Below are 139,546 nucleotides of genomic sequence, written 5' to 3'. Positions count from 1 at the left end.
AGCGACCCAGAGCGGCTGTGACCCCCGGCCCTCCGCCCCCCTTGAGCCCGACACCGCGCCCCCCGCGCCCTCCCCCTCCGCCGCGACCCTGCCTCGCACCCCCTGGCCCCCCCGCCCCCGAGCCCGCCGGCTGCCCTCACCCTGCGCGGCGGCCGCCGGGAGGAGCACCAGGAACAGCGCGGTGCCGCCGAGGGCCAGTCCCCAGCGCGGAGTCGGCCCGCGGACCCTGCCAGACGCCATGGCGGCTGCAGCCCCGCCGATCGGTCGTCGTCCTCGTCTGCCGGACGCGCAGCACCTCGGACCCCGGCCAGGCGCCTCCGCCCGGAAGGGCCGCGCGCCGGAGGTGGGGGGGGCGGCGGACGGGCCAGTGCGGAACAGGGGCCCGCCCCTCGCCGCTCGCGGTCCCGCCTCCCGGCGCGCGGATCGGTGCGCCTGCGCGGCGGGAAGGCCGCGGGCTGCGGAGGGCCGCTGAGGCTCAGTGCGCTTGCGCGGCTGGGAGGGGCGCTACGCAACCTTGACCGTAAAGGGGTGGAGGATCGCTCAGGGAGTGGAGGGGAGCCGTTGCTTTCTGGGCTGGTCCCGCGGGCCTCGCAGAGCCAGCACGCTGGGCCCTGACCCCCACCCGGAAGACCTTCGTCCCAGAGGTCACCTCCCCCGAGTCGGGGCTCGGGCTGCGGGGAGGGAGCGGGCAGGCGGCGGCCGGCTCCTGGGAGGTCTGCTGGATCCCGGCCCCGGACGGCGTCATGGAATGATAACAACATATACTGCCAGAGTCCAGTTGCTTTCTTTTTAAGATTGTGTTTCCACAGCCAAAGTACAGTGGGGCTTTGGGTATTGTATAGGGAAGCCAGGGATACTTCTCCTAAACTTCCTGGGGTCACTGGCTTGTGGCTTCCTGGACCAGCCTGGTAAGACCACCTTCCCAGTAGCAGCAGTGCTGGGATCAGGGGTGGGCCGTCCGTCACGGGGGAGGTGTCTGCCATCTTTGACCTAATTCAGGGCCCCAACGTCACTTACTGGGTCGTGTTCCACTGCTGTCCCACACCTACCTCAACTCTGAGGGCTGTGGTGAAATCCGGGCAGTGGGCTTTGCAGTCCAATACGGAATCTAGCTGACCCCGGCGAGGTAGGTGTGGTGCAGACTGATCAGAGCATCCCTCCCTCTCAGTGTGCTGGGATTCAGCGGTGTGGCCTTTAAAATCTTCCATACTTGCTCTCCCTGAGACGGCCCCAACTGGTTGGAATGTAACTGGCCCTCAACCCCCAGGGTCAGTGTGGAAAGACTTCTCGGCCACGAGGACACAGTTGGTTGCAGTGTATTTGTGCCTCTACCATGTGCAGGGACCAAAGGCAAGGTGACCTCATCCTGCCCCGCTGCCAGATGTGGAAAACTGGGCCCAGCAGGGTGCCTGCAGAAGGTCATAGGGCCAGGAAAACAGCGCATCAGGACTGTGAGGCTGGCATCCCAACCCTGCCAGTTCCTACCTCCCTGACCTCAGCTTCCGTGCGCTTTAGTGGCACAGCTCAGCTCACAGCACTGCTGACCATCACAAGGTCACGGGGTCTCGCACAGAAAGGACCCGAGGGCCACAGGTTGGGGCCCAGTGTTAGCGTCCCTGTGCCTGGCGCTCCTGCACACGGTGACTGCACATCGGTGACGTCACACCAGTGTGGATGTCCAATGTTTTAACAAGCATGCCTTCAACTTGGCTCTGGCTCTTTGTAGAGGGACAAAGTTCCTTCCTGTTAGCGCCCTTGACTGCAGTAAGCTGTGTCTGCCCCACATCCTCCAGTTCAAACACTTCTTATCTCCCTTTGGTTTGGATCTTCTGTTATAGAAAAAGATGTTTAAAGACTCATTTGCCATTGGAACTGGAGTAAACACCAGCCCGAGATAAACAACAAGGTCCTACTGTACAGCACAGGGAACTATATTGAATATCCTGTGATAAACCATAATGGAAAATAATATAAAAAAAGAATGTCTTTAAGTGTGTAACTGAGTCACTTGGCTGTACAGCAGAGATTGGTACAACACTGTAAATCAACTAGACTTCAATTTAAAAAAAATTTTTTTAAAAAGAAAGTTTTGGAATTAAAAACAAAAACACCATCCTGGGCTTAGAACTATGGCCCCAGAAAGCAACATTTTTTCATCCTAACAACCACACAACCACCATGTACTGGCATTTGAAGGACATTGGACATTTGTAAACATTAACCAAGACGCAGTGAACGCTACTGCATCTCAAACAGTGCCATCAGCGATGGCATTTTAAAATACAACTGAGCTGTGGGACAATTCTACAATGAGGAAGTTCAAAAAAAAACTCAGTAACTGGAGCCCAAGTCCCTGTTTGAAAAGGGGGAGGATGGGACAGCATTATTTAACTTGACACATTCGATTGTCAAAGAGCTTCAAGCTGATAGGAAAGACCCAAAACCACACAGGATGAGAAATACGAAATACAGTGACTTTTCAGAGAAACAGAATGATGATTCTGTTTGCCATCTGGAATTTAAAAAGAATGTATGGTTTTTCCAGAACAGTGGTTAAGGGATGAGGTTTGATACAGTTCGTGGTGTTAACTTAGGAGGAGTGTCCAACAGCAGCACCATGGACAGGGCTGACCGGGGGTGGACCGGCCACGGTGGGCTGAGGCCTGAGCCCCGCTGGTTCTGGAATTCCAGGGCCCCCGCCCCTGGACTGTGCCTATGGGAATCACACAATTTGGGCCTTTTCACCTGAGTTGTTTTTATTTGGTGGTTGAGTGTGCCGTCTGATTTTTTTCATCACTGTTAGTACATTCTTTAGTAAGTTAAAGAATTACTTCCAGGAAGGCTGTGTAAAAAGATCGAAGCTTCTACCTGGGCCGGTCACACTTTAACCACCGTAATCTTTATTTAACACTGCAGAGAGCTCATTTGCGGCTCAGCTGAGGACAAAGGGTGCACTTGAGGGCCTCAGACTTTGGAGGTGCCTCGGAGGGATCTGGAAAGGTCTGTGGGTACTCTCAGCTCTGGGGGGCAGCGGGGCTCTGGGGCAGCGGGAGGGATGGACAGAAGCAGAGGACTGTGCCGACAGGCCAGAGCCCCTTTTCTGTGGCTGGGTTAAGAGATGGGACGGACCGTGCATGCGCCCAGGGTATGAGGATGGCTCCAAGGGGGGCTGCAATTGGGAAGGGCTCCCTGGTCCCTGCCAGGGTGGACCTCTTGGAGCCCAGGGATTTGCCCTGGACTGAGACACAGAAAACTCTGCCACCTGCCCCCTCCCACGTGGGCAGTCATGATCCTCAGCGCACTTCCTCTCAGGGACAGGGAAGGGGGCTCTTGTGACCCCTTCACCTGCACTTTGACAAGGCAGAAAACTTAATTCTTTCAAGGTCATGCAGCCAGTGAGAGGCAGGGTGGGCAGGTAGGGGGGTAGGGGGGCGGGAGGGGAGCGCCCTCTGAGCCTCCTCCTGAGGGGGCATCACCCCCTGCACCCACAGCACCTGCAGCCCCCTTCCACAGAGGCACCCTTATGTACAGAATTAGATCTCCATCTGCTTGCTTTGCCTGACTATACACAAACTATGGAGTGTATCAGAATCACCTGCAGGACTTGGCAAAACTCGACTGTGGAACTCAAGCCTGTCCCAGAGCCTCTCATTCAACAGGTGGGGGGGGCAGGCCCAGCATCTGCATCTAACAAATGTCCTGGTGAAGCTGAGCCTGCTGTCTGAACCAGCCTTTGAGAAGCATGGTTCTGGGCCAGCAGGGTCTCAACCTCAGCTGACATCACCTGAAGTCCATTTAAAAGTGGCAATGCCAGCTCTCTCAGACAGACAGACAGACACACACACACACACACACACACACACACACACACACACACACCAGCAAGGAAGTCAGAACTTGGTGGGCGAGGTGTTGTCTAAAGCTCCCCAGGCACAGGCTGCTGAGACCCTCGGCTGGGAAGTGCTGCTCTGGAAGGGCAATGATAAGGCACCCGCTATTCTAGTTCCTCAGCTGCCCAGGTGGAGAGTCCCGGGTCCCATACAGTCCAAGGCCCTCAGCAGTTAGAATTTAAAATAAAAGTAGCGGACTCCAAGCCAGATGCCCTCCAGATGTGCCCATTCGCAGGTCTGCTGGGGGCCCAGAGGGTGGTGTGATACTGTGATAGAATAAGAAATATCTATTTGGTCTTCATCTGTTCAAGGCACAGAGTTCCTAAAACCCTTGGAATTTCCCAAGAGTGATACAGGAGTGTCTTTGTTATTCATAACAATCCCCTTTCAAGCATATCTGAGTTTGTTCATGTGGTGGCCTTTGGAAAGCAACTGTGGAACGCGTCTGGTTGCCTGGGAAACTTTCAGTCCCCTCTGCATCCCCTGCCTTCAGGGAGGGGAGAGGGGCTGGAGTGATTTGATCAACCATGCCTACGCCTATATAATGGAACTTCCTAGAAACCCAGAAGCACGGTGTTCAGGGAGCTTCTAGTTGTGGTGGGGAGTGGGCTCAGAGGGCTTGGGGGCCCTGAGTACCTCTTCATCTGGCTGTTCATTTATTACAAAAATAAACTGGTAATCTAGTGAGTAAACTGTTTTCCAGTTCTGTGAATCCCTCTTGCAAATGAACCGAATCTCTGATCTATAGCTGGTTCGTCAGAAGGACAGGTGACAACCTGGGATGGGCAAGGGAAGGGGGGTGGTCTTGTGGGACTGAGCCCTTAATCTGTGAGATCTCCAGGTAGATGGTGTCAGAATGGAGTTAAATTTGTGGGACTCTGGTCAGTGTCCTTAGAGAACTGAGTTAATTGCTTGGCTGTGTGGGAAAAACACACATACCACAGATGGCCCACCGTCCAGACTTGCCCAGACTTCAGGGTTTCCCGGGGTAAGGGACTTTGAGGGTTAAAACCATGACATCCCTTGGGAATTCCCTGGTGGTCCAGTGATTAGGACTCCGCCCTTCCACAGGCTCATCCCTGGTTAGGGAACTAAGATCCTGCAAGCCACAGTCATGGTCCCCCCCAAGAAAAGGGACATTCCAGGCCACCCCGGATAGCTGGTCACTGGCACCTGGCTGTAAACGATGCTCCCACGTCATTCCGATACCACCGCCTGCCTCCCCCACCCCCAGTCTGGTGTGTGCCACCTGCCGCAGGTCACAACCTGCCCGTGTGGGAGCTCAGAGTTGTTCACAGCACAAACACCCCGGGGAGGAAGGGCTGGGGGAGGGGGAGGGCCCAGCTGACCCGGGGCCTTAGCAGCGTCCAGGTTCCCACATAGGTGCTGTGGGCACTGGGATGGATCTGGCTAAGGAGGAGACACTGCTGAAGCACAGGATGGTGCACGATGGAGGTTGCATTAAAAAAGGGTAAAACAAACCCACGAAATGGGTTTTGTTTTATCCTGCTGAAATGCACCCCCAGTCTAGAAACAAACGCCCATCAGGTGACGGGCCCATGATGAGTGACATAGGGTTGTGACCCTAATTGAGTCTCTAAGCCTGTGTTTAAAACAGAAGGTGAGGGTTTCCCTGGTGGTGCAGTGGTTGAGAGTCTGCCTGTTGATGCAGGGGACACGGGTTCGTGCCCCGGTCCGGGAGGATCCCACATGCCGCGGAGCGGCTGGGCCCGTGAGCCATGGCCGCTGAGCCTGCGCGTCCGGAGCCTGTGCTCCGCAACAGGAGAGGCCACAACTGTGAGAGGCCCGCATTCCACAAAAAAAACAAAAAACAAAAAAACAAAAGGTGAATGAGGACACCGCCGAAGCTGGAGGGTGCAGCTTGGGACGTTTTTTCTGGTCCACTGGCTTGTGCTGCCGGAGGAAGAAGGGCACTCGTCTAGCTGGAGTTTTGGGGACCAAGGGGCATCAGGAGGGAACTGCACCCCAGTTGTAACAGAGGGAATATGATCATTGTCTGTGGATGCGGATGCACAGGAAGGGCACGGGGACTGCATACAGGGGACCCCAGAGGAAGGAGCCGTTTGAGAGAGGGTACCAGACTTCCTTGGACATGCCTGTGTGACATGGTGGTGGGCGGGGTGTCTGCAAGGGCTTGGGACCAGAGTGAGGACCTTTGGCTTGCAGACCACGTGGGAGGAGGGGCTCGCCTTCCGGGGGTTATGGAGGGAAGGGTCAAGGCTGGGAACGTGCACAGCCATCCACATTTACCAGGTGGGGAGACTGGATGACCTGCAGCCCAACGTTGTCTGCAAGTGATTCCATTTTGTTCAGTTGGGTTTTAACATTTTGGAAAAATAAAGCCCGATTCTTCGCCTAGGTGTGGAAGGGTGCAGCACCACTAAGGTGGTAGAAGATTAACCTTTGGTTTTTCTGTTTTAAACCCGCTTGTTTATGGACAGGGCAGGAAGGAGGGATGCCAGGGGCACTAGAGTGATGGGCAACAGGCAGGAGCACCCGTGGGCCTTAGCCACACTCCTCGCTTGGTGCGTGGATGGAGAGGCGTAAGAGGCCTTAGGTGGGATGAGGCGACACAGGACGAGACAGGACGGGGTGCTGACATCCAAGCAGCTGTGAGTGGGCTCGAGCAGGGAAGGCAGAGCTTCCCCCCTGCAGGGGAACAAGCAGCAGTGAAAGTTATCAGCTGCGGGAGTGTAGTGGGTGAGATGGTCACTTTTATTTCTTTAAACCTTGCTCTCAATCCTGGACCACGTGCTTTTCCGTCTCAGCGGGCATCGTTTATCATTTTACACTGGCTGTGAGGCTACCCTCTGTGTACCTCCAGGAGGGCAGTGAGGGTCTCTGCTTTTGCCCACTGTTCTCTGCACAGAGATGGGCATGAGCAGTACTCTGTAAGTGCCAGGGCAGACTCTTAACCACTGAACCGCCAGGGAAGTCCCTGAACTGATGTTTTTTTAATAAAGAGTTATGCTGGGGTTTTAATAAAATATTATACATTTTACGGAAAAAAATAAGGGAAAATATCATCTGAAGCTATGTCTATGCATGTGAATCTATATTCCCAAATACGCACCCCGTACTCACATCTGTCTGCTTCCCTCAGGTCTGTGTAACACGAGCACAGAGCCAGCGTTGGCAGGGCTGCGGAGGATGTTAACACACCGGAATAGAACCCTCTCCTTGGGGACCCAGGACTGCCCCACCCTGACGGGCCCTCACGGGCCACACCCGGACCCTGACCCACACGGACCCTGCAGAGGTTGGCGGACACGCACACGGCTAGGTGATCACGCTGGGACCTGCCACCTACTACCATCACACCGGATCACCTTGACCTCCAGGTCACCCCAGGAAACAGCCTGTGAGAAACACACTTATTTAAACTCTCTTCCACTCATTATCCAAGAGCGGGTGTAGACAGCCAAGAGCGTGACAGACGCCCGCTTTCCCATCTTGCCTCGGCCCCGTTCAAGCTCTGCAGGGGGACCCCCTTTGCTGGGGCTGTCCCCTGTCTTCTGAAAGCTGCCTAGGAGGTGGCGCCGGGACAGGGACAGAGAGGGGCTTGCATGGCCAACAGGTGAGGAAGGAGAAAAAGAGAACCCTGAGCCGCGGCCCAAAGTCTACACGGACCCTTGGAGTGTGTGAAGAGCAGTGGAGGTGGGGCACAGAGCCCGGCTCCCAGGGAAGCCCCCGCGGAAGGGTTATTAATTTTTTCTGTACACGTGATTGGGGGCAGCATGATCAATGGGATGTAATTTTACACCCTGAGAAGTTCACATATAAATAAATCTGTACCACCTTTCACCAGACTGCTGTGCTAATTTTTACAAAGGACAACACGTGTCTAACCTTACAGGACGCGAGCAATTCCTTCTTCAGGTTGCTATCAAAAGTCACTCATATTAGAAGGGGGAGGCTGGCCCTTCCGATGAGTCCCTAGAATTATCTGGCCGCCATCTGTCATTCTGGGGGCAGGAAAAACGGTGGATTTTCAGTTAGTGGTGAAGCTGTCAAGTGTCGTCACCCAAGTCCACCGGGCGACGGGGTCACAGTCAGCCTGCTGGAGCGGACGTGGCGTGGGGTGCTCCCACCTGGGCGGTGCAGGAGGCCCTGTCTTCACCAAGCAGTCCTAACTCTCAGCAAACTTAGGGTTCATGACTGTCGTGGTGGCGCTCTTGAAAAGGGGGTTATCCTGGTGAGAAAAGCAAGCGTGACTTGTCAGCGCAGGGAGGAAGGCGCTGGGCTCTGGGGACGAGCTGCGAGGGTGGGGTGAGGCAGGCTCGCACTCCCGTGGGCATGCCCTCGGTGGAGAGGGTGGGAGGTGCGCCTTTGCGGGGGCCCGGAGCCACTCACGTTATTCCACTGGGACTTGAGCTTCTCCTTCTCGAAGCGCTTGTACTCCCTGAGGTCACTCAGGTGGGTCAGGACCTTCCAGATGCCCAGCAGCAGGATGCCGACGAGCACGACTCCGGCCACGGTGCTCCCCACAATGGCGGCGATGTTGGGGCCCTTCACGCACTCTAAGGCAAGGAGGCACACACACGGGGGCGTCAGGCCCGCCCCGTCCCTGCACGGTGTCGGGGCCCCACTGCTGGCTCTCAGCGACAGGTAGTGAGCAAACTGGCCCTGGCCCCGGCCCCAGCCCCAGCCCCCAGCCAGGGAGGGTGCAGAGCTGGGCACAAGGCCAGGCCCTGTGGTTCCAAATGAACTTGAGAGGCCCTTTGTTCATGGAGAAGGAAGGGGGGCCGTGGTGGCCAGTAAGTAACCAGGGCCGGACACTGGCCTCCCACTTGGACAGCCAATGACCCAATCACTGGAACCTAACCTAACCCACGCTGGATCAGAGTTTAGGGATGGGTGCTCTCCTCATAAAGGCTTCCCCAGGAGAACCAATGGCAGCAGCCTTGGGAATGAGGGGGGTGGGGTCCCAGTGCCCGAGGGGCTGCACCCAGCCTCCTGCTGAGCTTGGGGGAGGGGGAGGCTCTAGGATGCAGCACGCCTACGCGGCCCCTGACCAAGGCAGTGTTCAGTGTGAGCCCGTTTGCCTGGCTCGTGGGCACTGGGGTTTGCGGGCACTCCCCCCGCACCATCCTGGCCTCTCCAGGGAGCCTCCATGTCCTCACAAAAGTGGAACAACTTAGCCAGCGCGCACAAAACCAGACCTGACCCCACACGTGCCTGTTAAAACGCCCGCCCAGGGAGAGCTGCCTGCACCAGCAGGCTGGGCTCTGCCGCCCCGGTAACAAAGGGCTTGGGCCCTACCTGCCTTCCTGGGGGTCCTGTCGTGGGGAGGGGAGCTGGGAGCAGGTCTCAGTCCTGCAATGACCCCGGGGTGGACTGCTGTCCCACGTCTGCTGCGGTCACCCGAGAGGCCGGCCTTGCAGCCTGTGCCCCATCCCCGCAGCCTCTCTGAGCAGTCAAGGGGCGGGGGTACCGAGAGCTGGTATGTCCACACGGCTCCGCGTGCTGCTGATGTAACCCTCAAGCCCATCCCCTCGTGGGTGTGGTACTCTAAGTCCCCACGTTCCACACACACTTTGTCATTGTCCACTCAACCTACCTCCTCGACACTGACCTACCCTCCGTCCCCACTTGTTGCCCTCCCTCCCGATCCCGCCCAGAGCTCCATCCAAGGGTAGGCTCTGTCCACGTCGCCCCCAGGACCCCAACCCAGCCCTGCTCAGTGCCCGGACTGGGCAGTGGCCTTTCCCAGGTCTGCACCCGGCCTGTGAGAGCACAGCTCACTCCTCTGAAAGCCGGCTGGCAGCCCTCCGGTGTGTCTGGGAAGAGACATAAGCCCAACCCCTCCCACCCCACCCCCGCCCCCGGACTCACAGGGGCCCAGTAAGAGCCCAGCCCAGCACCTCTGGCCCTCTCATCCCCTGATCTCAGCTGCAAGTGTCCTCCTCAGAGAGACCTTCTGATCTCTGAGACACGCCCCGCCGGTGTCTTTGCCCCTGGGAACAGGTTCATGTGTCCCCACCCCGTGTCCCGGGAACCTATGAAGACAGAGTCAGCCTCTGGGTCCCCGGCGAGCAGGGCGGCGGGCGGGCCGCAGCACCTGGGGAAGCCGGCTCCGGCTCCGCGGGCCCCTCCAGGGCCAGGGCCGGATGTGGGTCCGGCGGCCCCCATGGTCCCCCGGGCCGGCTCTCGGGGCTTGCGTTCCAGGCCGCGCTCAGCGCCAGCGCTCCAGACAGCGCCCCTGCGGGACAGCCGGCCGCCCCAGAGCAGAGCGCACGGCGCGCGGGCTGAGCGGCGCGAGGACCCGGTCCTGACTCCACCCGCCCGGGCTCACCGCGCGTGTCGTTCACGTGCACGTCGTATCTGTCTCGCCCCTCGCGCTGCAACAGGGTGTAGGTCATCCAGCAGCCCTCGGAGTCGCGCTCCTTGCACGTGCGGCCGGGCAGTGGCTTGGGCAGCAGCTTCGTCTCCCCGCACGCTGCGCTGCAGTTCTTGGCGAAGGGGCCCTGCTCGAACTTCAGGCACTCGGCGCAGTTGCTGTGGGCGAGGCGCGGCGTGACCGCGGGGTCCCGGGTGTCCGCGCGGCGCGGGGCTCGGGCCACCCGGAGCTTCGGGGCCGTGCAGGGCAGTCGGGGGAGGGCCGTCCCCAGCGTCCCGCGCCCCGGGTCCGGCCGGACGGCGGTTCTCCCGGGCGCGGAGGCGCGAGGCGGGCGGGGCGGCGGGACACTCACGCGTAGCGAGCGCAGGGCGCGGGGCAGCCCGGGCACTCGAGGCACAGGGGCGGCTGGTAGCCGGGGTCGCACTGGCACACGTTGCAGCGGCACCGGCCGCGGCCGCTGCACTCGACGCCATCCAGGCTGAGGCAGCCCTTCGTAGACTTGAGGCACTGGCACGCCGAACCCTCGTAGCCGTGCTGGCACCTGCAGGTGCCGCAGAAGCAGAGCCCTCGCTCTGGAAGACAGGGGCCCCCCCGCAGACTGAGCCCCGTCCGAACCCGCCCCCCACCCCGTCCCAGGGGCGGCGGAGGCTCCGCCAGTTGGTTTGTCCCCCGCGCTCACTCTCGGCCCCCCGCAGACTCAGCCCCGCCCGAACCCCAGCCCGAGCCCCGCCCCCCTCCCCAGGGGCGGCGGAGGCTCCGCCAGTTGGCTTGTCCCCCGCGCTCACTCTCGCCCCCGCACACTTGGCCGTCGTAGCGCTCGCAGTTGATGTTGTCACACTCGCAGAACTGGCCGTAGATCTTCTTGTTGGGCACATCGCTCGTGTGGCACACGCACTGCCCGCAGATGCAGTCCCCCAGCCCCGAGCAGATGATGGAGCTGTTGTCCTTCCGGCAGCTTCCCTCCAGCTCCTGGCTGCTCCGGCCCTGCGTCTGGCACTCGCAGTGCTTCCCCATGTAGCCGGCGTCGCACCTGCAGAGGGATGTGAGGTCAGGGCCCTCCCAAACGGGCTCTGCCGCAGCGCGCCTGCACGGGGGGCGGGGCCGCGGCCTCACCTGCAGACTCCGCACTCCATGGAGCCCCTGCCGCCGCAGAGGCTGTGGTCCTGGCCCGCGTCCCGGCACCGGCACTGGCACTGGGGGAGGACCCGCACAGTCACCATGTCCGTGAAGCCCAGCGCCCGGATGACGAATGACTGCTCCTGGATGCACTCTGTGGCTGTGACCTTCACCTGGAAGGTGATCTGTAGTGGGAAAGCAGGGCTCAGGTGAACATTGGACGCCGGGCACACAACCCTGCTCCCATTTCCTCCCTGGGCAGCGTGGACAAGGGCACGGCCTAGCAGGGTGAGGGTCAGCGTCCTGGGCTCCCAAGCATGGAGGGGACCGCCTCTGCTGGACCCCCAGGGGAGTGCATGTCGGTGGGGGGAGGGAAGGACATGGACACTCCAGGTGGCTCCAGGACTTGGGAGGGGAGATGAGGGAAGAGAGGATAAGAGTTGGAAACTCAGAGTCAGAGATGCTGGAACATGCCCCCCAGCCCTCCCGCAGCTCCCCCACCCACCATCCTCTGGTGGCCTGGACTTGGGCAGGGATGTCTTTAGAATACTTTTAAAGAATTTTAGAGTGACTTTGTAAATGATGTATATTTTCTCCATGTATTTTGTCCTGAAGCCTGGAGGCTAAGATGCCAAAATCACACAGGAAGTCCTAAGTTCTGCAAGTGGGGTTGTATTCTGACCCTGAATGCCCAAGGGGAACCGAGCGGGCCGGGCGAAGTCCCTGCCACTCACACAGCACTGCTGCTCAGCCAGCACTGAGCTTCAGGGAGCACCGGCTTGTCCACGGCAAGCCTCACTGCAAATCAATGTAAGTGAATCTCCAAGCCATATGTTAAGACAGAGCAGAAACATCAGGGAAGTAATCAATCAGTCACAAGACTGAATAAATTCCTATATGGATCACCCAGTATGAGGGGGATACATTTCACTAAAAGGTCACACACATTTAGTAAGTCACATAGTTGAAAGAATTCCGATGTCGTTTAGAAGTAAAAGCAAGTATTTTGCTGAATATTAATTCACAGCTGGAGAAAGGAAAAGTTTAATTGTTCTGGTCACGACAAATTTAAAATATCAGGGAAATAACTCAGTGCCTGTTTATGATCATTTGTGTGGCCTCTACTTTAATGTGTTTGTCAAAAAACAAAAACACAAAAATCAAGAAAATCAAATCAAAGCAGATGGCCCCGTGTAGAAGGAACGCCCTTCTTAGGCGGGTGGCGCTGTACCCGGCATCTGCCCCCCCGGGGGCGCTGCTGTCCTCGCGGCGGTCGGTGTACACCAGGCCGCGAACAGTGTGTGTGGATTTTCAAGGGAAGGAACTGGACCCGCGGTGGACTGGACCCCACCTCTTGCTGGTCCCTGTGAAGCCGTGTGCCGGGGTGCACCCGCCCTCGCTGTCCCTGGGGGAGCCCCTTCCAGAGGCCGGGAGGGAGCCTCACCGGCACGTTGATCTGGACGCCGTCGCAGTCCCCTCTGGGCTGGTCCACCTTCAATACCCCGTTACTGCAGAAGGAGTCGTAGGTGACTTTCAGGGTGTCAGGGAGGGTGTTGTGATCCAGAAACACTCTGGAGGACAGTTTCTGTGGGCAAAGAGCATCATGATCAGGCTCATCCCGCTGTCCCCGACCCTTCCCGCCCCTTCCCAGCCGATGGCTGGCACGCCTCTCATCCCCCTCCCTCCACCCGTGTGTCCACTGAGAGCTCCATGGGTGCCGGGTCCTGCACCCCATGCCGCTGGTTACGGGTGGGTTACCCATGCCACGCCCCCCGAGACAGGCCAGTGGAAGGGACAGACGTCGAGACAGGTCATAGCCCTGCAAGAACGGGAGCTTGACCGTCCACCCACCACTGAAACCCCAGTGCCTGGCACAGGGTGGGAGCTGGAAAAACTGTCTAAGTGAATGAGAGAGAGCGAGACAGACCGTCAGACAGGAAGAGAGACAGAGAAACAGAGACAGAGAGAGACAGAGAGAGAGAGACACACAGAGAGGTGAATGAGCCACTCACTGAAGGTGGCATCATCGGTGCAAAGACAGAGCCCCCCACAGGCAGCATGTGGAGTTTGGCAGGGCCTGCTCGGGGTGGGGGGCGGCTAGGGCTCCAAGAGGGTACGAGCAGCAAACGGAGCTGCCTCAGTGGGGCTCTGACTCAATGCAGCGTCATCAGCGCTTACTGGGTGCTCCCAGCGAGCTATGCTCGCGAGGCCAGCAGACCCTTTGGCTGGAAGAGGGCCTGATGCTTGTGTCCCAGGGAAGGCACGGAGGGCCTGGGGAAGTGCCTGAGGATGGCCCCCAGAACGCAGGGGCTCTCCTCTCCAGACCATCCTCCCGTTGGCCTGCAGCGGGGCGGCGTCTTGGCTGACTACCCAGGGGGCACTTACGTTGTAGGCGTTCTTAATAAGCTGGACTACGTTGCTGGAATCGTCTGACAGCTCCCCGACTGCAGACTTGGGGATGATCTCCGTGAGCTTCTGTCAGGGAAGAAGACAGGTGGGCGTGGCCGGAACCCTGGTACCAGGACACCTCAGCATCCACCCAGTTTTGTAATAACACCCCAGAGGGTTTCCTTCCTGCTTGTGAGATGGCTCAGACAACCCTGCCCCCGATTTCTTACTGTACTTAGTTAAGACAGCACGTAGTCAAGTGTTGTGCAGGCAAACGTTTAACCACTGGCTCTCAGGAAGGAAAACACCGTGAATTGCAGCGTTTGCCGATTTCCTCGGTAGAAATACTCCACCCTGGTTGATTTCCCAGCATTGAAGGCAGAGCTGGGAAGATGTGCCTCGCCATGGTTAGATGCCACCCCAGGGACTTCCCCGGTGGTCCAGGGGTTAAGAATCTGCCTCCCAATGCAGGGGACACGGGTTCACTCCCTGGTCGGGGAACTAAGATCCCACACGCCACGGGGCAACTAAGCCCGCGCGCCACAACTAGAGAGCCCACGCTGCAACGAAAGATCCCACGTGCCTCAAGGTCTGACGCAGCCAAATAAAATAAATAAATAAATAAAGTCTATTAAAAAAAAAGATGCCACCGCATCACGCAGATGTGATGGGCACAAACAACCCAAGGGCACAGGTAATCATGAAATGTGGCAAAAGATCAGGAAGCGATGTGTTCTGAGCGTGTGCGTTGACATAATTGAACTTTCATAATGGCTGTGTTAAATAACATTGTGACAGATGGCTCTGGCAGGCGGGGCCAGCTGGTCCAGCGGCACCTCTGGGGTGGGCAGGCCGGAGCCCGGGGTCATGCAGACAAGCCTGGGGCAGCCTCCAGGGAACATCTGTGTCCCCTGCCACCGTTAGCTTAGCCCATCTTTCACGGGAAATTGCACCATCACTTTATCTTGCAGAACCAAGGGTGGGTCACGTCCCTGCCACAAAGCCCTGCTGTGACGCCCCAGAATGGAGTCCAGTCTCCTCCACAAACCTCACGAGGACACACAGCCTGGCCACCCCACCTCTGCCCTCTGCCACCCTCTCCCCTCCTCCTCTGCCTCGGGACCCCGCCAGGGCTCGGAGAGCCCTCCTGGCCACCCGCTCTCCATTCGGTGCAGAAACACGTACTGAAGAGGGTCCAGCGTAAGCTGCCCATACACACTCGGGCCTCCTCGACGCCCCCTCCCTAGGAGCCCCGGGAATGGGGTCAGGAAGCTAAGGCTCAGAAGGGCCTGTGACCTGCCCAGGGCCTTGTCCCTGCTGTCGGGGAGCAGGGTCTGGGGTCCGAGGCTCCCGTCTCCAGCTTCTACCCCATCACCGCACTGCCTTCTGGGACACGACTCCTGCACCTAATAGCAAATTACTGGGACCTGCCACCACCTGGTGAGGAGGAGACTGTTACATCCCGTAATACGGTCGGGGACACGGCAGCTGTGAGGCCCTGACTTGCCAGCGCTCGGGCAACTCGTGTGGGCGGCTGGTCTCTCAGCGGCCCCCGGCCACCAGCCTTGCTGTCCTTGTGGCTTGGCCAGCTCCCACTGCCAGCCCCCGGGGGGTCTTCCGGACACCTGCCCCTCCTCCCTCGGCATCCCCTGCAACCTGTCCCCAGTCTGGGGTCTGGGAACGCTCATGGCAGGCGCGGCTGGCCCCACTGGCCAACGCCCCACACAGGCACAGCACGCCACAGGCCTCAGCAGGAAGGGGACCAGGACTTAGGGAAGGGGAGGGGCCAGGAGGCGCTCCCAGCCCATCGCAGCCAGAGGCCACCGCGCTGAGCCCGGCAGATGAAAGCACAGCAAGTAAAACAGCCCCACCGTGACTGGGAGAAGGGAGGACGGATGAAAAACGCTCTAAGACAAAAGAAAATTCCCCACGAGAATTCCACGGCACAGAAAACTTTAGTAAGAACAGCAATTCAGAAAAGTCAGGACAGACCCAGGTCTCCTGAGCCGGGAAGGAAGAGCTGTCACAGCTGCTGGGGGGCCCGCGCGCCTGCTGGTTCTGAGGGTGTTTTCCTCGCGACACTGAGCTGTGCGCTGGGGGTTCCAGAGCCTCCTGTGTACACCTTACACTGCACGCACAGTGTTGACGTGCAAACGTATGTGGACACAAGACAAGGAACTCTCCCTGACGTGAAGAATGGGGTCTGCAGACCCAAAGGGTTTCGTTGAGGCAAAACCATGATCACTGAAGTACAAGGACTTCTCACTGTCATGTGGCCTAAAGAAGCCTCAGCTCCTCAGCAGCAGCGGTCACTCCCCGAAACTCGGGGCCACCCGCGTGGCCACAGCCCACGCACCCAGCACGGAAGCAGAACTCAGGCTGTGGTCACCCTGGATTTTGTCACCATTCAGTTGCGACACCTTGTCCTGCCAGATTGCTCAAGCCCACCTACCTCGTACGTTTCCACCATTCTCTTGGTCACAGCAAAGATGGGCTGGATGTTGCTTTCTGCCAGTTTGTGCGCCAGCTGGCCCACTGATGGGTAGTCCTAGAGAGGGGACCCCCGGTCAGATGGCTCCCAAGGCTGGGGACAAGCCATCCAGGCTGCCTGTCCGCTCCTGTTGGCAGAAGTGACGGCCCAGGGCGCAGAGGCTCCGCCTGCCTCCTGCTGTGATGGGGCCGTTCCCAATGATGTTCGCAAACGCGTGAGATAATGGGATTAGGAGGAAAACTGACAATATTGAAATACGCTCAAGAAAATATTAAAAGCTGAGAAGTGCTTCCTGATCAATGCGCTAAAAAAGAAATCCAGTGGCGAATAACCGCTCCCAGACACTCAAAGTGGAGAAGAGTGAGCAGCATTTTGCGGTGTCCGCACTGTGGGGCACTGGGGAGACGCCTCTGACTTCTCCTGGGGGTGGCATCTCAGACGCTGCTCCCAGCACTGTGGCACCTATTTTCACAACCTCATGACATGCGCAATTTCAGGCAGAGGCTCAGTGGAGCCTCAGATGTCACATCTGTCCTGTCCCAGTAGGTGGGCCCGAGAGCTGCCACCAACACCCACCTCGAGTCTGGAGGCTGCAGGTGGAGGACCCCAAGGGTCACATCTCTAAAGTCCTCTGCAGTGCCGGGGGTTTATGATTCCAGGGTGCTGAGCATCATTGCACAGCAGCCCTGGACCAGAGAATTCTGATCTCTTGGTGCCATTAAAGTGCTGCCCCCAGAGCGAGGGCCCCTCCCCACCCCTCTGGACCCGGGGCTGGGAGTGAGCCTACCTCCCCACTCCGCCCCCCAAGACACCGCACTCACGAATTCATTGCTGCTTTTGTACACGTTGTCCTCCAGGTGGCAGCGGCCGTCGTTGGGAGTCAGGATGGCGCCCAGCTTCCCGTCTCCCGCAAAGTGGAAGCCATCATCCGTGGCAAACACCAGCAGCCTGGTGACGTTGCGCCAGCCGATTTCCTCCTGACAAGGAGAGGGCAGGGTGACCTGCCTCAGCTTCCGCAGCGGGGACCCACAGACTGGGGGAGCCAAGGCAGAGCTTGCTGTGTTGGCCTCAGGGCTGTGTGCCCCCCACTCCTGGGTTTTCTTGGGAGCAGGAGGACCAGAGACAGGACCCAGCGCCCAGGGGAGCTCGAGAAGTGTCTGTGGGACGACAACCTCCCAGATGCCCAGGTGAATGTGTGGGACACCGAAGGGACAGGAATGCACGTTTACATTTGCACACTCTGTGGCCCAGTCAGCTCAGACCTGGGACCACCTCCTAAGGGGATACTCCCAAAGAAGAAAAAATACTTGGAAATGTTTATCTCAGGGAAAAGCACTGCAAACACAGAGGGAGGAACCCACGGACACCGTGATGAGGGGGTTGCCAGAGCCAGGGCACAGGCGCATCATGAACCGTGACATCACACAGAAATGAAAGTGTGTGTCTGCGATGCGGGATGCTGCACCCAGGGACCAGAGAGGCTGGAGGACCGGGGTCCGGTCTGTGAAGGTGGCAGGACTGCGTGGCTAAACACGGGTCGATGTGTTGCAACACATCACAATACAGCAGCGGGACAGGACCACGTGGCAAGGGGTCAGCAGCGGGCAGGGGATGGCCGGCACCAACACTTAAGCCACATAACTGTCGGGGAGCCTGGCCAGGACACCCTCTGTTCCTTGAGGGGCACTGGAAGTAGGGGTGATTCTACTGCAGGAACCGCCAGGGTTAGGTAGCTCAGGGGTCTTGCTTAATGGGATCATTTCCTTGTATTTAGGCTTCAAAAGATTTGCACAGGGTCGCAAGCTAATAGTGGAATCTGTGGGTGTCGTGACGGAGGCCCCCAGGTCTGGAGAAATCAGGGCAGGCAGGGGCCTCACCGGGCATGCAGCGACCTGCATCATGGCGTCCAGCCCGCCCTCGGGGGCGTCCAGGTTTCCCGAGATCAGCTGCTTCCCGACCTCTGTCTGGAACTGGTTCGAGTTGTTGGTGAGCCTCAGCACGTGCCTAAAGGCGAACGGGGCCTGGCACTCCTTCTCCTTGTTGGGGCACGGGTTCCGCAGCTTCTCGGGGTGCGTGTTGACGAAGGGGAGCACCGTCTTGTCCACGAAGGATCCGAAGCCTAGGGGTCGGGCGGGCTGTGAGCCCCGGCTTCCCCACCTCATGCCAGAGGGCGGTGGGGGGGGGGGAGGAAGCAAGGTGGCACTTGGGGGGTTGCACCCAGGGACACTAGGTCTGGAGCCCTGGTGCCCTGCCCTCGGGACGTGGGGGCACAGAGGTGCCCAGGGTGGGGGCCTGGGGGGTGTGCAGGCAGCAGGCTGGCCGGGGCTCAGGGGAGGAGGGAGCGGGCAGCTCACCGATGCGGCCGGACTCAGTGATCTCGTTGAGGGCCCGGAGTAGGTCGCCCCCCAGCTTCTTGACGTTGATGAGGTCGTCCAGCATGGAGTAGGAGAGGTCCATCAGGTAGTACAGGTCGATGGGGTAGCCCTTGGCCCGCTGGAAGGTCACGTTGAACACAGCCGCCTGACCTGCGGGATGTGGGGATTGCGGGAGAGTGAAGGCACGCCACCGCATCTAGCGGGGCTCGGGGGCACTGGTGCCCCCTGCAGGCCTCAGGACCCTCATGACTTCCCCACTCTCTGAGGCCTGCAGGTAAGATGCAGGGCGCCTACTCAGATTCGAATTTCAGATAAAGAGCACATTCCCAAATAGAAGACTATTTGGGCACAGAGATACTGAAAAGTGTTCGTTGTTTATCTGGCATTGTTGAAATTCAGATCCACCTGGATCTCCCTCAATCTCCCCGGCAAGGCCTTCTCTACCACCAGCCAGCAAGCAGATCCGTCCCGTCCCAGCACGGGCTCCCTGGCCACCCTGGGGATACCCCCCCTCCTCAGTCACATCCCGCTGGCCTCCGCTCTTCCTCATCTTAATCACCACCTGTGCCTGTAATTACTTGTCTATCTGTCAATACGAATAGCCTGTGTCCCCAGCTCCCAGGACGGTGCCTAGCACACAGCTGGTGCTGGACACAGACGTGAGGAACCGAGCTCCAAATCGAGTCCCCTCTGCCTGGCCCACCTTCCAGCACCAGCTCCCACGTGTGGCCGCCCCAGCCCTGCCCAGGCCCGCCCGCCACGTCCCCCCACTGCTCCACCGCGCCGCCTTCCTGAAGGGCCTTTCTCGGAGCGCTAACAGGGAGCTATGTCCTGAACCTGGGTCCGTGGTCAAGTCAGGTGGGCAACACTGATTTAAATGGTTACTGGGGTTCCTTGGCTGCAGGACTTGTCAGAGCCTTTACTTTGCCAAGAGTACCTGGCCTTCTGAGAGTGGGACAAATGAGTGCTTTCCAGATGGTTTGTTCTCCCTTTTAAAAAGGACACAGAACTCAGGGTTAAAAGAGACACTAGGGTGCTTCCCTGGTGGCGCAGTGGTTGAGAGTCTGCCTGCCGATGCAGGGGACACGGGTTCGTGCCCTGGTCCGGGAAGATCCCACATGCCACGGAGCGGCTGGGTCCATGAGCCATGGCCGCTGAGCCTGCGCGTCCGGAGCCTGTGCTCCGCAACGGGAGAGGCCACAACACTGAGAGGCCAGCATACCGCAAAAAAAAAAAAAAAAAAAAAAGAGAGAGAGAGACTAGACACGAGCCGCAGATGGGGTTCTTGGGGGCATCCTCCCCTGGGCAGAGAGAAGAGCTCAGACTGGTTCCCAGCAGTCCCAGGGCCTCGCCCAGCCCACCTGGCTGTCTGACCTGGACACATGGATATGCGGCCATCAGGGGCTGGCTCACCCCCAGCCGAGGCCAAACCTACCTGGTCTCAGGTAGAGCGTCACTTTCTGTGGGGACAGCTGCTTCTGGCCCCCCACCTGGTCCTCCTGGGTCGTGGCGTGGCTCCTGGGGTCCGTGATGTCATCCGTCACACAGCCCTTTGACAGCAGGTGCTCCCACGTGTCACAGCGAGCGGAGTCAGGCTCCCCTTGCCCCGTGAAGTTCTGGGGGAGCCAGGGGTCAGGGATCAGGGGCAGAGAAAAGATGGGAGCCCACACTGTGGGTGCTGTGCGAAGCTGACCCCCTCATCTGCACCGGATTCAGGTCAGGAGTCCCCGTGGCAGCGGGACGAGGCAGGGGCTGGGCGGCCTCCAGAGGGCCTCTTCCCGAGGCTCCGCAGCCCAGGAGAGCCCGCGAGCGGGCAGAGGCGACTCAGGATCCTACGGCTCCTGCCCCAGGTGGAGCCACGGGGACTCTCCGCGGCCCACGGAGCATCTGGCCCCGGTTTTTCAGGCCCTTGGGCAACGTCAGCAGCACCCGACGAAGGAGGGAGTGGTTCCCTCCCAAGGGGACGCGAGCGCCCCCTCTTGGCCCACGTGTTAGCCCCCAGGCACCACGCGGACTCGGAATACAGGCCAGGGCTCTGGGCCAGGCAGCTCAGAAGGAAACAGGCCGAAGGGGAGCGTGGGGGTCCTGGGTCTTCCCTCGTGACCACTGTGCCCCCACGAAGGCCCCCTGGATGTGGACACGGCAGGGAGAGAGAAGCGGCCGCATTCGGAGGGTCCTGCTCTCGGCTTCCTCGAGCAACCGCAGGCAGGAGACCAGGCAGGTGCAGGGGGCGTGCCCAGTGCCTGGGCGGGGCCAGCAGGGGGGCGGTGCTTCCTGAGCTGCCTCTGAACTGTCCTCGCTTTTGGAACCCTATTAATGCTTTAAGTACTCGAGAAAGAAAATTAACAGGAATGGAGAGGGAAGAAACCCCTAAAATGGAATCCACTCGGAAACAATTGAACCTGACTGCATTTCAAATGCATATGATAAACTCAGGAAGGGGAAGGGAGGAATTCAACCTGAGGAGGGACTTTTTAAACCGGGACTATGACCGCACCCCAACAAGAGGAGACAATACAGACCACACCCGATCTGCCCCCTGCAGTGGTGTGGGTAGCAACTCTGTAACCACTTTCTGTGAATCGTAGGATTAAGAAAATGGGGAAATGTATTGCGGATGTTGGGAACCTGGCTTCTCATGAAGGGGAACCAGGAACCCTCAGAGAAATGTCTGAGTCCCCAGTGGGGGCGAGGCAAGTGCAGACGGGCCTGGAACTCTGCCCATCCCAGAGAGTAAGAGAGCTCAGGAAGTGATGCTGGGGCGTGCTAACAGGACACAGGGCCGGCCTGGGGGCTCCCAAAGGCCAAACGGGGAACAATTCGAGCTTCAAAATGACAAAATGAAAGTGATAGCTTATAAGCTACTGAATAAAATAAACATCTACAGGTTCACACCGATGAGAGAGACAGAGAGAGGGAGATTGGGGGAAGGAAACATTCCTCCTTACATTAGAAGCCATTAGAAGGAGTAATGAACAGGAATGTCACCATTTTGCAACCATTCCAGTGAGAACTGATTCAGGCACCCAACACCAACAGATGCTCAAGTTAGTGGGTGTAAGCCTGATGGGAAGCAGAGTATTTCCTGGCCTCGGAGTATCTCCCCACAAATTACTTACTATTGCAAAAGGGAAATGGTGGAGAGCCTGGCAGATGCCACCTCAGCTAAGTGGTCCAGGCTGCACCCCCAATATCAGGACGAAGTGACAACAGGAGCCTTGCATGGTGCTCCTGCCAAAGCACACACCCTGGGCTGAATCAGAGGGAAGGCCAGACAAACCCATATGAGGGGCATTCTGCAAAACTGCTGTCGTGAACTCCTCAGAAATGTCAAGGATGTGAAAGACAAAGAAAGCTGATGAATGTTCCAGATTCCAGGAGATAAAGAGACATTTGAATGCAATGTGTGGTCCTAGATTATAATATTGACCAGTGGGGCGGGTGCGGAGTAGGGGGAGAAGGGGGGGATGATATCAAAGACATTATGGGAACAATTGGCAAAATGTGCACAAGGTGTGTAAATTTGATCAGAGTAAAGTACCGTGTTAAATTTCCAATCTTTGATAAATGCATTGTGGTTTTGTAACTGAGTACCTTGTTCTCGGCAAAGTCCCTGGAAATATTAAGGGACAAAGGGGTTTGTGTCTGCAACCTACCCTCAAACGACTGAGAAAGAAAATAATATGTGTGCATGTGTGTGTTTCCAAACAGACCTGTGGCGTCAGAAACTCAGGGACCCCCATGAGGAGGGCGTGGTCAGGATCTGGGGGTCCCTAGGGAAGGGGTCCTCCCCAGGAGGAGGTGGCGCTACCCCCCCGGCCTGGCCGTCTTGGGCCTTTGCCTTTCTTCCCAGAGGGTCTCACAAGTAAAATGTGAAGTAACTAAGGACAGCAGAGTTAGGTTTCCAGCAGGGAACTGCCCCAGTCCTCCGTGTGCTGGGAGTGGAGAGCGGGGCACACGGGCGGGTGGTAGCAGCTGCCTTCCTGCTGCAAGCATCTCTGCCTTGTCTCTGGCCAGGGCTCCTGCCTCTGGGGCTCGGGCTGCACCTGTCCAGACCCAGCGGCTTCACTCTCCGATCTGCCTCTGCCAGGCTGCCTGGGGACATGCTGTGTCTGCCTGTCTGTCTCTCTGACAGCACTGTGTCCCTGGGCTGCTCCTGCCCCACTAGAAAGCAGAGTGGTGAAGCTCCTGGAGGCCAGCAGTTTCAGAGGCAGAGAAGGGGGTCCAGCCCAGGAGGAGGGAAGGGGGGAAGGGCAGGCCAGGCGTGAGGACCCTCAGGGTGGCTGACAGCATTCAGTGAGGCTCTTACCAGCTTCTGGCACCAGGCGCAGCCAGGCCCTGACTTGATGCAGTCCCGGCAGGTGCTGACCTTGTAGTTGGTGCACTCCTGGGAGAGGACTGGGGGAGAGGAGACAGGCTGGTGGGCGTAGCCTGTGGCAGGCACTGGCCGACCCCCCCAGAGAGAGCAGGCCCTCCAGGGACAGCGGTAATGGACCGGGGGTGTGAACGGGGTGGTGGAGAACAAGGGGCAGCGGGAGGACCAGAAGGGAGGGGGGAGACCAGGGCCCCAGGGGAAGCGGCCTCCAGCAGGCTGGGCCCCACAGTGGGTGGGGGAATGGAGGAGGGCGGCAGAGCAGGGCCCTTCCTAAGCCTCCACCAGGGGACCTCGGGGCAGGAGGGTGCCAGGGCGGGTCCCATTCCTCCCATGAGGAGCTACCCCCGCGGGACTCACCGGACCGGAGGGCAAGCAGGCCCCCCAGGAGCAGCAGCTGGGGGCGCTGGCGCAGCATGTCCTGTGGAGGGGAGGGGGCGGTGACAGGGCCTGGGACCCCAGACCCTGGGCCTAGAGACGCAGCGCTGGGCGGGCCGTCCCTGCTGCCAAGGGGTGCTCAGCGCTGGGGCGTAGCCAGCACGGGTCAGTCTCCCTGACACCCCCCCCAACGGGGCCGTGCGGACCAGCGGGAGAGGAGGGCTGCGTAGGGCCGCGTGCGCTCCGTGCAGCCGAGCCCCCAGCCCCCGAGGACCAGCAGGGGGTGGGCCTCCTGACAGTGACCCACGCACACATGCTCACACGCACACGTACACACTCACCACGCATGTGCGCACACACGCGTGCCCAAGGTGCCGTGCGCTCCGGGTCAGGGCCCCGCGTGGCCTTCGTGGCCCCGAGTCCTCAGTGAATTGAGCTGAGCTTGGAGCAGAGACTCGGCTGGCCCAGGTCTCCTGGGAGGAGGCTGAACCAGGACTTGGAAGAGAAGCCAACTCTGAGCACCTACCGGCGCCAGGACTGTGCCAGCTGCCCGCTGGGCGAGGATGTGTAATCAGGCAGGACATCTGGGTCCTGCCTGGGACAGGCCCCTCCCCCCCATGTCCTCTGCCTGCCTCTTGTCCGTAGAAAAGCTTAGTCTCCCAGGCCTCCCGAGTCACAAAAGCCTGGCTGGAGAATTAACAATTGAAAGGATGTGAACACGTCGTGACAAAAGTAGCAGTTGGGAAAAAAAAAAAAAAAAAAAGTAGCAGTTGGGCTAGGAGAACTGGTAAGAATTTAAACAGTAAATCAGCCGTACGGCAGTCACAGAATCTTTAGTTCCTCCTTGAAGTACCTAGCTAAGGGTATCTGATGCACATATCCTAAGCTGTTTTACAGATGCTAAACCCCCTACCAAATGGAAGAAGTTAATTGCACGATGACCATGAACATGCAGCCCCCACACCTACTGGAGCCTAAGGATTGATAACGTGAGCCTCTGTGACCCTGCCTGGTTACCCGGCCATCAGCCAATCAAAGAACTGTGCACGAACTGATCGCACACCCTGCGACCCCCCTCCCTCACCTGGCCTTTACCGAAACCCTTTGGGGAACTCGGGGTTTTCTGGGCCTGAGCCACCCGTCTCCCTGCTCGGCCCTGCAGTAAACCTTTCTCTGCTCCAGACTCCGCTGTTTCGGTTTGTTTGGCCTCACTGTGCATCAGGCACTCGAACTTGGGCTGTCTGACAACAGAAGGGCCCGCAGAGCCATCACTTGCTGTGCCCAAGGCCACGAGCTCTAGGCGACCATTATTTAGCTCTTCTTCGTCCACACCTGCTGGGCCTGGGGTAAGGCGTGGACAGGATATTGGGCCATCACCGGCTGGTCCTGATGCTCCCAGAGGCAAGAGCATGGGGGCGGGCTGGAGGCCTGGCGCTGGGGCTCCAGGTCTTGGAGGTGGAAGCAGCACCTTCAAACCCGCTGCGCAGGGGCCAGGAGGGCAGCTCCACCCTCCCCCGGAAGTGCCTCGAGGGACCCAGGCTGGGCCCAAAGCAGCAAACCTCCTCCAGGCCAGCTTCCGGGACGGGTGGCAGCGCTTCGTCGGCCCGCAAGCCCCCACGTGTGAGAACCTGGAGGGCTGCTGCCTTTTAATCTGACGCCAAGAGAGCGGGGAGGGTGCTGAGCCGCCAGCAAACCAGAGGCAGCAGGCAGGAAGGGGGGTGTTTTATCCGAAACCAGGGTCAGCAGGCTCACCCTGAACACCCGCAAACGCCAGCTCCTCTCCCCAGCACACTGCTCGGCAGTGCTGGGCCAGCACGGTGGGCTCAGGGTCCCAAATCTGTGCCGGCAGATGCTCCAACCCAAGGCCCGCTTGTGTTGAAGACGATGTGGCCCCTGCCGTGGTGGCCTCTGCCATGGCCTGTGGGCTCTGGGTGCACCTGGAGGTGGGTCCTGCCCTCGCCTCTGCCCTCGCATAACCCCTGCATGTGTACCAGGGGCTCTGGGGTGGAGGAGGATCCCAGGGGGTCTCACGGGGGGACCCAGTGCTTAGAGGTCCCGCCCAGCCCCACTCTCCGGTCGTTTTGGGGGTGACCCCGCACCCCGGTCCCCACCAAGCTTGTAACCAGGAGCTAGAAGTGTCAAAACAGAACAGACCCCTTCCCTTTTCTTTCCTGTTCAGGTCAAAAGCAGAACTCACGCCCTGCTCTGGCTTCCGGGGTCACAGAGCGGGAGCTGGGAAGATGCTTTCGGTTTACAACATGCGCACCCACTTCTGAAAGCCCCGTGTTGCCCCAGAGCCCCCAGGGTCCCTAACGTTCCGCAGCCGGACGCCCCGCGAGGTCCGCGCGTGCTCACTGACCCCCCGGCTGACCTGGGCGCCGCCGGGTCCAGTCGGCCTCAGGATAGCATCCCACTTCGGAGTCAGAGGCTGCTCCCAGTAGAGGTCGCGGAGCCCCCGCCCCAGGCGCCCCAGCTGTGCACGTAGCCGGCGGCGGGGGGCAGTTCCGCCAGGGGTGGGGAAGGCCCTCCAAAAGCAGCTCGACGCCCGTCCCTGTGGCCACGGACCCCAAGCAGTCACAGCAACCAGCAGGCAAACCCCGGTCCGGTCCCCACCTGTGGAAGCCGAGGCCCTGGCAGCAGCAGGATGCGGACCCGGGGCCGCTCACAGCTGGAGCATCCTCCCAGGCGGTGGGGGGAGCACCTCGGTTATGGCAAGAAGACCCACAGGCCACGGGAGGGGTGGGGCCGCTCTCTCTTCCCCCTTAAGCACTGGGACTCCTGCTGCGACCGGCTCCGTCCCAGCCCCAGTGCCCACGGCCCCTCGGGGGCAGGGCGCCCGCACACGCAGCGGCTCTGGGAGCTCGGAGCAAAGAGCCTGCAGCCAGCCCTCCTCTCGGCCCCGGGCAGGGGTGCCAGCGGACATGCCCGGCAGCCAGGACTGCCCATCAGAGGCCCCGATGCCGCAACCAGCATGGCGGGGCCTCACAGACCAAGGCCTCCTCTGGGTGTCGTCCTGGGGCCCGGCCCCCTGGACGGCACAGAGCAGTGCCCGTGCCCGGGTCCCTGGCTGCCCCAGCGGCATACTCTGCCTTGGCTCCCTCTGCGTGCCTGGAAGGGCTTGCGGGCCCGGGCCCGCTCTGGGGGAGGGCAGGCTCGGACCGCCCTCGTGAGTGTGAGGCCCTGACTCAGACTCGGCTGGGACAGCTGGTCCGAGAGCAGGGAGGAGGGCGTGGGCTCCAGCTGGGCCACCCGAGCCCAGACCGGCGGCACCCTCCCTGCCACTCCGACGGCCCCGAGGCTGCACTCTCCCCAGATCTAAGGGCAGCCCCGCCCCAGGACTCAAGGTGCAAAACCCCAAGTCGAGGCGGCTTGAGAAACCCAAGGCCCCGCGGGCCTGTGAGGACTTTGCGTCAGAGCCACCCCTGAGCTTGACCCTGCCCGGCAGAGGGTTGCTGGCGCGACCGAGCACAACTGCAGGAAGTGGCGCATCCCCGCGGGCCCCGGGCACCTTGAAGATCACCCTTCACGATGAATAAAACTCTGAGTGTCGGGGTCCGTCAGGGAACACCAGAAGAAAACTAGGATCTATTCCTTCCAAATCCCACGCACTCCACAAAAGCCCATAGTCCCTATTTCGTAAAAGACAGAAGAGAAAGAGGAAACATCAAAAAAGAAAAGTTTAAGAGGCAGAGGAGGGTCCGAGGCGGGGTACTCTGTTGTCAGATCAGGCTTGCTGTCAAAAACACGAAAGCTTTGCCAAAGTGCAGACCCTCAGACAAGGCCCTGCGGGGCCCCAGGACTCACCCACCGTCAGGACTTCGCGTCAGAGCCTGCCCTTGACTGTTCAAGGTCAGACCATAAACCACCTGGTGCTGGTTTCCAAGAGGCACGGCCAGCGTGTGACAAGGAACAGAGATGCTGTCAGGAAAAGGTTACAAGAGGGGAAGGCAGGGGTGCGGTATTCATCCCAGGAGCTGAGGGTGCAAAGCTGTTTCACGTAGAAAAAGGCCAGTGCTGACAATGGATCTAAAATAGGCATCAACCTTTTTAAACCAAAAGACAAAGTTAGGATGTGGTCGTTTCTGCTTTATGTAAAGACGAAAAAGAATTGGACAGAAGCGGATTCCAGTGGGGGCTGGAACCCCTCCCCGCCCCGCCCCAGGTCACGGAGTTTCCAGACAGATCAGAAGACAAGGGCAGAGGGGATTGAGGAGGAGGCCACCCACGTATTCTCTGAACCCACACATTCTCGGCCCCAGGAGAATCCACTGCACATGTTCACTGCTGCTCCGTTCACCACCCGTGAAGGCTGATGGTGGAAATTTTAAGGGCCACAGTTTCTGACCAAATGGAATAAAATGAGATGCCCCCCAACATACACATATTAATTAGAACCTTTAAAACACTCTGCTCAATATCCCTTAAGTCCAAGAGGAAATCAAATTTATATGTACAGACACTTCAGAAAAGAGACCACACAACTTTCTCTGTTCAACGGGTCCCCGATGGAGAGAGAAGCCCGAGGCCCTAAATGTTTTTCTGCCTGACGGAAGGGAATGATAAACGTGCAGGACGGAAAGTTCAGACGTGAGAGAAAGAGCCACAAAGCTCAGGAAATAAGGGAAGGGAGGTGGGAAATACACAGACAACAGAAAAAGTCGATGAATCCGAAAACAAACAAAAAAGCTAAAATTGATAAATACATCAAAAATCGTTTCTTTGGAAAAAGCAATAAAATGGGTCATCTGGAAGAGACCATGTATGGCAGTCGCCAGGGAGCTTAGGAAAGGAAGAGGCAAGGCAGCAGTGAGCTGTGCACTGGCCTGTAAAATGCATCCAGAAGCTTTGGGGACAGAGTCGGTGTGACCCTGGCCCTCGGGCCCGTGGCCGGGGGGAGGGAAGTAAGCAGCGGCACTCCGGCCTCAAAGGCACCAGGCAGAGCACGTTCCCGGGAAGGCACGCGCCCTGCAGTGCCCCCTCACACCATGGGACCCGTGAACCCAGGTTTAGGAAATAAAATGATAAAAGGAATAGAAGAATGTGTATCTCAGACTAAGGACATTGTACGTAAAAACTAAGGGAGAAAATACCAAGAAGATAGACTCAGACTTCCCTGGTGGTCTAGTGGTTAAGACTCTGCGCTCCCAATAGAGGGGGCCTGGGTTCGATCCCTGGTCAGGGAACTAGATCCTGCATGCATGCCGCAACTAAGACCCAGTGCAGCCAAATAAATAAATATCAAAAAAAAGAAGATAGACTCTAAGATAAAAACTCTAATTCGAAAAGATACATGCACCCCAGTGTTCATAGCAGCAGTATTCACAATAGCCAAGACATGGAAGCAGCCTAAGTGTCCATCAACAGAGGAATGCATAAGGAAGACGTGGTACATATATACAATGGAACACTACTCAGCCATAAAAAAAGAATGAAATAATGCCATTTGCAGCAACATGGATGGACCTAGAAATTATTATACTAACTGAAGTAAGTCAGACAAAGAAAGACAAATAGCATATGATATCACTTACATGTGGAATCTAAAAATTGATACAAATGAACTAATTTACAAAACAGAAACAGACTCACAGACATAGAAAACAAATTTATGGTTTAAAAGGGGAAAAGGGGGAGGGATAAATTAGGAGTTTGGGATTAACATATACACACTATTCTGTATAAAATAGATAAACAACAGGGATAGCACAGGGAACTATATTCGATATCTGTAATAACCTATAATGGAAAAGAAACTGAAAAAGAATATATACATACGGAACGGAATCATTTTGCTGTACACCTGAAACATGGTAAATCAACTACACTTGAATAAATTAAATAAATAAAAAGAAGACAGGCTCTAAAAACAAATTTTGTACATAAAAAATTGAATAGGGGCTTCCCTGGTAGCGCAGTGGTTGAGAGTCCGCCTGCCGATGCAGGGGACACGGGTTCGTGCCCCGGTCCGGGAAGATCCCACATGCTGCGGAGCAGCTAGGCCCATGGGCCATGGCCATTGAGCCTGCGCGTCCAGAGCCTGTGCTCTGCAATGGGAGAGGCCACAACAGTGAGAGGCCCGCGTACCACAAAAAAAAAAAAAAAAAAAAAAAAAAAAAAAATTGAATAGATGAAAATATTTAGTATCTGTCTCATGCAGAAGGTGAATGATAATCTTTGTGTCCAAGGAGATTTTAGAAATAATAACAAAAAGGCAAATACCCCATAGAAAAGGATCTTGTGAACAGATAATTCACAAAAGAAGAAATGCAGCTTGTTACCAAACATTTGGAAAGGTTGCTCTGGCTGATAATTGGGTATTGTAATCAAAATATCTAGATTCCTGGTCTAGCTGTCAAACTGGACACTGTTTTTAACACCCATGAGGCCCACCCAGTGGAACCTACATGGCATGAAAATCTGTGAATGGCTGCTCGCAACTCAATTTCTACAGTCAAAAGTCGCTGAGTGGGAAAACAATAAATGTAAATAACCAAAATAGGCCATGTTTCTTCTGTGTGGTGGCATTATGAGTATTTTCAATTGTCTTCATTATTCTGGTTTGTATTTTCCAAACCTTCTACAATAAACATATATAATGATTTTTTTTTAATTCATACATTTAAGAAAATCTGAATATCGTGGTGGTTGAGGAATTGCTTGGAAATGTCTCTAGATTCCTAAAGTGGTCAGTTTCTCTGTTCCCACTGCTGACACTTCTGAGGACAGTGACTCCCTGCTGGGACATCTGCTCATAGCTCGTTTGCTCACTCATTCATTCACTGAACAAGTGCTGCCTGTCTGGCCCCTGGGCACTGCTCTCCCGGATTCTAGGATTCTGACCTCTGCCAAGACCTTAGGGCATCTCCACACCCCACACCTCCCCCGGATTCGCATCACACCCGAAAGCCCCACTGCTGCAGACACCAACACATGGCCACACCTATACTATTTAAAAATGAACTGGTGGGTTTTCATCACTAGGTGTTCAGCAAGGGCCTCCAGACCACCGTTGGATGCTTCCAACTTGCAACAAATTATAAAGCATTTGTTTTGTCTTTTGTAACCATATACAAATAAAAATATGTTTACAAAAAAAATAAATTGGTGGCAGTACGGCTCCCGAGGGGCTGCCTTTCTGTGTGCCCCCAGCCCCTGGAGCACTGTGAGAGAACGCGCGCCCCCGGGGCCCACGGAGTTCCGTCAGGCAGGAGCCCTGGCTCGCGGAGGTCTCGTCCGTCAAGGAGGCTGACCTCAGCCCCTGACCTTAGCTCCTCAGCCAGCAGAGAACCCTTCCAACTACTTCTGGCTGCAGCCCAGGGTGTGACACACCCAGATGACCTTCCCTCCAGAAGCTTCCAGAGCAGCGGAATCAAGCCACATGGGTGTGGAGGCCTCTGCATCTCAGACTGGCCAGATCTGAGCATCCGAGGGGCCTGACCCCACATCTGCCAATGGGAAAGGGGCTGTGACTTGCTCTGTGACGACTCCTGGGCAGGGGGCAGTGGCTGTGCAAGGCTGGGCCACAGCACTGGGGACCACGGCAGACATGGTCAGTCCTCAAGGGAGCCTCAGCTAGTGGGCGGCGGTCCCTGCCTGGACAGCCACTCAGGACCCCAGATACCAGATGGATCCCTGTCCATGGCAGCCACCCTGCTGGCCTGGCTACACTCTGCACTCACAGCCTCAATTCGCCTGCAGCTGCCCTGGGGGTGGACCAAACCTGCTCCCTGTTCCTAGGGAGGGCTCTGAGAGGGTCAGCCCCTCAGCCACACAGCCAGGACAGATGCCAGGACGGGGGCCCACGTCAGCCTGACCCCAGGGCTGACACGCTCAAGTCTACACCCAGCTGCCAAGTGAGTATGGACAAGTGACTTCCCCTTCTGGACCTCAGTTTCCTCCTTTGTCACAGAGAGCCAAGGGTGCTGTGATGGTGAATTTCACATGCCAACTCCGCTGGGCCGTGGTACCCAGAGGTTTGCTCAAACCCCAGTCTGGATGTTTGCTGAAAAGGTGTTTCTTAGATGAGCTCAACGTTACAGAAGTGGACTCCGAGTAAAGCACATGGCCCTCCATGATGCGGGCAGGCCTCATCCAACCAGTCGAAGGCCTTAAAGAAAAGACTGATGTCCCCCAAGAAGGGGAGACCTCTGCCTCCAGGCGGCCTTTGGGCTCGAGCTGCAATGTCACCTCTCCTCTGGGTCTCTAGCCCGCCCTGCAGATTTGGGGTTTGCAAGCCTCCACAATCGTACAAGCCCCGAAATAAATCTCTGCCTCTGTACACACACACACACACACACACACACACACACGCACACGCGCACACATCCTATTGGTTCTGTCTCTCTGGGGAGCCCACACTACTACAGACCCCGACACGAGCACCCCAAGTTCAGGGGAAGCTGCTGGAGGGGTTTTTCAGCACCACTTCGAGGTGAGCGGGCAGAACTGTGCTTTCCTGCTCCGTGGGTTTCAGAGGCAGTGAGGGTACCAGGCTCCTGTTTCTCTCCACCCCCACCAGAGCCCTGCGGAGGTGGCACCCCACCCCTGGCCCTGCTGCTCGACTGCTGGGAGGGTGAGCCGCCCGGACACCCCTGGCTTTTGGTGGGGGGGACCTTGGACCAGGCAGGGCAGGTCTCTCCCATCCCCTGGACAGTGGTGCTCCCTCTGCTGAGCTTCTTCAGGGCCCCTGGCTGTCTGGGGTGTCTTCCCTCGTGAAAACTCCAGTAAGTGACCGTGACCCGCCCAGGGTCTTTGCTCCAGCACAGTGCAAGCTGACAGCCGCAGGCAGACAAATCCATGCGATTTCAGCTGAGAAACCCGAGGCCAGTGGAGCGGTGTCTGGCTGCTGGGCCGAGCCCCTCAAGAAACGTCTCGATTCACTCCCGTCGGGACAAAGCCCTGGGGCAGCCATGAGTCCCCTCTCCTGGCGCTTGTCCGGGTCCTCGGGCCCCAGCCCCCCCACTCCTAAGGGGACAGGCCTCCAGGGGCCTGGTTGTGGGAGGTTTAGGTCACACACCCAATGCCTCACCCCCTAAAGCTTAACCCAGCGTGTTCACATCGTTAGGCCAGAGCTGGTGAACCTTTGGGAGTCCGAGAGAAGCAGCAGACCCACCTCCGAGACAATGTACCGTGCACACACACACACACACACAGACACAGACACAGACACACACACACAAACATACACAGAGACACACACAGAACACACACACACAGAGACACACACACAGACATACACAAATACATACACACAGACACACACAGACATACACACATACACACACACACAGACACACACACATACATACACAGAGACACACACAGACACACACAGACACATACACATACAAACACACAGACACACACAAACATACACACAGACACACACAGACACACGTACACACACATACACACACATACACACAGAGACACAAAGACACAGACACACACATACATGCGCACACACACACACACACACTGCTGGAGGACAGAACCACCCCGGCAACCACAGAGCTGTGAAGACAGAACGGGACCTGCTCAAGCAGGAAGTGGAAGGCGCAGCTGGGGAGGCCCAGGGACCCTCCTGCACAGCCTGGCCATGCCGGCCCCGTACCCACCAGACGGGGGTTTTGCCTGTCCCCCAGCCTCCTCCTGGCTCTGCCCGGCCTCGCAGCCCCCGCGTCGGGGGCTCAGCAAGTGCCTGGGGCTTGTTGAGGGACCCTCACCAGGGGAGCCGAGGCTGGGGTCCGAGTGCATCCTCCCACCAGGCCGGTCACATCGCCTTGGTCACATCCCTCCCATCACCCCGCCACTAGCTCTGCCCACGGTGGGCTCAGCACTTCCCCTTGCCGGATCTCAGCTCAGGGGGCCTAGAGTGGACGATCCCGGGGTGTGTGACATGGACCAGGGCCACCAGGGCCTCTGCAGGCTGGGCCCCTTGGAGCTGCTTGTCTTGGGAAAGGCAGCAGCCACGGCCAGGGGAAGAGCCTCAGGGCTGAGCTGTTCCCCTTCAGAGAAACCAGTCCGGACACAGAGGGGCCTCTGTCCACTGACCTGCTCGATGCCCTGGAGGTCTCAGCAGGGGTGGTCCTGGCTGGGCTGGCAGGGGCTTCGGCTCCGCTCTTCACCAGGCTGGTGCTGCAGCGGGTGTGGGAAGACACCGGCCCGCGCAAGACTGGTGAAGGCACGATGCTTCCTGTTCTAAGTCAGGAACTGGAGGAAGTAGTTACATGTGGCTGATTGCACTACATGTGTCCCTTCCAACCTCAGCCCCTCTGCCTACAGGGCCCCTGACAGAGGGCTGTCAGAGGAGCAACACACAATGGGAACACACCATCCAACACACACGTTCACAGCTGGAAGTAGAACAGCGTGTGGGGAGGATGGGGTGGGAGCAGGGCCTCTGGCGGCACCAGGCGATGCCCCCACGGGCCGAGGGGGTGGCCGTGCCCCGCAGGGGACAGAAAACCCTGGAGGGCAGTGCCCAGGAATTTTCACCCCAGGAAGGGACCCGGCCTGCAGACTGTGCACACGGGAGGGGAGCATGCACCCACCAAAGAAGAAGCAGACAGGCACCGGGGATTCAAACTTGGGTCACGGAAATAAAAAGGCATCACACGGACCAAAGGGCAGAACAAGAAGCTGGACAGCAAATCAGCTGGAGAGCAGGATGAGGGCGTCAGCTTGGGAGGACAATGGGATGGGGAAGAGGCCAGTCCATGTGCCCGGCCCTGCCCACAGGAATTCCAGGAGAGAGCAGTAAACAGAGAGGGGAGAGACTCAGACAACAGAAGAGAAGTTCCGAGAGAGGGGACCCAGATGAAGAAGCTGCTGCGTGGCTTGGGAGGAAGAACAAAGGTCCCGAAACTGGTTAAATTGTGACGCTATCACAGAACGTTAGTGATAGAAAGAAAACAGGACAGATTCAGAGAGAGACAGAGACAGACAGAGAGAGAGAAGAGGGAAGGGGAGGGTTAGGATGGGGAGGAGGGGAAGCAGAAGAGGAGACACTGGTTACGTCCACAAAGAAACAGAAAGCGGAGTCTTCAGATGAACCAGGGCTCGGATACATAACTACCCTAAAATCTATTTGGAAGATGCCCTCCCGAAATAAAGACAGACAGATGAAGGAATCCAAGAGGAATCCAAGGGTCCCTGAGGGAAAGGTGACCAAACAAATAAGGAAAAATCGTTAAGCGTAAGTAATTGTTGATTTTAAAATAGAGGTAAAAATATTAACAATTTGAAACAAAAATCCTAGAGGAGCAGGACAGATGAGTAGGGGGGCATGCTGCAGTTTCTGATACTCATCAATGGACGCTTTGCTAGGAAATATTTAATTTTATATGTGACAACAATTAAAACTCTCCTAAAGAATAGAAATAGGGGGCTTCCCTGGTGGTGCAGTGGTTGAGAGTCTGCCTGCCGATGCAGGGGACACGGGTTCGTGCCCCGGTCCGGGAAGATCCCACGTGCCGCAGAGCGGCTGGGCCCGTGAGCCATGGCCGCTGAGCCTGCACATCCGGAGCCTGTGCTCCGCAACAGGAGAGGCCACAACAGTGAGAGGCCCACGTACCACAAAAAAAAAAAAAAAAAAAAAAGAATAGAAATAGCAAGTATACATCTGAAAAAGAAGAAAATATGACAAATCCTTTTTTTAATGCAAGGGAAACAGAACAAACAAGAAAGGACTGTGAATTAAGAACACACAGTAAGGTATCAGGAATGATCTCAGAAGTTCCGGAGAATCCAGAGTTCCAGAGTCACAGCACCTGTGAAGGGGTCACCTTCCTCAAATACAGTCTTGATGAGTTTTAAAAATAGAACAAACTCCAGTGATATGTTCTCTATCAAGGGAACTTCCTCTTTATGGAACTATTCCGGAAAATACAACAAAAAAGAAAGGAGAGATTGAGAATGTCCCCGAATCACGCCCCCTGGTGACTGACCAGATGGAGCACTGACTGTCGCTGGCTGTGACACCACGAGGACACACTCCACTCACAGACACAAGTTGCTTGCTGTCCTAGGCCTTGGAGAAAACAGCAATAGAAAGTAAGTTAATCATAAAGTAAATCACATAAAAATCACAACTTTTACTCTTGAACCCGAATCAGGTCAACCCTTCACCTCCCGGTACATGGGAGCAATGGGGACGGAGGGCTGGGTTAATGGTCTGGCAGGGATGCACTGAGCAAAATCCAGGCTGGAGAGAAGCCCCCAAGATGAAGAGCAGGTTGCAAGAGAGGAGAAGAGGTGTGGGAACCCGAGATAAGAAATGGGAGAGAATATCAACCAGTCACACAGTGCACGGACCACAGGACACTAACAAATTACTGTTAGACTTCTGGACGTGTTAAAGGTTTCCTGATTATGTTAAAGAATCGTCACCTTTTAGAGTCTCATGTTAAGATATTTGCACAGGACATGACAGGATGTTTCAGATTTGCTTCCAAATAATCAGGGGTGGGGTGGGTAGGGGAGACTGGGTAGGGATATAAATAAAACAAGATTGGCCACAAATTGATAATTGTTGAAGCAGATGTCGAGGACACATGGGTTCATTAAACTGTTCCGTCTACTTTGCATAGGTGTGAGATTTTCTGTAGTAAAAAAATTTTTTTTTCTAACTTTAAACAGAAGTGTACATTTGTTTAATGGGGATAAAGTTTCAGTTTTGCAAGATGAAAAAGTTCCAGAGGTTAGTTGCACAACAGTGTGAATATACTTAATAATACTGAACTTTACACTTAAAAATGGTAAAGATGTTTAAATGGTTAAATTTATGTTATATGTATTTTACCACAGTTAAAAAGAAAAAAATGCCGCCTATCAGATAAACTGTTAAAAGTGACACTGAAGGCCGAAAATAAAGTATTGGAAAACTTACATATCACATGCTAGAAAATACTAAAAATATAATATAGAGATAATATTAAAAGATATAATTCAAGGCAAAAAGCATTAAACGAATAAAGAAAGATGTATGTAATGAAAGCTCCAATCCACAAAGAAAGTTTAGCAGTCATGAATTTTTATATACTGAACAAAATCACCACAATATATAAAAACCAAAAACTGACGAATACATAAGCAAACGGACACAGCCACAAACGTAGCAAACATCTTTAATATACTTCTCTCAGAAATGAACAGATCAAATAGAAAACCAGGCCTATGGAGAATTTGAGGAATATAACGCTTTCTCTTTACCTTGTACGCAGTAAAGTTAAAACATGAGGGACAATGACAACAGATCACTTATTAAGCCACAAAGGAAATCTCAACATCTTCTAAAGCACAGAAATCATAAGGAGGCCAAATTCACAGACACAATGTAATAACAGTAGGTGCTGACCAAAGAATAGCATTAAAGAAAAACCCAGCACCCCAAGAAACTGGAAACAAACCCAACATGGCATAAATAGATACCTTGTGGCCTTCATGCACAAGGAGCAGCAATTAAAATATGGATCTGGAGCTCTATGTGCCCACACGACACGCCCAAAACCGTTAACACTGAGGTTATTTTTAAAGGCAAGTTGCAACAGGGGGCTTCCTATTATACCACCCGTGATTACAGGAGAAACACCCCTGTACTCACCAACCCGCGTTCAGGGTAGTGATACCTCTGAAGATGGAGAAAGTAGTGGTCCTGGCAGAGGTATGTAGAGGGCTTCAATTTTATGTTTTTAAGTTTTATGAGGAAGAAAGAAGAAACAATTCTTGGCAAAGTAAAGCAAAATATTAAGATTTGATGAAGTTGGATGGTGGGTACAAGGGTATTGGTGATGCTGATCTCCACCCTTTCCTGTAGTCTTGAGATTAATCTCTTTTCTTTTTTGAAAAGGAACTAATGGGTTGGGAGATTGGGAACTGACATATATACACTAATATGTATAAAATGGGTAACTAATAAGAACCTGCTGTATAGAAAAGAAAATTCAAAAAAAAAAAAAAAAAAAGGAACTAACGGGGAGTGACTGCAAATGAGCATGAGGATCTTTTGGGGGTAATGGAAATGCTCTAAAAATAGATTGTGGTGATGATTGCACAAATCTTTAAATTCAGCTAAAAATCATTATCATTAAATTGTACACTTAATATGAGTGGATATTGGCATTCAAATTTTATCTTAATGAAGCTGTAAAACATGAATTGAAATTAAGAATAAGAGAAAAAAGCACCAACATCTTCCAGTCCCAGCTAAGACAGAGTAAGCACTCCACCTTTACACTGACCAGAGCTAAAAATATCACACAGAATAAAATAAAGCAACTTTCTAGACAGACTGGGGTGAGAAATCAAAACCTGATGAAAGGCTGATATGGTAGCAAATGTCTTGTCCCCCTACATCCCCTGCGTTAGATTCAAGGTAGCCTGCACCCCAGGACAGCACGGTGAGCACAGCCAAGAGAACCCCTCCTTTCTGGTCAGTGGGCTGGGAGGAGCAATGCCCTGAAAGACAGAGAGAGTGAGAGAAATGCCCTATTTCATTTTCTTTTTCCTGGTCTTGCCCCAGAGACAAATTTCTGTCCCAAAGCCACACTCCCAAGATGGTGGTAGCAGCAGCTATAGCGGCAGAAGCTATTGTAATCGTCACTTTGACCCAGAGGTGGATCTAGGCACAGGAAGCATGTGACAGTGCAGGAGGCTAAAATTCCTGCTTTATAGCCAGAGGACCTGGAAAGGAAGACTCGGGAAGCCAGAGAGCATCACAGAACTTAATAAGAAGGAGATTAAGAAAGAGACCCTATAGAGCCTTTTTAAAAATATTTATTTATTTATTTTGGTTGCTCCAGGTCTTAGTTGTGGCAGGCCTGCTCCTTAGTTGCAGCTCTCGGGCTCGCTAGTTGCGGCATGCAAAATCTTAGTTGGGGCATGCATTTGGGATCTAGTTCCCTGACCAGGGATCGAACCTGCATCCCCTGCATTGGAAGGCAGATTCTTAACCACTGAGCCACCAGGGAAGTCCCCTATAAAGCTTTATATGAAGTCCCAAACTCACCCCTGAGCTGGACATACGTGGAAATGACCCAAATACCATGTCAAAGGCTTTGAGAATTGAATCGTGGTGTAGACCACTGCCAAAGTTGAAAACTGGACCAGGGGGATGCAAGTGCAAGATGGATCCGAGTAGCACAGCAGATACTTTGAAAACTAAACTCACATTGGAACCACAGCCCACAGGAGGCAGGTCTGAAAACTAAACTCACATTGGAACCACAGCCCACAGGAGGCAGGTCTGAACTTGTGGTCTGACCCAACCAGGCTGATGGCCAGAAAAAGAGAGAGAGAGAGAGAGAGAGAGAGAGAGAGAAATGTTGGAGAACATTGGAGAAGATTTTGATAGGCTCCAGAGCCTCATTAAATAATATCTAAAATGTCCGAGACACAATCGAAAAGTACTCAAACAACAATAACAACGAAGAAAATCTCAAGAATTTGTAAGAGAAAAAAACAATTAATAGATGCCAACTCTGAGATGATCCAAATGTTGAAATTATCACATAAAGCATTTAAATCAATTATTTAAAATGTGCTCTATTAAGTGAGGAAAACACCCTTGAAACAAATGCAAAGGTAAAAATTTTCAGCAGAGATATAAAAGCTATACAAAAGAACCAAATGGGTATTAAAATTAAAAGTATGATTACAGAAATAAAAAATTCACTGAGTGGGCTTAATAGGAGAGTGGTGAAGACAGAAGAAAGAGCAAGTGAACTTGAGGACCGATAGAAATTATCCAATATTAAAGACAAAGAAAAAAAGATTGACAAAAAATGAACAGAGCCTGGGGACCTGTGGAATAACATCAAGAGATCTAACATTTGTTGCTGTTGGAGCCCCAGGATAAGAGGCATAACGGGTTGACCCAGAAAAAGTATTTGAAAAAATAATGGCTGAAAACTTCCCAAATTTGAGGAAAAATATAAATTTACAGATTAAAGAATCTCAGTGAATCTCAAGTAGGATAAACTTGAAGAAAATCAAGCCTATACACACCATACTTAGACTGCTGAAAACCAAAGATAAAGAAAAATGTCCTGAAGGCATCCAGATAAAAATGACACATCACATATACAGGAAGAACCATTTGAAAAACATCTAATTTCCCGTCAGAATCCACAGAGGTCAGAAGACAATGGAACAACTTGTATAAAGTGCTCAAAGGAAAGAACTGCCAGCTCTCAATTCTGTTCCCACAAAATTATTTCCACCAATGAAGGGGAAATAAAAACATTCTCGGGACTTCCCTTACAGTCCAGTGGTTAAGACTCTGAGCTTCCACTGCAGGAGGCGAGGCTTCAACCCCTGGTTGGGGAACTAAGATCCCGCATGCCATGCAGTGTGGTCAAAAAAAAAAAAAAAAAAAAAAAAAAAGACACTCGCAGATGACGGGACAGTAAGAAAACGAGTCCCCAGCAGACAAACTCTAAGAGAAATCGTAAGAGTTCAGGAGGGAAATGCTACCAGAGGAAACGTGGGAAACTCAGAAAGGAAGAAAAAACAACAGAAATGGAAAATAGCGGGTAACGACGCTATTGTCCCTCTTAAGGTCTTTGCAATATGTTGATGGTAAAAATGACAACATTGGGGCTTCCCTGGTGGCGCAGTGGTTGAGAGTCCGCCTGCCGATGCAGGGGACACGGGTTTGTGCCCCAGTCGGGGAAGATCCCACATGCCACGGAGCGGCTGGGCCCATGAGCCATGGATGCTGAGCCTGCACGTCTGGTGACTGTGCTCTGCAACGGGAGAGGCCACAACAGTGAGAGGCCCACATACCGCAAAAAAAAAAAAAAAAAGAAAAAAAAAAAAAGAAAAAGACAACATTGTCTGGTGGAGTTTTCAATGTATGTAGATGTAAAATACACGGCAGCTCCAACATAAAAGGAGAACAGTGGAGGAATATACACAGCTTTAAAGTTCCGCTTCATTTCACTTGAAGTGGTAAAATATTCATTTTAAATAGACAATGAGGTGTTTAGTATATATATTGCAATTCCTCCAGCAACCATTGAAAAGCCTATATAAAATGATACAGTTTAAAAACCAACCGATAAATTAAAATATAATACTAAAAACACTGATACAATCCAAAAGAAAGCAGAAAATGGAAATAGAAAAGTGAAAACCAAAGGGAGCAAACAGAAAACAAAAATTTGAACAACAGACCTAAATCCAACAATTTCAATAATTACATTGTGTAAATGATCTAAATACACCCACTGTAAAACAGATACTAGCAGGTGGAATTTCTAAAAATATGACTCAACTATATGCTGCCTATAAGAAACACACTTTAAATATGATAATATAGGTAGGTAAAAAGAAGGCGGATGGGAAAGATATACCATACAAGCACTAATAAAAAGAAAAATAGAATGACTGGGCTAGTGTCAAGCAAAGTAGACTTCACAACAGTGCAAATTACCAGGTGTATGGTGGGGCTTGACTTAATGATGAAAAGGTCTATTCAATAAGACAATACAACAATTGTAAATGTGCATACATCTAATGACAGAACATCAAAATACATGAAGCAAAATCTGAAAGAACTAATAGGAGAAATAGACAATGACAGCTGGAGCCTTCAATACTCCTTTCCCAGTGATCAATTTTTAAAAAATTAGACACAAGATCAGCAAGTACACAGAAGACCTAAAAAGTACCCCTGACCAACTGGACCTGAAAGACATTCCACCCAGCAGCAGCAGAAGGTGCCCACAACACAGTCACTAAGGAAGACTGTGTCCTGGGCCATAAAATAAACCAGAACACATTTAAGAGAATTGAAATCATGCACGGTATGTTCTGTAACCATAATGGAATTATTAAATGGAATTAAACCAGAAAATAAGCAACAGAAAGACAGAAGAAATCTCCTAAGAAACAACGTACTTCTAAATAATCCATGGATCAAACAGAGCCTCAAGGGAAATTAGAAAATATTTTGGATGGAATGAAATAAAACACAACATACCGTATTTGTAGGATGTAGCTAAAGCAAGGTATAGAGGGAAATTTATAGCATTAAATGCAAACATTAGAGACCCAACAACATGAATGATTCTCAGGCATTGTGCTGAGAAGACCAGCAAAACAGAGACTCCAGCCTATGGGGAGATTACCATCAGAACTGCCATGAGAATCCTTCTCCCAGCCATCACAGGGACAAAATCTACAAGGCGAATTAAAGAGTGGGGGGAAATGGGGGGGTGGCATCCTGTATTTAGGTGCACAGTGTGCACCCCATTCGGCTCAGCAGCACCCACCAGGAACGATACCCACCAGGGCTTCTGAAGTGTCTGTGTCTTTATGGGGCAGTATTTGTATGAAATGTCATTAAATCTCATCTAGTACCAGGGAAATGGCCTCGGCAAACCCTGGTGCATCCATTCCTGGGAATTCACTAAGTAGTTGAAACGCCGGCGGCAAGAAGGCAGACAGGGACTTCTGGGAATTAAAACGTGAAACACAGGACATCACAGGCCTTTGTGGGGAGTGACCGAGAGGGACAGGGCTTTGCATCTCGAAGAAAACTGAAGCCAGGGATGAGTGAGCTTTCAGAGCAGGATTCTGGGAATAATCTTCTCCCCTAAGTCAGCCGAGAAATTCCACTTCCAGTCACTTTCACCTCCACCTTCCAGAAAATTGACTCTATTTCACCAGGTGTTCACTGAGGGCTCCAGTGCCTGGGCGGGACACTGAGCTGGACTCCCAGAGGGTGCACGACCATGCCCTCCGGAACATCATGGCCTGGCTCGGGAGGCAAGCATGTCACGGTGATATAAAGCAGGGTGGGGAGGGATACCCCAAAGTGTGCCAGGCCTGGGGGCTGGGGTGGGCAGGAGGCAGCCAGGTGAGTGTAGGAAAGAGGAAGAGATGCCATCCCCTTGCCGTCGTGGACATTGACCTGGGCTCCGCCAGCCCCCTTCCCGCCCAGCCATGTCCCCACAACCCACAGCCCCGAGAGCACAAGAAGGGGGCTCCTTTGCAACAGTGTGAAGATTAAGAAATATTTAATGATGGAGAACATGCGAAGGGGTTCCAGGCTCACCATACAGAGGTTCCCGGGTGGGTGCAGTTTTGTTGCTGACACTGGGGGGAGGCTGCAATCAGACACTGAAGCCCACGATGCTGTGTCTGTGGGACAGATGAGGCACGAGAGCCGGAGAAAGACCAACCCAACACCCAGCACCCAAAAGGCAGACGCAGTCCCTTGAGGACACGCCCCACGTGACGTGCGGGCGTTCATGGGAGCAGCAAGGCTGCCGGCAGCTCCTTCCCAGCCCCCAGCTCCTGGCCGGCACGCCTCCACCATCTCACCTCCCTCTGCCAACCGCCCTCCCACCTGGCCGGCAAATTCCCCCTCCAACCCAGCCCTTATCTTCTCCAGACCCTTCCCGCATCTTTGCTTTTCTCTTTTAAATTTCTTCCTGCCAGTAGCTTCCTTCTGCAATGTTGATTCAGCTGTTGCTCTTTTGTGGGGAGGCGGGGGTGGGAGGTGGGGGGGGGTGGCGGCGGGGTGGGGAGGCGGGGGTGGGAGACAGGGGTGGGGGGTGGGGGGGCGACGGGGGAAGGGGGAGGTGCTGGCAGAGGCAGCTGCAGAGGGGGTGGCAAGCACACTCCAGGGGGGCTGGGAGAGCGGAGCAGGAAGTAATGCTCGCCAGGGCAAGGGCTCTAAGCAGCTCTGGCTCATTCGGCCCCCCACAAACCGACACCAACAGGCAGCAAGCCACCCAGCCAGGGCAGTGGAGAGCCTTGCGCTAATCCAGGCCACGGTACGTGCAGGAGGGTAGCCAAGTGAGCATGGAAAGGAGAGAAGAGATGTGAGAGGCTGGGGGCTGTTTCTAGCTACCTGCTGTCCTGAACACTGGCCACAGCACACCCAGCCCCACTTCTCATTGTCAAGCAGAGGGCCTTTACTGCCTAGCCTTCCTCCTTGTGGCTTTCTCTGTTTGTGGGGGGAAGCTGAAGAGGTGGCATTCCTACTTCCCTGACATACCTGGAAAGAAGGTGTCTGAGCACACCAGGGAGGCTGGGGTGGGGGCTGGGACCTGAGCAGGGGTTGCCCAACTCTCATCAAAGCATAGAGATGAACTGATAGGCTTGAGAGTGTGGACGGTCACACTGAGCACAGTCCCTGTCAGAGGGAGGAAGACTGGGCTCTAAGTTTAAAGGAGACTGAGCCAGCAAAAATGTTAAGCAATTACCAACTCTGGAGGAAAGCCAGAAAGTTGTACCAAGAAGAAAATGTAATTACAGCGTGTCCACTTGGCTCAGCAGAACACATTTACACAGTTAGAATAAGGAATGCACTGAACCGTGATTCAAAATAAAACTGTGGTAACAGCTCTACGGAGAGGTGAGGGACGGGGCGGGGGTGTGAGGAGCTAACACCTCCCTCTACTGGAACAGGAAGATCTAACGCCTTCCCAGACCCCTCCCTTCACCACAAAGTCCAGGCTGATCTGTGCGGCACCCGTGGCAGGGTGGGGTGGAGGGGTTGGGGGCACGGGGGGTGGGGTGGGGTGGACATCTAATTCTAACACAGTCCCCAGGGTCATTCCTCTCCTTCCTGGTACTTGTCATATTGCCATTTCCTGTTCAATATGTGTTTTCCACCAATGCCACTAGAGGATGCACGTGCACAGGAAGTCTGGGCTGCCTTTGTCAAAGCACGTTGGCACCTTCCAACCCCGGATTGAGTGGCCCAGTTCCCAGAGGCTCTGTCTAAGCTCCTCTTACCCCAGGGGCCTGGCTGGGGGGAGTGGAGTCTGAGGCTAGACACGGCACTTGCACTTGGGGTCTAACAGCTGGGCCCACTAGTAATGGTGGCAACTCAGGGCCCTTGGCCTTGATTTTCCTCTGGGCCTTAGTTTCCCACAATCTGCTCCCCTGCCCAGTTGGGAGGATAAATGAGGACACGTGAAAGGATCCTGCAATGGGCCTGGCACACAGCAGGTGCCAATATGTGCAAAGATGTAAATCATACAAAGGAAAATGAGATGCGGTCCCAGCGCTCATGGAGCTTTGGATAAAATTACAGACTTTTTTTTTTTTTTTTTTTTTTTTTTTTAGGGAAGGGTCTGTATCTGGATTTACAGAGAAATTTCTTCCCTTTAAGTTTTCTGCTTCTACCTTCTAACTTTTGAACCTGGGGGAACAATCTATCTTTTCTGCATTGGTCTCTTTCCATGTAACAGGAATTGGATTCTCTCCCCGTTCCCTCCCAGCAATGAGGTGCAAATTCGAGCCTGGCTTCTGCGGGTTGAGAGGATGCAGTAAGAACGATGCAGAGGAAAGTGTGGCATCTGAGCCCTTCCTAGGGGGTGGGGGGTGGGAGCACTTGTTCCTGCCCACCCCCAGGAGATGGTGGGTTTTAGGCAGGGTGAGATTTCAGAGGAATGTCTGAGAAACTCCCTGGGAAGGTCCACAAAAGCCCCCGTGCTTTTGTGATCCTCCCCCACCGGGGACCCCAGGCTTTAGCTAAACCTAATTACCAGCCTCATCCCCGAGTTCGCCTGTGTTGTCCTACCCGCATGCTTGGCCCTGAAGCCCTCCTTGCCCACCCACACATTCCCCACCCTGAAGGGTCCCACCTAAACGCTGTTGGCCGTGGACCCCTCATCCCTGCTGTGTCCCTAACTGGTAAGGAGCTGTCCCTTCCTCTGGCCCCAGGGTGGCACTTTACACGCAGTGTGGCACATCGGTCGTGTAGAGGTGGAGGGCACAGGCCTGTGTGTGTGGCCTCAGACTTGCAGCCAGCCCCCTCGCCCACCAGTGAGAATGAAGACCACGGCGCTCTGTCACCAGGTGTGGGGTCATGAGCCCCACGGACACAGAACAGTGCCTGGCACACAGGAAGTGCGCCGGGTCTGCTGGGGACGGGGAGAGGCACGCTTTCCTGGGAAGAGCAGGTAGCACCTGTCTGCAGCTTGGCTGGCTGTGTGACCTGCGCCGTGACAGCCACAGCCCATCCTGCCTTCCATAAGCAATTGCATTTAAACACAGACAGAGGGCCAGCCTGTGGACTGGGTTCTCCGGGATCCGGGGAGTGAGGACAGTGGCGATGGGGGCGGGAGGAGGGAGCACCTGGGCGCTTCTTGGGAACGCAGATCCACTGGTCCACGTCCAACCCACTGGATCGGAGCTCGGGGTGGGTCCTGGTGTCTGTTTAACACACTCCGGTGGCAGGTCATCAGTGGGGGACAAGCCCAGATGGGACCCTTTTCCTGGCATTTCAAGACTCCTCCTCCTCCGCTGAAGCACCTCACTGGCTCCCCAGTCCCCACTGAACCCCCGAAGGTGGGTGTTGCAGTGCCTGACCCACCTGGGCCCCCGGCACTCTTGCAGGCATCCCGGCTGGGGCCAGGGGCCCCCTCTGCACACCTGCTCTCCTCCTCCTTCTCGCTCCCTCCTGTCTGGTTCTGGGTCCCAGCCCAGAGGCAGCCTCTCAGCCCGGAGGGGCCTCTCCAGAAAGGTCTCGCCCTCCTTCACCGGGGAAGCCCTTGTGGTTGGGGGGATGGTCTTCTGTCCTCCTTCTCCCACTTAGGTTGTGTTGTTTTTCTCCAAGAACTAGCAGCTCGTCTCCGCGCGGGCCCCACGGGTCAGCCTTGCTGCTGGCACACAAAGGAGGAGGGCGGGTAGGCAGTGGCTGAGCTCGGGAGAGCTGGGGTGCAGGCCAGGCACAAGCCGGGCAGGTGGCTGCAAGGCCTTAGGCCGGTTCCTGGAAGGCGCCTTTTTCTACCTGTAAAATGAGGGTGGGGGTCCGCCTCTCAGGGTGCTGAGATGAAGTACAGGAAGCTCTCAGCAAAACCTGGGAACACGGAGGTGGGGCAGGGGTCAGGGCCAAGTGCCAGGCCAGCCCAGCAAGGCTGCCGAAGCGGGCAGGGCAGGGGGTCAGGAGCAGAGGGCAGGGCACCCAGAGGCTGGCTAAGCTTGGGGTGAAGCCGAGGTGGAGCTGGGGAGGAACATGTGCCCTAATCTGGGTGTGGCACCGTCCAGCAGGGAGTGACCCACTGAAGGTCACAAGGGTAGGAGGTGGGGCCGGGCTGGCTGACCCTGGACTGTGTGCTGAGTGGGTGTCAGGGAGACCTAATCCTTTCCACACTTTAGCAACGATCAAACTTCCTAGTTACAAAGGCTGCACCACCCAGGGAGGGAAAAAAGAGAGGCTGGAGGGGTGTGGACACTGTGCACTGTGGGGACGTCTCTGGGCAACGGGATTAAAGGGATTTTAACTTCAGAACTAGATTTCTGTATTTTCCAAATTGTCTATGATAACCACGTATTAATTTTGTAATCAGAAAAGGGTGTTACTATAAATCAAGTTAATGAGACCACAAACCAAAAACCTGGGGACCCACCCCCATCCGCGGGCTCTCTCTCTAGATGGGGGAGGGCTAAAAGGAGTGGAAGGAGGGCGCCAGGCTGCGCGGCTCCCCGGAGTGCCACGGGCCAGGGCCACCGCGCGTCTCAGCCCGCGGAGCCAAGTGGAAATCGCGACCCGGGTAACCGCCTGCCCGGCCTCATCCTCCCGCCCCTCCCTCACCACTTCCTCCCCATCAACCCCCCCCTCCCCCGCGACCACACTGAGGACGCATTATTTTACCCCAAGAGTTTCCCAGTGCAGCAACTGCACAACCCCAAATAGTTTGCAACCAGACCTTCCTGTCGCATTGCTGGGCGCAGACGGGCGGGACCCGCTAACCCCGTGGTCGCCGCGCGCAGAGGCGCCCAGGTTGGGCCCGGGCCGCGCCGTCCCAGAGCCAAGCGGGAGGCACGCGTGCCCGATCCCCAGAAATTCCCCGTTTGGGGGATGCTCAGACGACAAACGGCCCCGCAGAGACCCAAACCGATCAATTTTAACCCCAACGCCGGCCTCAGTCTCCCAATCCGTAGCCGGTGGACGGAGCCCACTCGATCGCGAGGCTGGGGCAGGTCCCAGCCGCACGCCCTGGAGTCTGGCGAGGGCGTCCTTCCCGGAGCCGCTTCCTTAGGGGTCCTCGGGGCGCGCCCGCAGAATTGCAGAGGGAGGGGAGCCGCCTCCCCACCCATCGCCCCGGGGCAGCAGGGCGGGGCAGGAAGGTCCTCACATTGAGGACTTTTCTTTGCCCCTGCCCGGCTCAGACGCCCCAAGGCCCGCGCGCCGAACCTCCACCTGCCAGGGGGCACCCTGCCTGGTGCTGACGCTGACACCCCGACGGCCCGCCCCGGAGCCGCCAGACTGCCGGCTTTGCTTCCCTACCGACTTGCTGCCACTGGAATCTGAGCACCGGCTGCCCGCAGGGGCTTCCTGGTGCTTACCTGTCAGTCCTCAAAGAACCACTGCGGCAACCCAGTGTAGAGATGGGGAAACTGAGGCTCCTACCTTGCCCAAGTCACCTCCAAGCCTGGCCACCTCGCCGGGGGCGCGTGAACCGGGCCTCCTCTCCGGGGAGAGGCCCGGGGGCTCCCAAGACCTAGACTCAGGCCCGGCAGGGGCCGAGGGGAGAGGAGTGTGGCCAGGGAGGGGGGCTGATAGGACGCCTTCCTGGGGCTGAGGAGGGCTAAGGAAGGCTTATCCAGGGCCGGGTTCACCGGGCCGGGCGCTGTACGCGGGAGGCTGGTGCAGCCCCAGGACCACCCCAGGAAGGAAGTCCTGACAGTGAGCACATGGAGAGCGTGGGGTCAGGGCTTGGCCCAGGGTTAGTCAGGGCTGGGATGCAGTGGGCCCTGGGGCTCCACGTCCCAGCCCAGTCACTGGCCAGGGCGGCGCCCACGCCGCAAGGAGCCGCGGGCGCTGGGAGCAGCAGCGGCTCAGAGCCGGGGGTCTGCAGCCCCGCTGTTCGCAGGTTGCCGTCCGCTCTAACGCGCAGCCTTGTGGGGTTTGGGAGAGCAGAGAGCGGGGGCGTCCTCCGGAAGTCCTTGCGAAGGGCCCCGAGGGACCGGGTGGACTGGGATGGGCGGCGGGGTGTTTGCCCCGAGGCTTTCCAGGAAGCCATCCTTCCACGACTTCCTGGGGCCCCCGGAACCGCGAGGAGATCCGCGCCCTGCGGAGGCTGAAGGCGCTCGGGGTCCGGGGAAGGGCCCGCGCTGGGATCCCCAGCACGCCCGCGCCTGCGCCCCAGCTCCTCCAGAGAAACTCACGCGGGCCGCGGGCGCCCTCGCGCGACGGAAGAATTAACTCGCGCCTCCAGCGCGGGGGGCGTGGCCTGTCCAGAGACCACGAAGGCCGCGAGGTCCCGCAGGGAGGCGGGCGGCACATGGGACAGAGGCGACACGGCTGAGCAGACATGGCTGAGCGCTGGGAAGGACAGACCCGCTGAGGGAGGACTCCTCCCCTGGAGGCCAAAGCCAGGGGTAGCCTTTCCAGGGCGATCATGGCCGTGGCCCCTCTGGGGAGGTAAGGGCCTCCAGTGAGGAGGCCAGTGCAGGAGCCCAGGTGGGGGTGGAATTTGGAGGGAGTGATAAGGTGGCTCTTGGGTTGGATGTGACAGGGAGAGGGGACGCTAGCCAAGGTGGCACCTCGGTTTGGGGCTTGGGCGGCTGTGTGAGTGCCCATGCCATTTCTTCTGAAGGGGAATATACTGCCCGGGTAGTTGGGGCAGGTTGGGATGGGAACCAAGAATTCCACTTTAAGGTTCTCTCAATTTCACGTGGAGACCCAGAGAGAGGTCGGGGCTGCAGATGAAAGTGTCAGCGTAGCAGGGTGTGGCCTGGTCACGCAGAGGGATGAAGGGAAAGAGAGGGAACGGGCCCCAGGATTTAAAAAACTCATAACAGATCCATTTTGCAGCAGTTGGAGGTTCTTTTCCTTCTATTGAGATAGCATGGGCTGTACAGAAAATGCAAAAAGCAAACCCTGAAATGGAGGCTGCCCTGCAGGCCTTTGGAGCTGGCCAGGGGCCCAGCTCACTGGGGGTCAGGCAAGGGAGCAGGCCCCCAGGGCAGGAGGCAAGCCCAGGTCTACCTACCGCAGACGGCTCAGGAAGTGAGGCTAGCTGGATGCAGAGTATCCAAGTGTGTGGAAGATCAGGCCCAGTGATGCTGGGGCCGACAGAAGAGAGCTGCTTCTGGAATGCTGCCGAGTGCCTCTGCGCCTGCTTCCAGGAGGTCATTCCTGGATGCCAGCTGAGTTAGTGCTGTGTCTGCATGCACCCTGGCAGCACGTGTACCCAGCAGTCATTACCTCTGTGTTCTCCTTAGGTCTGGTGGAACCAGAGAATGACTCGTGACACCCCTTAAAGAAGTTGTAGGTGCCACCAGATGAGTGGGGACACGAGTGGGTGGTGGGCTTGGCCTTCTCCATGCTCCAGAAAGCCTTCCCAGAAGTTCCACTAGTCTGGGTCACAGCCAGGAAACAGGTTCTAGCCAAAGGAAGCTGGTCTGGCAGGCGCTGGTCAGACACCCAACCTGGCCCTGGGCAGGCGGTGGTGATAGCAGGGCCACTGACAGAGTCGGGGTGCCGAGCCTGAGAGCTGGCTTCTGGGGTTTCTTCCAGGGACATTTCTCTCTGGCCCCAGCCCAGATCCGTTCTGTGAAATCGCCCCTATAAATCCTGGCCTGATGCCTCTGAGGTGTTTTAATAAGTATGGGGTTTCCTTTAGGGGTTCCCAGTCCTCCGATTCTCTTACTCCCCGCAGGGCGTTTTTGACAGGCACAAGCAAACACACTCGTGTATTTCAACAAACTTGATCCCCTCCAGCGACGTAACCGTCGTTCTCCAGATCACAGGGAGAATTGCGTGATTCCAGCAATTAGCCACACCTGCCCCAGGAGGCGGGGCGGAGCCAAAGGCGGGACGAGGAGCTCGACCCCGCCCCCACACCGCAGCCCCGCCCCTCTTCGGCCCCGCCCCACTCCTCTCTGGCGCCTCGCGGCCGGCGCGGGCAGGATCGCGGACTCCAGCCACAGCGGCTCTTGTTTCCGCCGGGCCGCCAGAGCGAAGGACCAGCTTCCGGCAGCCTGTGCCGCGTGTGCTGTTCGGCTTCCGGCCGGTTGTGGGTCTCCGCCGCTGACATGGGGAAAGTGAGGGGCCTGCGGTCCCGGGTGCACAAGGCTGCCGTGAGGCCCACGGGGGAGGCCGCGCCCGGCCCCGCGCCCCCTGCCCGGGAGGCGGCCTCTCTGCAGGCCTCGGCTGGCGGAATCGGGGGGAAGGTAAGCTGGGGATACCGCGGGCCGTGGGAGTGGGGAAGAGCTGCGGGTGGGGGAAGGGGGCCGCGGGCCGGGGTCGGGGCTCCACACTTTGCGGCCTCGGGGGTCCCGGGCCGGCTCCAGTCCCGCGTGCTTTGTGGGCGCCCCCCCGTCGCCCCCGAAGGGTCCCCGCGACCCCGGGACCGCCCTGGGACTCGGTTGAGTTTACCGCGCGGCCTGCGGGCCTTCCTGGTCCGCGAAGTGTCGTGGCCTCCGTGGACCCCGAGGCTCGGCTGCTCAAGTGCGCGACGGCCTGGGAGGCGTTGACTTGCTCCGCGTTTGGAGTTCTGCGAGTGAGGACCAGAAACCTCCCATCCCCACGTGTAGAAATGCTGCGCGAAAATGGCAAAAATTTCTATGCATCGTAGCTGTGCTCCGAGGAAAGGAAAGGGAATTCCCAGGATTAACGAAAAAAACGAAGAGCAAACTGAAGAGACCCTGTACCCTGTAGCAGCACCCCCCCGTCCCCCCATCTTACCTAGCCCTAAGCAACCACTGGTCTTTCTGCCTCTGTTCGGTACATTTCCTGTGGATGGAGCCGTGGCCTTTGCGTTTGGCTTCTTGGACTTAGCATAGCGTTTTCAGCGCTCATGCAGGTTGTATGATGTGTATCAATGCTTCATTCCTTTTTGTGGTGGGACAGTGTTCCACTGTTTGGTTAGACCATGTTTTGTTTATCCAGGTGCTGACCCTGGAGCTTCCTGGAAGCATTTACTGGTGTTTGTAACCCAGGGGCTAGCACCTGGACAGTGGACAAAATCTTGCTGGCTTGTGGGGACTGTGGCTTTGGATCGGTAATGCTAAAGAGAACAGCCATGTTTGTTAAGCACTTGCTGTGTGCCAGGCACTTTACTTTTTCATAACAGCCCCAACCCTCATTTTGCTGAAGTGAGGAAAAAACTGAGAGTTTAAATAAATTACCAAGGACATTCAGCTGCTGATGGAGGAGCTGATGTTTGAACCCAGGATCTGGCATCAGTGCCCTGGTTTTCATAAAAACTTTATTGGGGTAGAATTCATGTCATAAAATGCACCCATTTAAAGTGTACAATTTAATGGGATTTTTTTTAGTATATTCACAGATTTGCACAATCATCACTACAAATTTCAGAACATTTTCATCACCCTAAAAGGAAACCCCATACTTATTATCAGCCATTCAGTCATTCTGGCAACTGTGAATCTGCTTTCTGTATATATATGCCTCTTCTGGATGTTTCATACAAGTGGAATTACACGATATGTGGCCTTTTGTGTCAGGGTTCTTTCACTGGGCATGCTTTTGCAGTTCATCCTTATAGTACTGTTTTTGTAGCATTCGTTTCTTTGTTGTCTTTATTCTTTTTATGGCTGAAAAATATTCCATTGTATGGGTATACCAGACCATGTCACATTTTATTTATCCATTCATAAGTTGGATAGTTAGGTTGTTTCAGATTTTTGGCTATCGTGATAATACTGTTGTGTACAAATTTTTCTGTGGATGCATGGAGTGGAATTGCTAGGATGTATGGAACTCTATGTTGAACTTTTTGAGGAATTGCCAGATTACTTTCCACAATCGCTGCGCCATTTTAGAGTCCCACCAGCAATAAATGAGGGTTCCAATTTCTCCACATCCTCACCAACACTTGTTATTGTCTGTCTTTTTGATTATAGCCATCCTGCTGGATGTGAGGTGGTATTTCATTGTTTTGATTTGCATTTCCCTAAAGGCTAATGAATAATGTTGAGGATTTTTTTCATGGGCTTGTTGACTGTATATCTTTGGAGAAATGTCTATTCAAGTCCTTTGCCCATTTAAAAATTATGTTGATTGTCTTTTTGTTGAATTGTCAGAGTTCTTTATATATTCTGGATAGTAAACCCTTATCAGATATATATGGTTTGCAAATGTTTTTTTCACTTCTATGGGTTGTCTTTTTACTTTCTTGATATTGTCCTTGGAAGCACAAAGTTTTTAATTTTGATGAGGTCCAGTTTATCTTGTTTTCTCTTGTTGTTTGTGCTTTTGGTGTTGTGAAAGGTCAAGGTTTAGTTGAAAAGCTTAGGGGAGCCTGAGCAGAGTTTGGTCATGGAGAGACTTTTTGTCAGTGGATGTCCTTTGCTGGTTGACATAGGGCTCATGATGTACATCAGTATTTACATCTTAATTCAAGTGAAAGATGGAATCTTCACTACTGTTTAACTCCAGTCCCTCTTATTCCCTTGTTGTGCTGTTATTGTTATGTATGCAAGCTGGTATCATTTGCTTCCAGCCTAAAAAACTTTATTAGTATTTCTTATAAGGCAGGTCTACTAGCAACAGATTCTCTCAGCTTTAGTTGATCTGGGACTGTCTTTATTTTACCATCATCTTTGAAAGATAGTTTTGTTGGATATAAGATTCTTGGTTGACTATAGTCTTTCACCACTTTTATGTTATCCCACTGCCTTCTGGCCTCCATTGTTTCTCATGAGAAGTCAGCTGTTAATCTTATTGGGGTTCCCTTGTATGTGATGAGTCATTTTTTGCTGCTTTCAAGATTTTCTCTTTGCCTTTAAACATTTTGACTATGATGTGTCTTGGTGTAGATCTCTGTGCTTGTTCTGTTTGGAGTTTGTTTATCCTACTTGAAGTTCATTGAGTTTGGACATATAGGTTAGGGTTTTCCATCAACTTTGGCAAGTGTTCAGACATAATTTCTTCGAATACTTTTTCTGCCCTGTTCTGTCTCTCTTCTTCTGGTACTTCTGTTACATGTACATAGGTTGGCATGCTGAATGGTGCTCTGAGGCTCTGTTTGTTTTTCTCCAAGGTTGTTGTGTAAGGTTATTTCTATTCATTTTTTTCTGTGAAGCTCCATTCTTTTTCCATCTTTTCTTCATATGGTACAATTTCTGTTGATCCTTTTTCATATTCACTGATTTTTTTCCTCTGCCAGCTTAGATTTACTTTTGAATCTCTGTAGTGAAGTTCTTCGCTTTTTTTTTTTTTTAAAGAAGATGTTGGGGGTAGGAGTTTATTAATTAATTAATATATTTTTGCTGTGTTGGGTCTTCGTTTCTGTGCGAGGGCTTTCTCTAGTTGTGGCAAGCAGGGGTCACTCTTCATCGCGGTGCGCGGGCCTCTCACTATCGCGGCCTCTCTTGTTGCAGAGCACAGGCTTCAGATGCGCAGGCTCAGCAGTTGTGGCTCACGGGCCGGGTTGCTCCGCGGCATGTGGGATCCTCCCAGACCAGGGCTCGAACCTGTGTCCCCTGCATTAGCAGTCAGACACTCAACCACTGCGCCACCAGGGAAGCCCCAAATTCTTCATTTTGATTAATGTACTTTTTTACTCCAGAATTTTGTTTACTTATATATATTATAAAAAACATATATATATATTTTGTTATGGTATGCAGTAGGGGTTGAGAATCATTTTTTTCCCCATATAAATATTTTGTTTCCACGTAATTCATTGGAGTTCTCCATTAAATTATCTTGGAACTTTTGTCAAAAATCAATTGACCATATATGTGTGGGTCTATTTATGGACTCTAATATGTTCTGTTGATCTGTTTGTATATCCTTATGCCAATGCCACACTGAATTGATGGCTGTAATTTAATTTATTTTTTTCTGTTTTTAAAAAATTGAGATATAGTTGATGTACAATGTTATATAAGTTACAGGGGTACAACATAGTGATTCACAATTTTTAAAGGTTGTATTCCATTTATAGTTACTATAAAATATTGGCTGTATTCCCTGTGTTGTGCAGTGTATCCTTGTAGCATATTTAAGAATTCTAGTTTTGAATGACTTCTGTCTTTTTACTGATGTTCTCTGTTTGATGAGATGTTGTCATCATACTTCCCTGTAGTTCTTTAGACAGCGTCTCTTTTAGTCCTGAGCATATTTACAGTGGCCGCTATGAGGCTGTTGCCAAGTCCAACACGTGGGCCCCTCAGAAGCAGCTTCTGTTGCCTAGGTCTTGCTTCCCAGTTTCTTTGCACAGGTCCTGCTCTGTTGTTGTTGAAAACCGGATGTCTTAGGCAGTGCCTGGTGGCACTGTGGGGGCTTGATGCTGTTTACCTGGTCGTTTACTTGCTCACTGGCCTGGCTCCGGGCTACCGTGTGACTCAGGGTCCACTCTCCGCCAGTGCACGGCCTCCCATCTCCCTGCTCCTGTTTTTTCTTGTCTTTATCTTTCAGCCTGGCAGCCTGGGTCAGCACAAGCCTCTTACTGGTCAGACGGTGCTTAAGCCCCCATGGCCACAGAGATCTTTGCCCTTTACCGCTGGATACATGTGTGTGGCTGGGAGGCTGCTGTCGTAGTTCAGGGAGCTGACGCTTTGACCCGCCTTCACAGGGACTAGTGGCTTTGCCATTCTCTCTGGCCACTCCTGAGCCAGTGCGGCCTTGAGCTCACACCACCTCCAGCCTGCCATGGCGCCGCTTCCTGGAAGCCGCCCCCGGGCCAGGGCGGCTTGCTGCCCGGCCAGTGTCTGCTCAGAGGTTGTGCCTAAGCCCCCATGTTATTGACGCCCCTTCCAAGGCCCCTGTCTTGGAGCTTGGACCCGAATGAGCTGGCCAGGCCTGGGAGGCGGGGTCTGGGTTAGCACAGTGTGATGGGCCGTGTGACCTGGAGGATTTTGAAATCTTGATGTGGGATGAATGGGGGTGGGAAACAGTGAGATTGCTGAGGTGGAACAGTGGCTGTGAAACGGGAGGGACAGTAGGAAGGTGGGAGGTTTGGGGGGAAACCTGGTTCCTCTCACAAGGGCTCCTGAGTGTTGAGGGTGTCATTCGTAATCATTACTGATCCTGCATCTGGTCTCAGAGGGTCCCGCAGCCAGGACCCAGGCCTGGGTGGTGAACTGCGGCTGCAGAAAGGGTGTGGCTTGAGAGCTCTGGGGCCCGAGCTGGGGGGGCCTCGGGCTCCTCTCCAGCTCCCGCTCTGGAAAAGCCGGGGTCCGGCCCTCGCCGAGGGGTCTCTGAAGCCACAGAGCAGGTCTTAGGTCTCCTCTGTTTCCATTTCAGGAGTGGGCTTTCATGAATGCCAGTGTGTTTGCCGGGACCACGATAGACCCCAGCGCCTTGGTGCAGAAGCTGGACGTGGACGCAAGGAGCAGCGCCTCCGTCAGGAGAGGTGAGAGCCAGAAGGACAGACCTTAGGGGCGGGCGCCAGGCCCGCTTCCCCGTGCTCGCAGGCACGGCCCAGAGCAGATTGCAGGTGCGCCTGTACGCTTCGAAGAGGTTTGTTTTATTAGTGGAAAATTTTAAGGATGTACTAAGCAGAAGATGGTATAAAGACAGTCCGTCTGCCCATCCTCTGTTTTCAGCACACACAGTACTGGGTTATTTTGAAACAAACAGCATTTCCCTCAAGAATTCTTTAGTAAGTATTTTTAAGAGCTCTTAGAAAAAGAGACATAAACGCGCCTACAAGGCCATTATCACACCTAAACAGATCAGTGGTAATTCCGTATTTCAGATAAACGAAGTAAAAGAATCTGCCATCTTCGTGATAGCCTCAGTGAAAACCAGGTGGGAACAAGGGTGCGTTGCAGCCCCCGCTCCCCTTCTCCTTCACGTGCTTGTCATGTGGGGGGGTCTTTTTCCTACTGCACCTCCCCCACGTGGGGCTTTGTGGTGTTCCTAGCTCCGGCGTCCCGTCTGGGCTGCTCCTGGAGGTGAGGAGCGGCTCTCCTGCCCTGGGTGGCCACACTGCCACCAGTCTCTGGAGAGAAGCTTCATGCTGCATATGTGAGCTGCACGTTTACGGATGAGCCATTGAGAATAAAAGCGTCTGTAGCCCTGTGGGGAGCACTCTGGCCTCCAGGGCAGGGCTTCTAGGTTTTTGGCATAATTTTTCTGGGTTTCCATCTACAGTTTGTTATCAGCTGTTGCAGTGGTAAGCTGTAGTTATTTCACAGGTATGGCTTCCATCAAGCATCTCCCAGGAGGTCATGTTGTTTGCATCGTTGCTTTGGATTTTTTTTTATTTCACTGGGGAGATTATCGGAATCTCCTTGCCCTTCCTTGTATGTTGAAGCTGTAGGGAGGGAAGCCTTCTCCCCTCTACCCTCCTAGGTTCTTGGCTAGGACCCTGCAAGTTAGACTAACAAAGAGAGATTAACAAGAGAAAAACAAATTACTACTGTGTGCAGGTCACATCACATGGGAGAAACCTCAGTGATGAGTAACTCAAAGTGGTGGTGAGAACTTGGGCCTCTGTAGCATCTTAGCGAAGAGCAGTGATGCTGTGGGCTTTCGAGGGCAAACCGGGGGGCGGGGGGCGACTACATGGAGGAAGGTTCACGCAGGTACATGTGGTGCTGGCTCTGGTGTCCTCATGGCCATGAGACTTCCTCGGAAGAGGGGATGCATGGCAGTCCTCAATTCAGAATTTTCTGTTTTTAGTCAGATAGGGAAGTTCTGAATGGCTTCTTTCTGCACCTGCTGATTCTGTTTGCCTCCAGCCCAAAGTAATCCTGACACCCAAAGTGCTGTGTTTGCGGGCACCGTATTCTCGGCCCTCAGACTCTCCTGCTGTTTCTTGGGATGGATTCCGCAGAGCACGTCGCAGCTCTGGCTGCGTGACCTGCCTGAGTGCTTTCCCGTGGGGGGTGCCGCAGGAACTTGCCTTCGTTTGGGCGGGCAGGGTGTGCCTGCGGGGGGCCAGAGCCATGGCCACTCAGGTCCCTTTGGTGACCCACATGATCAAACAACTTTCTGTGTGTTCATTGGTCCTCTTACGGTTTGTGTACCGGGCAGTTTTGATGGCTTTTCTGGCCAGCACCAGCATCCCTGGGGTCCCATCCCAGACCTGTGGAACCTTGTTTCCACACCCCCTCCAGGGGTCTCCGATGCTGCCAGGTTCAGGACACTGGCCCAGGGCCTAGTGGGTCCTGCCTCGTGGCTGTAGGAGCACAGGAACCCCCATCTCCTCTCGGTCCTGAGCTGTGATGGGCTGTCATCCAGATCTCCTGATCCGCCCTTGCGGTCCTGATTTGCGGGACTGTCTCAGCGGGCGGCAGGCAGAACTCAGTTACCCCTGAGCCTTCGTACTCAATCTGAGGGGTTTTACAAAATTCCAGGCTGCCTCCGACAGCATTGGCTGCCCGGAGAGCACGGCCAACCAGAACGAGCAGATGTCACTTCCCAGCAGAGGGGGCGCTGAAAATCTGGGTGGTGTGGCCTGAAAACCACAGGGTGTGGAGGGGGGACAGGGAGAGGAGGAAGGAAGAAGGGTTTCTTTTCTTTTCTGAGGCGGCCTGTGGGCTGTGACCGTGCAGGAGAAAGAGCAGCTGAGAAAAAGGCTGGACACGCTCACAGGCCCCAGAGGCCAGGGCGCGGCGTACAGGGCCCCGCGGGAAAGCAGCAGGGTGGCCAGGAGAGAGAAGATGGGGACTGGCCAGCCCCCAGGAAGCAGTCTGTCTCCAGCCAGAAAGGTGTTTTGTTTTGTTTCTGTTAAGGATGTCGGGGTGCAATAATATACAGAAAATTAAAGAGAATTTGCAGAAGGAGAGGCCTGGGCTCTGGCGCGCAGAGCGCTGGCTGCTGGGAGCTCTGCGGCCTTGCGGCTGGCAGAGCTGTGAGAGCCTCAGGTCCCGGGGGGCTGGAGGAAGTGGGTGCGGCCCAGCGCTGGCGGTGGCTGTGGGGCATGCGCTCCGGAGCCTCGCAGCTGGGGGCTCGGGCGCGGCCCCTGGCTCGCTGGCCCTCGGCTGCTCCCCTGTAACCGGCTGATGCTGGTCCTTGCATCTTCGGTGCCGCCTGCTCTGGGGCTCAGATGAGTCAGGAAACGTGGAAAGTGGGGAACGGCACCTGGGCCCGGTGATGCTGGAGGAGCAATCGGCCACGGGTCCCGTTGAGCGAGGCCCTCTGCTGGCTGAGGTGTCCTGGCTCCCGGTGGCAGGTGTCCTTCACGCCTCCCTCTCCAGCTGCTCTTGTGTTTTGGGGTTCCTCACACCTGCCTCCTGGGCAGTGCCCTGGATCTCTTGGACTATGGGCCTCGTGGCTCCCCTGGGTTTGAGCTGGGACCGGTGGCCAGAGGCAGGTCATGTGGAAAGTGGCATCCGGTGACTCAGCTCTGCTCAGTGACCTGCTGGGCCGTGGCGGCGAGGGCGCGTGTCTGCCTGGATGAGCACGTCCTTGCCCTGGGCTGAGGCGCAAATAGCCCTGCTCCCCGCGTCCCTGGCCCCTGTGCCCGTGTGGTCCGTGTGGGCCCAGAGGAGCCCGGTTGTGGGTCCCCCCCGCTCCCCGCCCCGGGGTGGACACATGTCTGCTGGACTCCCCTCCCAGTGCAGACCTGCGCTCACACCCTCCCCTGCAGCCTGGATGCAGTGGGGGCTGGTCAACCCTGGCCGGGGCAGGGCTTGCTGGCGGCATCTCTTTAGCTTCCATGGGGAGCCTCTGGGAGGCCTGCTGGCCTAGGAGCCAGGTCTGCCCCCCAGTTTTCCTTCTGATTCCAGGCAGGGCCTCTGAGCTTCCTGTGGGGGGACCACTGGGCTCTGCAGTGATGGGCCTCCCCGCCCCCGACCAGCAGCAGAACTCGGCTTCGCCCTGAGGGTCAGGCCCGCGGCCCACGGATCCGCACCTGCACGGGAGCGGCCTCAGCTCCTCCGCATCCGGACTGGAGGGCGGGTGGAGGGCGGGGCCGCCCCCGGGCTCCAGCATCCTGCCCCCGCACAGGGCACCACCCTCCAGTTCTGTGTTCTTTGTGCTGTGGTGCTGCGGGAAACAAGCCCACTCCGTGCTCAGGTAAAGCACCTGCGCTGTTGCCAGTCCTCCGCCTGTACCCTGGGCTGGGCAGTGCGTGGTTGGAGGACGGGCTTGGTTAGGGACACGGGAGCAGAAGGACAGGAGGGAGGAGGTGGCGGTGGCAGCACGTCTGCAGGGGCTCTGGTGGAGGAGGTTGGGGAAGTGACCGTGGTGAGTGAACGAGCAGGCCTCGAGGCCCCAGTGGAGGGACTTGGCCTTGGCGTCACCCGCCTTCATGTCCCGTGGGCTGTGCTGCTGAGACGCCCCCTTCCCCCACCCAGGCAGAGAGCTCTGCCCTGACCTTCCCTTTCCCTGCGGCCTGAGCTCCCCGCCCCGCTGGCAGACCGCTGCGGTTTCCTCCGGAACTCGGTTTCCTCCGAGGCAGGTGCTCAGCAGAGGGCAGCAGAGCTGCGTCTCGTCTTCAGGCTGAGCCCAGACCTGGAGCGGGTCCTGCCTGGAGGAGGAGAGGAGGCTTGGGAGGGCTGACCTTGGGGCGCAGACGGACCCGAGCGCTTCCCAGAGGCTGTCTTTAGGGACTTCTGATGCAGCTCCCCATTGAGGGACTTGCCCCGCCTTTCAAGTCAGGTCTGTGACACCAGGGCTGTGACCCCAGGGCTGTGATGCCAGGGCTGTGATGCCAGGGCTTTGACAGAATAATCCACTTAGAGCTTTACTAAGCTTTACTCATCTCCACCCGGCCCGAGTGTAACAGGAACAGGAAGGGTCAGAGCCTGGAGGGAACTGCTGCTCCGTGGAGACCCACTTTGGACAGCGGTGGTTCATTCTCCCCTTGGCCTCCCTGGCCTCTTGAGGCCACTGAGGAGAGTCCTGGAGGTCTCTGGTGGGCAGCGGCATTTGTGGGTCTGGGAGCTGGAGGGTGCCTTCCTGGTCTTGGCCGTGGTGCGTGGCGCCCGCCGTCCTCTGTGGCCTCAGGCTCTGAGCACCCTGTGTGCTGCCCGGGCGCTTGCCTCCTGGCCGTGGGGGGAGGCCCTGGGAGGGGTGCCCACTGTCTCCAGGGCTACCTTGACTAGCGGGGCCTGAGCTCTGTGTGCTCGACCAGAGGATGGCAGGCATGGGCCCCTGGTCTGGGCCTGCTGGCAGCTGGGGGACAGGAAGGGCCCCACTGCTGGGCTCTTCTCACCTCGCTCTGCCTGCGTTGCGCCCGTTCTTTTGGACACACGGAAGCAGGGAAGGGCACGGAGGAGCCTGCCTGCAGGGTTTGGAGAGGGAAGGGTTGGGGCCCTTGGGCCGGCTCCTCCTCCTTGCAGGACGGGGTGTTTCCCAGCGCCTTCTTCCAGCTCTGGACAGGCTCTCGGCTGGTGGGAAGTGCAGGGGATTTGGCCGCAGCGTGGCCTTGTGAGGAGGCGTGTGTGGATGGGCCCAAGGTGCCGAGGAGCTGGGTGCACAGGGACCCCAGTGTCCCGCAGCGCACCCTGCACCCCAGTCCTTGTGCTGTTTTGTTGCAGGGCCCAGCAGGAAGGGCAGGTCAGAATCGCGGGGGTAGAGGTGGACAGACACTCGGCTTATGGCACACAGCACCGGACACAGGTAGTCAGAGAGGAGAGGTGCCGGACCACTGCCGGAGTCTTCGGGCAGGAGGTGGCGTCTTGGCCGGCAGCAGGTCCCCGGCGGCTGAGCGGGAGGGCCTCAGGCAGCGTCTCTGGAGCAGCTCTCGGCAGCATGGAGTCGGTTCCAGTCGCTGGGCTCGGGGGTCTCTCTAAGGAACAGCGTTTGTCCCGGGAAGGGGGCCTGGGCTTTATCGGTTGTTTCTTCTGTCTCAGTGACGTCCGCGCCCCGTCAAGCGCCTCATCTAGGGTAACGCTCTCAGCTCATCACTAAGACGCTCGCGGTCCTGCCGCGGAGGTTCTTGTTGGCCACCGTGGTACCATTTTGAACCACCTAACGTGTCTTCACAGCTCACGTGTGGGATGAGTAGGAATTATAGCACAGAAGAAATCGCATGATAACACTCGCCCTCCGCCCGCTGCCCCACTGCCCTGCGCTGGGCTGAGCAGTGACAGCCCCGTGCCCGTCCCACCAGTGCTGGTGCAGGGGTGGCTGAACTCCTGCGTCGGGGGAGGCCAGGTGGGCTTAGGAGGTGTCTTTGTGGGCAAAAGCGAAGTCCGTGTAGTGGGGTGAATGTTTGCTAAGTGCCCATGCCCTCCGATATATTGGGCTCAGGGTGGGCAATGGGAGTGGCCCAGCAGCCCCCTGTGTCCCCTGCCAGTGGCTGGAGCATCCCTACAGACAAGGGGTCTCCCTGCCCAGCCCCAGGACCTCTCTCGGTGCTTCCCTCTCAGAGCCTCAGCCTGGACCTCTGCTCCCAGCGTTACCATCCCCCTTCTGTGTGGCACCCCGGTGGCCCGGCTATAGAGTCGGGTGTGGTCCTCCTCCCGCTGACAGGTGGGACCTTGGGCCCTCAGTCCCACAGAGCAGCTACCTGGCCCCCCCTGGTGTTCCCCCTTCATTCTTCTGAGGGCAGACACGGGTGGACACTGACCCACCTGAGTCTACCCTGGGCACTGGCCAGTGACAGCATGACAGGTGGGGCCTGTACCCTGCTGTGGCTCACACTGACCCTTGGAGCTGTGACATGATAGGTGTGTTGTGTATCCCTGCCCCAGCTGTGCTGTGCTGCTGGCGTTCGGGTCATGGGTGCAGGAGGCCTCAGGTGGGCCGAGGCCCCAGATCTTGGTCTGGGCCAGGGTCCAGACCCTGGGAGCGCTTGCTTGCGGCGCTGGCAGGGCAGGCGCTCTGCTGGCCTGTGCTCCGCGATAGCTCTGGGCTCCTGTCCGAGCTCCTGGCTCCACGGCAGCTGAGCCAGCGCTTGGGTGGATGCCGAGTCGTCCACACTGAATGGCCACGGGGCCCCTCCTTGCAGCGCAGCGCACCCCTGGCAGAGACTTGAAAATTAGGGACCAGCCTCCTGCTAAAATTACTTTTGTAAAAAACATTTCATAGTTGAAAAGGCAGGATGTGCACATTGTAGAAAAGAGAGAAGTAACAATACAAGTAAAAGCTGTTCCTGTGTCCCCACATGGACTGTGTGTCTGTGACCCATCCCGGCGCGCAGATGCTCCCTGACCTGGGTGGGGCTGATGCCACCCGGGAAGGGGCCACAGGCTGCTCTTTGTCTAGACGGGGCCCCTCATGTGGGCAGCCCAGTGAAGCTGGGGCCCCGCTGGGGGGATGTTGGCCTGGTATTAGCCCTGGTTGTCTCTCACGAGGTGCATGGAGTGCCTCTGTCCTGTGCTCCACACACTGACCAGGACACCCTCCTGGCCACGAGGAGGGACAAGTGCTCCCCCCCGAGCCACCTGCGTGGGGGTGGCGATTTCTGGAATTGTGTTCTCAGGTCAGTGAAGCCAGTCCTGGTCACCGGCAGGTGCTCCTCCTCTGTTACCAGGTGGGGTGGCCTGAGTACCTTCTCTGTCCTCGCCTCTCCTGCCATTCCAGAACCTTCCTCTGAGGGGGGACACTGTGGTCTTTGGCCTGTCCAGGGCTGAGTCCGAGGGGGCTTGGTGCTGGGATGGAGAGAAGTGGTACACAGGCTTCAGGAGGGAGCGGACGGGACAGGCTCGACGTGGTACCGCTGCCTTCTTGGTGCTGGCCAGTGTCCCCCTGAGTGTGCCCCATCCAGCGTGGATGGCCCGTTCTCACGGGGTGTGTCTGTAACTGAGCGGGACCCCTTGGGGCCTTCGTGGGGGGGGCAGACCCCTTGTGCACAGCCTCTGCTGTAGCTCCTTTCTGAAGTGCCCAGATAATAGTATCTTGAGCATATTTCCTGAGTTTTTCAGATGCTAAAAACCACCACTAAGTGGAAGAAATTAACCACTTGATGATCCTGAGCACGTAGCCCCCAGCCCTCCTGGTGCCTGATGTTAACCACCCTGTTACCTCACCATCGGTCGGTTAGAGAACTGTGCACCAGCTGATCACATTCCCTGCCACCCGCCTCCGTCCCCTGGCCTTTAGAAATGCTTTGCTGAAGGCTTTCGGGCAGTTTGGGGTTTTTTGAGCACAAACCCCCCGTCTCCTTGCTTGGCCCTGCAACAAACTTTTCTCTGCTCCAGGCTCTGATGTTTCAGTTGCTTGGCCTCGCTGCGTGTCGTGCACTTGCACTTGGTGCTTGGCAGCAGGTCCGCAGGCGGGACCCTGTCACAGGGCTGTGGCCCAGACACCTGGGGCACCTACATGTGGCTGCTGTCCCAGAGCCGGAGGATGGGCACTGGCCCGTCTAGGGTTGGCTTGAAGTACCAGGGTCGGCTGGATGCCGTCAGGGACACTCAAGGGTCCTTCGCAGGGCCCTCTCTCCTGTGAGTTTGAAAACTTCCATTAAAGCCGCTATGGAGCCAGGCCCTCTTCCTTTGGCTGGACATACATGTCCGTCTACAGCCCTGGAGACGTCCAGAGACACGACAGAGCGCCGCCCTCACTCAGCCCTGACCGCAGCCCTGGGGACGTGGCGGCCCTGCCCAGGTACCGCCTTCTTCTTAAGGCTGGTCCACCTGGCCCGCTGGCCCCTCACTGTCCCATTGAAGGGCTTTGCCAGCCCTTGGGGGTTGGGCTTGTTGGGCTTTTGGAGCCTCCAGGTGCCCTCGGGGTCCCTGGTGGGATGCTGAGGTGAGCAGACCTGAGGCGCCCTGGCCCCGCAGTGCCTGTTCCCTCCCGTGCCCCTGGGGGCAGCGTCTGTTGGCCGCCCTGGGCCGGAGGCTCCCCCGTCCTCGGGCTTGCAGTCTCCGCGGGGCTGAAGCTTCCCCAATCCCCTGGGCCTCACAGGGTCGGCGTGCCGGGCCCCATTTCCTGGGCTGCTGGGCAGGGGTCCTGGGTGGCGCGGGGAGGGTCCCGCCCGCGTGCCAGCCTGCCCCTTGTTCACATGCCGCGTGCGCTTACGGTTCTGTCAGTCTCTGCGGGTCGTAGACTCTTTTTTCTTTTGGAATTATTTCAGAATCAGAAGTAAGGCAGAGAAGACTTCTCCCTGGACCTTTGAGGGTGGGTCCGGGGCTCCCGTGGGAGGCGCCTCTGCTGTCTCCTGCCGCTGCTGCCCTTGCTCAGGCTCCCGCCCCAGACGTGCCGCCCTCACCCCAGTGGCGGTTGGGCCCCGCGCCGGCCCGGGGACATCCCCTCCCTCACCCACAGCCCCACGGCGCTGACGCCTGCGGGGCGCCTGCCATGCAGCCCCTCCCTCCCGTCACCCTCCTGCACACCCGCCGGCATCCCGAGCAGCTCGCCCACCTGGCCCCGGGTGACTGGCGGCCCTGCGCCTCCCCTTCCTGCTGGGCTGGGAGGTCGGGGTGAGTGGGGAGGAAAGCAGGCCAGCTCCAGGCACGGCCGCAGCGTGTGGGATCTGACCCTTGGGAAAGGGATTAGATCCCCGTGGGAGTCACGGGGTACGGGCGTCTACAGGGGATCCTGAGCTGACGAGTCCAGCTGACCAGGAGCGCCGCCCTGGTGGAGCTGTCTCTGCGCTGCTTCTCCTTAGACGCCGTGGGTGTGTTGTACCAGCCCGGGAACCTGCGGGACAGTCGGATCCTGAACAGAATGCGCCCCGGGTGGAACGTGGCCTGGGCTTAAGCCGCGTTACCTCTGGAGAAACCAGCTAAGGCCCAGTGAGCGGGGCAGTCTGGAGTCGCTCTGCCTGGTGTGTTGCGGCCCTGCCTGGGGGGCCTGGTGTCCCGCAGCCGGGGCCAGGCGCGATGGTCGGGCACCCTGAATAGCTACACCTGTGTGCACACCTTGGGCTCCTGGCTTTGTCCTGCTCACCCCGTGTTCTCTGTCCGCAGGTGCCAAGGCCAAGGCTGTTTTGCCCAAGAAGGAGAAGCTGAAGCTGAGGCGCGAGAGGTGGCTGCAGAGTAAGCTCCCCTTGTCCCTGGTGGGGCTTTATCCCTGGTGGAGCCTTGTCCCTGGTGGGGCCCTGTCCCTGGTGGGGCCTTGTCCCGGGCTGGCTCGGAGCCCACTTTGGGTGGTCTGGGGCTCTGGAGGAGGGGGCCTGCGATGTGACAAGCAGGCGGCCCTGCGGGGAAGGGGCTGGCCCTGTCACCCGTGCAAGGGTCCGCAAGGCCTTGCCTCAACCCCGACATCCCCCACCGGGAACGTCGCAGGAAGATGCTTCTCCCGTGGAAAACATCGCAAAGGGAGTGCGTGCGGGTCGGGTGTTTTATGATACCTACGAAATTTCCCACTTTCTGGGTCTGCGTGTGTCCCTCCAGGCCCTCCTCCGGGTGTGTGACAGTACGGGGTCCCCAGCATAGGCGGCTCTTCACCCACCTGGTGGGCTCGGGGACCCCGGGCCTCCGCTCTGCGGGGGGTGGTGGCTCCCTCCTTTCTGAGCACCTGTCTGTGGGGTGGATTTCTTCTTATTAATTTTGCTTGGAAAAGATACCTACATTTCATGATGCTGAATATCTGCTGATTTTTTCTAAAGATTTTCTTGTGAAGATTGTTTTGAAATTTTTTTCTTACAGTTGTCTTTTTAGTGTTTTGCTGACTTTTAAAATTTATTTGAAATGGTTTTTTCTTTATGTTTTCACGCAGTTAGAACATGATCTGCGTTATTTTTTCCTTGAAGGTTTTAAAGAAACTGTATGCTTTTAATTTTTTAGAGAAATTTATCAGTTTCTTCCACAATTGTTAATTTTAAGTTTTCTTTCACTTTTTGGATGATTCTTAAGGAAATGATTCATTCATCCATCTTCTTTTTCACAGTCCCTAGCATGGAGTTGTGCAAAATATTCTTTGTAAAATGATTTGGAAAAGTTAATAGGCTGGGAGCACTGGGGCCCTGAACGTTCCTGGGCTACAATTTTTTGATGACGTTTAAGTTTTCTTCCATGACGGTTGGTCTTTTTTTAACTACTTGAGTTAATCTTGGTCACTCATTTTCCTATAAAAACATCTAATCTAATCAGATTTCAACATTTATTAGCAGAGTTGTTGGCTTCTCATTATTTAATATCCTGTTATCATTCTTTATTTGTATCCTCTTCTCTAATTTCTGGTTAATTTTGTTTCTTCCATGCCAAGAATTCTTGTATTTAGTTGTCACTTCTACTCTTCTTTTTTTTCCAAATTGTTAGTTTCTGTTTTTTTAGTACCCCATTCTTGGTTTCTTTAGGTTTGTTTTAGTGACGTATTTATTTTTGTTTGTTTTGTTTAGGAATGAAAGGCTGTATGTCAGCCTCTGAATATAGCTTTAGCTGCGTCTCCGAAGTTGATTTTACTTAGTATTTTATTACGAAAAGCTTTGTACGGATAAGTGGGAAGAATTTTACAGTGGTGTCCTTATGCCCACCATCCACATTTTACAGTGAGCACCTCACTTCTTTATCACATGCCTGTTCATCTGTCCATCCCATCTGTCTGTCCAAACACCAACCCATGTTTTAGCTACGTGTTCCAAAGTAAATTACAGACTTCAGCACACTTTCTCCCAAATAATTCCGCTGGAGTTCAGTATTTGTTTATGGTTCTTTTTAGTTTTTATTTTGAGGTAAAATTTACATGCAGTGAAATGCAAATCTTAAGTGTGCTGTTCAGTGATTTATGACAAATGCCTACACCTGTACAACCAGAATCCCTTTCAAGGTGCAGACCATCACCATCACCCAGAAGTGCCCCGTGCCCCTTCCCAGTCCCGACTCCCCCAGAGGTAGCCACCATCTGGTCTTCTTCAGGTCACAGTTTAGGTTTTACTGCTCTAGACATCGTATTAAAGGAGTCATGTAGGATGTGCTCTTTTTGTGTCTGGGTTCTTCTGCTCAGCTTGGCATTGGGCTCATCCGTGCTTCGTGTAGCCGTAGTCTGCACCCTTCTGTTGCTGAGAAGTGTTTCTTTATGTGGACGTACCGTTTGGTGTCCACTTTCCTATGGATGGACACCTGGTCTGTTTTCTCTTTTTAGTTGCTGTGTATAAGGCTGCTATGCACATTCTCTACAAGTCTTTTTGTGGACATATGTTTTCATTTCTCTTGGGTAAATACTTGGAATGGAATGCTGGGTCATAGGGCAGGTGTATGTTTAGTTTTATAAGCAACTGGCAGACGTTTCTCTACTGTGGTTGTACGTTCACGCCCCCCCCAGCAACGTGGGAGAGTTGTGGTTGCTCCACGGCTGTGCTGGCACGTCTGTCCCTGCAGTCCTAGCTGCTGAGCGTGAGGTGCCCGTTGTCATGGTGAATGGGCGTTTTCACGTGCTGCTGCCCATTGGGGCGCCCTCTGAGGCCCAGGGTCTGTTTCATGAGGCTCTTGCTGGGCTCTTTATTATTGAGCTCAAGGAGTTCCTCTGTCCTGGAGACCAGTCTTGTCAGGTGTGTTTTGCAAATAATTTTCTCACAGACTGTGACTTGCCTATTTAATTTCTTAACAGGTTTTTTTTTTTTTTTGATGAACAGAAGTTTAATTTTGAGGAGGCTGATTTGTCTTTTTTCCTTACGGGGTTAGTGTGCGTGTGTGTCTTGTTTAAAAAAATGGCCCAGTCCCAAGTCAGGCGGATAAATCCTACTCTTCTAAAAACTTTACGGTTTTGGCTTTTTCGTTTAGGTTTGTAATCCATCTTGAATTAATGTTTGTCTATGGTGTGAAGTCCTGGTTCAGGTTTTTCTTCTTCTTCTTCTTTTTTTTTTTTTTCCAGTTCCAGCACAATTTGTTGTAAAGACTTTTCTTTCCTCATCAGTTGTCTTCGTGTCTTTGTGAAAAGTCAGATAGCCTCTCAGTACCAGGCTGTCTCAATTGCTGCAGCTGTGAAGCAGGTCTTGGGGTCAGATAAGGGAAGTCCTGTGTCCCAGGTCCTCTGTTTCAAGACTGCTTTGGATGGTCCAGGTTCATACCATTTCCATATGAATTTTATCACAGGCTTGTCAATTTCTTGAACGTCACCACCACCAACAGAACCTATTACAGCAATGACGGGTTGCTTTGAGTCTGTAGATCAGTTCAGGAGAATTTTGCCGTTTTAACAATATTGGGTCTTCATCCATGAACGTGGTATCTCTCCCCTTTTATTTATATTTTCCTTAATTTCTGTCATCAGTGTTACGTGGTTTTTAGAGTAGAAGTCTTAGGGTTTTTTTTTGCATAAGCTTATTGCTGTTTTACAGTTTTACAAGCTGTTATAAATAAAATTCACAAAAGCTTCATTTTCCAGTTTTCTGCTATTTATTATATTATTATTAATTAATTATTTATGAATCATTATTAATTTTGTATCCTCTGGTCTTGCTAAAATTGTGTTAGTTCTGGTAGTCATCCTGTGGATTCCTTAGAATTTTCTGCATACATGATCATGCTACTAAAATAGAGACAGTTTTACCACTTTCTTTCCAAACTCTGTTTTATGTCGTCTTCTCATCCTCCTGCAGTGGCTGGAACCTTTGTGGCGTTACTAGAAGGGGTGAGAATTGGTCCCAGTCTCCACGGGCTGAGGACTGGGCCATGGTCACTGTCCCGTGAGCCTGCTTTGCTCAGAGTCAGTAACCCCAGGCCGTGATGGGGCATAAAGCTAGTGGTCCTCACGCGAGCTCTGTTTCAGGCCCTGTTTATAAGGAACTTCCCTTCAGTTGCTTACAGGTTAGCAAATGTGGGCAAGGAAGCAAGGAGAGAATGACCAGGATGGATGGGCCTGCAGGGATCTGGTGCTTCTGCCCTCCTGGGCACCACATAGAAACACAGGTTTCAGCCCATAAAAATTTCCCACGTTCAGCATCCCACACGCCAGTGAAATTGTCTTATTTGTAGTGTTCAGTTCTTGCACAGGTAATTTTTAGGAGTAGCGGGAGGGAGGGACCACCCCCCCTTTACCCAGGATGGCTGGTCGCAAAGCCTGCTCTTCGAGTTCCCACCTCCCTGACGCCTCCTTGTCGGAATTTCCCTCGTTTCATAATTTTCTCCATTATCCAGTAGGCCAGCTCTCTTGTTTCTTGTTCTTTTTCAAAAATGTTTTGGCTATTCTTACACATTTAGTGTTTTTAAAAAATAAGGTTTGGAATTAGATCCCAGGTTCAGTTACAGGCCCTGTTGGAGTTGGAGCTGCGTCAGACTTGAGGCCGGTGTGGGAGCCGCGCTCGGAGCCGCCTGGCCAGGTTGGCGGGGGTCTCTGCCATCCCTTCTGTGGCCTGCTTCATCAGTCTGTCTGATGTACACAAGATGAGGAATTTCTGGTAGATAATCTCTCTCAAATTAAGGAAGTTCCTTCTGTTCTTGGTTTCATTGTAATCTTCATCCTGAGCGGAGAGTGAATTCTGTCAGAGTCTTTGGGCACTTCTTGTGGTGACTGTAGTCTTTCCCTTTGAAGCAGCAACTGCAGTGACCATCTGGCACGTGTCCCTGTGTTGTGCTGTCCTTGCATGCTTCGATGCGTCCTAGGTGGGCCCCACGCGTCTTTAACCTAAAATGCTCTGGCTTTGATTTGCTGGCATTCACCTCCATTCTCCTGTGCGCTGGGCCTGCTTTGCTCGCCTGGTCCCCCAGCTTGGGCGCCGGGCCGGCCAGCCAGGGAGGGAGCCACCCTGTCCCTTCCCCTGCCTGAACCCCCCTGACCCCCCGCTTCTGCCTCAGCCCTCCTGGGAGCCAGGGCTCTCTGGGAAGTGTCACCCGGCTTGATGAGGTACTGAGTAGATTGTCTATCCTGTCAGCATGGAGGGTACTGAATTGTCACCCTATACATCCTGACATCCCTGGCATGGAGGAGTGGCCCGGGGCCCAGGGCAGGAGGACCCGGGAGGACGGGCGGTCTTCTTCCCCAGAGCTCAGCTCTTTGGGGTGAGTTGAGGGTCCCCTGGACTCTCCCAGTCTGGATGCAACTGGGGTGGGTGTGTCCCTGACTTGGCTTGTCCGGGTGGGCCTTTCCGAGCTTCTCTGGGCAGCGCGGGCCTTCGAGGCTGGACTGCGAACTTGGGGACGAGCTGCTCCTGCCAGGCCTCCCAAGCAGCTTCTGTTTCCAGAAAGTGTTCTCTTTTGGAAATGCCTGTTAAGGGTCACCACACCTCCCTCACTTCTCACATACACCTCCTGGGGCTTGGGTGGACCGGTCCAAGCCGAGTGCATGCACGTTCTTTGTACTGATAATCGGTGGGCTGTCCTGAGGGTCCTCACTCGTGGGCCCCCGTCCAGGGCCCTGTCCTCCTGACCTGCCCCATGCCTGGTGTCATCACCGCCCTTCTGGGTGCCGTGCCCACCGCCATCGCCTCCTGCACCTGCCCCGAGGGGTGGCCGGGCGGCCACAGTGCCTGAAGGGCCGGTTGCAGACTCACAGCCCATCAGGAGGGAGACGCCCCGCGTCGGGCCCGCCTGGGCCGCTGGCTGACGCTTCTCTGCTGGCATCTCCAGGCCTCTGTCGGCTGGGCTGTGAGTCTATCGGCTGCTTGTCAGGAAGGTGCTCTCAGTTCCCTTTTTAGATGTGATTCAGAGTCTGCAGCCTGGTTATTTATAGCCCAAGAAACCTCGTGCAGTTGGGAGGCAGGAGAGCCTCTCAGGCTCCAGTCTGACTGTCCCAAATCTATCACATCAGAGCCTATTTCCAAGTTTTTTAGTAGCAGAGCCGTTTTTTTTTTTTTTTTTTTTAAGGAATCTAATGCAGAACAATCAAATCAACAAATCAATTGTCACAGGTTCAGGCAGTTTCCCTGGAGCAAGGTCTGCACACAAGCTAGTGAGCTGGTGTTTTCCACGAGCCACACTGTGGAAATAATGCATTTGAGTACGTGTTTTATTAGCAATTTTTTTTTTTTTTTTTTTTTTTTTTTGCGGTACGCAGGCTTTTCACTGCTGTGGCCTCTCCCGTCGCGGAGCACAGGCTCCGGACGCACAGGCTCAGCGGCCATGGCTCACGGGCCCAGCTGCTCCGCGACATGTGGGATCTTCCCAGACTGGGGCACGAACCCGCGTCCCCTGCATCGGCAGGCGGACTCTCAACCACTGCGCCACCAGGGAAGCCCCAAATGAAAGCTTTGTTCTTGCTTTTTTTTTTTTTTTTTAAGCAATTTTGAAATACATATATTTTAAAATGAAAGTCAGATCCTGAGGCCACTTCCCTGTCCAGGCCCTGCCGAACCCCTTCTCTGTAGAGGCCGCAGCCCTGCCGGCCGGCACAGCCTCACCCCGGCAGCTCGTCCGTGCCCTGCCCTCTGCTTGGCACCCTGGACCCCCGGGCCCCACCGTCCCCTCCCGAGGGTCTGTCCCAGTGCCCATACCCCTCTTCCCAGGCCCCCCCACCAGTGCAGGAGCCCCCTTATGACCCTGCGGTGCATGTTTCCTCTTGCTTTGGACCTGGCCACTCTCACCCTGTTCCCTTGTTGGGGACCCTCCTGCCTGCTGACGTATCCCGTGGGGACCTCTTTCTCCTTCCTGGGCGTGTGTGTCCCTAGGAGGCACAAGGGAAGCAGAGTGGGAGGGGGCCGGCTCCTCTGACTGTGCGGCCCCTCCCTCCTCCCACCCCACTCCCGCGGCCGGCCCGGCCTTCTCAGGGGCAGCTCCCCCGCCTGCAGCCCGTCTCCTCATCAGCCTGTAATTCGACAGCTATCTCCGGGATTAAGGGGAGCAGACCGCTGGGAGTCAGCCCGCCCCGGGGTCCCGGCCGAGCTCGGGCTCTGCGGACTGGGAGTCGGGACCCTCTGTCGCTGAGGGTGGCGGCCGCGCGCTTGTCCTCCTGGGTCCCCTCTCGCTGACCCCTTATCCCTCTTCCTCAGAGATCGAAGCCACAAGGCTGGCGGAGCAGAATCGCAAGGCGGAGCGGAGGCGCAGGGCCACAGTGGTGGTAGGGGACCTGCAGCCTCTGAGGGACGCCCTGCCCGAGCTGCTGGAGCTGGAGACAGGTGGCCGGCGGTGAGTGTCCTGGCCACGGGGCCGCCGCCTTGTCCAGGGTGGGAGGACAAGCAGGTGGGTGGCCAGGCCGGGCACTGACCCCGCAGAGGCCCGTCTTGACTTGGACACCCTTGTCCCAGGCCCAGCCATGAGCCAGGGGCCCTGGGGCCTCCTCGGGGGCGGGTGCCCGGCGGCACGTGGGCAGCACTGTTGCTCTCCCGCCGTGTGGCCAGAGCGGCTCAGCCGGGCCGCCGCCGGGCTCCGTGCTCTCCTGCTTGTCTCCCGGGAGCCGCAGCTGCTGCCTTTGCCGCCTCCCTCCCCGGACTGGCCGTCCTCCTGGGGCCCTTCCTGCCTCCCCGAGTCCTGTGTGCTTTAGGAGAGCGCGTCCCTCTGCTGTGCCCGGGCTGCCGTTTCCGAGCAAGGGTGAGGCCGCCTGGCATGGCCGGGAGGCGCCAGCGCAGGTGTGAACACGACCTCGGCTTTAGGACGAACAGGCAGCAATTGGAGGGCCTTTCTGTTCTGTGACAGTTGCCGGACCGCCATCATTTACTGTGTTGTCTCTCATTTTGCCTTTTTGAAATAATTCTTTCTCCTACTGAATTCCCCTCTGAGGAGGAAAGATCCAGGGTTGGCAGGGGACACGCTCAGGGCCTCTTGGCTGCAGAGCCAGATGGTCGGTCCAGGCCGGTTCCGGGATGGAAGCGCCCAGAACATCAGGTCCAGATGAGGAGTGGCCAGCAGAGCTGAGATTTGGCGATGGAACCAGAACCCAAAATGCACATTCCATTCCTGGTTCTTGAACAAAAATGTGACCCGGTCAAGCATCCTCTCCCTGCTTTTAGTTTTCTCATCTGAAAAATGTGCTCGGGGCTCCCCGAGGGGAGAGAGCCACGTACACACGGCGGCCAGCAGCCCGAGGAGGACCGTGTGGGGCTGCGGGGGCTCAGCTGCTCTCCCAGCCCCAGCCTCCGGGCGACCGGGGTCACCGATTCCCCCTCTAGTGCCTCTTGGCACTGGGGAGCTGTTCGTTTAAGTAAACATTATTTTAGAACAGTGTTTGAATATAAATAGAAAACTGACGGAGATAATACCAACAGTCCCAGTGTAACTCACATGCGGCTTCCTCTCTGTGACGTCTTACGTCAGCGTGTGCGTTTGTCACAACTAAGGAACCAACACTGATTTGTAAGTAATAAGCTTAAAATAATAATCGACTAAAAGCTCACAGTTTATTCAGACTTGCTCAGTTTTCCTTAGTGTCCTTCTGCTGTCCCAGGACCCCATCCAGGTCCCCTCAGTCATCATGTCCCCTCAGAGCTCCTCTGGGCTGTGACAGTCTCTCAGACCTCTTGTCTTTAATGACCTTGACCGTTTTGAGGACCAGTCAGGCATTTTTCAGGACGTCCCTCAGTGAAGACCACAGAGGGGAAGGGCCCTTCTCATCACGTCCCCTCCGGGGTGCGTGCTGTCACGTAACCTGCACCGTGGACGCTGACCTTGGTCACCTGGCGCAGGTGTGTCTGTCAGGTCTCTCCGCTGTGCAGCTGCTCCCCCTTCCCCCCTGTCCTCTGGAAGGAGGTCGCCGTGCACACCCCGCACCCAAGGAGGGGGGACGCTCCCCGAGGATGGAGTGCCTGCAGAACCACGTGGATTCTCCCGCAGAGCAGATTCCCTCTTCCCCCGTTTCTGTATCAATCACTCATTTACGTCCATTTGGACCCGTGGGTATTTATTTTATACTTCGGACCATGATCCAGTACGACTTTGCTCTGTTGCTGAACCGGCTCCAGCTCTGGCCCCTGGCAGCTCCCTCAGTTGGCTCCGCTGTCCCCCCGACACACCCATCTGTGGAGGCTGTTGTGTTTTGTTTCCGAGCACCTTCCTTCCTCTCTGGCACAAGGTGCTCCAGGCTCATCCCGGGCATTTCCTGCTCCTGTCCGAGAGTTGGCGTTTCTCCAGGGAGCCCGGGTCCCTTCTGTTGGAAGTGGTGTAAGAAACCAAGATCTGGGCACTCACTGGTGTGCTGACCGCGGCTGGGGTGTGGTTGCTTCTAGGTCCTCTCAGCTGACAGCAGGGACATAGGTGTGTGTCCTGACCCAGGTGTGTTCCTGTGAAATTCGGGGAACAGTCTGCAAGTCCATCCTCACTTTTCATGCCGACCGACAAGTCTGGGGTCCCCAAGACCACTCTTAGGTTTGATGATTCTCACAGAAGGCCATTACCCTCAGTTACAGTTCATTACGGAGAAGAATACAACTTAAAATCAGCCAGGGGAGGGCTTCCCTGGTGGCGCAGTGGTTGAGAGTCCGCCTGCCGATGCAGGGGACACGGGTTCATGCCCCGGTCCGGGAAGATCCCACATGCCGCGGAGCGGCTGGGCCCGTGGGCCATGGCCGCTGAGCCTGCGCATCCGGAGCCTGTGCTCCGCAACGGGAGAGGCCACAACAGTGAGAGGCCCGCATACTGCAGAAAAAAAAAAATCAGCCAGGGGAGGAGACCATGGGGAGGGCCTGGGAGTGTTCCAGTCTTCCCTCCCTGTAGGGGCAGCACAGAGGTCTTGCCCAGGATGTGCAGGGACCCCTACCAGTCTCCACCCCTGGGGGGCATGGGCGAGCAGGCCGGCAAGCTTTGCCTGTGGTCCCTTCACTCGATTCCTGTGGCCTTCTAGCCAAGTGACGCCTGGCTGGGAGCCCCCAGCCCCATTCACAAGGTTGGGGTCCCCATGTCATCAACCCTCAGTCTTTCAGCTCCTAGAGCAGACCCAGCCCTGGGATGTTTGCTCCACAAGGTGTTTGGCCTCTTCTGTGCCTTCACAAGGGCAGGGTTTCCTGGAGCTGGGAGAAGGCGGTGCCCTTCAGGGCACCTCACGCCAGGGGTGCCTGTTAAAAGCAGTAGGTTGCACGAATGGCCCAGCTGATAGGTGACTTCAGGACATGCCCCCAGGCATCCGAGTTGGGTGGAATGTGTTGGGGGGCAGCCTTGTGCCTGGGAACCCAGATCCCGAGTGCAAGGCCTCCGTCCCCAGTCGCCATCTGGGACACCCTGACTGAGGCCTTGGGCTGCTCCCAGCCTGTCCCAAACCTGGGTGGCCTGGCAGGGCAGTGCGGGGAGAGCCCGAGGCTCTGAGTGGGCCCAGCGGGTCCAGGTGTTCCCCACACTCCGGGTGGGCGCCGCCCAGCACTGACCGGGCACCAAGGCCCCCTGGAGAGCCTGCGGGGCCCCTGAGGCCAGAGCCAGTGAGTGGGCAGTGCCGCTGCCAATGGGCCGCGCTCATCAGGGAAGATTAGACTCGCAAGGAAGTCGATCCTCTGTGGCCCAAAGGTCGTAGCGGACGAAGGTGGAGGGCCTCATGCATGGAGCCTGGACCCGACGTCAGCAGGGCTCACTCGGCCCCTGGGACCTCCGGGGTTCGCCTGCTGGTGCTTGGTTTTGGGCCCCTTTCCCCTTGGGCTGGGTGTGATACATGGGCTCATTCACGTCAGAGGGGGAGGGGCAGGGGGTGGCACAAGAGCCTCAAAACTGGGAGGCACCTGGGCGCACCTGGGCGCTCAGTGCCGGCTGAAGAGAGCCTGTCAAGAACGCACTGGCCTTTCTTACAGTTGGGGAAACAGGCTTCGAGGTGGAGCAGCTTCCCTGAGGTTCCTCCCAGGGCAGCCAGGGCTGGAGTCCTCTTCCAGCCCAGGCACCTCTGCGGACACTTTGGCAGCGGGCAGTGTCCTCTGAGCTGCAGTTGGTCCTGTCAGGAAGGTCTCTGCCCACTGTCCACCCGACTCGGCCGTGCGGCCAGAGCCAGGCCTGGCCGCCATAAGTGAGCTGGGGCCCTCCCCGGGGGGACTCCAGAGCGGGCGGGCAGGACGGGCTGGCGTCGGGTGTGAAAGCCCCTGCCCCGGGCCGCTGGGGTGAGTGCTGGGGGTCAGTTCCCTTCAAGCCCGCGGCCTCGGGGAATCCACCCCGCCTGCGTCTGTCCACAGTGGAAAACACCACTGGGGAGGGTCCTGCCTCCCCCTGTGAGTTGCCTGACAGGCCCTGGACGTGCCCTGAGGCTCGGGCGAGGGTCCTGCCCTTCCTCGCCCCCCCACTGTGCCCGCACTGCACTGTGCTTGGCCGCACCTGGACCCTGGGCCCCGAGGGGACTCCTGGGTATGTGTTCACACCTTGGTGCCCTCGGCCGTGGGAAGCCTTCTTACTTTGTGCTAGACGGGGGTGGAGGCCCAAGGCCTCCTGATCCCCTAGCGCGTGGCCGCCTCCTGGGGGTGCTGGCTGGGGGAAGGGAGCCCGGGCCCACCGGTTCGGCAAGGGTGGGGCCTCCCGGGAGCTCTGGGTGGTGGGCGGGGGACCTGCTCCCGGGTGGACACAGAGAGTGTCAGTGGTCGGAGGAACAGGGCCGCAGTGTTCTGGGACCGAGGCTGGCCTGGAGTGGCACGGAGCACCCCCAGAGCGGCCGGGACGTGGGGAACGGAGACGAGAAACGCCTTTCATTCATAACTTACGAAGAGACTTGAATACACGATGAGGGCTCCCGGTCTGGAGGCTAAATTTAGGTGTCGGCCCAGGATTCCCGGGTTTTCTGGGCCGTCCCGCCCCTGCTGGGTCCCTCCCGCCCCTGCTGGGTCCCTCCCGCCGTGTGGCGCCTTGAGGCCGCACGTGCCCCCAGGCTCACGCTGGAGGCGAGCCCTGTGTGCACTATGGACCGTGGCCTGAGTCGGGTGCTCTGGCGGAGGTCCAGGTGGGCATGTGCTCTCCTGACTGTCTTCTCCGTGTCCCCAGCAGGGCGGCCATCGGGCCCCGGGCAGCCCAGCTGAGCCGGATGAGTGCGGCGCAGAGGTTCCAGCTCCTGTGAGTACGGCCCCGCCTCTGCACGGCCCACCCCCGGGACTGTCAGGCGTCGGGCCGCGTCCCCCGACCCCAGTCCCTCGGGTGCCGGGGACAGCTCAGCCAGGGCCAGCTCTGGGCCCAGCCTGTCTCCAGGGGCCAGGAAGCCCCTTCCCCCAGGGCAGTGAGGGGAGCAGCTGCTGGCTCTCGGGGCCCAGATCCTAGGCGTCTTGCGTGTGTGGACATGTGGCTGGGCAGTCAGTCATCCAGTGGGGTCCAGAGTCTCCCCGTTCGCAGCACAGACAGCTGGGGCCCAGTGTGGTTTGGCCTTGCCCGCGGTCACATCCCTGTGGGGGCAGAGCACGGCCGGGCCCTCCACGCATCCTTCCCGCCCAAGGCCAGGGCTGTCCCCACCGTGGTGCCACGATGGACTCGTGTGGGCTTGTGCTGGAGCTGCTGCCCTGAGGTTCTGGCCAGGCCATCCGTGGCCATCCTGGGCTGTGGGCCCGTGCGGCTCCAGACGGGGGCCGGCTGGCTGTAGGGACAGGCGCAGAGTGGCAGCCCCGCAGTGGACTCTGCTGCGGAGGGGCGGGCCCACTGTAGTATCCCCATCGCCATGGCCGCTGTGGGGCCCGGAGCTCCTGTGCCCGGTTCCTGCTGGAGGTCCCGCCTATGTGAGGCCTCGTGTGTGCAGGGCGCCTGCCACCTGCTGCCTTTGATAGCCTCTCCCTGTCACAGTCCGGGATGAGAGGCCTTTGTGACCACGAGGAGGCCCCTGGGCAGCCACTCCTGTCCTGCCCAAAGCCTCTGTCGGGCCTCAGACCCCCCTCGGCCTGCCCCCACCCCCCACCCCAGACGCTCCAAGCAGAACTTCACAGCGCACAGCCTTACTCACTCCCCACCCCTCATCCTGGTCCTGGACCACCCTTTGCTGGTGTCCCTGCAGGCTGGCCGAGCCAAGGCTGGTCCTGGGGGTGCTGACGGCTCATCCCCAGCCCCCCACCGAGGGCATGGGGTTTGCTGACCTCTGCTCTCCATTCTTTCAGCGAGGAAGAAAGGACACGGTTTCGGGAGCTGCTGGCCAGCCCGGCCTACAGAGCCAGCCCCCTGCAGGCCATCGGGCGGCAGCTGGCCCAGCAGATGCGGCTGGAGGGTGGTGGGCAGTCCTGACGCGGCGCGGGGCGTGCCTGGGCTCCGGGGACGCCCACGAGGAGGTGCCCAGGGGGCCAACTCTGCTATTGTCGCCCTGCTCCACCAGCCCCTAAGCGACGGGGCTGCTGTCCTCGGCACAGGCGGGTCTACCGAAGTGAGACAGGCAGTTGACATGGTAGTGTTGTGACTACCCATTTATTTTTGCAATAAAAAAGGTGCTGGAAGAATCCAGGATGTCCATGGAGCTCGGTGCCGGCCACCCAGGAGGTGGTGCGGCCACTCGGCTGGCATTCTTCACGCTTTTCTCTTTTGTCTGAGTTTGTCAACAGTGACTGCACGTTGTGTATTATTTTAAGAGAAAAACCTTCTAGCTTCCTGGTGCTCCAGTGGCTCCAGGCTGACCATGGCTGGGCATGGCTCTGCCCCCTTCTCCAGATGCCCTCGGTCAGGGCCCCCGACCTCTGCCCGGATGCCAGGAGCTTCCCTCTCCGCTGCGCTGGTAGTGGTGGGGGGAGGGAGGACGGGGGTGCGGTGCCAGCCTGGCGCCGCCGTCCACCACGGCAGACTCGGGCCTCGCCCTGGAAAGTGGCCTGAGAAGTTGCAAGCGTGTGGGGACGCCACCCTCCCCCCAACAAAGAGCCCTGACATCAGGCCGGCGCAGGTGGGGTGGTGAAAGCAGGAGGGCGGGTGGGAGAGACCCCGCCAGCCTGGGAGCCTGCTGGCTGTGGTCTCGGAGCCGGGGGGACTTCCACGTTCACAGCCCTGTCTGGTTTTAATCTTTGCAGAATGAACTTGGATTATCTGGTAATAAAGTTAAGTGACAAACGGTTCCATGGTTTTTGTGTGCATTTTAAATGCAAACAGCAGAAGGCTCGCAGGGCTCGTGGGCCTGGGCTGTGGTGCCTGCCCGGCAGGGCCTTTGAGGGGCTCTGGGCTGGGCCTGCGGGAGGGAGTGTGGGGCTGGAGGAGGAGCCCCCTGAGGGGCGTGGGGAAGGCAGAGTGTCCGGGGCAGGGGTGTCACCGGGCGGCCGGAGCAGCAGGTGCCAGTCTCAGGAAGCCAGGGGCTGCGCGCGGGAGGGTCGAGCACCGCCCTCTGGGGAAGTGGGTGGGGCGCGGTCCCCAGGGAAGAGGTGACATTGGTCCACACGCAGCAGGGGGTGCCTGCTGCTTGCCTGGAGGCTGGGGGGTAGGATGGGAGCAGCTGGGAGAGGGGACTTGAGGCTGGGGACAGCAGAGCCCTGAGAGAGGGAGGATGTGGGTGGTGGTGTTCTGGGTAGAGGGTCAGGGTCGCTCTGGGGCCCCAGCAAATCCTTCCTCTGCCGCCGTGCCGGGTGGGGTTCAGGGCGGGCGAGGAGAGGAAGGGCCCAGCGGGTGGGAGATGGAAGGCCTAGGAGCCCGGGGGACTGGAGGGTGGCTTGCGTGGGGGCCACGCCCTCGGACCTCGGGGTTATTGACGGAGGACCCTGCGCGTCTGCTCCTGGCTTTGTCCAGAGGGTCCCGCGTGGGGTTCCCCGTGGCCGCCCACCCGCACCGAGTCGTCGGCGGGCCCGACCCTGTTTGTGCCTGGCGTTGGGTGTCACCAGATTTGTCTTGAGTGGGCATCCGCTGGGCGGGGCAGGGAGGGGGACAAGGCACAGACGCGGCTCCTGGGGAGTCGGGTCCTGTGGCGCTCGCAGCCAGGTTTGCCCAGACTCCAGACGTGCTGCTTCTGGCATGTTCCTCGTGCAGCGATAACACTGGTGACGCGTCCTGGCCGAGGTCGTGGTGCTGAGGGGCCTTCAGGGTCCCCAGGGTCGGGAGGGGGGTGCCGGCGGGGCTGCACGGCAGCGGCTTCCACGTCCCGTGCTGCCTCTGAAAGCTGTTCAAGTGCCGCAGGTGGAATGGTGATGGCAGGCATATCCTGACGTGGGCTTGCGCTTCTTGAGTCCTCCTTAAGGTTAAGAAATCTTAATTTTAAGATGCTGGGGAGAAAGTCTGTGATTACTTCTATTGATGTTTCTGAATCCAAACGTTTCTTCTGGTGCCACAGAGGCTGCTGGGTTGTAGGGCCTCCTGCTGGGCCTGGAGCCTTGTCCCTCCTGTCCCCCTGGTCCCGCCCCCTGAAGAGGAGGTCCTGGGACCTTCTCTCCAGAGGGAAACTGAGGCCTGGAGACGGGGAGCCTCCCCACAGCCGGCGCTGGGCTCTCAGGAACCCAGAGCTTCTGGCTGCCCTGTGACCCCCACTTACACCTTGACCTTGCCCTCAATTCAGGTCAGCACCAGGCGAGCCACAGCGCAGGGCTCGGGTGCCCCGGGAGGAACGGGCCCCAGGACGCTGCTCCCCGCCAGCGTCCTCCTCCTGCCTCGGCATCTGGTTTTTAGCACAGCGGTAGTTATTCCCAAGTCAGCGTCTCTCCTGGGTTGGGAGCAGTCTAATCACTAGCGATGTTTAATTAGAGAACCAGGCGCAGGTCGGCCCTCTGGCTGCAGGGCTCCTGCGGGGACGAGCGGGCCAGCCCTCCCTCTGCCTCCCTGATGTGCCCTCGTCCTCGTCCCCGTCCCCTGGCAGGGCCCACCTCCAGCTCCGTCTCATTCAGCCAACCCTTTCTGGCCTAATCTGTGGCCGGCCCGAGTCACCCCACCAGAGGGAGAGGAGACCCCTCCACACGGGGAGCTGTGTCCAGTAGGGCAGGAACAACTGTCCCGTAAGCCCAGTCCGGGCTTGCCTGGGACCCACCGGAGGAGGAGGCAGGGGCACGGTGGCAGGTGTGAGCGACGGGGCATCAGCTCCGTGCCAGCTGAACTCACACCCCAAGGGCAGGCGGGCCCCTCCTGGCTCTGCATCTGCATGGGTGGGGTCCTGGAGGCGTCAGGCTGGGTGGCAGCCCGCAAGGGCGGTTTGCACTGGCCCCCGGATGACTGCAGAGCAGGCTGGGGATGCTGTCTAGCTGACGCCTGGGAGGAGGAGAGGGGTGCCGTGGTCATCTGCTAGTCCCTACCACAGGCTGCTCGTAACAGGAAGCCCAAGTCATCGTGGCCGATTGTGCTTAAAATGGGGGAGAGTTGTCCCTTGCACGGCGAGGATCTGGGAACAGGCAGTCCAGGTCTTCAGGGTGCTGTCAGCAGCCCAGGCTCCACTGTGTCTCCTCATCTTTGTGCTAAAACAACTGCCAGCGCCCCAACCATCACATTCCAGCCAGGGAAAGGGGGAGGGGCAGAGGGCAAACAGCAAGAGGGACGGGAAACCTGCCCTGCTCCCGTTTTAAGTCCTCCTCAGAGGCCCACCCGGGGATGTCCGGTCCCATCTCATTGGCCAGGGCTGGGTTACGTCCCCTCCCCAGGTTCCAGGGAGGCTGGGCAGGCAGGGACAGCCTCTGCTGTGGAGAGCGGGCTTCCTGCCCTCTGGCCCTTGGGGAGGCCGCCAGTCCCTGACCACGTGCCCCTGCCTTTGGCCTCAGCGCCAAACCCTGCAGTCTCTCTGGGGGATTTGTCACCAGCGTCCGGGAGGGAAGTTGCCCATCCTAGGGGCGGTGATGGCCAGGCACGGGACTGCACGGGAGCACTTGTGTGGAAGTGCCCGTTCCACAGCCCAGGCTGGACAAGGCAGGGTGCCCATGGTGTCCCCTCCAGGCCCGGGAGGGGTCCTCAGAGCGGAGGTGGCGTCCCACCAAGAAGCAGCTCTCAGGAGGGGGCCGTCCCAGGGCTGTGGCCCAGTCTGCTCTGGGGGCACATGGCGGGTTGGGGGCCAGGCCAGCCCCTGCACGTCCCACACCCGCCCGGAGGCCTCGGGGAAGCAGGGCCGTCCACATCGGAGTCCTCCACGCCGTTCGGGCACGTCTTCCTGTCGGGGTGCATTGGGCAGGTGGCTGGTGCCTCTCTCTGGACATCAAGGAGCAGCCTGTGTCCCCTCGCCAGGCCCTTGTTGCCAGGGTGTCTGCGAGCTGCCCGCAGGCCCAGCAGGGGCAGCAGGTGCTTGCTTTATACCTGTGCTGAGCGCGTGGAAGCGGGTGGGGGAAGTGGTCAGCAGGGCAGCGGCTGTCAGCTGGGCGGGCAGGAGGGCTCCCCTCTAGGAGCCTGACCCCTGGACCAGGTGAAGGTCAGATGTCCAAGGGCGAGATGCTCGGGGATGAGCAGGCGGCGGAGGGTGTGCTTTGAGCCCCGGCCCTGCAGAGCTGTGACGGGTCCTGGTGCGGCGAGGGTGCAGGATGCCGGGTGGGAGTGGGGAGACCCCAGGCGCCGGGGCTGGGCAAGGGCCCCTTGTCGTGGGCGGACCCAGCCCTGGGAGTAGGCGGGGTCCCCATTTTTCGGAAAAGAGCAGGAGGGTGACGGGGGGCTCTTGGGGGGTGGTGGAGGCTCTCAGGGTGCTGCTCAGGGGGCCCCACTTAGGGGGCTGCTCGGCCACAGGCAGCCGGAGGACGCTGCAGGCCAGGTGGGCAGCTGGGCCCCGCGGGCCCCCAGCCCTGCTTGGACAAGGTCCCGACTGGTGGGTGATGTTGGCGGGGAGTGTGGGGCAATAACTGCTGTGACCCTTGGCTGTTCCCGCTCCAGGGCCACGTGCCCCAAACTCCCTGCTCAGTTTTGCGCTGAGAGGTGAGTTCAGGTTTGGACACGGGGCAGGTCTGGGACATTCTGATGGGGGCCTGCAGACACCCCTGCTGCTGCTGGCCGGGGCCGTGTCCTGGGGAAGAGCTGGGCACTGCCCTGTCCTTGCCCAGCCCCACTCGGCAGCCCGGCTGTCTTCCCAAAGGCCCTGTCTCAACCCCAGCCCGTGGCCCAGGCCTCTGCTCACCCACAGGCCCTCTGGGCACTGGTCACTGCGACGGTGCCATTGGGCTTTCCTGCCCGGCTACAGGAACGTCTGCCTGCTGGGCTGGCCTCCCGAGCCCCTGCAAGGCCACCTCTTCTGTGGAGACTGCCCGCTGTCCCCCGGGCGGACCTGCCTCCTCCTGTCCCCTGGGTGGGCTCTGGGGCCCCTTTCCCAGAGCCGGGTCAGAGGTCCTTTCGGGGCCCACCTGCCCCTGGTCCCAGGCTCTTCCCGGAGAAGCTTAGAGACTTGACCCAGCGGATCCCTGCCCACCCCTCAGCTCTCCCTGCTCTGGGGCTGCATGTCTGAGTGTCATTAGCCGTCATCCCTCGGGGGTCCCGCCTCCCGGGTCCCACGAATGTCCTGTTTCCTCCGTGGTTTGCTGGAGTCGCTTCACTGGGTTCTGAAGTCACTTGGGACACCTCCTCGGTCTGACTGCTGTCAGCTGGATACACAGCCAGCTTCACCTGCTTCCTTTGATTTTTAGGGGCTGCTTCTTAAATATTTAATTTTGTTTCATAATATGTGAACGTAAGCTACATTGTAAGGGTCAAGTGTGCAATGTAAAATTTAATCCTCTTTTCTCTAACAGTGCTTGACAATTGGGGGGGTGGGCTTGCTCCTATTCTGGCGGAGAATGTGTTTAAAAGCAGGCACCTGTGTTGTATCTACAGCAGATGATTGAGTTTGTCCGTAAAGACTGGGGGCCACACGCACACTGGACAGGACGGCTGGGGCCAGGGGCTGGGCGTCCCGGCTGTCACTCAGGCCCTGGGTCCTCGGTCTGTGTAGATGGGAAAAAATAAGCCCACAAGTGGATGCGAGACTTGGGTGAGTGATGCCGTCTGGACACCCTGCCACATCCAGCGCCGTGTCCCCACCCTCCCGGTGCCTGGGGGCCCCATGTTCAGGACAGGACAACCTCATCCCCTTATACCAGCCCAGTGGGAGTCCTGGAGCCCTGGGCCGTGCAGCCCGAATCCCGAACAAGCATGATTGGGGTTATTATTATGACTGGGATTAAACGAAGGAGAACAGGGAACAAAGGCAGCACCCTGGAAAGGACAGCTCCCGTGGGGCTAGGCTGGCAGCCCCCACTCCGACTCCTGCACCCAGAGACCACCGGCTCCGACGGGGTGGGGCGTCAGGCCCTGTGATGCCAACCTGCCGGCCGTGGGGTGAATGTGTGAGTGTGAGCGTGTGTGCATGCACGCCTGTGTTTACACGTGTGCTCATGCCTGCGTGTGTGCATGCATACGTACATGTATGTGCATGCGAGTGTGCTTTTAGGAACGAAGTCTGCAGGTACAAGGCAGGTGTTTGCTCTCCAGCACGGCCCTCTCAGAGTAGGAAGGACACCTATGGTTCCTGACCCTTGAGCGCCTCTATTGAGGGGAGATGCTGAGTTTTCTTGAATTCCTTCTTGGCTCCTTTCGGTCATGTGTTTTGTTATTACTTTTCCTGCTGTGGGGGCAGATGGTGCGATTAGTTTTCCACGTGCTGCACGGCTTTGCATTCCTGGGGTCACAGCCTGGCTCAGGGGTCCCTGGCCGTGCTGTGTCCACTCTGCTCACAAATGAGGGGCCTGCAGCTTTTCCTGGAGACTTTCCTTCAGGTCCCCAGGAAGGTCCACGGTGTCCATGAGCTTCCTCCTGCTGGAGGGGGGAGGGGGTGTTTCCAACCTCAAGGCTGGACCCCACCCTGCTCCCATGCCCCCCAGAGGGAGGAGGCCGGGCCCCAGGCCCCTTCCGCTGCAGGACCCCTTGGAATCCCAGGCGAGGCTTTGTCCTGGTCCTCGTCCCGTCCAGCCCACACCCTGAACTCCTCCTGGGGTGGGATCCTGCACAGGACACATTGGCTCCAGCAGGACTGCACCCTGGCCTGCCCCTCGGATGTCCTGTTGTCCGGCTGGTGTCCTGGTCCCAACACCCCAGAAGGAGCAGATAGCTGGGCTGGGACCTCCACCTGCTCTGGGGTCCCCTGAGGTCCCTGACCAGATGGGCCCCCCTCCTGCCTGGCCTCTGGAGCCTGCTGGTGTCTCCTTGTCATCATGTGACAAAACCTGCTTCCACGTCCAGGGCAAAGCAGGCACCCGTGCCCCGCCCCCACCGGGACAGACATTACTAATCAATCACCACCTCCTCCCAGCATGATGGGGCCTCAAACCCTGCCTCTGCGGACCGTCCAGAAGCAGCTCCTAGTGACCGGGGTGCAGGTAAGGCGCCCGCCCCCTTCCTGTCCTTGTCTCTGTGGTGGAGACCCCTGTGGCCAGTCCCAAGGCCGAGCACAGAGCCTGGTCCTCCCCTGGCTTGCCATGGGCCTGCGCCCTCTGCTTCTCTGGGGTCGGGCACAGCCCCCAGCCTGATCTGGACACAACAGTGAGTGCACGTAACACGCACCACTTTGGGGGCAGCTTCCAGAGTCAGGGCCCCATGCGCCCCATGCGCCAGGCTGCGTGGTGACCAGCAGTGCTGCGGACGGTGGCCGGTCCCCCAGCCCGGTCCTGCGTGAGGACGACATGGGGCAGAGCCCACTGACTCAGGGGGACTTGCTGTGCCAGCGAGAGACGAACCGTGATCGTGGAGCCGCTGACCTCTGAGAGTGTTTGTCACAGCAGCAGAACCGGCGCCTTGTGACTGATACGTCTTCTTCCTGTCCCCCCACCCCCACCCCCACCCCCGGGAGACCGAGGAGTAGAAACGAGTCGCCCTGTCTGTGCTGAGGTCAGGGCAGGCTGCCATCGGCAAGTCAGCCAGAAATACTGAGAAATAAGAATTTTCTGCAGGAAAGAAACAGCAAATCAGATGTGCTTCCAGGGAATAACAACAAAAGGAGAGTCTCCCGTGGTGGTTTTCACACCGACATGGTACCAGCTGTTCCTTTTCATTTCCCCTCTGGAGCTGCCTGGGACGTGGGACACTCAATGAACTCTGCTGGACACGTGACGAGTTCTCTGACACACGCAGTGGAGCTGAAATTAACTTCTAAGTCACAGTGAGGTGAGTGTAACAACTTGGAAAAGAAGCACATGTTCTCCAGAGTGACTCGGGCCTCAGAGGAAGCCATGTGGCCCGACGGGAGGTCTGGAAAAGCCTAGCACAGAAGACGCTCCCCAGTGCAGCTTCTAGAAGGCGGCCAGAAATGCACTCGGTGGAGAACTTTCCACTGTGTTTTCATTATACACAAGAGAGAATAAAAAATACATGAACTAAGCATTCAATTCCAGACTGTGGAGAAGAAAAATAAGACAAAGCCCGAAGCCCAACAAAGCTGCAGGAATACGTGAAAAAAGAGAAAAGAAGTGGCTGGTTTGGCAAACAGAGAAACAATAGAATCAATAAGCCTTAAATGTCCCCTGGGAGTTGCTTGTGGAGGCATCTGGATGACCCGGGGGTCCCCCTCGGGGCGGCTGTCAGGAAAGTGGCTCCCCCCTCACTCCCCCTGGGACCGCTGCGTCGGCGGGGAGCTCTCCCAGATGCTGGGGTCGGGGGGTAGACAGTGGGGTGCGGGTTCTTGGCTTGTCCTGCCCTTTCTATGAAGGAGAAATATTCAACCAAGGCGCAGGGAGCCGGGCTCCCAGGATGGAGCAGGGGCCACGGGCCCTGGCGGCCCCAAAGGGGTCGGTTGTTTCCCACGGCCAAGTGATCCCCCAGCGCTTTGGAAAGAGAGCCAGAGCCCCCAATGTCCGGGTGTCTGGAGGCCTGAGGAGCCACAGCGGGGCCTGAGGGCCGGGAAGGGCCACTTGCACCTTGTCCAGGGCCCGCTGGGCCGGGGCCCTGAGCCCAGAGCTGGTGCCCAAGAGGTCCTGCCATAGCCACGCCAGGGCGAGCCCCGGGCCCCCCTTCCCCATCCTGCCCAGGACAGCCGACCACAGACGTCAGGTGTCCATGGCAACAGCAGCCCCCAAACAGAGGGCCCCCAGTCCTGAAGGAAACCAGCCACCACTCTCCTCCCCCCCCCGACCCCCAGAACTGAACTCGCTTGGCTGATCCCCCCCACCCCCCTTCCAGAGAAAGCAGGGGTCTCTCTGGAGCCCTGGAGCGTCGTGGTGCGACACCTCGGCCGAGGGACCCCGTGTCCCTGCTGTGGCTCCTGTCACAGCGCTGCCCTTTGCTTCCGCCTGGCTCCAGAGCTGCGAGCAGAAAGACACGCAGCTGCTCAGGGCGAAGGGAAAGTTGTTTGGATGAAACTAAAACAAGACGGTCATATATTAAAGGCAGCTGTAAAACAGGACTTAGCCTTGTAATAATATTTTGGTTTGGTTGGCCCTTTGCGCATCCTGAAAAATGAGACCTCAGCCTGGGGGTATCACACTCGAGCCCTCGCGAGCACTTCGGCTGCCGTTAGACTCCGCGGCCCCCAAGTCCAAAGGCCACCGCGGCGCCCCCGCTCACCGCGGCTGAAAGGGGACGAACTACCGTCGAGCGTTTTCCACAGCCAGTCCCTGGAGCCGCGGCTGATGGGTGTTAATACAAGTGGCATCAGGGCATTCTCCACCCTCAGTGGCGGCCAGCTCTGGGCTGAGTGTCGCCCACACGTTGTCTCCTGGAGTCCTGCCAACCCCACGATGTAGGGGCCACTGCTGTCCTGTGTGACGGGGGAGGGTGCCGAGGCTCAGGGAGGCTGAGGCCCCTCGTGCACCGAGTGGAGGCTGAGGCCCGGGTACCAGCTCACCAGAGCCTGCTGGCGTGGCCCCGCAGCACGGAAGTCCTCAGGACTGACAGCCACGCAGCCCTGTCCACGCCCGGGGTCTGGTAGGCCACGCGGCCCCCGCACGACGGGAGGAGATGGGCAGCCCCGGGCAGGCGCACCAGGAGGCTGCAGCCAATGTCTCTCCTGGAAGTGGACCCTCCGGCTTCCAGCCTTCGGGCGGTGCAGCCAGAAACCGCGGAGACCCGGCGAGCTGGCCGGGTGAAGCCGCTGCGTTTGGGGTAATTTGTGAGGCGGTGACAGGTAACTCATACGCCGGGGTTCTGCTTGGGCGATCAGATCTCCCGCCCCGTCCCACCACAGCCCACGCTCCACCCCAGGCAGCAGAGGCCGACCTGCCCCTCCCCCGAGCCTGCTGCCCTGCAGGCTCCGCACGCCCCAGCCCTGCCAGGCCCCGTCCCACGGCTCGCACAGGACCCTGCTCCTGTCGGCCCCAAGCCCTCTGGCCCCTGGCTAGCCCCTTCCCATCTCCTTCCTGCCACAAGCCCACTGAGGGGCCCAGCCTGTTCAGGGCGTCACCCTCACACGTGACCCTAGGCCCCTGTGCTTGCTGATGTCCCCTGGGACTTCATCCTGGCCTCAAGCATCATGCTCCCCCCACCTTCCACTGCCCTTTCCAGCTACTCTCCTGGGACCCAAGGAAGTTTTACTGGATCCCAACCCTGCCCGGAGGGTCCAGAATCCAGGCGGGCTCTGCACACCCTCCCCTCCTGCCCTCCCGACCCCCAAACCTGTCCCATCCCTCACCTGTCCCACCCCCCACCTGTCCCATCCTCACACCTGTCCCATCCCCACACCTGACCCATCCCCACACCTGTCCCGTCCCCCACCTGTCCCTTCCCCCACATGTCCCGTCCCCTAACCTGTCCCGTCCCCATACCTGTTCCATCCTCACACCTGTCTCGTCGCCCACCTGTCCATCCCCACACCTGTTCCACCCCCGCCTGTGTCGTCCCCCACCTGTTCCGCCCCCTCCTGTCCCGTCCCCCTGTCCCATCCCCACCTGTCCCGTCCCCACCTCTCCCATCCCACACATGTCCTGTCCCCCACCTGTCCCACCACACCTGTACCATCCCACACCTGTCCCATCCCCAACCTGTCCTGTCCCCATGCCTGTCCCGTCCCCACACCTCTCCCGTCCCAAACCTGTCCCGTCCCCCACCTGTCCCACCCCACACCTGTTCCATCCCCACACCTGTCCCATCCTACACGTGTCCCGTCCCCCACCTGTCGCGTCCCACACCTGTCCCATTCCTCACCTGTCCCGTCCCCCCACTTGTACCACCCCCACCTGTCCCGTCCCACCTGTCCCGTCCCCACACCTGTCCCGTCCCACACCTGTCCTGTCCCCCACCTGTCCCACCCACACAGGTGGGACAGGTTTGGGGGTCGGGAGGGCAGGAGGGGAGGGTGTGCAGAGCCTGCCTGGATTCTGGACCCTCCGGGCAGGGTTGGGATCCAGTAAAACTTCCTTGGGTCCCAGGAGAGTAGCTGGAAAGGGCAGTGGAAGGTGGGGGGAGCATGATGCTTGAGGCCAGGATGAAGTCCCAGGGGACATCAGCAAGCACAGGGGCCTGGGGTCACACATGAGGATGACGCCCTGAACAGACTGGGCCCCTCAGTGGGCTTGTGGCAGGAAGGAGGAGATGGGAGGGAGCTAGCCAGGGGCCAGAGGACAGGAGGGACACCTGTCCCACCACACCTGTCCCGTCCCCCACCTGTCCCATCCCCCACCTGTCCCGGCCCCACACCTGTCCTGTTCCCCACCTGTCCCACCTCCACCTGTCCTGTCCCCCACCTGTCCCACCCCCACCTGTCCCACCCCCTCCTGTCCCGTCCCCCCAATTGTCCCACCCACACCTGTCCCATCCCACACGTCCCGTCCCCCACCTGTCCTATCCCCACACCTGTCCCGTCCCCCACCTGTCCCATCCCCACACCTGTCCTGTCCCCACACCTATCCCACCCACACCTGTCTCATCCCCCACCTGTCCTATCCCCCCACCTATCCCGTCCCCCAACCTGTTCCGTCCCCCACCTGTCCCGTCCCTCACCTGTCCCATCACCTCACCTGTCCCACTGCCACCTGTCCCGTCCCCCACCAGTCTCGTCGCCCACCTGTCCCACCACCACCTATCCCATCCCCCACCTGTCCCATCCCCCCACCTGTCCTGTCCTCACACCTGTCCCGTCCCCCCCGTCCCACCCACACCTGTCCCATCCCCCACCTGTCCCATCCCCACACCTATCCCATCCCCACACCTGTCCCATCCCCCACCTGTCCCGTCCCTCCAACTGTCCCACCCCCACATGTCCCCTCCCCCACCTGTCCCACCACACCTGTCCCATCCCCACACCTGTCCCATCCCCACACCTGTTCCATCCCCCAGCTGTCCCACCCCCACCTCTCCCCTCCCCCACCTGTCCCATTCCCCAGCTGTCCCTCCCCCACCTGTCCCATCCCCCACCTGTCCCGTCCCCACACCTGTCCCGTCCCCACCTGTCCATCCCGACACCTGTCCCGTCCCCACACCTGTCCCATCCCTCACACCTGTCTGTCCCCCCACCTGTCCCGTCCCCACACCTGTCCCGTCCCCCCACCTGTTCCATCCCTCACACCTGCCCCATCCCCACACCTGTCCCATCCCTTACATCTGTCCCATTCCTCACACCTTTTCCATCCCTCACACCTGTTCCATCCCCCACACCTGTCTTGTCCCTCACACATGTCCCCTCCCTCACACCTGTCCTGTCCCCCATATGTGTCCCACCCTTCACACCTATCTCAGCCCCTGTGAGTGTGTCAAATCCCCACCCCTGGCAGCTACTACTTAGATTACAAAACCCAATCATCAGCCTCCACTGGACGCCAACGGGCAACAGGACCCAAGCGCATTGAGTGAAGCGTGCAGCCGCTGTTGGCCATGTCCTTTGAAGAGGTGTGAGGCGGCGTGTTGTCATGAGGCCCGAGCACTGGACTCTGCCCACCGCCCTGCCTCCAGAGGACCTCGGGGCTGGGACGCGGTTTCCCAGCCTTAGATGAAGAGTCTTGGGGGTCCTGAGGCACCATCTGGCGGGAGCCTTGGCCGGCCAGTGACTGGCCCAGGGGAAACCCGGTCCCTCCCTAAGTGTCCCTGTCTGCCCTAGCGCAGGGGCCTGGTCTTGGCGTGTGTCCCCAAGGCTGCGGGCTTTGGGGTGTGAAGGCTCGGCATCTGGGGAGAGGAAGGGCTTGACCGGGGACAGCTGTCCGTCCCGGGGGCGCTGGGTGCTGGAGGAGGCGTTTTGTCAGTAATTCTGCATTCCTGCATGTTGTAAACAGAATTCCCACTTGACTTTTGTTTATGAGACTTTATTAATGATTTACATTTCTGCTCAATTATTTATTAGGTGTTAAGCCAATATCCCTACAACAGCACCCTGGTGCTGAGACTGGGGCCTCCATGTGTGTGTCTGTGTGCACCCGTGCATATGTTTATTTGTATGTGTGTGTGTCCAAACATGGGTGCATGGTGTGTTCATGTGTGTGTGGGCTCACATGTGTGCACCTTGCATGTGTGCATGCCCGTGTGCCTGTGCATGTGCTTGTTCTTGAACTTGAACTCCTGGGCCCAGGCGTCCATGTGCTTGGGAGGTGATGGCCTGCAGAGGAAGATTCTGCAGCCAGCTGATGCCCGAGGAGCCACGCCGTTATCTGCTCTGAGGGGGAATCCCCCCATTTAGAGCCTGGTCCCAGCCTGGAGGGCAGACCTCCCTCAACCTCATGGTGGGCCATGGGCAACACAGCCTCTGACTGGCAGGCCTGGACAGAGCCTGTTTAATCAGACGGTGTTTCCAGGAACCGGATAACAAACACACTTTCTGGAAGCAGCAGGAATAGCCCATCTCCCAGGAGAGGAAGGAAAACAAGAACCTGCTGGTGGCCACACCCGGGACGGCGGCCAGGGCCTGCACATGGCAGCCTGCAGACTTGGGGCTGCTGTCTGGGCGCTGGGGGCGCAACCCCACAGCCAGGCCCAGAGCAGCAGGGATGGGGGCTCTGCCAGTTGGGAAGAGAGGGCTTCACGGGGCGCTGCTTCTGTGTCCTGGGGCCTTCTGGGCGGGGCCGGGGCTGCTGAAGCACGGGGGCCTGGAGGCTCTGGTGGGGACGGAGCCCCCCCCTGCCCAGAGGCCACGGCCTCTGCCTCAGGTACCTACCTGCTCCCCAGACCAGCTCATTAGAGGTGCCTCCATCTCCATCATCCCTCCAGGCCCTGATGCGGGCTGAGGGGCCTTGCCCTCAGAGGTGGGTCTGTGGCCTCCTCCCTGGACCCCGTCCTGCAGGGAGGAGGGCGGGTGGGCGCTCGGAGGAAGACGATGTCCTGCAGGCGGCAGGGGGTCCTGACCTCAGCCCTGTAGGACTCACATAGGACATTCTTCAGAAAACCACAGTTTTCCTTCTAAACCTCAGTCCTGCTGGAGAGCCAAGAGGAGGCCCGTGCCCACGCAGCACTCTCTGCTTATTGGAGTTGCATCTTTTCGCATTTTGCATGTGAGCCACTGGTCTGACAGACCGCCCCCGTCAGCTCCAGGCCATCTGCTGAGGCCGCAGCCCTCGGCAGGTTGAAGCAGCCAGGGGACAGCGCCCGAGAGGGGACTCAGGTGGCACCGTCGGCTCCGCCCTCCACACAGAGATGGGGAGGGGTGAGCGAGGGGCTGGGCGGGCCTGCAAGCCCGGAGGTGCTTTGCACACACTGAACTCCCAGGGCCAGGTCTCTGAGAGGGTCTCCGGGCAGGGGAGGGCGTGAGCGACGGGCTGCCGTGCCTGGGGGCGGGTGATCACTGGGCGTCGGTCCCTCGCTCTCTGCTGAGTCCACACTCACGGGGAAGGAGGGGATTTCAGGCCCCTGGCGTCTGTCCAAGGCCAGGGCTCCCAGCTGCGTGCGGGCTGCCCCAGCCCTGAGGTCTAGATTCCTCAGGGCTGCGGTGGGGACAGAAATCCAGATCCCAGCCACTCTTCCTGGGTGATTCTCACATGCATGTGGGTGTGAGACCCCTTGGCTGGGATGCAGGGGAGGGAAAGCCCCCCACCCAGTGGTGCTCCCGGAGAGGCTGGACTGTGGGCTCCAAGGGTGTGGGGTGAGGCCAGGAGCTGCTGGGCTGTCGGAGGCCGAGGTTCACAGCCTCCAGTGCAGAGGGGCTGGCGGTGAGTTCTCTCCGTCGGCCCCTCTGAGACCCGGGAAGGAGCTCGGGAGCTCGCTGCGGTGAGGGCATCATCACAGGCTCAGCGCTGGCCCCTGCAGGAGAAACACCTTTGATTCTGGACGAGGTGCTGCTGTAACTGTGCGTCTCGCCTCCGAGCGGGAAGCTGGGGCATCCTCCCTTGCACCTGCCTCCCCGCCCGGAATCATCTGCTCAAGGGACGTGCCGTGAGCCCTGGGTGAGCAGTGTGACCACAAACAGACAAAACCCCTGCGGGCCTGGTCCTGCGCCCCCTGGCTCAGCAGCTGTGTCTGGAGCGCGTGGGGAGATTCCCCAGGACACACCAGAGCCCCTCATTCCCTGCCTGGGGCGGGGACACCAGGGAATTGCAGCAGTGGGTCTGCCGGCCTCTGCCAGCCTCGGGCACATCCCTCCCGGTGCCCCGAACCCATGGTCCCCCTGGGGCCTGCAGGGGAGGGGCTGAGGCCAGCCAAGCCCTAGAAGCTGGGGAGGAGGGGCAGGCCAAGGCAGCAGAAGCCACGGCTCTGGGTGGGCAGCAGGACCCTGGCCTCTCCTGGCTGCTGGAAGCCCCGAGCGTCCGGGCGCTCTGGGTGCTGCCGGCGCATCAGAAGGAAGCACAGCTCCAGGTGCCGGTATAGGCCCCGCTCCCCTGCAGCCCCCGCAGATGAGGCTATGCCTGCCTCCTGCCCGCCCCGGGCGGTGCCCAGCCCTGACCACCCACGTGAGTCCTGGGCAGCGGGTAACGCTGTCTGGACTCCAAGCAGGACCTCTCTGCGGTGCCCCCCACCCCACGGTCCCATGCTCTTGGGGCAGCTCCCCCGGCTCCCGGGCCCACGTTCTAGGGTCACCCCACTCTTCCCCTGCACACACCCCGTGGGCAGGAGTTTGCCTGTGAATCTGGACGTTTCCAGAAAGAACGGTTGAGTGGCTCCCTTAGCTGGCTTAGCTGTCAGTGCATCTTCACTCTGGTCTGTTCCGGAGGATTCCAGAAGAGGCAGCTGCCCCGGACCCACTCCCCCGGGGGTCTGCAGACAGGACCCTTCACCCGGAGGGCTACCCTGCCTTGTTCTTGGGTCGGCAGTGGGGCTGCCCAGCCGTGGAGGCTGAACCCAGCTCTCAGGCCCACGTGTGCCCGAGGGTCGGCTGGCCTGGCAGAGTCCGCGTCTGCCCGATGGGTCCACCACCCATGTCCCAACACCTTGAACGGAGGCCAGGCCCCTGGGCAGTTCCCACACAGCTGCTCTGAGGTCGACGGCCCTGCTTTCCCGAAGCCAGGGCTGTGAGCTCCAGAGACCTGGCCGGTCTAGCACCTGGCTCTCCCCTACTACAGCCCCCCGTGGGTGTGGCCAGTGCATGAGAGGTGTCCCTCTGGGCAGTGGTGGCAGCTGTGGGAGACACCTGACCACCCTCATGCACACCTTCCCCTGCCCCCCGGGCGGAGCTGCCCTGCACAGGCCTGCAGGCTGGTGGTGGTGCAGGGACTCGCTGGCCCAGGGCTGGGCCTGACCTGGTGCTGAGGCTCTGGGATGTGGGGCTGCCCGCCCCGCTGCGGCCCCACTGAGTGCTGCTCAGCTTCCCTGGGGTGGGGGCTGTAGGGGCGGATGGGGTTCAGGAGGGGTGAGCTCACCCCAAAGGCGATGTCCCCCCTCGGCCTCAGTTTCCCTGATCTGCCAGGGCTGGACCACACAGCCCTGAAGCCTCCCCAGCACCCTCCCCCCCCCAACCCCCGGCTACGATGTTCCCAGGGGCCTTGTGGTCTCCACACCGTCACTGACACCACGGTGAGGAGCCTGGTGAGGTGACAGCCACCTCCTCTCCTCCTGCCGGGTAGGGACACCCCTGGAACAGGGCGAGTGGCTGGTGAGCCGTTTTGTACCGAGCCAGGTGCATCTCGGAGAAAGCGTTTGCTTTGCCCAAGACAGAACGGCGGGGGCGACTAGCACGTGGCTGGGGGAGCAGCTGAGGGTGCGGGGGCCGCATAGCGGGCGCAGGGTCCACGGCCCCCGCCCCTCCCCGCCCCGCAGAAACCCCAAATGGCTAAGTCGTGCAAGAAACAGCAACTCAGGGGGTCCTTCGTGTTTATTATGATGAAAAGCAGGTCCCTTGGCTCTTTTTGTCTCTTGCCAGTTAGGGTTCAAGGCTGTGTGGATTAGTCAGCTCAGGCAGCTTAAACGACTGAAATTATTTTCTCCCAGTCCTGGAGGCTGGAGGTCTGAGGCCCAGGGGTCGCAGGGCTGTCCCTCCCGAGGCCTCTCTCCTGGGCGTGTGGACGCCGTCCCCTCCCCGTGTCCCCAGGTGGTCATCCCTCTGTGTGTGTCTGTGTGTCGTCTCCGCTTCTTCCAAGGACACCAGTCCCTATCCGAGTGGGTGCCACCCTAGTGACCTCACTTTAACCTAATTACCTCTTTAAGGCTCTGTTTCCAAATGCAGTCCCATTCTGAGGCCCTGGGGGTCAGGGCTTCAACATATGCTTTTAGGGACACAGCTCGACCCATAATAGGGGCACTGGCAGTCTTGGGTTTGGGGTGCACTGGCTGCTCACCCACCCATCTGGCCGCTGGCATCTCTGGGCTGCAGGGGTGTTTGGGGGTCGCAGAGGCCTAGCATCTGATCAGAGGAGGGGCCGGGCTGTGGAGAGGGGGAGTCCTGACTGGGGGCCTGTCCTGGGCGGGGTCCACACGGCCCACCCCTGTCGGGAGAGCCATGTCCACTGTCGGGCAGCTCAGTGAGCCCAGCCCAGGCAAGGGAGGGTTCACACACAGGGGGGCGGGCTGAGTTTACCAGCCCAGGACGGAGCCCAGCGGAGGCTGGCCTGTCCCCGTGGTCCCCATGCTGTGGTGTTCCAGGCCCCCTCAGCCTGGGGCAGGGCCATGCGTCCTGTCACCTCCGCCCGTCCGTCCACTGCCGGCCCTGCCCTTCTGCAGCTGCACTTCATGCTGTTTGGGTGACTCCCCACCTCTGACTGTCCCTCCTGCTTCTGTTTCCAGGCTCGGTGTTCGCTGCTGTCCACTGGGAGAAAGGGTGCCGTCCAGCCTGGAGCCTAGAGGAGCCGAGAGGCATCACCGGGTTTCAAAGTCCTTCCGCTCAGAAGGGAGCTGTCATCGGGAGGCCAGATCCTGCCTGACTCACCCTCCTTGCTGTTACTCTGATGCAACTTTACCCAAGGTCAGGTTTAGGAGTTCTGGGTCGGTATCAGCTACTACATGAAAAAGGGGTTCTTTGGCCAAAATTGTTTGGGGGACACAGAGCCAGGCAAGTTTGAACACAGGCCCTACAGCAGGACTTATCAGTGCCTTTAACGGGCTAATGTGAACGCTGACCCTCTGGGGATGGGGTGGGGGGCAGCAGGATTCTCAAACTAATTGGTGTTTTAATTTTCATGGAAATTCTCACAGGGTCAGTGTCTGAGGAACATATTTTGAGAATGCTGCTTCAGAACAGCCAACAACAGAAAATATAGGGCAGAGATTTTTAAAAAACGAAACCTTAACTCTTCCTCACTTTCTTCTTATTGTTTAACATCTGAGAAGGACCTTCTCAGTCCATCCTCCCGCCTCACCTGGCTCTCACCTGGCCTCTGGGCAGGGCCCCCTCCCGCCCAGGAGGAGACGGCTCCCTGGCGCACAGGTCCCGGGTTAGTGACCTCCTCGCTTCAGCTGGATTCTCATCAGGCTGGGTTACTTAGTCCCTGAGGACACCCTTGTTGTTCCCTTGACTTCAAGCACCCCAAATGCTCTTTTCTTTTAAACTGTTACAAGTACAGGATTGTTGGATTTTAACCAGTTTCCTTACATGTTGGAATGGGGGTGTGAGGACACTGCAGCATCCAGCCACTTTCTCCTGCGTGATCCAGGCGGGTGATGGGAGCTCGTGCGCGTCCCCAGCTGCACGGCAGAGACCCCGTCTCCTCGACCCTCACTGTGCGTGGCTTTCTGATTCTGTCTTCACATCCTGGGGGTTCCCGACACCCACTGACGGACTCACCGTGGGGGACCCTGCAGGCTGGTGGACCGGGAGGGTCTCTGGGTTGCCGGCCAGTGCCAGCTTCAAGGCTCGGCCGTGCCGAGGCAGCTGATGAGAGGCGATGCTGACCTCAGCTCCGGGGGAAGCCCTCTGACAGGCGCCACTGTGCTTGCCCCCCCAGTGGGGGGCTTGTCTCCATTTGCCATTGAAGCTGGGGACAGTGAGAGGTAAAGGACGGGCAGAGAGGGCAGCCCCGTTGCTCCGGTCCAGGCTGACCTCAAGATGCCCCACCGTGCAGGGGGCGGGGTGAGGCCAGGACAGTGGTCGGAGGAAGGGGACCCCGGGGCGAATGGCGACGCCCTGTCTCCTGGCCTGTGGCCCTTGTGCCCATCAGGAGCCTGGAGGTGGGGGGTCTGCGCCTGGCGCTGTGCTGGCCGGGAGGTGCCGTGAGGAGTTTTCGGGTGACTGAAGAAACGTAACCAAGAAGTAACAGTCCAGTGAGTTCTGAGCTGTGTTTCTGCAAAGCTGCAGCTAAATTGCACGTTGATAAATTAACTTCCCATGGACTTGTTGGAATTTCGGCAACGCTCTCTCTCTTTTTCATTCACGGTTACACTTTGCAGCTGGCAGCGGGCCCTGTGACTGGCGGGTACCTGCAGAGCTGCATGTTGGTTGCGTGTACTCCCCACACGTGACACCCACAGAAGGTCGTCATGGCGGACTTTCATGAAGGAGGGTGGATTGGGTTGGGAGCGCAGCCCCGGGGGCCGGGTTCCAGTTCTGGGCTGGCCCTGGCCACGTGAGCTCCTCCTGAGTCAACCAGGCCCCTGCCGCTCAGCGGTCAGAAGCATCCTTCGCGTGGGAAGCGACCACTGGCGGTGGGGAGGAGGTGCGCGCTCCCTGAGACCCCACCTCTGCCCGCCAGGTGCCACCCAGCCTCGAACCCCACCTCTCTCCTGGGTCCGCCATGGCCCCCTGACCCTCTGGACAGTCCTCCAGCTGGTGGTCCAGCTCTTTCAAACTGAGCTGCTCTGATCCCACAACCACGCCACCCCCAGCCCCGGCCCCCTGTACTCTGTCTGGCCCTGGTGGGCAGGGTCCAGACCCCCTGCTGCGCTCGCCGCTCTGGGGGCGGCAGGGGGTTCCAGATGTCTCCGCAGGGAGTGTTTAGGGCTGTCACAGACACCCGGCGATCCCTCCTTCCAGGACGGCATTTCCTGTCTGCTCTGGCGTGGCCGCCAGCCTGCTTTGGCCGGCGAGGGAAAGCGCGTCACCTCTGTGCAGAGGCATTCAGCCCCTTGTGTGGCCCACCAGGGTCCCTCTCTGTCCGGCTCTGGCCCTAGAGAGACTCCCCAGCTGATCCGCACAGGCAGGGAGCGTGCGAGAGGGGGGCTGTTGTGAGATCTGGGGCCTGCTGGTGACGCAACGTGGCCCATCCCACTTCGACTCCAGGACACACGTAGGAGCTGGGAAGGTGGCCAGGCATGGCTCCCACCTTGGGGGAACATGGCCCAGAGGCACCGGTGTTTTCAAAGCTGTACCAAAATCAAACCAGAGCTCCGTCACCAGCCTGAGGATCTTTGGATGTACACGACCTGGACTTTCCCTCCTTCCTTCTTTCTCCAAAAGTTCTTGGCTAGAGGGTTGATTGTGTGAAATTTTTTCCAGGCAAGGGTAATTTCCAATTATTCTGTGATATTTGCAAACTCTGCAAGAGGAAGCAGATCTCTGCTGTGATGTTTTCCAAGAAATCGAATCTCCCCGAGCAGCCCGAACTGCTTTCTTCAGTGCTGCAGGGGGAACAGGGGGCCCTCCGTCTGCCTGCTCATGCGGCACCAGTCCTGTGGGCAGTGGGGTAAGAGGGTGACCGAGTGCAGCGCGGCCACAGCAGACGTCATGGGCCCTGGTTCTGGGGACGTGTACCCATCCTTCTCCGAGTTCTTTGTGGAAAGGCAGGGCCAAAAGCTCAGATACGGCCTCAGCACAGTCCACCTGTACGGTCCTGTCAAGGTGGCTTGTGGCCGACCAGCTGGACCGCCCGTTTTGGCCCGGCCCCTACCTCCTCGCCCCCTCCAGGTGTCCCCACGTGGGCTCCGTGGCCACGTGATCCTCCTCCAGGCTGACGCTCACACCCCAGGACCCACCCCACCTACCTCGGCAGGGGCTGCCCCTCACGAGATGACCGGCCTCCGGATGTGTGTCCTCCAAATATAGGACAGTAGTGAGGCCCCACTAGCGTACAGCATCCGCAGTCAAGCTGATGGTGATTTTACAGTTTTCTCCAGGAAACACTCAGTGGGTGTCCATTTCACATTTATGCAAGTGAAGGACTCATTCTGGCGATCTTCCCCAAATAAGGCGACTTCCTATTCTGATAATATAATCCTGCTTAAAAAAAAAAATCTTAGAAAATTAGGCTTTGAGAGACACCCTTCAAGGTAGTATGAAAATCCACCGTGAACCGTTAGCCCACATCACATCCAGCAGTAAAACAGCCGTGGTGACCCCATCAAGGTCAGACACGAGACCAGGAGTTCTAGCGGTGCAATAACAGACAGGTCGTCACTGCAGGCCAGACTTCTGCTTCCTTCAGATGCCCAAGAGAATTACCTGGAAAAACATAACATACAAAAGATCAGTGAGACGTCTCATCACAAAAGTTTTAAGCATCTCTGTCTTTCCTGTAGAACAAGTAATCCATTTAGAAAATAGAAAAGCCTGTGTATTAGGCTAAAAAATGCCCCCCCCCCAGAGATATATGCCCTCTCTAATTTCTGGAATCTGTGAATATTACCTTATATGGCAAAACGTGGTTGAATTAAGGCTTTTAAAATAAAGGGGCTATCCTGGATTATCTGGGCAGTCCCTAAATGCCATCACAAGCGTCCTTATATGAGAGAGGCAGGGGTTTGGTGACACATGGAGGAGAAGGCCGCGTGATGTCGGGGTGGAGAGAGATTCGGAGATGCCGCTCTTGAAGGGTGGAGGGATGCGGCCACAAGCCCTGGAGTGCTGGCAGGCGCCAGAAGCTGAAAGAGGCAGGAAGAATCCTCCCCTGGAGCCTTGGAAGACGGTGTGGACCCCTCCACACCGCGACTTTGGGCCTCTGGCCTCAAAACTGTGAGAGAACAAAGTTCTGTTGTTTTAAGGCAGCAAGTTTGTCTGTTGCCGTGACCACAGGGACGTCCTGTGCTCATACATCCTGAGCCTCTATCCTGAGGTTTCTCCTGCTGGAAAGGCTTCTTGGTGATGGCTCGTGCCTATAGGACAGACGAAGGTTTTGACTTCATTGGCTGTACTTACCTGTACTCACCTGTACTCACATCATGGGACCGCAGACCAGGAACGGGAGCAGACCTCTGCCCGGAGCAACCCCCATGCCTTTCCCAGGGCTCCCCTGTCTCCCTGGTCTGCAGGGGCACTTCCAGGCTCCCCTGAGCACTCTGTTGGGTGATGGGACATTCCACCTGCACCCCACTCTTGGGAGCTCTGCTCAGGCCATCCCAGGAGGAGGAAAGGCCGGGAGGTCAGGGAGGGGGACTCAGGGCCTGGCCCCCCTTCTGCAGAGGAGGGCTCAGTGCTTCATCTCCCGACTTCCAGGGACTGAGAACAAGCAGGTTGACCACGTTGCACCAGAAAGGCCCGAGGAGCCGCCACTGTTGTTGCCACGTGCTGGGGGCTGTGGCCCCTCCCTCCCTGTCCCTCTGGGTCTCAGTTCAGCAGGTGTGTGTGAGGGGCCTGGTTTCCAAGGTGGGCTGTCTTTGCAGGCTGAACGGGAGTGTCCTGGTGACCATCCCCTTCGAAGCTGCCCGGGTATCTTTGTTCAGGGCTGTTCAGAAGCTCCTGGCACGGCTGCCCCCTACCCCTCCCTCTGCGCCCCCCTGCAGCCCCTCCAGCCAGAGGGGCCCTGTATCTGCCCAGGTGAGCTGAGAGCTTGTGCTCACAGCTGCTTTGCAAGGACCAAAACCTGGACAGAGCTCGGGTGTGTCTGGCCGGTGAGTGGGTAAGCAGATGGTGGGTGGCACGTCCACGCAGTGGGACCATTCGCAGGATGGGAAGGGACATGCTGGTCTTTGCGCAACACAGACGAACCTTAAGTGCATTTTTCCAAGTGGAAGAAGCCGGAGCCAAGAGGCCACTTCCTGTCAGATCCCGTTTCTGTGACATCCCGTGGAGCGATGGGGGCTCACGTCTGCTGGTTGGTCCTGTGACAGCCCAACCCCGAGTGAGCTGGAACCTGGAGCTGCAGACATTCCTGTGACCAGAGACCCCGTGACCACAGCTCGGAGCCTGAGTTCAACCCCTGGGCGCCGTCCACTCGTCCTGGGCTCGTGCGTGAGTGGCCAGCCCTGCGGGCTCTGCACCTGGACTCACCATCCCAGCTCCAGGCTCTTCTTTCTAGAAGCCATCTTTCTGAGTCAGCCTCTTAAGGAGGGGAAGCCGGCACAAGCTCCGGGGCTTGGGGACCTCGTGATGCCTGGTTCGGTAGCTCTGCCGGGTGGCTGGCACCGGAGATGGCGGTGGGAAGCCCAGAGCGAGTGGGTCAGGGCTGGGACACTTGGAGCCGGTCGTGCCTCTGAGGTCATCCTGTCCACGTGGCCCGGCAGAGGGTACAAGACTTGCCGGGATGCAGCTAGCACGTGGCCGAGCCGAGCCTGGAACCCAGGTCTCCTGAGCTCCCACCCCTGCCCCACAGTTTCTGCAGAGGGGGAGGCCCCAGATCCAGCTGACAGCATGGCGGGGGCTCCTAGAGGTGGGGGCCTAGAGGGCTGGCCTCCTGCGGACGCCTCGGAAGCCAGCAGCCGCCCGTGCAGGAGCTGGCGGTTCTGGCCGGTGCTGAGCTGGGGGGTCAGGACCCACGGCCGCTGCTCTGTACCCCAGACCTTGGTCTCTGGCTCCGAGCTCGACAGGCAGATCAGCGAGTCCTGGTGGGTCTCAGCAAGGCCGGCACGGAAGGTGGTGCACTTGGGGGCCTGGGAGATGTTGGAACGAGCAGGAGTCGTGTCTGTCCATCCCGATGTCTGTGTGCCCAGGCAGGGCTATGGACAGACCCCAGCCTGCCCGAGCACCTCCTGGGAGGGGAGAGCAAGGGTCACAGAACCAGAACCCTCTTGGTTCTCCCCAGCCACACGCCCTCTGGATGGATGGGTGCACCAGGGAGCCGTGCGGCCCTAGTATTTACGAGTCATAAAGATGATTTTTAAATGCGGGAATCTGCAGTGTCTTCTTGCCCAGTTTCCCGTGAGCAGCAGCTGGGAGCCTGGATTCAAGGCAGTTCAAGGCCACCTCTGCCCCGTGGTGGGAGCCTGGCCGGGCTCCCTCCTCCCGCCTCTGTCCCTCCTCAACCCCTGATGCCAGGCCCTGGGACCGAGGTCAGGCTGCCCGGGCATAGACACAGTAGCCGAAGGCCGGGGCACACCTGGCCAGCCGCCTCCCCGGCCCCGAGCGTTGGCGCCTAGACTCTGCCGCAGAAACATGCGCCTCTCACCACACAGTAAACATAGCACCCCTCGAATTAGAAATCAACGGCAGATGCAACCAGATTAGGCCTCGGAGTGACAGGCAGGGGAGGCGCTGGAGGCCGGCCAAAGCCAGAAAAAACTGCCGCTGCTGCAGCAAGATGCCAGGGCACTCTCGGCACGAGAGCATCCATGTCAAGACAGGGCCAGGCTGCTCCTTAGACCCACAGCGGGAGAGCGGCTCTGGGGACCCTCGTGCCTCTGGGCGTGTGCTCCCCCGAAGGCGGGCACAGCGCCACCCGCGGCCCGGGAGCACAGTGGACATGGACTAGCATGCTGCCCCCTTTAACCATAGTTACCATCTTTTAGAAGAATCATCTCTTGCAGAATTTTTAAAAATTGAGATGTAATTCACAGACCTTGCAATTCATCCTTTAAAAGTGTCGTTCAGCGCCATTTAGTACGTGCACACTGCTGTATGCGGGACGCTGTCGCCTCTCTCTAGTTCCAGAACTTTTCCATGACCCCAAACACAAACCCCTGTGCCCACTAGCGATCCCTTCCTGTTCCCCTCTCCTGCCAGCCTCACCGCCACCACTCAGCTATTTGTCTCTATGGGTTTCCCCGTTCTGGACGTTTCCTACACATGGAATCACACAGTGTGGGATCTTCTGAGTCTGGCTTCCTTCCCTGAGCATAAGTGTCAAAGCGCCTGCAAGTTGTAGCATGTTGGGGCATTCCTTCTCATGGCTAAGTAACATCCCATTGTCTGGATGGACCACACTGTATTTACCCCTTCATCATTGATGGACGTTTGGGTTGTTTCCACCTTTGACTATTATGAATACTATTGCAATGAACATTCCTGTACAAGGTTTTGTGTGGTTGTATGTTTCCATTCTCTCAGGTGTGTACCTAGAAGTGGAATTTCGGGTCATATGGAAACTCTGTGTTTAGCTGTTTGAGGTTACAAATGGAAAAATACATTTGTATTGTCTTTTATATTTACCTTTCCCAATGTTCTTTACTTTTTCATTTCAGTTCAGGTTATCATCTAGTGCCCTTTCTTTTCCGCCCAAAGCCCTCTCTTTAGTGTTTCTTGTAGGACAGGCTTACTAGTGATGGATTCTCTCGGATTTTATTTACTTTTGTTCATTTTGTTAAAATTAAAAATATATTTATAAATTTTTAATATTTATATTTTTATCACTTTATTTGTTATTTATTTTGTTTATGTGTCTTAATTTCTCTTTCATCTTGCAGGGGAGTTTTACTGTCCATAGAATTCTTCGTTGACCGTCTTTACCTTTCAGCACTTTGAATATGGTCTCCATGGTTTCTGATGAGAAATCAGCTTTCGATCTTACTCAGGATCCCTCGTATGTGCCACATTGCTTCTCTATTGCTCCTTTTACGATCTCTCTTTGACTTCCCAGGCAGTCCAGTGGGTAAGACTCTGTGCTTCTACTGCAGGGAGCATGGGTTTGATTCCTGGTCGGAGAACTAAGATCCTGCGTGCCATGGGATGCCCCCCCCCCCAAAAAAGATCTCTTTGTCTGACTTTTGCAGTTTAATTATGATGTGTCCAGGTGTGGATCTCTTTAAGTTTATCTTAGTTAGAGTTTGTTGGGCTTCTACAATGTGTAAATTAATGTTTTTCATCAAATTTGAGAAGTTTTAGGCCATCATTTTTCCAAATATTCTCTCTGCTCTTTTCTCTCCTCTATTTCTGGGGCCCTATTATGTGCATTTTGGGGTGCCTAGTGGTGTCCTACAGGTCTCTGTGTCTCTGTTCATTTTTCTTTCTTTTTTCCTCTGTTGTTCTGTTCCTCAGACTAGATAGGTTAACCTATCTTCAAGTTTTCTGATTCTTTCTTCTGCTGCTCAAATCTGCTAGTGAGCCCCCAGTGAATTTTTTATTTCAATTATTGTATTTTCAACTCCAGAATTCCTATTTGGTTCTTTTTATGTCTCTTTGTTGATACTCCTTATTTGGTGAGGAATAAGGGGAGTGTTATTGTACATTGTATACATTGTTCTCCTACTTCCTTTTAGTTTTTTTTGCTTGGTTTCCTTCAGTTCTTTGAACATATTTAAAACAGCTGATTTGACGTCTTTGGTAAATCTAGTGTCTGGGCTGCTCCAGGGACACTTTCCATTGACTGCTTTTTTCCCTGTGTATGGGACAAAGTTTCCTGTTTCTTTGCATGTCTCTATTTTTTAAAAAACTGGACATTTGGGACTTCCCTGGTGGTGCAGTGGTTGAGAATCTGCCTGCCAATGCAGGGGACATGGGTTTGAACCCTGGTCCGGGAAGATCCCACATGCCACGGAGCAACGAAGCACATGCGTCACAACTACTGAGCCTGTGCTCTAGAGCCCTTGAGCCACAACTACTGAGCCCAAGTGCCACAACTAATGAAGCCCGTGTTCTAGAGCTGGCGAGCCGGCTACGACTATTGAAGCCCACATGCCTAGAGCCCATGCTCCACAACAAGAGAAGCAGCCACAGTGAGAGGCCTGCGCACTGCAGCCAAGAGTAGCCCCTGTTCGCTGCAACTAGAGGAAGGCTGTGTGTAGCAACGAAGACCCAATGCAGCCAAAAATAAATAAATAAAATTAAAAACTGGGCACTTAAGATAACATAATGGGGTAACTCTGAAAATCAGAGTCTTTCCCCTCTCCAAGGTTTGTTGTTGTTGGAATTTGTAGTTTGGTTGCTGTTGCTAGTGATTTTCTGAGTTAATTGTATGAAGTCTGTACTCTTTGTCCTGTGTAGCTACTGAAGTGTCTTCTCAGCTACCTTGGTGGTCAGCTAAGGACTGGATAGAGACCCCCTTAAATCCCTGAGCCAGTGCATCTCAGTCTTTGCTGAGGGGCTCTGAGTGTGTGCTGGGCACCTCCAACACTCAGCCCGGTAGTTGGCAACTCTGCTTTAGCCTTCACTTCCTCCCTGAAGGTTGGCCAGAGGTGAGAGTGCAGGGCCTCCTCAGCTCCTTACCAAGCAGGTGCACAGCCCTGGGCATGTGCGTGGCCTTCCAGGCTCCTGGGAATATGTGGGAGCGTCCCAAATCTCCCCACGAACATCACATTCCCCAGTGTCTCCTTTTAAGCTTGTTTGTTTGTCTTTTTTTTTTTTTTTTTTTTTTGGCCCCTGCTGTTATGCAGTGCTTTGGGCAGCTGCAGTGTTAAATGATTGCCTCTGATTTTTTTTTTTTTCTTTTTTGGCCATGCTTCAGGGCTTTTGGGATCTCAGTTCCCTGACCAGGGATTGAACCCAGGCCACAGCACTCAGAGCTCAGAATCCTTACCACTTGCTTCTGCTTTTTTTTTAACAAAACAAACGCCCTTGGGGAAATGGCTGTTCCTGCTGGGTGAGCTCCAGGTCAAGTCGGATGAAGACAGCCTTGCAAGGGTGGTCTTCAGGTAGCGACGCTTCTCTGGGGGTAGGACATCAGGGGGCCCCCCTCCATCCGGCCCCCTCTGTCAGCTGCCAGCCTGTTGGTTTTCAAGGCAACGGTGGAGACGGGGAGGGGAGGGTGGATGGGAGTGCCACAGGGCTCACTGTTCTTACCAAGATCCAGCTGCTTTTCTTGAATAAACATTCCCCACTGCACGTCTTTGGTTAATTCCCAGAGGTCTGAGAAAGTTGATTCTGATCACTTTTGCCGATGTTCCCGTCGCTTTCATGGATAAGAGGCTTTTGGATGTCCTCATTATGCCATTTTACCAATGCCATGACCCTGAATTTTAAAAACAACCTTATAGAGGTAAAGCTGACATATATTAAACTACACAGACTTAAAGCCCAGTTGACAAGTTTTGACCTACGTGTGCACCTATGAACCATCACCACAGTTGAGCTGATGAACGTCCAGCCACCCACCTCCCCCAGACTCCTCACGCCCTCTGGGGTCCCTCCCTCCTACTCTCTGCACTGCCTTTGTCTCCAGGCAACCACTGATCTGCTTTCTGTCACTGTAGATTAGTTTGTATTTTCTACAGTCTTACGTAAGTGGAATCATTCTGTCACTCAGCATCAATGTTCTGAGACTCATCTGTGTTGCTTTGTGAACCAGACTTTCATTCCTACTTAAAGCTGAACAGAATCCCATTGTTTGGAAACGTTACAGTTTGCATATCCCTTCCCCTGTTGATGGACGTGTGGGTTGCTTCTTGTTTTGGGCTATTACAAATAAAACTGCTATGGACACTTCTGCACACGTCTTTGTGGGGACATATGCTTCTCATTATTCTTGGGGAGTAAAATGGTTGGATCACTTGGGAGGAATATGTTTAACTTTTTACGAAACTGTGCAACTGTTTTCAAAAGCAGTTGTACCGTCTTACATTCCCACCAGCAACGTGTGAATTGATCCATATCCTCATCAACGCTTGATGCTCTTGGTCCTCTTATCTGTAGCCCTTCTAATAGGTGGATTGTGGCATCTTATTGCAGTTTTAATTTCCCTGATGGCTAATGATATTGAGCATTTTTTTGTATTAATTTACTCTTTGTATATCTTCTTTGATGATCATTTGTTCAAATCCTTTGCCCAGTTTTAAAAAGGGTTATTGGTTTTCTTATTAATGAGTACTCTGGATTCAAGTTTTATCAGACATATAGTTTGCAAATATTTTGTCTCATTTTGTGGCTGGTCTTTTCATTCTCTTAATAGTGTCTTTTGAAGAGCAGAAATTTAAAATTTTGATGAAATCTAGTTTATCCATTTGTTCTTTTATGGATCATGCTTTTGGTGTTGAAGCTAAGAAATCTTTGCCTAACCCAAAGTCACAAAGATTTTCTCCTATGTGTTCTTCTAGAAGTTTTATAGTTTTAGGTTTTATATTTAGATCTATGATCCATTTTGAGTTAATTTCTGTATATGGTGCAGGCTATAGATAAACATTCATTTTTTATCCATATGGCTAACCAATTGTTCCTAGACCATTTGTTAAAAAGATTCTCCTTTCTCGACTGAACTGCCTTTGCATTTTTTGTCAAAAATCACTCGTTCATATGGATGTGGATCTATGTCTGGACTTTATATAAGCATCTTATCTTGGCTGCTATCTTTATAAAGTCTTGAAGTCAGGTGGTAGAAGTCTTCCAACTTCATTCTTCTCTTTCAAAATTATTCTGGCTATTATAGGTTCTTTGCATTTCCTTATGGATTTTAGAGTACGTTTGTCAAATTCTAATTAAAAAAAAAGAGTCTTCTGGGATGGTGGTTAGGAGTCTGTTGAATCTATAGATCCATTTGGGGGTTGATATCTTAAGAACTTCAGGTCTTCCAACTATGACGCAGAATAACTTCCCATTTCTTTGGGTCCTCTGCAATTTTTCTCAGCAACGTCTTGTTGGGTTTTTTTGTACATGTCTTTCACACCTTTTGTCAGATTTATCCTTAAATATTTTATATTCACTTGACTATAAATGGGGTCATTCTTTTCGTTTCAGTTTTTGATTGTTCATTGTTCACTGTAGAAATACATGTTGACCTTGATCCTGTGACCTGGTGGACTCCCTCAGCTCCAGTCACTTTTTTGTAGATTCCACTAGGTTTTCTGCATAGATGAGCTCGTCATCTGCCAAAAAAAGACAGTTTCACTTCTTCCTTTCCAGGCGTGACCTCAGCCTTCCGTTTCTTTTTTCTTGCCCTGGCTGGGAAGGAGTGTGAGAGCAGACCTCCCCCCTGGTTCTGATCTGGGGGGGGAAAGCATCCAGTCTCACCCGTAAGTATGATGTCAGCTGTAGAATTTTTGTAAATGTTCTTTATCAAGTAGAGGAAGTTCCTGGCTATTTCTGGTTTGCTGAGAGTTTTTATCAGAATGGATGTTGGATTTTGTCAAGTGTTTTTTCTGTGTCTACTGAGATAATCATAATTGTTTTTCTTTTAGTTTTTTGGTATGGTGAATCGAATTGATTAAATTTTGAATGTTAAATCAACCCTGAACTCTTGGGCTAAACTGTGATGCATTACATTTTTTATATATTGTTGGATTCAATTGAGTAGACTTGTTTAGAATTTTTCATCTATGTGTGTGAGAGATATTTTCTGCATTTTTTTCTGGTAACTTCTTGTCTGATTTTTGTGTCAGGATACTGCTGGCTTCATAGAATGACTTGGGAATAATTCTTTTCTTTTCAATTTTTTGAAAGGGTTTGTGTAGAATTGCTATGAATTCTGCCTTAACTATTGGAGAGAATCCTCCGGGCCACCATCTAGGCCCGGACTTTTCTTTGTGGGAAGGTTTCTAAGCACAAATTCACTTTGCAAATCTGTGCTCTGCCGTGTGCTCACGGGACTCTGCATCTCCCTGGGCTCTCTGTATGCAGCTCTCTCCTCTCTGGTACCTGGCTGCAAACTGTCACTGCCTTGGTCTCCCTGAATTCTTAAGAGCCTCCATTCAGGATGCCCACCAGGCTCTGCTGGGTCACCCAGCACTGTGGCCTGGAAGCTCTGTGCAGGCAGCTGGCCAGGATTCCCATCGGGCTCACCTCCTCTGTTCTCATCTCTCTGGCTTCGCTGCTCTTTGTGGCCTGATGTCCAGTGCCTTGAAAACCCTGGTGTCATATATTTTGTCTGTGTTTTGGTGGTTTCAGGTAGGAAAGTAATCCAATCCCTCTCATTCCATCTTGGCTGGAAGTGGAAGTTTTCCATCTTTTTTCCTTTTATTGGAAAGTAATACTTTGGACCTACTGTAGAGCACAGGGTACTCTACTTAGTACTCTGTAATGACCTATATGGGAAAGAAACTAAAAAAGAGTGGATATATGTATATGTATAACTGAATCACTTTGCTGTACAGCAGAAAGTAACACAACATTGTAAATCAACTATTCTCCAATAAAAATTTTAAAAAAAGAAAGTAAGGAACTTCCCTGGTGGCGCAGTGGTTGGGAATCTGCCTGCCAGTGCAAGGGACACGGGTTCGAGCCCGGGAAGCTCCCACATGCCGTGGAGCAACTGAGCCCATGCACCACGACTACTGAGCCTGCGCTCTAGAACCCGCAAGCCACAACTACTGAGCCCGTGCGCCACAACTACTGAGGCTGCGCTCTGGGGCCTGCGAGCCACAACTACTGAAGCCTGTGCACCTACAGTCCGTGCTCTGCAACAAGAGAAGCCACCACAATGAGAAGCCCATGCACCGCAACGAAGAGTAGCCCCCGCTCGCTGCAACTAGAGAAAGCCCGTGCACAGGAATGAAGACCCAACACAGCCAAAAATAAATAAATAAATAAATTTATATATTAAAAAAAAGAAAGTAATATGTTTATTGTAGGAAATCTAGAAAATGCATAGATGTAGGAATCACAGATAATCTCACTGGCAGCTAACATGTTTGACTTAATGGTATAGTGTGTCCTAGTCTGCTGTGCCCACCCCGGCAGAGGGGTGCCCCACCTCCAGCCTCCTGGCACTGCCAGGCCAGTGCTGGACTCAGAGAAGCCAGGTGTGTCCGGGGCTGCAAGGCCGAGGTGCAACCCACTGCTGTCCACTGCCCCTCCAACTCCGGAGTCCCCAGCACCAGTCAGAGACCTTGGCCCTGCCCAGGCCCTGATGCTTGGCATCTGGGAAGTGGCCCCAGTGGTGTGGGGAACCCCGCAGAAAGGCTGGGATGGCACCCCAACATGGTCTGCAGAATCCGGGGAGCAGTGTCTTGAATCTCAGATGGGTAAGCGTTAGGCCCCTTCCCTTGTGTGTAGAAGGACCTTGGTGTGGCACTTCCTTAGAGCAGATCCCAAAAATGGAATTTCTGGGTCAAGGTGTGTGAGCAGAACAGGCTCTGACATTCGGCCAAAGCTCCCTGCAGGATGGTGGTCCCATTGACCAAGAGGCTATTTAAACCCAGACAACAGTGCAGGCACAGGAACCCAGAGGCCACGCAGGTTTCCGGCTGTCTGAAGCCTGTCAGGCCCGAAGATGGTACTCCGGGTGTTGTCTGGTCCCCTGTGGGCTGGTGGGCACCCGTTTCCTGTCACGGGGCCGCAGTCCTCGGCAATCCCCTCCAAGTCAGGGTGAAGCTGGAAACCCTCCCTCCTCCCTTGGGCCCCGGCCCCTCCTGGCCAGCCCCTCTCTGTGTCCACAGCTGTCGGGGAGGACCTGGTGGCAGGTGCCAGGGATGCCGGGGGAGGGTCCCGTGGCATACCTGGGATCACGAGGGTGGGCATGTCACGGGCTCTCCCAGGAAGGACACTTCGTCCCAGCCCCAGCCCTGACACGGACATTGATGCAGCATCCAAACACTTACCTGGAGCCCAGGGCCCCCACAACACCAACCCCCCCGGGCTCAGGCATGGGCTGGATGGGCTGAAGTTGGCCGGGGGTGTGACTCAACAGGAAGCAGCCTCCCTGATGGACCACGAGGATGGGAGAGGCCTGGGGCCCGGGGGGCACAGGGCACCAAGCTCTGGAAGGTCAGTTTGTCCTGACGCCACCTTCGTGGAGGGTGTGCTTTCAGCGGCTTCATCCTGTCCAGAAAAACCTTAATCAATATTCAATCTAAGAAAGAAGTGGAGAATTGTATTAGAGCGAAATTGAGGACTGCAACCAGGAAACCGTCTTTCAGTAGCTCTGAGATCTGTTCCGAGGAGATGGGGGGGTCAGCATATGTGTGATTTGGGGGATGGGGTACGTGCAACCAAGCACGCGTGTTGGTAGAAGGCTGCCGCTGGTCACCAGGAACAGACACGTCAGTTAATGGTTTGGGTGCCTTTCTAAGTATGGGAAGATGCAAGAATCCAGCATCATAAAAATTTTCTCCTGAAGATATCATCTGAGGGCTGGTTCTGCCTGTTTTCCCAGAGCCCAGAGGGCCTCATCCTGATCTTCACCCCTAATTCCTTGTAGGTCAGCGACTGCAGTGGCTGAGGGCTTGATTCTTGTAGAACTGGAGGGTGGGCAACGTTCTTTATTTTACAATCCCCTCCCTTTGGGTCTTAATTTCAGCCAAAGTTTGGGAGGCATTTCATGACCAATTTATCCCACGGTGCTAGGAATGCTCTTTCTGAGGTCAGGCCAGGACTTCCTTGATAGACCACTCAATGCGCTGTTACTGGACTAGGCCCTGTTAACGGTAGCCCAAAGCCTCTGGGTCTCTGGTCCCACTAGTCTGTTACGGTCTAGGAAACGTTTCCCTCTTGTTGCTTCTTCCTGTGTCTAGAGTTACACCATTACAATCACTGATCTCATAGAACTATATGTTTGGTCAATTGTTTCAGGTCACCTAGTCATCATTATTTTTACCTGAGGCTCAGTCACACATTTGGTGATGCCAGAAACAAAAATCTTGTAAAATAGAATACAAGTAATACAGCTAGTAACATTACTAAGGTCATGAGTAAGTATTTAAGCTCAGAACTTCCATGAAGTGTGGCCCAGTATCTCCCCAGGTGATCTGAGCAGTCTGTTCTAATCACTACCTTTAAGGGAAATGATATATTGGCATTTTACGTAAAGTTCACCAAAGATGTCTGTACGTACAAGGCGAGTGGCGGGTCACTGTGACCCCTTACAGGAACACTGTCCCCTAAGGAGTTACATGGCTGGTGTCAGAAGGAGAAAAGTCAATCTTCGTGGTTGAGCAGGTATTTCAGCTTGGGGAGGTCTGGTTGACACAGATGTACCATGCACGCTGGAGGCCAAACGGCAGAAAAAAGCTTTGCGTTTAAATTTTTCTTGTCTTAAAATGGAATTTAAAATTTTCAGTCTGTAGGTGGGGAAGCAGTGGCCGGGCTCCGGTGGCCGAGAGGAAGCAGAGTCCGCCCAACGCCCCACATTGTCCTCTGAGGACGGGCCCCCCCCAACCCCACCGCTCGGCCGGGCCACGCCGCCCCCGGTCCCCCGAGCCCCCTCACTGCGGAGGGTGGAGAGATGGCGGCCGGAGCTACAGGAGCGGAGCCCTGGCCGGCGAGGAACCACTGGGGTCCGGGGGGGAGGATGTCCCCGTGGGAGCAGTGGGACCACCAGAGGCCAGGCTGAGGGGCTGCGTGCACAAGGGGGAGGGGAGGAGGAGCGGAGGGGCAGGAAACGGGCCGTTGGGTCCCTGGGCCCCTGGGGAGGTTTGGGTCGGACTCTGGATGTGACCAGAGGCCCCCGGAAGGTTCTAGCTGGGAGGGGCAGATCCAGCCTGATAATTTAACTGCCCTTGTGCCCACTCTATGGGAAGGAAGCGTGAGGCTGGGAGCCGCCACCTGCGAAGCCGTGGGAGCGGATCACAGCCCCCCTGCGGGGGGTCCCCAGCCCTGGGGTCGCGTCCCCTGCAGCACAGTGATGCTGTGCTCGTCTAGGAGCTCAAAGCTACAAGCCTCCACCCTTTTCCTCTTTGCCGGCCAGCCAGAGACAGCCTGTCTTCCAGACTCAGCAAAGCCCCAGGCTCCTCGAGGCCGGCGGGCCAGATGTTCAGGGGATCGCCCGCCCGCAGACGTGGCCTCGTTCGCCCGACAGCCCTCCTCAACCCCAGCCCGTTCCCAGCCCCACGGCTCTGTGGGGAGGCCCCTCCCTCCAAGAATCTCTCCGTCCAGAAGGCACAGAAGCAGAACAAGCAGGTAGCACGTGTTCTCTGTCACATTAGCTAATTCTGTCCATTTGCCTGGTGGATGCTTGACCAGAGGAATTCGAAACTTAAATGTAAGCAGTGGGTCTGCTTCAAAGTGCATTATTCATTAGAAACGGACAAAGCATCCCATGAGATCCATGCTTGGACTCCTGTTTTTATTTTTCTAAAAGGATCGCTTAATGCTGGCGGGGGTACAGCAGGGAGCCTGGGAGGTGGTCTCGGGGAGGGGCTTTGAGTGGGAGCCCACGGCCAGCTAGGTTTTGGGGTGACGTGCCCCTTGAGTTGTGGGCCCCGGGTGGAGGGGGTGCGTGTGTTTCTGCTGACACAACCAGACCTCTCACCGTTGGAGGCGTCAGGGTCAGGGTGGTGGGTCCTTCTGACACAGCCCAGCAGCTGGTGGGTGACGGGGGCAGGGCATCATTGGGGACCTGCCCTCAGCTCAAGTGGGACCAATGGCCCGGCCGGGGTGGGGGGCCCTGAATGAGGCCCTGGGCCTATGGCTGGGGAGAAGGGCCTTTGTGCGGACCCTTGGGCTGGTTGGGGAACCCCCCTCTTCCTCTTGGAGGGTGACTTGTTAGTGGGCACACAGCGTAGCCCACAAGTTACCGCTGAGAGCAGACCCGGGCTCCTCATCAGGAAGGAGCCCTGTTCCCACAGCCCCTGCTAGGGCCGGGGCAGGGGCTGGGACACCCTCTGACATGCTATTAATAGCTTTTCCTTTTATTACAAAATTAATGTGTGTTCCTTTGAGAAACTTGAGAAAAGGCAGATTGTCAAAAGGAGGGCAATAAAACTTGCTGGCATCCCACCCACTCTGATAAAATCCACGTTGGTATTTACTTCATTGTGTGGCCTTCCAGATATGTGTGGGACCCCACTATTTACATCGCCTGGCAGACTGTTTCTCTACGTCACATTGCGTCTGTCCGGGAGACTACGAGCCTCACCATGTACAGGCTGTTCCACATGCCGCCAAGTGTGTAGACCTGAGTTGGTTTAACCCAGCCCTGTGGTCAGACGCTCGGTTATTTCCCAATTTTCTCTCTGTGGATAACACAGCGGTGAACACCTGTAGTCGGCCTTAGGCCTTTTATCCGCCTAACGTCCAGCGGGAAGCCCCATTCTCAGACCACGTGGTCTGGGTGGAGCTGCCTGCTCTTCCGGCTCCGGACGTGGGTGAGGCAGGCTTGACCCATCACCCTGGCCAGAGACTGGGTCGGGGATGGTCGTGTGGCCTGCGCTGAGCCAGCAGAACCCCCAGGGAAAGGGCCCCCTCTGCTGCTGGAGCTTGCTAGTCATGGGGGTCACCTCTGGGCCACCCTGGAGGGAGAGCCCCTGCAGAGAGAAACAGGTATGAGAGGGACAGTGGCCTGGAGACTCATCTGGACTCCTGGCTTAGCTGGGCCCAAATCATGGTCCCCTTACATGTGTCCGTTGCATCAGCCATGGGTGTATCTGCTTGTCTGAGTGCGAGACACACCAGAGGACAGACCTGGGTTTGCGACCAGAGCATCTGGACAGATGCAAAAGTGGTACCAGGCCTGGGTGTTGCACGTGGCAGTGCCGGGGGCGGGGGTGCGGGCGGAGGGCTCCTCGGCCCCGTGCAGCAGGGTCCCCGCGGAGGAAGGCAGGAGGGCCGTGTGCCCCTTGAGGTGGGAGAGCAGATCTTCCCCAGATCGAGGCGGGGGCGGGGGGGCCGGGAGCCCTAGCCCAGAGCGATGCTGCTGTGAGGCCCCACTCCTGGTACCCCTGCCTTCCGCTCCCTACGGTTTGCTGTCCTGAGCGTCCTCTGGTGGCAGCCTGGGGAGTGGGATGTGGGCCCCTCCTCCCAGCATGTGACCCCCTCCCTTCTGGGCCGCTGGCCTGGGCAGGGCTTCAGGGCGGGCGCTGAGAGATGGACACCCCAGGCCAGGTCTTGGTCCAACACTTTTTCCTCCTTTTGGTTGCTGCTCCCTCATCCCAGCCCCCTTAAGTGAGTGAAAGCAATGAACCCACAGAAATCCCAGGTCTGCAGACAAGGTCATGGTTGCTCCAACCTGGGCGGCCTTGGGCCCCCCTACCCTCTGTGGGTACCTGGTGCCTCCCGTCTCCCCCGGCCCCTCTGTCCCGCCCGGCGTGTGCCCACCGGGGAAAGGAAGGGGAAATGTTGGGGGACCCAGATCGACTGGACACGGCCCCTCCTCCACCGTCCGGCTGGGCTGTCCAGGCTGTGGCCTGGGGCCTGCTTCCGCCCCCTTCTCAGCACTGCCTGGACGGCTGTTTTCGTGGCCCAGCTGTTCACACGGGGCCTGAGTTGCTCCGTCCTGACCACCTGCGGGGGCTCAGGTCAGCGGGGACTGCATGTGGTGGCCTCTGCATGGCTGGGTGGGGGACGCTCGGGCTTCCTTTGCGTGGTGGGACGGGCCCGCCCTCCGCAGTCAGCACACCTGTGATCCAGGTGAAACCTCGAAGGATGTTCCCTACAGCCCACGCGTGAACCACGAGAAAGACCTGGATTAGGGACGGGGATCCAGCCAGGGGAAGGCCGAGGGGCCCCAGGGAGAGGTGGAGGGAATGCAACTGAGGGAATGTGGCGCCGTAGCAAACTGCCATGGTCCCAGAGCCTCTGGCCAGGCGTGGGGAGAGATGGGGAGATGGTACAAAGACAGCCGTGGGAAAGTTAACCTGGGCAGCTCTTCCCATGGTGGGGAGGTAGTGCACAGAAAAGAAGGAAAACAACCGGGGTGTTGGGCTGAGGGCCCCTCGCATGGCCCTGTGCCGGGCTGACCGCCGGGGGGACAGGCCGGGGCCGAGGGCCACCGGGGTGGTGTTGATGGCCTGGAAGGGCCGTGGCTGCAGCTTGGCTGGGACGGCCGGCCAGCTGGGCTTTCTGTTAGCGTCGCTTGACCTTCACCCCTGGCGCAGGTGCGGCTCAGCAAGAAAAAGATGAAACAAAAGGAAAAGCCAAGGCAGTCGAGCTCACGCTCAGCGCAAACCCGCCGAGGGTCCCCGGGTCCAGACGAGCCTCCGGGCCCCGTCCTTCCGTCACTGCTCAGCCCGACACCCTTCAGAAACCCTTTATTGCCAGATAAGCACCAGTAACAGGATGCCGGGGGCAGAGGGGCGTGGAGTTGCTCCGGCCCCACCGGCCCCACGTCCTCCCTGGAAGCCGGATCTGGATGTGGAAAGTTCAAGCCCCCCAGCCCGTCCCCTCCCGTCCCCTGCCGTCCCCTCCTGTCCCCTGGCGCCGGGTCCCCGTGTGGGTACTGCTGGTGCCAAAGTCAGCAGCGGCCCGGAAGGGAGCGCAGCCTTATCTGTCGCACTGTTTTCCTTGAGGCTGGCCGCACCCCGCTGGAGGCACACTCTCACCCCCGCCTGTCGTCCAACATTCCCAGACATTCTTCGGGCCCCTGGGCCCCTGGCATCCTGGCGGGCGGCGCTGGGAAGTGAGCCGGCTCCGGCTCCCACACGCCAGCTCTGTCGCGGCTGGGGCTCTGGAGAGGCCGTGGTCATCGTGCTGTTTTTGTGGGCAGGACACACAGGGGCTCGGTTCCCACGCCGCCCCCGGGCCGCCCGTTCCAGCCACTGTGCCGTGGACAGACGGGCTGCCGTGGTAACCCGTTCCCACCAGGCCCCCACCCCACAGAGGAAGACCGAGGCTTCCGGGCGCCGGTGTGGAGTAGCGGCCAGTGGCCGCCTGTGTCCTGAGGTGCCCGTGTGACCAGTGGTCTGAGGTCCCAGGACGACGTAGGAAGAAGCAGGCCCCGCACGTGCTCGGGCGAGAAGACGCAGCAAACCAGTCTTAGCCCCAGCGGTGAGCAGTTCGGCCGCTCCCCTGGGCGGGCCTGTGTCCTGCTCTACAGGACGAGCCCAGGGCATCAGCAGCAGGCGCTCCCTGTGGGGCCTCCAGGCAGGGACCCCAGCTTCCAGCCTCACATCTACACAGCCGGTGGTGACCACCGGGCCAGCCAGGCCATGGACACTGGGCCTGCAATGCCTGCGTGCGGCTGTGGAGCTGGCGGGGCACGGAGGGTCTTGGAAGTCCGCCGTCAGGTCTGGGGCCGGGCTCCCTGTGGGAGGGACACGGCGGCATAGTGTGTGAGGCCACCGAGGGTTTTCAGTGGGTCCTGCTGGGTGTAGCCTTTCCTGAAGCCTGCTGGTTGCTGGGGGAGGGAGACCCAGGGCTTAAGATGCCACTGTCCCCACCAGTCCCTGTCTTCAGAGCAGGTCATTCCTGCGGCCCTGTCTGTGGGTCACTGACCGAAAACCTAGGGAGTGCAGGCCCAGTGCTGGGGCAGCCGGCTTTTGCCCTGGGCCACGGCTCCGGGCAGGAGGGGGAGGACACGGGGAGGTGCGGAGAGTGGCCCCGGCAGAGGGAGAAGGGAGCCCCGGACTCCCCACAGGGGAGCACAGACCTGACCCTCTGGTTGCCTGTTGCCGCCGTAACGAGCAAACCACACCGGGCATCCAGACGGTGTGGGCATCTCCAGGCCAGAACCACGTCCTGCCTTTTCCTGCCCCTAGAGGCTGAGCGTTCCCGGACTTGCGGCCCCTCCTCCGTCTCCAGGCCACCTGGGGGCCAGGCCACCTCATGCCCCCACTCTGTCCCTCTCTCCTTCCTCCCTCCTCCGTGTCAAGGACCCTGGCGGTTGCGTTGGGCGCCCCCCTCAGCCAGGAGAATCCGCCCTCCAAGTTCAGTGGATGACAACCCTCGCCACGTAGGCTAACAGGGTCATTGGCTCCAGGGATTTCAGCCGTGGTGTCCCTGGAACCACTATTCTGCTGACCACCGTCACTGGGGCTCTGGCGCTGCACTGGGGCGGAGGGGTCAGCCTTGGGACCTGGCAAAGGACGCTGGCCGTCAGGAGAGGCTGGGACCTCGCCTGTGCGCTCCTGGGGGGTGGGTAAGGGGAGCGGCTTAACGAGAGCCCACAGGGCTGCACCTGTTCCTCCGGGGGGTCCTCACCTGGGTCAGTCACCAGGGTCCCGGTCCACCACGATGGTGGTTCTTAGCGTCAGGAGGGCGGCACTGTGGGGCGGGGCTTCTCAAGTGTAATTCCCGGTCTCCCGGGGACTGTGCGGGTCGGGGGCAGTGGGTTGGCGTGGCCGGATGCGGGCAGTGCTGCCCGGAAACCTCCCTCCTGAGTATCCGGGGATGGAGGTTCGGGAGGTAGGACAGAACGGCCGGAACCAAGGTCCTGCCTCGAGAGCACACTGGACACTTGGCCCAGCCTGGCCAGCACAGCAGGCCACAGCAAGGGGACGGGCCTCGGGGAGACAAGGATGCACTGAGCTGCACATTACATGCGAGGAGTTCCCCTCTGGGTGCCGCCCCGGAGGTGGACCAGGCTGCTGCCCACGGCGGCGCCGGCAGGGCCTTGAAAACAGCCTGACAACAGATCAATCAGACCCTGGCTCTCCCTTCAGAAACACATCAGAACCCTGCCCCCGGCGCCCGTCCAAGGCCAAGCCGCTCCCTGCTCTGCCCTGGCCCCCGCCCCCATCCTGGATACAACAGCCGGAGGGCCCGTTCCTGGGGCTCCCACGTCCCCAGAGAACACAGCCCCATGGCTCTGGCCACCCCTCTGACCTCACACGTCCACCCCACCGCACCCCTGCAGCACCTGGTCATGGCCCGGTGCCATGAAGGTCTTCCTTCAGCTATCTGCCCGAATGTAACTTAAGGGGGGCTCCTCCCTGCCCCTCGTATAACATACACCCCACCCCCACCAGCACCACCTGTCCTCCCAGCCGCTCCAGCTTTCTCCGAATACTTTCCCCCAGTGACCTGTCTGCTGCTCGTCCCCTGTCTCTGGCAGTTGGGCTCCCTGCTCCATCCTGGCACCTGGAAGGTGCCTGGTAAGCGACAAATACCTGACGGACAAGTAAGTGAAGAGCCATGGAAAGCACTTCCGGAGAGGAAGTGTCCAGGGGCCAAAGCACTGGCCGGAGCGGCTCATGCAGTTGGGACAGATGACAAGAGGAGCCGCCGGCGGGCTGTGACATCCGCCCAGATGCCCACCCCACACAGACAGATGGCTCACAGGCACACGTGCATGCAAAGGGAGCAGCGAGGGGCTGGCTGGGCACCAGACACACCACCGTGTCCCGGGAGGGACGGGTGGACAGCACTATGTGACGGGTCATGTGGGCGGCCACTGTGGTGCAACGCGGCTCCCGTGGTGAGAGGTCAGACTCGGGGACCGGCCTGAACAGCCGAGCACCCTGCGGACCAGGCCCACACGCTGGGTCTGCGCAGCCTTGCCGTGTGCCACGCGGGTGCAGATTTTGGGGGGCAAACTTAGAAGTCTCATGGAGGACTCACTGTTACTGATCTCAAAACTTACTACAAAGCCGCAGGGGCCAAAACAGTGGGGTGCGGCCAAGGACAGACACGTAGACCAACTGAGCAGACTGGGAGCCCAGAGATAAACCCTCACACGTGTGGCCAAGTGGTTTTGACAAGGGCACTAAGACCATTCAGCGGGGAAGACAGTCTTTTCAACAAATGGCGCTGAAAAAACTGGACCTCCACACGTGAAAGAATGAAGTTGGACCCTCCCCTAGCACCATATAAAGAATAGACTCAAAATGGACCAAAGACCTAAACGTAAGACCTAACACAATAAAACTCTTAGAAGAAAACATAGGGCAAAAGCTCCATGATGTTGAACTTGGCAATGATTTCTTGGGTCTGACACCAAGGGCACAGGCAACAAAAGCAAAAAATAGACAAACTGGAGTAATGAGTGACGGGGTCTTCCGGCCTGTGCTGGTGACCCCGTGTCTGTGCAGAACCCCCTGGGCTCAGGCCTCTGCTTCCACCCTCTCCTGTGGGAAGATCTCTTCCCACCTGTGCCCAGAAAGGCCAGATGCCCTTGGGGCCCCCTGAGACCTATCTGCTGACCCCCGGCAACTGGGATGAGCCCCAGGGGAAAGTGCATGCAGCTAAGCCCACTTCATCAAAACAGAGAACGGCAGAGGCCCGTGGCTTCTGCTGCATCCAGCAGGGCAGACACTTGCAGTGTTTCTCATACGCAGGTGTGACTGTCACGGGGCAGAGCTGGCAGTTTGTCATCTGGACTCTGGAGAGAGGGGAGGCTGGGTTCCGGAAGCAGCACGCGGAGGAGGATGACCAGAAGCCACACAGGGGTTTGAGCCCCTGTGACGTCTGCATCTGTGTGCTGAGGGGACACGGCTCTGCATGGCGTCCACCCCCAGGTCGGCCTGCGGGCACTGAAGCCTCCCCCTGAAGGTGGAAGGAGACAGGAGAGGGGAGGGGGAGACGGGACAGGCCCCTAGGGGTCTCTCCACGCATCTGGAGCACGGCAGCCCTCCTGCTGTTCTGCCTTTCCAGATGGTCCCGGGTCCCCGGTTCAGGGGATCTCTGTCCCTGGAAAGGAGCAAAGGAAAGGCAGGGATGAGGCTCCACATGAGACAGGATGGGAGGCCCCACAGATGCTGACTCAGGACAGCATCCCGTGCAGATTAAGTGGGATTCAACTGTCGGGGTCCGCAGTTTACACACAGCGCGTGTTCCTTTGCATATCGTTTCTGTGCGGTCTGGGCGGCAATCGTGCAGTTGAGAAGCTTCAAGCGGCCGCAGGGCCCACAGAGCCCCACAGACTGACTTTCTGCCTCTTAGAGGAAAAGTCTCCAAGCCCGAGTGGAAGGAGGGAGCACAGCCCCGCACTGTCTGCAGAGCAGCTCCGGGCGGGGACCGCTTCGGGCCCCTCCGCGGGCATCGCCCCGGTCTTGCCTCGGAAGGGCCGGAACCGCGTGGGCAGCGCCAGCCGTACCCGTGTCCTTCCTCACCGCGGCCGGCTGGGCAGGTGGCAGAGCTGGGCCCCGACCCTCCCCTGACCCTGGAGGCCTCCCCTGCCCATGTCCACGCGGGTGGCCAGTAGGGGAGGGACGGCGTCAGGAAGCGAGTGGCAGTGTGAATGTTTGCTACTATTATTTGCAAAAGGGACTTCGCTTATTTCGCTGATCTTTATCTAGATTTATGCCATTTTCTGATACAGATACAAACTCAAAATTGGGCTGTTCCGGGTCCAAAATGTCCCCTGACTCACAGCCCTCCAGGCATCCCTTCCCAACTTCTCACCAAAATACCAGTGAAGACTCAAAGCAATCAAGTTCCAGATGGATAAAACCCTTATTTTTAAAACAAAGTGATTAAAATACGAGGAATAAGTGAGCACAATGTTTGTGTTCTCTCAGTGAAGACATACTCTCTAAGCTTATCATAAAGGCAGAAACTCTAAGGATTCAGAATTAAATTAAGGACTGAACTTTTTTGCATGACTGAAAATATCCCAGGAACAAAATGGAAAGGCAAATGGCTTTGGAGGAGACAGGAATTTCAGCCGTTATGGCACAGTATGTGATGATGTCGTCAGCGCTTTGAAATAGGCAGAGGCCAAGAGAAAGGCAGGTGCGTGGCTGACCTGGCGGGTGCCTGGCCCCGCCCACTTGCCAGGCGCATCCCCCGTACCTCTTCTCAGGGTCTGCACGGTGCTGGCCTGGAGTCCTGGGGAATTTAGCCCCCGCACTCACTCCACCAGCAGCCTCGACAATGCCTGACGGGGCCAGCGGTCAATCACTCAGCTTTCTCACCCTTGGGAGGGGGCGCCGGCCCAGTGGGACAGCGGCAAGTGGCTTATAGGACCCCTTCACTGACTGCATTCTCTTTCCCGCTCCCTTCCGCCTCCCTAGGTGGGACCACCTCCCAGATAAGCTGCTTAGAGGCAACTCCCGGACTCTGGGATCTAGTCCTGAGTGAATCAAACCAAGCTATTCCCCCAATTAAAAGTGGGGGAAAAGGGCCACCAAAAGGGAAACACAAACAGCCAGTAACTATGTGAAAATGTTTAGGAATCTAGAATTACAGATTCTAATGGGAGACGTGCAGTCTCCAGAGGGTGATAAAGCAGAACCAGAACATAAGAGCCTGGGACCTGTCATCCCCACACCCTTCAGGACGTATTTTGGGCCACATTCACGTGATCGTTAAACACACACAGCGCAATTCCACTCTGTTGTTTACTCTAAGAAACTAATTGGATAAGTGTGCAAAGAGCCCCAAGTATGCACAGGATGTTTAAAGCAAAGACAAAGAAAAGCAGCACACTTAAATGGCCAGTAACAACGGACAGTTTACTGAAAGTATCATTGATTTCCACAGTGAAATACCACGTAACCATTAAAAAAAATGACTGCATTATCTATTTGTTGTCATAGAAAAATACTCATGATACACGAGGTGCAGAAGGTGGGATTATGAAGCAGTGTGTAGAGTGGCGCCCACTTTATATGCAGACGCTGACAGGTGTAATTTCTGCACTGGAGAATGTCTAGGAAAGGGGAGAGCATCTACCAACTGCTGTTACTTTGGAATGGTGGGTGGCATAGATCATGTTGTTTTTGCCTATCTGTTTTCTCACTTTCCCATAATAAATATGCATTCGTTATGTGGTTTGAAAAAAACTGGCACCTGCTCCTGCCAGAGCACAGTTGCGGGTTGCCGAATGCTCTGAGTTTACGTGCTGTTTGCACCTGCACTAGCCGATGTTTGGTGGGTGCCCCAAATCCAGAGGCGTTGGCTCCCCACCACCACTCAGACCCGTCAAGGCAGGAGCACGAGATCCCCAGATGCTCACGCCTGAGGCTGGCCCTGCTCTAACTAGCTAGACCCATGCGGGGGCCATTCTCCCCAGGGATAACTGTGCCTTCAGCTTGGGGAGGGGTCATCTGCTTCTCCCCTTGGCTCTGGTGACTCCCTGTTGGTCCCACTGTCCATGGCCTTGGCCAGCCCCTGGGTCGTGTCTTTCAGGTGGGCACAGCCAACAGTGCCTCTTTCCTCCTAGTTCCAGCTGAAGTCCCAGGGAAGATGCTCATTGGCCAGGATTGAGTCACATGTTCATCCTGAGCCAATCATGATGGTGAGACCAGGGGTGGAGTGCACTGATCAGCTAGCTGAGACCCTGCCCATCCCTGGAGTGGAGGAGGCGGGTTCAGCCCAAGAGAACCACCTAAGGAGAGACTGGGGTGACTGAGGGACTCACAGGAGGGGCATGGATGTACCCACCACCCTTGCTGGGTGCCCACACCAAGGGATGGTCCTGCTCCGTGCTGGCCCTGCCAAGTGTGCAGAGATCCTTGTCCTCACACAGCCCACTGTGAGGGGCTGCTGCTGCTCCCAGCCCTGGGAGGGCAGGTGACACCCAGGAGGGGCAGAGCTGAGCCCTGGCCAGGTGATGGGCCCTGGACCTGGACCCTGGGCCAGGCCAAAGGCAGGAGAGGGAGGCTCTGGGCAGCAGTGTCTGGGAACCCTTCGGCCACGGTCAGGCTTGGCTGAGGAGCGGGCTGAGGGGAAGGTGAGGACCCTTGGCCCAGGTCCTGAGGAGCCTGTCTAATGCCCCTGGAGCACCAAGGTCAAGTGATAGCGCTGGGACAGGGATGGGATGGATTTCCCGCCGACACAGGAGAAGGGCCAAGGGGACATTGGGAGGTCAGTACCAGGGGAGCCCCAGAACCCCCACTCCCCACACCCCTCCCCAGGCCAGCCAGCCCAGGGATCTCCTGCTCCCACCTGAACCCAGCCAACTCCACTGGGGGCAGCAGAAAAGTGTCTGAAAATTACAAAGCCATGGCCAACAGCCTGCACCACCCTGGACACAGTGACCCTGGACACATAGGACACTGAGAATGTGGACTGGACCTGGCAGGCAGCCCAACTCCAGGATGGCCCAGACTCATGTCACCTCTTTGGGTCCAGACCCGGCCAAGGAGCATTGCCCCTGAGGGCACAGGAGGAAAAGGGACTGCCTACCTGGGGGACACGACCCTGGGACAGTGGGGCCATGGGGAGACTGCAACGGGAGCAGGATGTGAATCGTCGTTGCAGAAAGTGATGAAGGATGAGCCAACAACGCGTGTGAAAGTGCCCTGTCAACAACTAGCGGCGTGTCCTTCTGTGCTGGCTGCCCTCCTCTGCATTTTGTGCCTGCACTTTTCACACCCCTCTCAGGTAGGGAGGCCCCTCCCTGGATCACTAGACCCCCTGCTCACCCACTGACTGCTCAGCTAATGATGGCCTCGCCCCGCCTCAGCCCAGTACGGCTGGCCCCTTGGTCTCGGTGTCCTTGCTGATGACACGAGGCCGTTTCATTACTCACTGGACTGTCTTGGGAACAGAGTGGCCAGGACCGGATGAGCATCTGTCCTGGCCATGTGGGATCCTAGCAGCGGGCGTGCAGGGACCCAGATCCAGGCCACCCCAGTGCTGTGAAGTGTCACAATGGCAAGAACCTTTCCGCACAGCAAAAGTAGAGACACGGCTACAGTTCATACATCTTTTAGAGCAAAGCTAGCTTTGTGCCACGCACGCGCCATGTGACCCATGCAGCAGTAACAGAGGTAACAGTGTTTCTCCCAGTAACAGAGGTAACAGTGTTTCTCCCAGAGGAGAGAAACACTGTTTCTCCCCCAGCCCCACCCTGGGCATTGGTGCAGAGGTCACTTGCGGGCAGCCAGGGCCGTCCCCTGCCTTCCTGCACCCACACCCCAAGTCCAGGCAGGGGAGCCCTCAGCACCAGGATCTTACACACACACACAGAAGACTTCTAGTTCTGGCAGATCCAGGGACTTGGTTCCCTGCCTGTCACTCCCACTGGAAGCAAAAGTGCTGAATAAACCATGAGCAGTATTCCTCAGACACTCGAGGGAGCTGGCAGGTGAGGAGCGAATACACAGACGCTGGAGCTGGAGTGTGTGTGGGAGCCCAGGGGAGGCCCAGATGGAGGGGGCTCAGGGCCGGCCGGACCAATGCAGTCTAGTGGGGAACGCCTACCCACACGAGGGCCCACCCTCTCCTCACAAGGATGAACCAGGATAACTCCGCAACCCCACCACCCAGGGGACTGCCAGCCCCTAATTTTGGCATTTAGAGGAGGAGGAAACCTCTCCCTTGGGATTTGTGACTGCTAGCGGACCCTCAGGAGGTTGGCATACCAAATTCACCACCTGAGGGGCCCAAGGCCCAGAATTTCAGCTGAAGTGGTTTCAGTCTGGCAGTGCCTCTGGGAGAACCCAAGCTCAACCTGACCTCAAGGAGCTCCCACAGGTAAAAGTCCAAGACACAGGAAATCATAGTAAAAAATCACAAAGCACACAGGCCAGAAGGCACCACAAGTGAGCCAAAAAACCACAGGCAGCAAAACAGGACTCACAAATACTCCGACTGTGGGGTTGTCAGGGCAGAATACCCAGTAAGTTAGGTGTGCTTAGGTCAATAAAAGGGAATTTAACATATGAATAAAGGGCATGTGACCATCAAAAATGTATCAAGCTAAATTGAAAATGACCAAATAGAATTTCTAGAAATGAAAAGTATAATAAATGGAGATAAAACTCAGTGGATTAAGAAATAAATAAAATTAAAAATAAAGGTTCCGTCGTCAAAGGATTGATTTAACTGCAGTTAAATGAGGTTAAAGAAAGAACTAGTGAAATGGAAGATAGAGCTGAAGAAACTATCTCTAATTCAGCAGACACAAAACCATGGAAAACGTGAAGACTACATGATTAAGAGCACAGAAAGGGGCAAACGTGTACAGTTAAAGGTAATAAGTAGATGATCTAAGACACCACATGTTGTCTACCCACCTAGATAAAATAAAACAGGACAAGAGCACGAAGAGCAGTGTGGGCTAACTTCAGGCTGTGGGAGCTCAAGCAGGCAAGTTACACGACTGATGAGATGCCGGATGCAGAGCACACAGCTTCTCGACTTTTAAGGGGAAGGAGCAGCAGGGCAAGAGAGGAGAGAACAAGAAACCTAGGGAAAGGGAGACAGATATCAAGGTTAGGACAAACAGGCGGTGAGGCGTCAGCAACGCCAGAAGTCGATTCTTTGAAGATGGCTGGTCAGACGGACAAACCCCTGGCCATCCTGACCAGGAAGAAGGAGGCACAAATGACGAGGACAGAAGCCATGACCACAGACGCTCCACCAATTACATGGGGGTTGTTACGAATAACTCTATCCTCTTGGATGAAGCGGATAGAATTCTGGAAAAATATAACTTAATAAAAGCAAGCCAAGAAGAAATAAATGACCTGAATAGTCCTATAAACATTAGTAAAATTGAACCAGTGCATAAAATCTTTCAAAGCAAAGCAGGCCTAGATAGTTTTAACTGGCAAGTTTTACCATCATTTAAGAATGAAAGGATTCTAATCCAAAAAATACTGAAACACTCTTGAAAGTGTTCCCTTTAAGACCAGGAACAAGGCAGAGGTGACCACTGTCACCATTCTAGTCAACACCGTATAAGTCCTAGGAAAGGTTCATAGGGAAGACAAGGAAAGAAGTAAAAGGCAGCTTAAATGGTTAGAAGTTTCATTTTCTCATGTAGATGTAGGTATCCCAGGGCTGGGATTGGGGCCCCATTCTCAGTTGATCCTGCTGCACAGTCATCCTCAACACTTGGTTGTTCACTCATAGTCCAGGATGGCTGCCCAAGTGCTGGCCATCATGTTTGTATTCCAGCCAAGTGGAGAAAGTATATGAGAAGGAGGTATGCCTGCTCTCTGCTTGGACGTTACTTGAGAGGCCTATCTACCACTTCTACTTCTACCCCACTGGCCAGAGGACACAGCTGTCACCTTGATTCTGGGTGGCCACTAGTGGAGAACAAATGGAGAATGGGACAGGGTTGCAGGGACAAACACTCAGAACTGAGAGGACAGCTTAGGCAGTGGGCAGACTGAAGGCACAAGCCAAGACCAGAGGTCATCCCCTGCTGGGAGTTGTGCCAGGCCACTGACATCCTCCAGCTGTACCCACCCAGCCTCCAGCCCCTTTGGGGGATGAGGGGAGGAGGCAGTGGGATGGCCGTTGGTCTTCTACGGCACCTGGAGCCATGTGGGCAGGACTCTGGCCTGGTTTGCAAGACGCCGCATGACCTTGCTCGTTTCAGTGCCACAAGAGGGAAGACGCTTCGAGCAGCTATTTTGCTGCCTGGATCCATGTATTGGCAGGAGGGCTTTTAGCAAATGTGCAGAGCACGGTTGCCTTTGTCATAACTTCAGCAAGCGTATTTTTAGCTTAAAGACTCCGGAGTGACCTGACTATGCAGCCCCAGAGCCTAAAGGTGCCATCAGAGCCAGGGCAGAGGCAGCTGGTCCCCACACCCCACCAGTCCAGACAGTGCCCTGTCAGGAGGGCCAAAGCAAAGGTCCTGTGGGTCACACACTCCAGGATGTTTAAAACACCTGCCAGACAAAGGACCAGCTGCAGTGCCGGGGTTGCATTTAGCAGTGAGTACATGGGGGCCGTGGGGGCCGCAGCCGAGCAGAGAGGACCCAAGGTGCATGGCAGGGACCCTATGATGCATGCAGAGGGGCAGGGCCTGGGAGCTGCAGGGCCCCAGCTTCCGTCACCTTGTCGTGGAATCCTCTGTCCCCACCTCAGGGCCAGCAGGAAGGGCTTCTGTGACAGGTGACAGGAAGCCCCGAGGTGCAGCCTTGCAGATGCCCATCGAGGTCATTCGCAGAACGCAACAGCCGGGAGGACGGGCAGGGCGTTTGTCAAAGACGGAGCCGGCGTGATAACCAGGCTCTGTGCCCTAGAGGAGAGGTGGGCTCAAAGGCCTCAAAGCGACTGGGTTTAAATCTTTTCTGCAGGTCGGGTCTGAGGGGAGTGTGAACGCCCCTCTAGCCTAGGTCCAGTGGTGAGGGCTACGCTGCCTCTCCTGGTCTTTCTAGAAGGGGCCCTGGGCACCCCCAGCCTGACCAGTGAACAGGGTGCACACGTAAAGGCTGAACCCAGGGTGCGACAATAAGAGCAGAAAGGCAGTTAGGCCACTCGGGGTGCACATGAGGCTGGGGGGAGGCAAGAGGGCTGGGCCGGCCCTGCCCGGAACAGGACCCTTGTCCCTGGCATCTGCCCTCGGCCTCCCAGTGGGCCCCGGTCAATCCCAACACATTGGTCAACGAGACCAGAGTCCACTGGAGACCATCAGCAGGGCGGCGCAGCAACCAGGGCCGCAGGTTTGCTGGGCACCCCTTCAACTCAAGGGTCTCCCCCCCGCCAGCAGGGCGTATTGGACGAGGGGCGGGGCTTTGTCCAAGCCCCAGGTTAACAGTTGCTCATGGACGAGAGCTCCTAGTCTACAAACTTTCCTGGAGTCCTCATCCTTTAAGAAACGAGTCCCTGAGGACAGGCCAATACCTTGTGTCATCCTGGTGCAGAGTCCCTGCCTTGGCCCACAGTGTGGGGTTCCCTGATGGGGAGGGGAAGGCCGGTGCCCCCTTCCCACGATCTAGGCTGAGCCTCCTTCAGTGCCCGCATGCTGTCTGGGTCCGGACCCTCTCCCCGGGGCGCCCCGCTCCAGCCCTCTCTGTGGGTGAACCCCCTAAGCAAGGTGGAGTTCACCCCTGAACATCGAATGTTCTGGAGCAGTGACTGCAGACCACCGTGGACTGGGGGGCCTTGTGGGGTGGGGAGTGTCCTGGGGAGGGGAGGGGAGGGCTGCAGGGGCTTCCACGGGGGGCCACGGCCACCTGGGACAGGACGTTCAGCCCCCCTGTAGCCCTCGGGTCGCTGCCTCCTTTGGGGAGGCCCTGTGGCCCCAGGACATCCCACCCCCGCCTTCCATCAGAGCCCACCATGGTGGGGGACCTTGTCTCTGACCCTCAACCTCAGAGAGCTTGGTCCCCTGGCCAGTCCAAGGTCTGGAGGAAGCGGCCCTGGCATCACCCAGGGGCAGCTCGGGGGCACCGCCGAGGGTTGTTGGGGGCATCGGGACTTAATATCGCAAACAGGGTCCACGACCGACCAGCACAAGATCATGACACCCTGCCTGCCCTCCGCCTCGCTGACGACAGCCTGCGTCTGGTCCCCGCTGGGGACACAGTTCTTGTCCCCAAGGACAGGTGTTATCAAGTGTCACCGGCCATGAGGTTCCTGTCCCGGCCCCCTCTTCCCTGAATGGAGGGTGCGCCGGGGACGGGAGCGCTCCGTCGGCCTCCCTGTCCCCACAAGTGTGATGAGGCCCAGACAGGCAGGAAGTGCGGCGTGTGACAGCTCAGAAAATGGCTCTAATGAGAGGGGCTGCGGGACAAAGGTGGCATTCAGCGCGTCCTGGGACAGCAGGTCCCTCCCGGTCCTCTGGCGGCAGGCGGCCCTGGATCCCCAGTTTTCTGAGGGCGCTCACCCCCACCCCGCAAGCCTGAGTTTAGCGAGCGGCTCCCCTGTGCAGTCACCACCGGACCCCGTCTTGGCTGGAGTCCCCTGTTCCCGTGGGGCTGCCGGAGCCCCAGCCTGGCTTCACCCACGGGGCTTCCTGTCTCACAGCAGCTCTGCCTTTTTGTCTGGTCTTCCTTGTAAACCGGCAAAAACTCACCAGTGGTGGGTTTCTGCGAGTTTGGCAGCCGTGGCCCCGTTTGAAACAGTTTAAATGAGCAAAGAGAGAAAGGGGGTAAAATTGCAATCAGTGTACAAATAAAATTCACTCTCCAGTTTAGTACTTGAGTAAACCAGAGTGTGCGTGATAAAACTTTAGGTTCAGAAACTAGCAAAGCTACTTTGGAGTTACACAGGGTGTCCCGAAACACCGAAGGCATCTCTGCTTCTCCCTGACGATCACCCGCTTCCTATAAGAGTTAACGGTTTCTGGAGTCTTGAGACTTGAATTGCTAACAGCTCTCATGGGCCAGTGAGCACGCGCGTAGGAGTCCTGTCTGGGCCGGGGTCGGGGGCTGCATTTCTGAGCGGCTTCCTGGGAGCAGCGGGGGGCCCCCGTCCAGGGATCTGGGGGCAGCTTCCGCCCCGACAGGCTCTGAGCGGGGCTGGGGGAGCCCTACGCTGCCTGAGGGGCAGGTGGCCGCGTCTGGAGGTGAGGACCTGGCAGAGGTGACAGGGACCGTGGCAGACGGTGTGCTCCTTTTCACTTTGTAAATAATGCTGCTCGATGTAGAAAATATGGGAAATCCACGAAAATCTCAACAGGAGAAGTCACGAGTGCACTCAGCAGCCTTTTTTTATCTTTGTGTTATTTTAGTCTGCTGCTTCTCCCGTGGTAAGCCCACAGCGTGTACTTATGATGTTGTAAACACGTCCCCACTTTATTTAAAACCCTGTCTAGGAGTCGGAGTCCCACCTAGGTTGGTGCACCTGCAGGGGCTGGGGTGGGGCTGAGCGTCCCCTGAGGGGACCCCGGGAGAGGGGTAGACGGGAAAACAGCTGTTTCTCTGAACCCGCTCGACACGGGCCCACAGAGGGGGCTCCTCCAGCGTCCTCCAGGCTCCAAGAAGCTCATATGGAATCTGGGGTCCCTGCTGCCCTGACACCCTGAAGGTCGTGGGACCTGAAAACCGGGCTCCACCCACCTCTCATTTATCAGCTGCCTCGGATGTCAGGGGTCAGAGGTCGGTCTTGAGGGTCTCACTGGACCCAATCCTTGTTCCTGGACACCTGGGTGCTCCGTGTTTTCTGGAGCTCAGAGGAAGGAAAGGCCCTGGTGGGACGGGGTGGTGGCCAGGGCCAGTTCACCAGGCCCCCGCTGGGGTCTTGGCCCCAGGCCTGCCCTGAAATGGGCGTCCCGCACTTCCATGTTATTCTGAGACGCATGAGGACTCCGTCGGTTTTCCTTGAAGAACTTGCGTCTGGAGGAAGGCAGACACCTGGCCCCCTCCCCAGCCAGGCAGTGCCTGCAGCACCGGTTCACACACAGCTGCCGGCCAGGGGGCGCAGCTGCCGAGAAGCAGAAAGCCTCCCTTTGTTAATCACGCTCCACCAAACGTCGTGCTGGCCTGGAAAGTAGGCCACGCGGGGCCAGCTGGGGCAGGGGGTGGGGGGAGCCTGGACCCTCATCGGGCCGCGTGGAGCCACCGCTGGGAGAGGCCAGCTGCCCGGCTGGACGCGGTTTCTCTTCTGACTCACATAAGTATTTATAGCAGAAGAGAGATGCTCCAAGGCCAAGCTCCGGAGACGGGAGTCGGGAGAGATTAAATCTCCACACAGGCCTCAGTCCGTCTGCCCGCTCGGCCGCCCGGCGTCTGGCGGCCACCGATGAAGGGCAACTACTGCGGTTTCCCGCCACCCGTTCCGGAAGCGGCACATTTGCCCATCGCGGTCTCGAGAAGATGCCAACCCCAAAGGGGGCAGATCCGTGCCCAGATGCCGGCAGCCTGGATGCGGTGGAGACACCAGGGAGGCCGCATGTCTGCATCAGCACTCCCCCCGCAGAGCCCCCGGGGCTGCAGCCCCTCTTGTGCCGGTCACCTTGTGTCCAGTGGGCCCGGGGGACTCGGTGACAGAGGCTGCACCTGGCCTGGGCACCCCTGGGAAGGGCTCTTCTGGGCCTGGGCCCTAAACGTGCAGGCTTATTGCAAACAAAACAGCCAGAGGAGGGAATGGCTGGTGTCCCCAGGGGTCAGGCACAGGTGTGACACGAGTGCCAGGTGTCACCCAGACTGTCAGGGCAGCGAGGTCCCAGCTTCTCCCCCACCCCTGGGCTCTGGCCAGTTGCAGACAAGGAGCAAAGAGACGGTAGAAGAGAGAAAGGCCCAGGACTGCCCGGCCTTGTAGCACAGGGCAGTGGGGGTGAGAGCAGGAAGGGCTTCCTGTCCCAGAGGTCTTGGCTCTGTGTCTCCTCCACGGCGCCCCCTCCAGAGAGGCCAGGGCCCACCCGCCTATGTCCTGCCACTGAGAAGGAGCTTCCGGAGAGGCACTGAACCCCCCAGCTGCTGGCCGTCACCCCATTAAGCCCGGGGTCAGCCAGGCACCTGCCTCCAGTCAGGACGGCCCTGAGTCCCCTCCTCGCCCACTCCTCCAAGGCCACCTTGCACCCTCACCCTTGTGTCCTGCGTGGGCTCTGGCACGGCCTCTCTGGGAGGGGGTGGTGCTGTGGTGACAGATAATGCCCGAGACCCCGCCCACATGCCTCTCACGTGTCTCTGAGCCCCCCTCCGGAAGTCCCCGGGAGAAATTAAAAACCCTAAAGTCTGAAAGAAAGGGTTAAAGTGCCCTGTTCTTGGGGAATTTGCGTCCAGGCTCAGAGAGCTGGGTCCTGTCTCAGGACAGTGGCTTGGCACAGTCGGGGTCAGCTGTTAGTGAGGCCAGGAGACGACCCTAGACTCACACTGGCCACCGTGTGGTCGTTGGGTGGGAACGGGTCCACAGAAGCCTGAACTCGGGGCACAGGGACCCCTGCAGTGGCCCAGGGGGTCTGAGAGGAGGAAGAGTGGACATCATCTCAGGCCTGGCCTCACCCGCACCCCGCCAGCCTGTCCTCTTCCGTGTCCAGGGCCGGTGCCCACAGAATTGGCCGCACCCACCAAGAGGCTGGCGATGGCTCCGGCCCCCCGGCCTTACCTCGGGGAGACCCCCACGGCCTGTCCCCTCGTGGGGCGCCTCCCACCTCCTGGTGGCGGCCCCAGGTCTGGCCTGCTCATGACACTTTCCTTCACCCACAGGGTCCCCATGCCCACCCCGCTTTGTGCCTTGGGGGGTCCCAGTGCCCCTGAGTGTGCCTGGCCTGCAGTCCCGGGGGTGGCCTGGCTGCAGGCTCTCGGTCCCTGCCCGGGGCCAACTGTGCCCCTCCAGCGCTGACTCACTCTGGCCCGTGGACCCCGCATCCTGGTGGTGCGCCCTCCTCCCACGTGCATTTCAGGAGAGCCCCCTCCGTGGAGCTCTCACCTGGGGCTGCTGCAAAGGGTCCTGACCTATGGAGAAACGTTCTCGCAGTTTCATGTGCACCCCTCAAAAGGTTAGAACAACTCATGATCACCCAAGGGAACTTTATACCTAAATGTCTATATGCACTGCTGAAACCGCTGAAATATTAGAAAACTAGGAAAAAGGTCTGAGGGTCGAGCAGCGGTGAGGAATTGTAGCATGTGACCCGAGGCCCAAACTGTAAAGCTAGTGGGACCTATCTGATTTTCTAAGAATTTGACATTTCTCTCGAGCAAGATTTAACGAACACAGCTGGAATGTAACGTCAGGCTGGGGAGATGGGGTTTACCCCTGTCCTACTAACGAGCTGCTGGTGGGTTTGGGGAGGGCTCCTCTCCCGGGGCACCTTGCTCCGCCTTGCTGGGGGGGCGGTCTCAGCGGGGCCTCCCGCTCCCAACATCGCCCACAAGAAGTTCATCTTGGGATTCATCCTTGTCCTTCTCTCTCTCTCTCGTTTTTCAATAATCAGTTTTTCTGTTCTCATAAGCCCTTCCTATCTGAAGACGTGTCTCTCTCTGACTCAGAGGGAAGGTCTTTCTCTGTGTCTGTTTTTCCTCTCTGTCCCCTTTGCACACGTCGGGTGTGTGTCCCCGTCCTGGCTCTGTCGCTCAGCCTCTCTTGCCACATTAACCTCTACCTCTGTCTTTTCAGTCCCAGGAGGATTTCTGAACTTCCCTTCGAATTCCTGGACTTGTTTTTCTGGGGGCGGGGGCAAGCTGCCCTTTGCTTTCAGAGTCAAGCCCACATTTCTCTCAAGTCCCTGTCCTCTTCCCAGAGCGGCTCCTGCTCATGCCCATAGGCACCAGGTCCCTCTGAGATGAGTTGGGCGCACAGCTCAGTCCCCCTGGGCCAAAGGATCGGGTCCTGCCCCGTCGGGCTCTTCCACAGGGGGAAGGGGTGGTGGAGTGTCCCTTGCCCTCCTCCCTTTCTGGAGGGGCTGGCCTGGCTCGAGCGGAGTCTGTGCCTGGCTCGGGAGCTGGGGTATCCGATCCTTCAGCCTGTTTGTCAGATGGCCCTGCCGCACAGGGGGACCCAGCTCCCAGTCAACCCGGTCCCAGGGGCAGGGTGGGAGCTTCCCAGAAGATTCTGTGTCTGAAGGCGGTAGTCAGGGTCGACACTGGCCCTTCTGTGGGGTGACTTCCCCCTGGGAGCCCCTAACCAGACGGAGAACCTGGGGACCTCCACTGAAACCCTCTGCATCCCCGCGTGTGAGAACTACGGGGCGGTCACGCTCCCTCCGTCACTCTGGGCTCTGTGTATATTCTGGAAATGCCGAGTAGTTTCTCCCATGGGCAGGCACTGCCTGCTCCCTCCGGGGACCCGGTCCGTTCCTTCGGGTGCTTTCAATAAGAGCCGGTGTCGGGGTGGAGGCTATGCTCGCATCCCCGCCGTGAACTGGGAGCCTCGGCTATTTTCATGCTTCCACCATGAGGTTGGCAGACGCCATCACCCCGTGTGTAGGGACATCTGTGTTCTAGGGCTCAGGGTGGCTGCCGAGGCCCCTGTGGACGAGCGGGGACTCGGGACCAGACCAGGCTGGACCTGGGCCGCCTGAGGCCCGAGCCGGAGAGGTCTCTGTTTGCTGGCAGAAGCGTGTGTGAAGGGGAGAGGCAGGGTTCACCAGGGTCACGGGTGGCGGAGAGCCGTTCCCGCATGTCTGTTTGGAAGCGCAGTGGTTTATTTTCCTGTCTGAGCCTTGCTTTGCAGTGGGATTTGCAGCCACGAAAGTTCTTGGCCAGGACATTTGTGTCTTAGGAAATGTTGGGTTGCACTTTTATTTTTAGCTTCAGGAATGTGACACTTGATATCATTTGGGTTGTTTAAGATGGGCCAACTTTAAGATGAGAGCTATGGCCCTTAACCCCACGCCAAGCCTGGAACCTTCCCGTCTGAAAGGGAGGGTCTCACTTCTACACTGGAGAAAGCAAGCTGTCCTGCGCTCTGTTTCTGGGGAGGCTTCTGCCCGAGTTCCCCCCCATGTGCCCCGAGTCTACGCCACCACCCGGGAGGAACTGGGCTCTGGCGGGTCAGAAAGCAAACTGTTCTCCAGGCTGGTGTGGGAGCTGGGTTCTCAGGCCAGGGGACAGATATCTCCACGGGGGGGCCTCTTTGGGAGTGACGACGCCCCACCCCAGGACGATGGGTTGCAGACCCAAGACCGCGAACTCCTGGCAGCCCTTGGGTCTTCCCCGGGATGACCAGGTGTACAGAGTGCCTGAGGGCGGACTTATAGCCCTGGAGGGGGCTTTGGCCTCAGTACCTTCCATAGCTGTGCCGGGCGTCCCACTGTAATGATGGCCCTGAAGCTGGGATCGGGGCATTGGGGAGTCACGCCCAAACCCCTGCCCTCAGCTGCCCACACACCTCCGTCTAAGGGGCCCAGGTGGTCTCCATCCACCGCAGCCTCGAGGTCTGCACTTCAGCCTTTGCCCTCCGGAGCAGAGTCTGCGGGGGAGACACGGGCCTGGGTGTGAAGACCTCGGTTTGAGTCTTGGTTCTGCACCAACGACTGTCCTGAGTGAGCCACGCACACCCCCGGTGCCCAGCCCCTCTGAGACGGGAAGAGCCCCGCGAGGATGAGATGGTGGAACCGCTCGCCCCCACGACCGATACCGCCCCTCATGCCTGCCTGGGCAGCTGGACACGACCAGGCCTGCATGCAGATACTCTTGTCTCCCAGACAAAAAGGCGGGTGGAGATGGCTGGCCTTTTTCCTCAGGCTGGGCTGGGTGCCTCCTCGGGGTAGGGAGGGGGATGTTTCTCCATGAAGTGGGAGCCTGTGCATCTCCTTCACATCCTGAATCGAGTCCCCGAGTCGCTGAGCATTTTTCTCTAAAACAGTTTCATTCTTTCCATTTTGCAGGGATGTTTTTAACGGGAGGCAAAGGCTTTTCCAATATTAAGTGAAACGTGTGTCACGCAGGGCTCGCAGAGAACAGCTGACCTGGCCCAGCAGCTGGGGCGCAGCACGGCCACCGCCCGCCTGGCCTGCGGAGGCAACGGCCTCTCTGTGACTCCAGCTTCTTGTTCAGGGACCACCATCCCTGCCAGGATGTCACTCACTCGTCCCCGAGTGCCCACGCCTGGCACAGTCTCATAAGTGCTGACACATCAAGTATGCGACGAGCTAAGGACCCTGACTGCTCGGTGAGTCAGGACGCAGCCCCGTGGGCTCTGAACACACGGAGGAGGGTCCTCAGATCCTCTGGATTCCTTGGCTGACTGCTGTGGAGGCAGGAGCAGCGAGGTCCGATGCCTCGGGACGGGACGGTTTTGAGGGCCTCAGACGTGCTTCTCCTCACTGGCAGACTGTGGTCGAGCCAGCGCTGGTTGGGGTGGGATGTGTGTCTGTCTGTCTGTCTGTCCCTCGGCTCCAGGGTCAGCAGCCCATCTCAGTCTCATGGTGCTTCAAAAGCCAGCTGGTGCTTTTGGGGGTGAGACCAGGTTTGGGTTTGGGAGGTTCCCCCCGCTTCTTCCTACTTCCCTGAGTTTCCCACATTTTCCACACCATTTTCATAATTTCGAAAGCTTTTTTTTTTTTTTTCGGTACGCGGGCCTCTCACTGTTGTGGCCTCTCCCGTGGCGGAGCACAGGCTCCAGACGCGCAGGCTCAGCGGCCATGGCTCACGGGCCCAGCCGCTCCGTGGCATGTGGGATCTTCCCGGACCGATGCACAAACCTGTGTCCCCTGCATCGGGAGGCGGACTCTCAACCGCTGCGCCACCAGGGAAGCCCAGAAAGCTAATTTTTAAATGTCTGCAGTAATTCTGAAGACAGCATTTCTCTGTATCCTCGTTTCCAGCCTTGCTCCTGAAGGGCCTACGATGCGTCCTCTTCACTCCCAGGATCCCTGTGGGATGTGCTCGGTCTAAGCAGCAGCCCACCCGCCTGTCGTGGGATGAATGTCCCACTATGGCCACATGCTTCTCTTCAAGTCTACCTGAGTCCTTCCCCTGCTCTCTACCAGGCTCATCCTGTGCATTTTCTGTCCCAAACCTGAAATGGCCATTTCTCCAAGAAGTCCTGGCTTCTCAGAGTGAGAAATGGTCTTTAGAAACCACAGTGTGGTGTTAGGTGTGCTCATTGCTGGTACAGCGCCTTTGTTTCCAGTGGACAGATTTAGGAAGTATACATATTTTTAAGAGGAGAAAAAGCAGGAGCTCTGACTACTATTTATTCAGATTTATTACTAACGAGCTTTTACTTTGCTCCATTGACTTTACTCGGGGATGTCTGAGAATCTCTCTTGTCTTACGTAAAAATTTTGGTTGTTACCAGCAGTAACTTAATTCCTCATTTACTCACTCCTACAGTCTATCTAAATAGTTTCAAAATAACAGCACTGATAATACTAACCTTATGAGTACCAGGTGCACATTAAAGCTTCTGTGTGATTCCCTGAGTTCTTAGAATATGTCCCACTGGGGATGCACAGTCAAAATGCTGTATTTTAAAATCTCTTGAAATAATATATTTTGAAGTCATTTACTAACCACAAATGTGTTTCTAGTTTTAAAATATTTTTTAGGGATTGATTTTCTTTAGAAAGTTATAAAAGTCAAAACTCTATGGCCAAGTACATTCTAGAAGCTTCACTGTCATCCCTCCCCTTCCTCACCCACCAGGCAAACGTTTACCCGATGGCTTTTGGTTTACCTTCCATTGTTTCTTTTTGAAGATGTAAGCAGCAAAGACTTTCAGAATTGCCCTTTTCTTACACCAAAGGTAGCTGTCCTCTTCTTCCACATAAAAACCCATCCTGGGGACCCTTCCAGCTGGGCACTGAGAGGTCCTAGCCTCCTTTCCAACAGTTTCCGGGGTCCCTCCTGCTGTCCACTGCGAGTGCAGAGCTGCTGCCCTTTGGGTCTGCCCCACAGCTGCCTGGACCCTGCGAACAGTGACTTTCCTTGCCTCCCAGCGATTGGGGCTCTAATGTCTGCAGGCCCAACTTCATGCAACCTCTGAAATCTATCCCAATTTTAAAGTGTTTGATCTACACTCCAAGCCCACCAAAAATCCTCCATCCTCAGCAGGGAGGCCCAGGCTGTGGCTCCTCTGGGCCCAAGGCCCCTGCATTATTTGGGAAGGTGGCCTTCAGCTGACTGCCCAGTCCAGATGCATGTGTGAGCCAGGGTCTCCCTGTGGAGAACAGAATTTGGGACACAAGTGTGCAGCCTTGTCTGATCAACTTGGACCCGATGCAGCTGCTGGAGCTGCAGGAGGCAAAGCGGGTGCCAACCCTGGCTCAGAAGGGACCCAGAGGGCCACTGGGGTTGGCCTTGGCACCTGGACAGAGCACCCAAGAGGTACCTCTGAGCCAGGCCTGGGTGGGCCTGTGACCTCGACTGGGCTATCATGGAGGCTGGATCTCCTCCCAGCCACTGGGTCTGCTGGGTGCGTCCACACCAGGCAGGCAACTCAGGAGATTCTTTAATAACTTGTGACCTGATTCCTAGGGGATGAAGAGCATCCCCATCCCTTTGTCCGTTCACTCACTCGTTGGTGCCCCCTGGGCCTCTCTCCCTCCAACACCGTCTATAAAAGGTGAGCTTTTGCGTTTTCTCCGCAAACACTCCTTGTGGTCCAGCCCAGCAGACCCTGCTTCTCAGGCTGCACCCTTCATTGCATTTGGGCCATTTGATGACTGTCTGTAGAAGTTCAGCTGGGCGGGGTGACGATCTAGGTGCCGGGGATACATCAGGGAAACCATGGGGCCCGCAGTCAGGGACAGGGGACAACATAGCCAATTGTGTACATGAAGCAGGCTGGCTGGGGATGGAGCCAGGAGAGATGTGAGGGGGCTGTGGCCCGGGCAGAGCCCTGAGGGAGGTGAGTAGGTGTGCCTGGCCAGGAGAGCACCACAGGGCTGGCCCGGGGGACAGAGGGGACAGCGGTCCAACAGCTGCTGAGGGTGGGCCAAGGGGAATGCATGGGGCCCCGTGTCCCCTGCTGTGAGGAGCACAGGCCCCGGGAGAGGCAGGGGGCAGGGGGGCATCACAGGGCTCCAGGTGGGAGATGACCCCACCCAGGTGGCTGTGGAGCAGGTGGTGAGACAGACGTGGGTCCTGGAGGTGCTTTCAAGGTAGAAGTGGGAAGGTTTTCAGAGATTAGATGCAGTGTGAGGGGAAGAGGGGGCTGAGAAGGACCCCAAGGATTTGGGCCTGAGTTACAGGAAGGGTGGAGCGGCCCAGAGCTGAGCCAGGAACACGGGGGAGAAACGACTCAGGGAGGAGACATGGACCGATCAGGGAGCTCAGCTTCTCTAGCAACTGCCCCGACAACAGCCCCCGGGCATTCTCCTCTGTGAGGTGTCATCTTTTTGTGTCCCCAGTACCCAGCACAGAGATGGGCACATGAGGGGCCTCAGTACATAATCTTTGGAACTGAATTTTTAAAAATCAACCTATTATAGCCCCTTGAGGTTTACAGGATAAACTGACTCCCCGAGCTGGGCATGGAGAGTGCTTGAGGCTACTTACTGGCAGAGTCAGGGTTAAAACAAGCTCTTTCTTCTCAGCTGTTCCAAATTGCCCCGCAGGCACCGCAGTTGGGAATGGGGCCCAGGTTCTCATAGATACTTAATGTTTCAGAGCCGGAAGAACCTTGGAAACCATAGTTACTACTGGAAAGGGTCCATGGTGACACCACACCCATAGCAAGAACAGGATTCTTTGAAGAAAACAAAAAAAGAAACAACTGGAGAATAAGCCAGAGTCCTTAGAATTTGAAAAGTGATTTTCAAAATAAAAATTCAGTGGAGGGCTGGAGGAGAAAGAGGAAGAATGAACATTTAGAAAATTTTCTAAAATGTAGACAAAGATGTGGATGAGTTCAGGACAAATTAAGTATGGAGGTTTAATCTGGGTGCTCCTAAAACCACCTGTTAGGATTTCCAGAATGAGAAAGCAGAAAACTATGAGAGGAAATACTAAAAGAATTAATAGAAGAAACGTTTCCAGAGTTGAAGAAAGTCAACCGGACTTAAAGGCCACAGTGTCCTGAACAGGAGGAAGGACAGAGCATCGGCCCCTGCTGTGCCTGCTGAGATTCGGGGATGTTGGCGCAGACAGCAGGTTCTAAGAGCTCAGCAAGAGGAAGAT

At 56.9% G+C, this 139,546-nt stretch overlaps 3 protein-coding genes across 7 annotated transcripts in view; 1 reads left to right on the top strand and 2 right to left on the bottom strand.

The window, feature by feature from the left end:
* PTTG1IP (PTTG1 interacting protein) overlaps window positions 1-366 on the bottom strand; it is a 17,715-nt gene extending 17,349 nt beyond the window's left edge. Inside the window, exon 1 of the mRNA XM_060100379.1 lies at window positions 141-366. Within this exon, the coding sequence (XP_059956362.1) occupies window positions 141-240 (100 nt within the window). The 5' untranslated portion in view covers window positions 241-366. The remainder of the gene's footprint in view (window positions 1-140) is intronic.
* A 7,674-nt stretch (window positions 367-8,040) lies between these two features.
* Window positions 8,041-23,414, bottom strand: ITGB2 (integrin subunit beta 2). The gene is made up of 15 exons (XM_060099694.1): window positions 23,354-23,414; window positions 22,931-23,019; window positions 20,057-20,237; window positions 18,601-18,771; window positions 18,124-18,365; window positions 17,068-17,223; window positions 16,208-16,303; window positions 13,753-13,842; window positions 12,812-12,952; window positions 11,365-11,552; window positions 11,037-11,281; window positions 10,604-10,823; window positions 10,207-10,409; window positions 8,265-8,431; window positions 8,041-8,103 (listed from the first exon to the last, which is right to left on the bottom strand). Exons 1-15 carry the CDS (start codon window positions 23,409-23,411, stop codon window positions 8,041-8,043), a joined length of 2,310 nt encoding a protein of 769 aa, XP_059955677.1. The 5' UTR covers window positions 23,412-23,414.
* Window positions 23,415-50,274: 26,860 nt separating this feature from the next.
* On the top strand, window positions 50,275-96,316 carry SLX9 (SLX9 ribosome biogenesis factor). 5 transcript variants are annotated; one of them, XM_060100375.1, is made up of 7 exons: window positions 50,276-50,515; window positions 55,560-55,668; window positions 65,066-65,134; window positions 71,962-72,097; window positions 76,844-76,912; window positions 95,720-95,897; window positions 96,128-96,311. In XM_060100375.1, the coding sequence occupies exons 1-7, from the start codon at window positions 50,378-50,380 to the stop codon at window positions 96,152-96,154; spliced, it is 726 nt and encodes a 241-aa protein (XP_059956358.1). In that variant the 5' UTR covers window positions 50,276-50,377; the 3' UTR covers window positions 96,155-96,311. The 5 variants fall into 5 exon arrangements, with proteins under 5 accessions (XP_059956356.1, XP_059956358.1, XP_059956357.1 ...); XM_060100373.1 differs by having other exon boundaries at window positions 50,275-50,515; window positions 95,720-96,316; XM_060100374.1 differs by having other exon boundaries at window positions 50,278-50,515; window positions 76,847-76,912; window positions 95,720-96,314.
* Window positions 96,317-139,546: the final 43,230 nt, after the last annotated feature.

Source organism: Mesoplodon densirostris, chromosome 5 (assembly GCF_025265405.1).
Source record: "Mesoplodon densirostris isolate mMesDen1 chromosome 5, mMesDen1 primary haplotype, whole genome shotgun sequence".
Taxonomy (NCBI): Eukaryota; Metazoa; Chordata; class Mammalia; order Artiodactyla; family Ziphiidae; genus Mesoplodon; species Mesoplodon densirostris.
This window is presented reverse-complemented; position numbering and strand designations above follow the sequence as displayed.

Bases quoted from the DNA above. Each gene is read 5' to 3' on its own strand.
- ITGB2 (XM_060099694.1), bottom strand. From the start codon at position 23,411: ATGCTGCGCCAGCGCCCCCAGCTGCTGCTCCTGGGGGGCCTGCTTGCC. The intron at 23,020-23,353 runs GTGAGTCCCGCG...CCTCTCCCCCAG, and splicing joins CCTGCTTGCCCTCCGGTCCG to TCCTCTCCCAGGAGTGCACC. The intron at 10,410-10,603 runs GTGAGTGTCCCG...CCTCGCCCACAG, and splicing joins GCGCCCTGCGCTCGCTACGC to CAACTGCGCCGAGTGCCTGA.
- SLX9 (XM_060100373.1), top strand. From the start codon at position 50,378: ATGGGGAAAGTGAGGGGCCTGCGGTCCCGGGTGCACAAGGCTGCCGTG. The intron at 72,098-76,843 runs GTGAGTGTCCTG...CCGTGTCCCCAG, and splicing joins CTGGAGACAGGTGGCCGGCG to CAGGGCGGCCATCGGGCCCC. The intron at 76,913-95,719 runs GTGAGTACGGCC...TTCTGTTTCCAG, and splicing joins GCGCAGAGGTTCCAGCTCCT to GCTCGGTGTTCGCTGCTGTC.